The sequence below is a fragment of the Juglans regia genome, chromosome 9 (genome assembly GCF_001411555.2).
Source record: "Juglans regia cultivar Chandler chromosome 9, Walnut 2.0, whole genome shotgun sequence".
NCBI classification, from domain to species: Eukaryota; Viridiplantae; Streptophyta; class Magnoliopsida; order Fagales; family Juglandaceae; genus Juglans; species Juglans regia.
The window spans coordinates 12,453,815-12,597,993 of NC_049909.1; the positions used below are offsets into that span (position 1 = coordinate 12,453,815).

Genomic DNA, 144,179 nt, shown 5'->3' on the forward strand with positions numbered 1-144,179 from the left:
CAAAAGTAGAAAGAAAAATGAAGAAAATGGAATAAATAAAAGGAAAATAAGAGATAAGAGGAAAGACAAAGCCATATATAAAAAGGAAAAGAAAATGACTCGTACAATCATAAAATGTAAAAGTTTCATCCACTCCATTTAAGAAAAGTGAGTAAATTTAAGACTCATATAAAAAATTAATTTTTTAATGGTAGGTCTCATTTTTTTTCAATGAAAATACACGAGACTTATATACTCTAAAATTGTATATAGTATTACTCTTGATTTTTTTAAATAATAAGTTATGATTTAAGGATATTGGAAAATCTCATATTACATAGTTTAGAAAATAAAATAAAATAAAATATAGAAAAGAGAATGGGAAGGGAGAAGGAGAGAGACACTTTTAGGGATACATATTTGTTATATTGAATTGTTTGAATACATAACATATATCTCTATTTATGGGACAATGAGACTAGAGAAATAATGGAAATACAATCAATAAATTATATTAATTGATATTGATTGCTTTACAAAATAAATTGTCCCGTTTGGATTCAAATATGAGTTGAGATGGTTTTAGATGAATTGAATCAAATATTGTTAGAATATTATTTGTAAGATTATTATTATTTTGAGATTTGAAAAAGTTGAATTGTTTATTATATTTTGTGTGGGAATTTGATAAAATTGTAATGATGAAATGAGATGAGTTGATGTGAATTTTGAATATAAATAAGGCCTGAATATGGTAGAGAATAATTCATATTACTATAGTTGCTAGAATATTATGAATATCTTCTATTCTAAGACAGTGTGATAAAAGTGAAATAGAAATTCAGTGTGCATATGATTTTGTTGTAATGATTATGGATAAATAATTGTAGGGTTGTACAAAAACCGGCCAACCGACTGGGACTGAATCAGACTGGCCCCAGAGCTCAGAACCTGCCGAAACCGGCAGGGAACCAGTCGGTCGTTGTTGGTAAATTATCAAAACCGGCGTCGGCCAGTTCGGTTCCAGTTTGAACCATCCAAAAACTGATAAACCGGCCAACGTCATATACATTTATTTTTTTAAAATATATTCATTCATTAAACGACGTCGTTTCACTTAAGTTTAGAAAAAATAAATAAATAAATAAAGGGAGCGACACCGTTTGGCATAAGCCAAACGACGTTGTTCCTACTACTAGGGCATATTATCCCCTGCCCAGATTCCCCATTTTCCCCTCCTTCTCACACTTTTCTCCTTTGATTTCGAGCCCCCTCAGCGCTGCCCACTCCAATGACCAGTCCAGGCTGTCCAGCGACTCCAGCCACTCGCCAACGCCCAGCAGCAGCGTAGCCTCCACCACTCCACCTTGGCACGTTCCTCCAGCAAACGGCGCAACCTCCAGTACATTTTTTAGGTATGATTTTGTGAGATTTATGAGGATGAAAATTTTGAAATATAGTGTTAAATTTAGTGATGACTGTCGATTGATGAGTCTGATTACAGTGATTAGTGATTTTCTTGAAATTTATTTTTTTATTGTGCCTTGTGGTATTTGGGTCTAGGGTTAGGGATTGTGTTTTCTGGTTTGGGATGGTGAAATAGTGAATCGGTGATGAACGAAAAATTATTGAACATCATGTTGATTGAACACCATGTTGTGACTGTGCAGTGTGCATTCACAGATTGAAGATGTTTTCTAGATATTGTACAATGAACAATCGGTGGTTTTTGTCATTTTGAAGATATAATTTGATGAATGTTTATAACTTTATTGACAAATGACAGTTGTGTTATAAATTTATTGACAGTTTTGTTGATTGACAGTTTTGTTAAAAGTAAAATAATTTGTGATGTTTATTGAAAGTAAAATAATTTGTGATGTTTATTGAAAGTAAAATATATGATGTGTTATAAATAATTTATGATATTTATTGATAATAAATGTTCATAATTTATTGAAAGTAAAATAATTTGTGAGATTTATGAGTGATCTAAAATGTAGATTAGAATCTTAAATTTGTGATGTTTGCCACGTTGCAAACTAGCTGCTGTGTAATTGACAATTCAATTGTGTTGACTTTTTTATTCTTTTTTGGTTTTACATGTTAGATGGATTATTCGTCAAGTCCAATTGATCTTGATTCGAACTCCCAAATACCAAAACTCTTGGTTTCAAGTGCCCCTAATAGTAGTAATTGTCCACTTCCTAAGAAATGGAAGGGGAATGATCCGTCAATTGTTTGGGACCATTTTACAAAAGTTGAGGGTTGTTTCGTAAATGATCCTAAGGCCAAATGTAATTATTGTGGCAAGATATACACTTGCCACTCAAAGATGAACGAAACTTCAACCATGCAAAACCATCTACCTTCATGTCCTAAAAATCCTCATAAACGTGGACCTTTAGATAAATATCAATCAACATTGACAGGTGAGGTATCCTCGAAGGGGTTTGGAGAGAGTGATAATTTTTTAAGAAATCTTGTAACCCATAAATATAGTGAGGAAGCTGTCAGGATGACACTTGCGGAGATGGTATCGATGAATTACCATTTAGAATTGTTGAAGGGCAATGATTTAAGAAGATGGTTTGGTTGCTTGAACCTAAATTTAAAGTGTCATGTCGAGTGATGGTTGCAAGAGATTGTATGAAACTATTTGTATATGAAAAAGCCAAACTTAAAAAGTTATTTAAAGATGGGGGAATGAGGATTTCATTAACTACCGATACGTGGACATCGATACAAAATCTTAATTATATGTGTCTAACTGTCCATTTCATTGGTAGTGATTGAAAATTGCAAAAGAAAATCATTAATTTTTGTTTAATCTCTAACCATCGAGGGGATACCATTAGAAAATATGTTGAATCGTACCTCCTTCATTAGGGCATTGATAAGATATTTATTGTTACTATTGATAATGCTAGTTCAAATGATACTGCAATTGTATATTTGAGACATTTTTTTACGGAGAATATATTGGAGGGAAAATATATGCACATGAGATGTTGTGCTCATATTCTAAATCTTGTCGTGAATGAGGGTCTTAAGGAGTGTGATGATGCCATTACAATGGTTAGAAATGCGGTTAGATATGTGCGCTCCTCCCCTGCAAGATTAGACAAGTTTAAGAGATGTGCAGAAAATGAGAAAATTGATTATAAAAAATGTTGTGCCTTGATGTGCAAACCCGATGGAATTCAACTTACATGATGTTGGAAGCTGCTGAGAAATTTGAGAAGGCTTTTAGACGAATGGAGAGTGAGTACTACAATTTTCTTTCTTATTTTAAGGATGGAAATATTGGGTCTCCTAGAGCTGACGAGTGGGAGACAGTGCGGATTTTTGTGAAATTTTTGAAAATATTTTATGATGCCACTTGTCGATTTTCTGGTTCTTTATATGTCACAGCAAACACAAATTTTTTGGAGATTTGTAAGCTCTAAAAAGAGTTGGTTCGACTGTGTGAGAGTGAGAATACTTGTTTGATGAGCATGACCATAAGCATGAGAATGAAATTTGATAAGTATTGGGGTTCATTGGATAAGATGAATTTGTTGTTGTTGATTGTGGCTGTCCTTGATCCACGTAGTAAATTGAGACTTCTTACTTTTCAATTGAAAAAAAGTTATGATCAGAATTGAGCTGAAGATTTGTTGTCGAGGGTGAGACAATTATATTAGACATGCATGCAGAGTATAATGCTACGTTCAGTTCTTCCTCGAGTAGCAGAGAACATGTTTCTCCTCCGGCATCTGAACTTTCAAATGATGCTGAAGACAATCATGAGTCTGCACTTTTTTATGAGTGGTTGTTAGCATCGACTGCCTCTGGATCTACAGCTATCAAAACAGAGATTTATTGGTATTTATGATATGGTTGTGAGGCATTCAACCAATCTTTTGATTTGTTAAATTGATGGAAAGTGAATGAGCCTAACTATCATATACTTGCGAGGATTGCACGAGACGTGTTAGCCATGCCTATTTCCACGGTTGCATCAGAGTCAGCATTTGGTACAGGAGGTCGTGTACTCGATCCTTTTCGGAGTTCTTTGGCTCTGAGAACTGTTGAGATACTTATTTGTACTCAGAATTGGTTGTGACATCCCTTAACGCCAATTGATATTCGAGACTTTATGGATAATGTTGAGAGCTTTGTGGTAGAATCTGGTAATGTGTTTTTCTCATTCAATTTTCATATTCATTTATTTTTGTAATTAAATTTAATTTTTTTTTTCATTATCCTAATTTATTAATATTGATTATTTGGTATTTTTCTTATAGAGTTAGAAGCATCATACATCACAACTTTTGATGATTGCAGAGTAGAAGACTGCAGTTGAAGAATGAAGATTTTCTGGATTTTATTCAAGAACAATTGTTATTTGTTGCTTACTTGTTTAAGACAATTTGGTTTTGTTTGTAATGTGTATTAAACATCTAGTGGAGTTTTTTATTTATTTATCCAGTAATTAGTAATTTAGTATATAAGATAATAAGACTATAAAATATAAGTAGTATATATGTAGTAGTTATTACTTATTAGTTACTAATAATATATACATGACATGATTAAAATTAAAAAGAAATTGAATAAATAAAATTAATTTTAAAAATTCTATAAAAAAAGTTTAAATATAGATGATCTTGAATAACAAATTGAGCCTAAAAAGAAGTTGAATTGGGTTTTAAAATGGCCCAAACAGAGTGGCTCAAACCAGCCTAAACATTGTGGTCCAAATTGATAAATCGATTGTGAACTGGCTGATAACTGAACCGGCCAATTTTCCCCCTCAAGATCGGTCGGTTTGGCATCTCCAAAAAAACCTATTGATCGGTTTCGATTTGAGCCCAAAACTGAATCTCGATTCTTCAGTCCTAAATAATTGTATGATACAATCAAACAATATCTAGCAAAATATAAGCAACATTAATTGAGGTCAAAATATAAACAAAAATCTGCTTCAAATGCGACACGTGTAACCCTCTCTTCCAAGAAAAAATATCTGGTACGGTACCCCCTCAGTGACTGGTGTGGATCAGAAACACCAACCACATGGACAGCTAAAATACCCCAAATTTCATATGGTACCAATCTTTTGAGGTATTATATTAAATTATTAATCCATTTTATGTGAGCACTACTACTTGTGCTTTCAAGCTCATGTACGGAATAATTAATATCTCTTTCGTGCTGTTGTCGTCATAGAACTTAACTTATAAGATATTTGATTTAGTTAATTAAATTTATTATTAAAAAATTAATTTTTTTTATATAAATTTTATATTTTTTTAATTTTTTTAAAGTAATTACGTAAGGTTTATACCTTCATAATTATAACTGTTATTTATTTTTCATAAAATTAGAGTATTCATTATTTAATTTCCACAGCATCAATATTCTCATCTGGGATATTAGAATCTACTTAAACCGTGACTTTCCAGTTCCCACTATAGATTTTGAAGCAGTGACTCCGGTATCTTATATTCATACGAAGGACGTACGTGTACAGAGGCTACAGAGCTGAAGCCAGAACGCGAAGTATTCTCCGGCAGTATCGAAGCTTGAATCCTTGATCGATAGATGGCAAAATTCTCGGGGAGATTTTCATGCGCTGATTAAGGAAAGCGACGAGAGAATTTCATTATTATTATTAGTCGAGGAAAATGCAGTCGTTAAGCATTAAGGTTTCCACGGATTTGAATACGGGGATGAGGAAGGAATGGTTGCGGGGCCGAGGAAGCTCTGGACTAACGGAACTCGAGGCCTCCACAAGGAGGCGATGGTTGAATTGCAGATATTTTGCTCGGAATTGTAGGATTGTAGCGTGTGCTTCTCAGAGGAATAGTGATGGCGGTGGCGGAGCGGGTCAGAGTTCCAGTTCCAGTTCGAGTCCGAGTTCGTTCTTGTCTCAGAGCCAAACGTACGCTCTCTTAAAGCAACAAATGGAGGTTGCCGCCAAATCTGAGGTTACTCTCTACCACATCTCAGAAAATTTGAACAACCAAATCAATCGAATATTGGCATTCTTAGCAAATGATATGGATTTTGTCCGTTGTCTCAGCAACGAGGCACCTATTACCGTTTTAGGCTTTCTAATGTGGTCGTTGCGGTTGAATGTTACTAATAATTCCCCTTTATATGTTTGTTTTGATTTGCAGGATTACAAAGAAGCTGCAAGGATACGTGATTCGTTGAGACTATTCGAGGAAGAAGAGCCGGCTTTGCGTCTGCGTAGATTGATGAAGGAGGCAGTTGCTGATGAGAGGTTTGAGGTATTCAGATTTTTCGTTTCTCTTTCGGATTGATATCTGAACCTTTTAAATTTCTTAGTCTTATTCTGTAATCTGAATGCACTTATAAATCAGAATCTTAGGATTATTGTAGTTAATGTGGGCATTTGGTTTATATTGGCATTTGGCTTAGTTCATTGGGTCAATGTTGAGAGAGAGCCGCCATGGATGTTGGCTGCAGAGTGTTGATGGTATGTCACGATCTAAGTGTCCCACATGGCTTGTGTAAGTTTAACCATGTGTATGTTCTACCCAATTTTGTTTATTTAATGTTATGTGGAGAGTTTACTAAGGGTAGTAGAAAGAATTCAAAATGGGGCATGAGGTGTTGTCAAGATGTAACTGAGACAAGAGAACATGCTCACACGGGATGCACTGCTTTCACTGGCTTCATGCAATAAGAATAAAGTGGCATGGAAATCCAAATTAAAAAATGTAGAAGATTTATCTTTATGTATTTAAATTATTATTGATGGGTTGATTCTTTAAGATAACTATATGAATAACATAGTTATAAGATTATTTTAGTCTTTATTTAAGTGATGAAGATTGATAAGAAAGACCCTGATGCTTGTAACTATTCAATATATGAAAGTTTCTCCTTGTTAATGTTTGATGCGTTAACTACTTCTTAAGTATTATGGTGATCAAGATGGGTTATCCCATAGAGGTGGTGATTGAATCTAAGTGTTTTATTCTGTCAAAAGTGGGTGGTGGATTTTTGCGAGTCACTGAGAGAAGCTGGAAGTTGGAACATGCAGTGTCACTGGGCTCATCTTCAACTCAGTGGCTTGGGAAGGTGTTAGAGGAATGCTTAAGAGGGGGGAACAAGGAGGTGTATTTGGCAACTAGAGAAGGTTACTGTAGTCTTACAGCGCAACGGTGCACAAATCGTAGAGGGAGATACCTTGAAGTCTCTGAGTATAACCAGGGGGGAGGAGGAATGTCCTGTGCATTCTAGAAGGAGAGAAAGGTTGGGGTTGGAGGAAATTGTGGGAGGTACTGTTAGAAAGAGGTAAGGAGTTCACGAACGCGGGGGTTTTGATTAGTGGGGTCAGTCAAGTCACGGGAAGGGGGCGGTGAGACACCAGTCACGGTTGTATAAGGAGGCTCTCTCGTCGTCGTTGCCAAACGCAGTGAGGAAACGGGATGGAGGTGTGACAATTTCTGACAAGGGACAAGGGAGGTGGCGTCGATAGGCAATTTCGAACCTGTATGCTGCGTCGAACCATCCCCATGGCAGGAAATCCGTGGCGTGTCAGGAGGCGTGGGAGGTACAAAGACTACTGATGGAGATGCAAGGCCAGCTGCGGTTTCTGCAGAGAAGTATGGTTGAGATCGTGGAGTTTGTTGGGCTATTTAAGGAAAGTGAAGATATGAGAGTTTTAAAAAGGAAAAAAGGATGGGTTGATGGAGCGGGTGGTTCAAATAAGTATATGGGGGCTGGGCCTAGTAAGAAAGAGGCCCAACAAAATAAAAAGGAAAAGGGACAGGCCGTTTGGCGTAAGTTTAGTGGGCCTGATCGGCCTAAGACTCAGAGGGGCTCATTCTATTCAGAAGGGGCTGGGCCGTCTCAACCCGGGGCCCAATCTCGTGGGCATGGGTCTGTTTCTCAGCCTAGTGGAGATCCAGCCCAGCGGCGTGAACCCTAACCTAGGGTCTATAGACAAGTTGACCAGCCTTGGCTTCGTGCCGGAGAGCCTACCGACAGCGGTGGTAGCACAGACACTGCCGACGGAGGTAGAGGAGGTCGCCGATGAGGCATCACCAGTGTATTGTGCGCAAAAGGCATTGGTGGAGTTCAAATCGCATGATTCTTCGCCGAAGGAGTCCCAGATTTCGCCGACAACTGTGGGTGGCCTGGGCTTGGCTCTGGCGGCACTGTCTGTCAACCCCTTTGAGGGTTTTGAGTTGGAGGAAGGGGATGAGGAGTCCGATGACCTCATGCACTCTGTGGAGGATGAACTATTCCTCCCTGAGGCGTGCGAACAGATGGGTTTGGAGGAGTTCTCTGTGGGGAAAGATTTTTAGAGTAACAACATGGGAAATCCTATCTCATTGAACTACTATTTTCTAGATCAAGCTTCAGATTGGGTAATACATAAGGTGAAAGAGATCCAACATTTTGTGGGGATTAATTGTGAGGGGTATGAAGAGCAGTTCATTGTTTTGTTAACTGCTATGGAAGCTGGGTATCAACAAAAAAGGAAGGGGGACTTGAAAAAGAATCGGGAGCTTAAAAGGTTGATGTGGTCAATGAATTTCCAGTAGGAGTAGGGTAAAAGGGAAGGGGCCTGCTATTCATAAATGAAGCCAAAGATCGTGTCTTGGAATGTCCGTGGTCTTAACGAGGTAGAGTCTTCGGATCCTACACTTGTTTCGTGAGTGGAAAGCGGCCATCGTTTGTTTACAAGAGACGAAGCTAAAGTTAATCAATAGGAAGATTGTGAGGAGTATATGGAGCAGTAATTATGTAGATTGGGTGTACCTGCCTGCCTCAGGGGCATTGGGAGGAGTTGTAGTGATGTGGGATAGGCAGGTGGTGGAGAAACTTGTGGGCATTTGCAGGTATTTATGGGCCCAATTTAGACGTGGATAGAAGATTATTGTGAGATGAGCTAGTAGGAGTTCATTGTTGGTGGGAGCTTCCTTGGTGTATTGGGGGTGACTACAATGTTGCTCGATTCCAAAGTGAAAGTTTTGGAAATAGAAGAGTGAGGCTGGCAAGTTTGGAGTTCTCAAAGTGTATCTTTGACTTGAACTTGATAGATCTACCACTAGCAGGGGGCCCTTCCATGTGGTCTAATAATCATACATGGACTCGTTTAGTTTCGGATAATTGGCCTATCTTACTTGATTGTGGAAGCATTCAGAGTGGTAGACAGTATTTTAAGTTCGAGAATGTGTGATTGAAATCAGAAGGTTTTGTAGAGAGGGTCAAACAATGGTGGATTTCGTATTAGTTCAAGGGTACACCTAACTTTATTTTTGCAAATAAGTTGAAAGCTTTAAAAAGAGACCTAAAAGAATAGAATATACAGTCTTTTGGCAATGTTGAGGAAAACAAAAATACCAAGTGGATGGAAATATAGGTGTTAGAAAGACTACAAGTGGAGAGAACACTTACTGAGGAAGAGCAAGCACAGAAAACTTTGCTTGTTGCAGATCTTGAGAGGATAATCTTGCAAGAGGAAATGTCTTGGCGTCAGAAGTCAAGAGAAGAAGAGGCTATCAAAGATCATGTGGTTGATTTCTTTGAGAAAATCCTTACTAAGCAGGTGGAGTGGAGGCCTACTCTTGATGGGTTGGTGTTTAACATTATCAAACCAGGGGATGTTGCCAGGATGGAGAGGGCTTTCGAGGAGGAAGAGATGTTTGATGTAGTAAGGAAAATGGTAAAAGACAAGGCTCCCAGACCTGATGGTTTCTCTATGAGCATCTTTCAATAATGCTGGGAGGTGATTAGAGAAGATCTTTTGAATGTGTTTCAGGAGTTGTTCTCGTTTGGGAAATTTGAGAAAAGTCTTAACTCTGCTTTTCTTGCCTTAATACCTAAAAAGGCCGGGGCTATTGAGATCACAGATTTTCGACCTATTAGCTTAGTGAATGGAGTATACAAGATTATCTCAAAAGTGCTTGCTAATCGCTTAAGGGAGGTGTTGGGTAAGATTGAAACTAAGCCTCAAAATGCTTTTTTTAAGGGTAGACAGATCCTTGATGCAGTTCTAATTGCCAATGAATGCTTAGATAATAGATTGAAGGCTGACAACTCAGAAATTATGTGTAAGTTGGGTAGGTGTGGTTTTGGTGAAAGGTGGAGGTCTTGGATTAGCTGTTGTATATCTACAGTATGTTTCTCTGTGTTGATCAATGGCAGCCCAGAGGGTTTCTTTCAGAGTTCTCGTGGTTTGAGACAATGAGATCTGTTATCTTCCCTACTTTTTGTTATTGTTATGGAGGCAATAAGTAGGATGATCTCGGTTTTGTTGGATAATGGGTTTATTAATGGTTTCCAAGTTGGTTCTCCGAGCAGGGGTATTACCACTATCTCTCATTTGCTGTTCGCAGATGATACACTTATTATGTGCAAAGCTGATCAAGACCAGGTGCTGGTTGTGAATGCATGTTTGCTTTGTTTTGAAGTAGTGTTTGGTCTAAAAGTGAATTATGATAAATCCGAGTTGGTGCCGATTGGAGAGGTTCAGAATATTAGGGAGTTGACTGACATGTTGGGATGCAAGATAGCGTCTCTTCCTATGACTTACTTGGGACTACCATTGGGTATAGCTTCGAGGGCACGCTCGATCTGGGATATAGTGATTGAAAAAATGGAAAGGAGACTGGTAGGGTGGAAAAGAATGTACTTGTTGAAAGGGGGTCGGATTACTTTGATTAAAAGTACACTTTTTAATCTACCCACGTATTTCTTATCCTTATTCCCTATACTGGCAGATGTGGTGGGTCGTCTCGAGAAGCTACAAAGAGACTTTCTATGGGATGGATTAGGAGAAGAGTTTAAATTTCATCTTGTCAAGTGGGAGAAGGTGTGTCGTCCTATCTCTAATGGCGGTTTGGGCATTAGAAACTTACGGTTGTTTGATCGGGCGTTACTTGGCAAATGGCTATGGCGATATATCAAGGAACCAGAAACCCTTTGGAAAACTGTGATCGAAAATAAATATGGTGGTTTAGGGGAGGGTGTACTAGAGAAGTTAGAGGGACCCATGGAATGGGGCTATGGAAGCATATTAGAAAAGGGTGGGAGGTTTTTCAGCGGCACACTAGGTTTCAATTGGGTATAGGTGCCTGAATCAAATTTTGGAAGGATGTTTTGTGTGGCGACAGTGCCCTCCAAGATTTGTTTCCTATATTTTTCCTTATGGCAAGCGCCAAAGATGCCACAGTGGCGGAGGTTATGGGAATCTCTGAAGGGGGTATTCATTGGAATATTAACTTCAACCAGGCGGCACAGGATTGAGAGATGGAGATTTTTGCAGATTTTTATAGTCTCCTGTATTCTTGTCGTCCAAATATTCAGCATGAAGATGGTTTGTGGTGGATTCCTGCAGGGAGGGGGGTTTTCACTGTCCGCTCCTTTTATGAGGTCCTTACACAAGTGCCGGAGATACAGTTTCCCTGGAAAAGGCTCTGGCGACACAAGGCTCCTCCCAAAGCTTCTTTCTTCGTGTGGACAGCGTCATTAGGCAAGATCCTTACTACAGATAATATGAGAAAGATGAGAATAATCATTGCAGACTGGTATTGTATGTGTAAAGGAGGGGGTGAGTTGGTGAACCATCTACTTTTGCATTGTGAGGTAGCCAGGACTCTCTAGAATGAGGTGTTTAAAATGATGGATTTAGCATGGGTTATGCCGGAATCCGTGGTGGATATATTGGCGTGTTGGACCTTTATCCGAGGTGTGCATCAGATCAAAGTGATTTGGAAGATGATTCCTATTTGTATTATGTGATGCTTGTGGCAGGAGCGAAATGAGAGGACGTTTGAAGACAAGGAGAGATCTATGGTGGAGCTAAAAGTTTTCTTTTTTAGGACTCTATGTACTTGGGCCATTGCTGTGGACTTTAATGGCATGGATCTTCATGATTTCTTAGTTGCTAATGTGCCTTCGTAGATAGGGCATACTACTTTGTAATTGGCAGTTGTTGCCCATTCTTGTTAATAATACTTATTTTACTTATAAAAAAAAAAAAAAAAAAACTATTCTATATATTCATGTTTGAAATTGGGAGCTCTAGAAACCCTTGAAATGTTCCGCCAAATGAGACCCAACGCTTCTTGAATTACCCAACTGCGTTACACGTTTGATTGGTTATTAGTTAGGCATGTAACATAATATGTTCTCATACAATTGTTATGTTCTAACATTCCAATGAACAGTGTTTTAGTCTCAAGCATTGATATGATCTTCGAGACTTGTAAGGAATATGTCCTTATTAGAATATTAATTAAAGATTCAAATTCATCTCTTTCAATCAGCATAGGGTTTTGGAATGAGTGGTGATGTAACATAATATTATTCATCTTTTAAATAATGCTTGCTTATGCTTTATGTTTAGAATGATAAGAACTGCTGCTGTTGATAACTTAATGCCAATCCCATAGTTACTATCCTAACTCAGTTTGGTCCTTCACTGAATATGTCAAAAAGTCTACCATAATGATCTTTGGTTATAAGCTTTCAATTCTTACCATTTCTTTGTAAGTATGATGCACATTCATCTTAAGCAATTCCATGTACTGATATTCCAATGATTTTGTTTTTGGGTAACTTCTTTTTTGTCAGGATGCAGCCAAATATCGTGATGAGTTGAAGGAAATCGCACCACACTCTCTCCTAACATGTTCCAGTGATGCAACAACCTTTGTATGTCAAGAACTTGATCTTTAATTTTTGAGTCGAAGTTTTGTAAGTTAAAATTTTCATATTTGTAGCTCTATTCATGTCAAGTTTTGTTAAATGAACCCCTAGGGGTTGGCTCAAGTGGTAAAGGCTTTGGGTTTGGGGGTATGCTCCCCCAGGTCTAAGGTTCATATCCCCTTGGGTGCAAATAATTTTTAGGGGCCATCGGACTGAAGATATTTTTCTCTTGAATTACCCGAGGTACACTTCCGGAAAACTCTTTGCTGAGGGCCTGTGCACTCCCGGGATTAGTCGGGACGCAGCTTCCGGACACCCGGTGCCAATCAAAAAGTTTTGTTAATTGCATTTGCTTCAATGTAAAATAAGGAAAAGGGAAAAATAGTTTTGGTAAAACCAGGAGTTTAGCATCATTTGTGGAGATCTGAAAAAATATTGAAAATATTATGTGGTGTTTGGCTGGTATCAAAATCATTTGTACTTTATGAACACCCATCAGCCCAAGACCCCTGTTCTATCACCCCTATATCCCAGATTGCTGTTGATGCCTGTTCAAGTCTGAAGAAATACAACATGGAGTTGTTGGGGGTGGTGGTTGTGCAAAGGAGCAGCCACGTGGTAAGGGGATTTCTAAAGCAGTCGCCGGAATAGGGTTACTAGTGTGTCAAGGTGAGGGCGATGGGGAATTCTGGGATGTAGTGGGGGTGAGGCACCCGGGGGATGGTAGGCAATAGGTAGAGAGGGTGGCATCAGGGGTAAGGGGGCATCTGGTTTCCTCCATAGGAGTGGGTGCTGTTGTGGTTCACTGGGGGGTTGAAACAAGCTCTGGAAAATGGCCTACAATGCCAAATTTGCTGTTGACCAGGAAACCATTTCCCTATGAACAATATTGAAACGTTTTCTATATAGAGTTTTAGGACGAAACAAAGATGGTTGTGGTTTTTGTTTGGTATTCTTCGGTCTATTTAGATTGTTTTAACTTTCTTAAAACCATTTAAAAATGTCAAGCCCCTCCATTTTGGTTTTGTAAGGCCAGGTGTGTGCCTCTGAATGTTAGTGGAACAGAAAAGGAATAGGGTATGCCGTTTAAACATTGAAATATTCCTAAATCATTGTTCTGATTGGTTAAGTATGGGCTGTATATAACAAAAGTGAAAAAAAGATTACGATTAGTGGTAAGTTTAAAATAATTTTTTTCCCAGGGAATCAGGGTTGAAGTCCGAAGTGTTTACATAGAGGGCCGCAGTCAACCTTCGAAGGGGCTCTTCTTCTTTGCATATAGAATAAGAATTACTAATAATTCAGATCGCCCGGTTCAACTTCTCCGAAGACATTGGATTATTACTGATGGCAATGGCAAAGTTGAGAATTTCTGGTGGGTAGATTATTCTAATCTTTACTATCTATGATTTCTAAAGTCATCCTAGATATTTTATTTACTTATATAATGTCTGTATTAAACCTTCTTGAGTTGTATGCTTGAAAAAAATAAATACATTATGATCATTATCCCTTCATGCAGGGGAATTGGAGTTATTGGTGAACAGCCTGTTATACTTCCTCAGACAGGTTTTGAATACTCATCCGCATGCCCCTTAAGCACTCCCAATGGCAGAATGGTAAGATGTGATGGTTTTGCTTTATTCCTTTATGTTTTCCATCGAAAGTTATGAAGTTGGATCCATTGATGTGTTCTTAATTTAAAAAATCAGGGGAAGAAATGTTGTCAGTTCCTTGAAAAAATCATAGAGGTTTGCACCATTATGATGTAGTTATTGGTGAATGGATGGTGTAAGAATTCTGTGTATGAATCTGCAATGTAAAGCGTAATTGAACTTCCAGAAATGAACTACTAAAAGCTTCATATTCATTGCTCCCATAATTGGAGTTCTGAAAACTTTCCACCAACTTTAATTTTCTATTATTTAAAGCAGAAGAACCCAAGATTTTTCCTTACGCATCATGGAGTTTGGATTCTATGACTTGCATTCACACTGCATTACTAGAATGCTCGTGGGGGATGTGGTTTGCTCATGGTTTTCCTGTATTTTTCCTCTGATATGAGCATTTCTGCCTTTGTTAAAGAGCTCTGGTGCATAAATGTTGTAAGCAACATCAACAAGAAATGTATTTTAGATTGAAAAAGAAAAGTCCTTTAAACTTATGTAACTAACACATTAACATTCATGCTAAGCTAGTTGTTTTTACTTTTTTGAGAATGCTTGATTATCTTATCTAAATTTCTTTGGCTTTATATAATAAATGCAGGAAGGTGATTTTGAGATGAAACACATCGACAGTGTAGGCTCGGAGCCATTTAATGTGGCTATTGCTCCATTTTCTCTTTCAATATTAGAAGACGAATTGATGCTCTATGAGAAATGAGCTGTGGGCTTGACTTTGGACAATTGGAAGAATTGCATCCGTAAGATGCATCCATATGTCAAGTTGAAGGTTTGAAAAACTGTTTTACTCGTATTTTGCAATGCAAAGTTTAAAAATCTGTGTATTTTTCGTCGAGTGTAAAGAGCATCTCTATTGTTCTTCTACATTCTAATCCTCCCTTGTCTTATGTAGCAAACTTATTATTAAAGAAATGAATTTGAAAGGATGAATGTATAGAATACTATCTGAGGTATTTCCTTTTTATCGAGGTATCGGTACGTTTAAGTTGTAGTTTGTTTAGTTTTTTCAATCGAGTTTGGTTTAGCAGCTATTTTCTTAGGAGTTTTTTGTTTTTAGGAAATGCTGATTTTTTCCGGAGCGATATTCGAGTCGGAAATTTGGCAGATTGATAGGTTGCGTTTGAGTAGTAGGGTATTTTGTAAATAATAATGAAAAAATAATAATAACATATTGAATAGTAGTGAATAATAATGAAAAGTAAGTAAAAAATAATAATAAAATAATAAATAGTAGTGAGATATTATGAGAATACTGAAAAATACTTGAATACCCAAACTAGGTCGGAAGTAAAATTTTGGACTTGTTCGGATCCGGCGAACACTCTTGAGCACAGTGAGCAATGGGGACCACATGAAGGGAAAAATATATATATATATATATATATATATATATATATATATATATACACACACTAGTATGGGCAACGTGCTGCACGTTGCCCAGTTGACCAATTTTGTCATGTTTCAAATTTTTAACTATAAACAGACATAATTTTGTATATATTTTAAGAATTTTTTTTTTTTGTTTAGAACACATTATACATATGATCTGCATAATGTTTATAATTATAATACAACGACTTACAAGAACTAAGTCACAATTATATACATATATTTTTAAAGTATATATTACAAAAGTGACAAGTTTTAAATGAGATATTTAAAACATTCAATTTGCTGTCTCACGAACGGTATTAACAAATAGCACATTCAGTTTGTTTTGGCATAAATTTATAATCATATTAATAAAATTATTAAATTTGTTTAATTATAAGGGATTTTACTAATAAGAACATCAACATTGTTATTACTAATATATTAATTGATATTTATTAATTGACATGAGATGTCTAAAATAATTTCTTTATTATTAAATTATATTAAATAACCTTACATCAAACATATTAAGTGACTTCTTCTGCTAAATGTCTTCTTTTTCTTCCTTCAATTGAACAATATATCAATTTCTCTTTGAGGTTTTTTCATTTAAATTTTTAAAATGTTTTTTATAGGAAAATTTACATAAGAGTTAATAATGATGATATTTGAAAAACTTAATTATAATTTTTTATGTTAACAATATCGTTTCACCAAATCTCCTTTTTTATGGTAAATTATTGATGTTGTACGAATTTAACAATATAATATAAGAATTGCATAACAATGTATCAAACATACAGATATACATGCATGCATACAAGAATATAAACATAGATGATATAGTAAATATTTATATTTAAAGCAAGAAAAGGAAAGATTTATTTAAAAAAAAAAGTCTCTAAACGGGACATTAAATTAACTAATCTAAATGTGCCATATGAATAAACAAAATAAATATTACAAAAACATAAAATAAAAAATATACTTCAAGTAAAAGCGATAAAAAATAACGGAAAGTAGAGGAGAAATAAATGAACAGTAAAAATAGCACAGATGAACAAGTAGTGAAATGTTGTCGACCAAAAAATACTGGCTAGAGAGAAGTCAGAGCTTCTTTATCTAGGAAGTGAAAAAGTTCTTCTGCACTTATTGCTGCTTAGCTTAAACCTTTTCTTTTCCTTCTACTCATCAGTAATCTCTAATCATACACTATATCATCCAAGTTCATCCAGCCTTTCAACCATCTACTTCTTCAACCATCTATACTATCGCCTACTTTTTTTGATGGACATGAAATCACTAATCTCACAAACGGAAGCACTGTCATGGAGTGACCTGAATCTTCAACCTGCTCCAGAAACAGCAAAAGCCAACTCAAACAAAATCCTGATAGGAAGGTTAGTTGCAAGTAGACCTCTAAACAAATATGCAATCTATTCTTGTATCAAGGCCTCATGGAACTTCATCAAAAATTTTATCATTGAGGATATGCATATAAACAAATTTATATTCACCTTTAGATCCATTCAAGATAAGATTAGAGTCCTTAATCAAGCTCCTTGGAATTTTAAAGGGCATTTGCTTATTCTGAAGCCTTGGCCACTAGGTGCAACACTCCATGAAATCAGTTTAAATCATGCTATTTACAATGTGCAAATCTATGGTTTACCTCTAGACCATATTACTCTTGACAATGCTATTGAAATTGGGAAAGCACTTGCAACATTGATCAAAGTGGAAGTGGACCCTTTCTACGGACTTGCTTTCGGAAAATATGTTAGAATTAAAGTGGAACTAGATATTACAAAACCTTTTCTGCAAGGGTTCATGATGCCAAGACTTGGAAACCATGAAGTATGAGTTACTTTCAAGTATGAAAAATTATCTGACATCTGTTATGCATGTGGAAGACTTGGTCATTCCCAAATCTCCTGTGGATTTCTAAGTTTACCACCAACAAGGCTTTCATACTGCCCTTGGATCAGAGCTGAGTTTAGTAATGTTCCAGATAATGTTCAGGCTTTTAACCAAATAGAAAGTGGCCAACATGAAGCAACAGAAAATCTTGACAAGTTTAATCCTACGGAGTCATCCACAGACAGCTATAAAAAAGGAAAGCAAGCAATTTATACGAAAAAACAGTATGAAATCACTCTGGGTGGGCAGAATTCATTTACTAGTGGTTATCTGGAGAAAATCACAACAAAAAAACCAGAGTTGAGGCAATTTCTTCCATCTCCATCAAGCTTCCATAATTCGGATGAACACTCGAAAAGAACGCAGCCAGTAGCCTCTCAAACACTGTTTTGCTATAGTGATCAAAGTCCATTAATTTTCTCACCAACAAAAGTAAATGTTTTCACTGTTGAACCACCTGCAGAATCCTGCAAATTAAATTCGAAACACAACAAAATATCCTTCTTGTCTGCGACTAAAGAGGCGTTGGTAGTTCAAGAAATTAATTCTCAGATGCAAGATCCTCAAAGCATTAACTCACCTGTTGAATTGGCAACACAGAATACACTATGGAAAAGTCAATGAAAACAATTAACTTCAGCATTGCAAAGTTATAATTCCCAATTGAATTTTGAAGGGCCAGCGCACGAAATGGAGTTGGGTCTTCATAAGGCTCCTTTGACCAAGTCAACTCATATGGAAACAAGGCCATTGTTCATGGGCCCACAAGATGTATTATATGCAAAATCGGCAGCTGCTCTATCTTCTTCTAAAAAAACACAAAGGCCATGCCAACCCTTTAAGCCCACTGCCAATTATAGCCCATTAATCTTCAAGCCGTGCATCCCTTCAACAACTCAAGACCAAGGTAATTCTGTTATTGTTTCGAATCCGGTTTCTTCAGAAATTCAAAACCAAGGAAATTCTTCTATGAATTTAGTTTCGAATTCGGCTTTTGATATTATTGAGGAACAACCTCAATCTCAAATGGATTTCCAGTATGTGGAAGAATTAAATGCCCAACATGAAATGAGCTCTTTGCATATGGGAATGGGAATGGGAATGAAAATTTCTAAGACACTCATTGATAATGAACTTAGTCCCAGAGAGATTACTGCTGCAATCATAACAGAAGATCATCCTCCTCCAGTAATTATTCCCTCTAAAAGGCATCAGTGGGCTGAACTTCCTGAAGCTCCCAAAAGGAAATCTCAAAGTCTCTTTAAAGTTGAGAAAAAAGACCCCAGTGAGTGTCAAGCAGATGTTTCTTCAACAGCTCTAGCTTTACTAGAAATGCACTCAGGATCATCTGGCAAAAAGAAAAAATTAAAAGGGAATGCCAAACTCACTCCCTACAGTCGACCTCCATCTCATTCCCAAGGAAAATCCAAATCAGCTAGCGATGCAAGCTTAAAAATGCCTCCACCAGCCAAGTGAAGACAATGGTTTGGAATTGCAGGGGATTAGCCCGCCCCAAAGCAATCAGAAACTTAAGGACTAATATTAGGAAATATAACCCGGATGTTATCTTTTTGTCGGAAACAATGGTGTCAGATGATCGCATCATTTCTATTGTAATAGTTTCAGTTTCCATCTTTTTGTTTACAGTCCTGCTGTATGTAAAAAAGGGGGTCTTCTACTTCTGTGGCGTCCGGGTGTAGAAATAGAACCTGTACATATCAATAGTAATGCAATTTCAGTTTTAGTCTACTCTGATCCTTCACACCAGCCATGGTTACTTACTTATGTTTATGCACCAGCCCAATGGAACAACAAAGCTAATTTCTGGAGCCATTTAGATTCTTTATATCAAGCTTTTCCGGGACCTTGGGTTTGTATGGGGGACTTCAACGATCTTATTAATCAGTCTGAAAAATTTAGTAGGAGGCCTGTTTCCTATAACCCGAACAAGGGTCTCAAAGCTTTTATGGACAGAAATGGACTAATCGACATTGGTTATATGGGCCCAAAGTTCACATGGACTAATAACAGACAGGGTAATGCGCTTATAAGAGAAATATTAGATCGTACCATTGCAAATCAAGAATGGAGACTTCTCTTTTCAGATGCAACACTACAGCATTTAGCATCATCAGCATCGGATCATCATCCTATCTTATTGCATACCACGGCTAATTTTCGCCAGGCCCCCTCTTTCAAGTTTGAAGAATTCTAGACTCGCGAGCCATTGAGTCACCAAATAATAGGTGAAGCATGGAGTAAGCCTCATTTGGGTAATCCGTCTTACATTCTATGTAAGAAAATCAAGTCCACCAAAGAAGCTCTCAAACTTTGGAACAAAAGTCACTTTGGACAGATCAATCACAATATCCATCAGATTGAAAGTGAACTTCTTGAGGTACAAGGCAATCTCATGACCCCTATCAACCAAGAAAAAGAAAGATTTCTGCAAAATAGGCTTCACAAGCAAAGAGAGTATGAAGAAATCTTATGGAGACAAAAATCTAGACTCACTTGGCTAACTTCAACGGATCTCAACACCAAATTTTATCACTTGACAACAACTATCAGAAGAAGAAGGAATGCTATAGAGTCAATCAAACTGGGACCAGGTATTTGGTCTATGGACCCTCTTGAGATAGAATCTGCTTTTATAAATCATTTCAGTTTTATATACTCCTTTTCAAATCCAATCATTTCGGATCTACTGGATAATCTATTTGATAAGCAAATCTCGGACATAGAGAATGATTCTCTAACTGTTATACCAAAAGAAAAGGAAATTTTAGAAGCTCTAAAGCAGATTCCCAGTAACAAAGCTCCAGGGCCCGATGGAATGATGGCCCTCTTTTACAAGCACTACTGGATTATTGTTAAGAAAGAAGTCATACTAGCTATGCATAATTTCTTTACCAGTGGCCACCTTCTAAAGCAGATCAATCATACCAACATTGCTCTTATCCCAAAGATATCTAGTCCAAATACTCCAAGCCAATATAGACTCATTAGTCTCACAAATGTCATCTACAAGATTATAACCAAAATAATAGCCAATCGTCTCAAATGTCTGCTCCCTAAAATTATCTCTCCTCTCCAAACAGCATTTGTCGTGGGTAGAAACATCAAGGAAAATACAATCATAACTCATGAGCTATTTCATCATCTCAAAAGGAAAACTGGGAACAAAGGATTGATGGCAATCAAACTAGACATAGAAAAGGCTTTCGACCAAGTGGAATGGGAATTTCTCTTTGTAGTGATGAAGAATCTGGGTTTCAATACAAAATGGATAAACTTGATAAAGGAGTGCATAACAACAGTGTCATTTTCCATCCTCATTAATGGCTCGCCAAGAGGTTTCTTCAAATCTCAAATATGTATAAGGCAAGGTGATCCAATTTCTCCATTTCTCTTTATATTGGTCACTGAAGCACTATTTAGAATTTTATTAAAGGCAGAAGCTCAACAGAAACTAGAAGGGGTACAAATCAGCAGAAATAGTCCAACAGTGTCACATTTACTATTTGCTGACAATACAATAATCTTTTCAAAAGCAACAGAAAAAAATGCATAAAGCATTTCGGAGTGTCTTGCAAAATATCAAAGTTGGTCTGAACAAAGGATAAATCTGAGCAAATCTTCAATGTTTATCACAAGGAATACAAGCCAAACAGCAAAAGCTTCTATTTCTCATTGGCTACCTTATAAAACTGCATCGGCAAGACTGAAATATCTGGGCTTGCCAACCTCGTTCAACAGAAGAAGAAAAGAAAATTACAGTGACATGTTGACCAATGTGAGGAAAAAATTGGAAGGCTGGAAATCAAAACTACTGGCCCAAGCAGGAAGAACTATGCTAATCAAATCTGTAGTAAGCTCAATTCCATCTTATCATATGAGCTCATTTCAACTGCCAAAATCAGTCTGCAGATCACTTGATACAACTTTCAAAAACTTCTGGTAGGGATTCTCAAAAGACAGAATTCATAATATGACATTAAAATCCTGGAAGTCTATCTGCTTACCGAAAAAAGAAGGTGGTCTAGGTATCAGATTAATGGAGAAGATGAATCAAGCAATGTTAGCAAAAACAGGATGGGAACTAGGTGAGCCAAGAAATGGTTTGTGGCACTCAATTCTAACTGCCAAATACCTAAAGAATACTACTTTCTGGGAGACAGAGCAAAAGTCAACTGATTCATGCATGTGGAAGGGAATACTCAGAACAAAGAATTTGCTAAATAAAGTAGGGGTGTAACCGGTCCGGTCCGGTCCGGTTTTGGATAAAATCTAGGACCGAACCGGTATGTACCGGTTTTGTATTTTTCAAAACCGATTACGCACCGGTTACCCTCCTAAATCGGTACTTCCGGTTTTACCAGTTTTCGGTCTGGTCCGGTCCGGTTTTCCGGTCTTTTTAAAATGTAAATTTTACAATTTGTCATTAAAAATTTGTTTATATAAAAAAAATTGATTTAAAAAAAACTGTTTTATACTTTTATTAATATATTAGACTATATAATAGTATTAATATTAGACTATTGGTATAGTTATAAGTTATATATTAGTATTAGTTATAAACTTTTAGTGATTTAGTATTAACATTTTATGTAATAATTTATAAATTATAATAAGAAATTATTTCATATATGAATATATATGTTATATATAAAATTTCACATAAAAATTTATAATTATACATTATATATAAAACTTATATATATTAATATTTAATATATAAAAAATATTTTGTATAAAACTTATATATAAAAATATTATTTTTTATTTTTTTAATCAACCGGTCCGGTCCAAAAAATACTGGAACCGGAACCGGCCAGTTTTTACGTTTTAAAAACCGGTTCCGGACCGGACCAGTTCAAAATAGGTAAAATCGGTCCGGTCCGGTCCGGTTTTCCGGTTTGAGTTTACACCCCTAAAATAAAGGTCGTTGTTTTCAAATCCAAAGTGGAGAATCAGTAAACAATTGTTTAGATCCATGGGTTCCTTCACTGAATAACTTCAAACCACAACAAATACAAGGTATGACCCTAGATTACCCAATTATTACTGTTTCAGATCTTATGATCAATAATCCTAAGAGTTGGGATGTTCCAAAAATGTAAACTCTCTTTGATCAAGAAAGCATCTCAGAAATACAAAAAATACCCCTCTCAGCTAGATCAATGGAACAAGACAAAATTGTTTGGATACTAAACCACAATGGAAAATACTCTGTTAAGACAGCTTATCAGGCAACATTAAGTAGTCATGTTTCGGATCAACATGACAACTTAATATCACTCTTTAAGCCAATGTGGAGCCTAAAAATTCATGATCGACATAAATTACTGATCTAGAAACTACTTTGGAATATTCTTCCTACTAAATCACGAATAGGTAATTTCCTTCCTCATCAAGAATCAGAAGAATGTCCACTCTGCAATCAAGACAAAGAGACTCTAAAGCATATTTTCATAGATTGTCCCATCATCAGAATTTTGTGGCAACAGAGTAGTTGGCCTCTAAATCTTGCAAGCTTGCCTATTAACTCTATTACAGACTGGATCAGAATGATCATCTATCCAGAAAAAGATTTGGGACTCCTAATAGAAGAAAAGCATCATTTTCAGTTATTTGCGGTTATAATGTTAGATTTTATTTGGAGGAAAAGAAATGACATAGTTCACAATCACACATCTTTGTCACTGGAAGAAGCAAATATCCAGTTGAAACACATCTATGAAGACTATAAAGATGCATGGAAAGAAAAACATAGTCAACAAAGCAAAGAAGAAGAATGGAAACCTCCTCCTCTAAATTATCTAAACTTCTCATTTGATGCAGCAGTATGAGATAAGTACTCAGTTGTCTCAGTAATATAAAGAAATCATAGTGGAGAGATTTTGGGGATAATAATATATAAGGTACAAACAACTATCCCTCTAGTGGCAGAAGCATTGGCAGCACTGCTAACATCCAAAATGGCTTCTACCCAGAATCTAGCAATTATAGAAGGGGATGCTCAATCGGTATTCACATCTATAGAGAATCCAGATTCCACTCCCTTTTGGAACATCTCAACTATCATTGGGGACATACTGCAAAACTCTCGACATCATCAAGACTGGAGATTTACTAAAATTCATCGTCTTAAAATCGATGTGCGCACTCAGTGGCGGAATGGACAGCTACCAATCATGTTTTTGGAAGCCTACCTATAGATAATATTCCTAGTTGCTTTTTGTATATTGATAGTGGAAAGGATCCACCTTGAACTTTTGTATTTCTTTATATATATCTATAAAATGCTTGATTAGAAAAAAAAAAAGAAAAAAAGAAATGTTGTCGACCAAGATAAGAACTGAACCTGCTAATCCATGACAAAGAACATATCAAGAAACAAAATATAATTAAATTACAATTTTATTTATTGAATGACGCTATAATAAAAAATTAAGAATGAAAACAAACATAATGAACATGACAAGCATTTATAAAATTGAAAATTGAACAGAGTATAATATTGTAGCAGAAAGAATTACATGTAAGAAAATAGAGGATAAATAAAAGAACTATCCAAATAGAAGAGACCAACATTAGGTAGAATGAGGAAGAGCGAAATAAAGACAGGCGAGAGATCTGTAAAAAAAAAACATATTAGTTAGAGAAATAAAACACAATAATTATGTAATCGTATTTGTTAAGTAACACTATATTAATATATTAAGAATAATAACAGATATAATAAATAAATTCAATATTTATAAAATTTAAAATTAAACAGAATAAAAGACCGAAGGAAATGAAATTTCTTATTAATAATGTTATTAATAACAATATTAATAGTATTATCAATATCACCATCTCTACCGCTTGCACTGCAGGCGGGACTCTACCACCATTCTTAAAGTTTCTTTTCATTTTTCTTTTTCCTTTCAATCCATTCATTTCAAATATACCCAAAAATCATCTCTCACATGAAAACTCAGTTTTCATTCGCAACACATACGCATGCATGAAATGATGTAATAAATGCCATGATACCAAACACAACATAAATGCACGTAGCCAACCCCCATACTCCTCGGACTCAAAGTACGGCACAACCAACCAGACTGCAGAAAATTTGTTAGTGCAAAAATATATTCAAATCTCACAAAGTTCTTTGAAAAATTACTTACAGTGATGAAATATCATTTTCGAATGAACAAGGAAGTGCAATAGGTGGCGGTAAAACAACGTAACAGTGTATTTTGGACTATGGCCGTGGGTCTCAAAATGTCAAATTTTGAATATGAACAATATAAGACTTGGGATGGCTAGGGAAGCGTTTAGAGGTGTTGGTGAAGCAAATGATGGTGGTGGTTGGCCACAAGTGGCGATGTGGGCGGTGGTTGGGGGCCAAAATACTCAAATAAAAAAATGAGCTAGAGGGGCTTCAACGGTGGCGGATCGGAGCTGAGGTTGGGTGGTTTAGGTGGCTGGAGGGCCGATGGTGGTATGGTGAAGAGATGGTGGCCAACGACGGCGTTGGAATGAAAAAGGGTAGCGGTTTGGATTTCCTCATGGCGGTTAATGACGGCACGAAAGGGGCTGAGATTGGGATGGGAGGGACGCCGACCAGAGGGGAAGAGAATGGGCAGAGTGGTGTTGGCCACGCCGGTGTGTGGCGTCACACTAGAGGGGACGAAGAAACGGACAGGCCGCGGCTTGGATTCCCTCGTGGCGGTTAACGGCGGCACGAGAGGGACTGAGATTAGAAGGGGAGGGACGCCGACTGGAGGGGAAGAGAATGGGCGGGACAGTGTCGGCCACGTCAGCGTGCGGCAGCCCACTGTGGGAGACAAAAGAACGGATGGGGGAGAGGGGAGTTGGGGCTCGCGCACGAGAGAAACTAGGGGCAAAACGGAAATTTGGGAATAGAAGTAGGGGCAAAATGGGAAAACAATTATTAGACGAAAACACTGTTTATCTCTATTCGCACTTATATATATAGTAGATATATATATATATATTATATACTTTACACTCTCAAATTATCCAACCTTTGGCATTTTGTATCTCAAACCATTAAGGCAATATATTTTATTTTCAAACTATTAAAAATTGGCACTTTACATTACACTTTCTATTAAGATTGGAAAATTTATATTGAATAATTCTATTTAAAGGTCTTTATATCATATACTATTCACGTGACATAACTTGATTTTAAAGATAAATTTTAAAATTTAAATCTTACAAATCAAATTATACCATATGGATGGTGTGTGGTGTAAAAGGCATTCAAATACCATTCTCATATAAATCAAATAATTTATATTACATGTGTAACGTCACTTTTTTTTTAATAAATCTAAAACTCATAATAATTTAAGGGTGAAAGTGTACTTCAAAAACATCTAGAAATGCACTACTTATCTTGAGAAGAATTAAATTTAAAAATGATGGCTTGTTTATTTTCTTTTTCGTGGTGAGGCATTTGACTCTTTAGTTTAGATACGTGCAAGGACGAGAATTGTGGGTTCTTTCTTTTGAAAAAAAAACACCATTCAAGGTGTGAAAGTTATGATATATTCCCCTTAACGAAGGCAAGTACCAGGTCTCGTTTGTTTTTATAATTATTCTCATATTATTTCATTTAATTATTATAATTTTTTTAAAATTTTACACAAAATAAAATAAATAATTCAACTTTTTCAAATCTCAAAACAAAAATAAAATTAAAAAAATATATTCTAACAATATTTTATTCAACTTTTAACTCTTATCTTATATTATCTGTAAAAACAAATGAGTCCATTATATATTGATTTACGCCGGGAGTTTGAGAATAAAGTCTCAACTAGGAATTTAAGCAAAAATTCTCCTAGTTCATTAGACCCAAGATTGTATGTATTCCACAATAGTTTCTGAAGAATAATAAGGACACAACTTTTTAAAAATTTCTTACAAGTCACTTAAATTAGGGGTGGGTCCACCCCCGCTACCCCGCCCCGCTTCTGCTCCGCCCCGCATCTAGTGGCCCTAGCAGGGGCGGGTGACGGGAAGGGCCCAACCCTGTCCCGCATTTCCCCCGCCCCGCCCCCGTCCCCATTTTATATATATATATTATATACATATATATAAACATAAATATCTATTTATATTTTACAAATTTTATATATAAAAATATATATTGCAATTTGTTAGACTTGTTCACAAAATATGTATTGACAAATTTAAAAATTATATAGTTTAAAAATTAATACACTACAATTTACACAAAATATGCACTAACAAATTTAAAAATTACATTGTTTTTAAATTATAGTCATATTTACAAAATTTAAATTTATAATTTGGATCTAAAAATGTATTTTTAATTATTTTTACACTTATAAATAAATTTTAAATAAAATAAATATAGAGTTTTTTTTAAAGTGAAAAGAGGCGGGGCGGATTCCCAATCCGCCCCGCACCCCGCCCACTGGGGCGGGGGTGAAAACCCCATCCCCCGCCCCATGCGGGGCGGGGTGCGGGGAAGGGGTGCCCCCGCCCCGTAGGGGGCGGGTAGCACCCCTACGTTAAATGAATAATATTTTTATAAAATAACGATATTAAGATACTTCTGCAACTTTATTTTATAAAACTAGGGATTACAAAATTTTTGTTCCGGTAGGTGACATCAGTAGGTCAATCGTTCACAATAATAATAAAACAGTTGATCGATCGATCCATGACAAATTCAATACTCACAAGGCATGCTTCAGATCTGATACTGATTCTTTAGGTCTGGTTTGAATAGTGAAACCATCTCAATTCATTTTATATAATCATTATAATTTTATTAAATTTTATTAAATAAAATAAAATAAATAATTTAATTTTATCAAATTTTAAAATAAAAATAATATTATAAGATAATATTCTAATAATATTTTATTTAATTTTTATTTCATCACAACTTACTATCCAAACCAAAATTTAGTATTTGCATCTACATTGTGAACTTATTTACCTTCAGCTGGATTGACTGATCTTTACGGCCATTGTGGGTACATTATGTTTGTGGATAAATGAGAAATTCTTATAATTTTTTCTTTCAAGCATCATTAAATTATAAAATACTTTTTAATTTTAAATCTTAAAAAAATAATACAACAACAAATATATTATATTTTGTTTAATATAATATTATATTAAATATAACAATAGCAATATAAAATATAACAATATAATCACCAATGACTCTAATACCAAAGGCGTAAATCCCAGGTAATATTAATAGATACTAATAGTAATAATATTAATAAGAATAATAGGTAGTATAACCAGTCATATGCATGATAGCAGATAGAACATGTAGTATAACCGATCATATGCATGAGGAAGTAAATAATATAGAAAATGTATACATAATAAACTTCTTCATTAAAAACATAATACTTACAAAGAGACTAATTCTCAAAAGAGTTGGAAGCAAAAAGCATGAAGGAATGAAGATTTACAAAGTGAGGAGGACTGGAGTGAAGTAGTTTGGGCGAGAGAGGAAGAGGCTTTAGATGGGAATTCTCAACGTCTTTCTTCCTTCGCAAACTCCTTTATATAGACACTAGAATAGTACAAAACAATGATTCTAATAATACATTAGCAATATCAGCAGACACTAAAAACAAGAACAATATCAGCCGTCACTAAAAACAAACTAGCACAGTACAAAACACGTATACTCGTATGTACAAAGTCATTTGTTTTTTTCTGGACAATAATTTGATATGAATAATAATCTTCTAGGGAGATAATATTCCTGACAATTTCCATCTGTCATACTGACTAATTGAGAAAGTAGTAATCTTCTAGAATCACATAATCTGAGGGTCATAATTTGCTAATTCAAGTTCAAACGAGTCTTGGGAATCCATTAGATGTACTGGATGGTAGGGTGAGTAATCTTGAGAAATAGAGGTAGCTTGGTTACCCTAATAATGAGAAGCCTGTTGAGAAGGAGAGGCCTGATGAGCAGGTGATAAGGTGGGTTGCTGTAATGGAGATAATTTGGTGAGATGTTGTGCTTCTTCTTCATCGTCATTATCTAAAACATGTGACATTGCTTCGGCTAATTTTTTCAAATCCTTCTTGTTAGTAATGAATGCTAATTGCGCTTGAAATATGCTCTGTTCTAGAACTTCTGGAGTTTTGGTAACTTTTGAAAACATTTTTAAGACAAGATCATAATTATATTTTTCCCACCATTTGAAAGAAACTTAGCGAGCTAGAAACATAATGGTTTTGAGATAGGGATGATGTTTGATAACATATGATCCAATTTAATTTTTTTTTTTTTAGGAAGAAAAGAATGAGTGGTGAACAATGGTTTAATGCTGGTGGACTGTCATCTTGTGTAGTCAAAATTCGAAGACTCTCCTAGAGGGGAAGAGGAATGAGAAGAGGTTCGAGTCTATAATATTCCCACTATAGTGAAAACCATTTTGGGAGTGTGTTGATCTCTTATAATTTGTCAAAATGAAGGAACCACGAATGAAACAAATTTTTATTTTGTTTTAGAAATATTTTTGTCCATATTTGCTGCTAATCATAATAATCATAATAAGATGGATTATAAGGATGAGAAAACTTTTTTGTTAAATATGGATTTTTTTCTCCATTGTTCCAAAATGAGAACCTGTATGATAATAACTTTATGAAAATCAATAATTGGAAATGCGGGTGGAGAAAGTTGAGTTTGAAGAGAATAAGTAATTTTAGAGAGAATAATTAAGTCGGTGTCTACTAATATGAATTCATAAAAATGTTGAGTTTTCTTAATATTTTGCGAAACATAATGTCAGTCTAGTAAAAGAAAAGCATCAAATAATTTTTGGGGGTCAGACATGTGTTGAATTTTAGATTCGATAGGGAAGACTGGGTGCCAATGAGATTTGATGATAATAGGGGATGAAGAAGACTGAGATAGTAATTGAGGATTAATAATTTGGAAAGGAGAATGGAAAGAAGGGGAAACAACTATGGAATAGGTTGGTAATTTTGGAGAGGCTAATGGTGAAAATGAATTGTAAGATGGTCTAATGTGAAAGATAGGGTGGAGATGGTGGCTGTGTGTATGAAGATTTGGACTTTACTTTTGACTTTGAAAATGACATGATTTTCCCTATTAGATTCTCAGGATAGAAAATCATGAAGAGAATTAGATTCTCCTTTAATATGTTCAATATCAAAATAAAAAATACTTAATATAGTTTGTCATCTAGCAAATATTTGTTTAGCAGCCAGATTTTTCACATATTTAATCAAAACTTCCTTGACTGATTTACAATCTATTCTAAGTAAAAACTTTTGGTTCAACAAATCATCTTAGAATTTAGAAATACATAATACAATAGCTAAAATTTCTTTTTTAATAATACTATAATTCTTTTGGGCATGATTCTAACATCCTGAATGAAATTTGTTCTGAATCAGTTAATAATTTTTGTTTCATAATTCCTCCATAACAAAGATTAGAGGCATCTGTTTCAACAATTTTTAAAGTATGAGGATATGAGAGTACTAAGCATGGTAATTTCTTAACATGAACCTTAATTTGTTTTATAATATTTGTATATTTTTCTGTCTATGGGGGTGAATTCTTTTTTAATCTTTTATGATGGTCTGAGAGATTGATAAAAATCTGCAACATAATTGAGGCTTCCTAAGAATCTCTATAGTTGTTTCTTATCTTTTATTTCATCTGAAAATTTATCAGCAAATTCTATTGCTCTGCTAATTGGTGTAATAGTTCCTTGATAAATTTCATGACCAATATATCTAATTTTTTCTTGAAATAAATTTATTTTTGGTTATGAAATGACTAATACATTTTGTTTGATAATTTGAACAAAAGTATTTAAATGTTTCTAATGTTGTTCAATAGATGAAGAAAATATTAATACATCATCTATATAAAATATCGAAAAATGAGTGAAATGGGTAAATATCTCATTCATAATATTTTGAAATTTCACTAGGAGCATTTTTTAATCCAAAAGACATAACGTTCCATTCAAAATGTCCTAAGGGAACTGTGAATGTTGTCTTATAACTGTATTTTTCAGCAATTTGGATTTGCCAAAACCCACTTTTCATGTCAAATTTTGAAAATACCGTAGCATTATATAATCGGAATAATAAATCTTTTTTATTAAGAATTGAGTATCTAATCCATTGTAATACCTTATTTAAAGGTTTATAATTCATGACTAGACGAGGAACTCCTCTTTCTAATTCTACTTATTTTTTAACATAAAAGGCAGCATAACTCCATGGTGATTTACTTTTCCTTATTAATCAATTTGTTCTTAAATCATTAATTTTTTTTACAGTATTCTAATAATTCATTATTCATTTGAATAGGTCTAGCCTTAGCTGGAATATTTTTCTTAGAAATTTTTTTTTCATAGGGTAATTCAACTATATGTTGTTTTCTGTTCTAGAATGCATTAGACAGGTTAGAGCATACTTCATTTTCAATTATAGTTTTAAAATTATCAATTTTTGGGGTTAATAATTGGTCTTTTAATTGTTATTGAATTCTTTTATATTTTAATTCTTGTTTTAATAAACTTATATGATTTTTTTTTTCTTCTAATTCTATTTTTTGTTAGAAAATTAATTTCTTTGGTTAATAAGACTTCCTTTAAAGAGTTAATTTCTTTTGATACTGAGGGAAATAAGAATTTAAATTGAATTTGTTGTCTAAGTATTTTAGTAGAGATTCACTCTTCTACTATAGAGAAATGGTAGAGTAAAGTAAGGAAATGATTTCCTAATATTATTTTAGTATTAATGTTTTTGACTAAGATGAATGTTGTTTTAAAACAAATTCCATTATTACAAATATGTGCATTAGATAATTTATAATTTATGTTTAATTTTGTTCCATTAACTTGAGATAATATTTCTTTTATTTTTTCAAAATATTTAGAAGGTATTAAGCCTTCTTGTATATAATTTAAATCTGCTCCTGTGTCTAATAGGGCAATTGTAGTGAAAGAAAATTCTTGATTAATTGAAACTGTTACTTCAACATACCATTTTTGAAAATTTATCTTATCAAGGATATTAATGAAATTATCTGTTTCATCTAATGTTGAGCACTCTCCTTGTTCTTTATTATGTTTTTTATCGTTTTTCTCTATTTTTAATAATATAATTTCTTGTAATAATTGTTCATTTGAAACTTCTAATTTGAGATTGGATGTTTTCAAATCTTTAATCTCTTGTTTTAGCTCATTGATTTTTTGTTGTATATCTTGTATCGTAATTTTTTGTTTGTCTGTTTTAAATCTTCCTATTATTTCTGAAAATTGTAAGGTGTTGATGATGATGTTACCGAAGTGTTTTGATTATTAAAAATATCTTTTAACTTTTCTAAGTAATATTTTCTTTCTTGAAAGTTACTAATTTTGTCTATTAATTCTAATATAATATCTTCTTGTTTTGAAAGTACATTAATGATTTTATTACAAATACAATTATCTTTATTTATACAATTACAAATATGTACTTCATCTTATTCAGATTAACTATCAGAAGATTGCTATGAAAAACTTGATTCTTTTAATTGGTAGATTTCTTATTCTTATGAAGAACTATCTTCATCTCCATTTGAATGTATTATAAAAATGTCTAATAGTTTTTCTTTTAATGCTTCAGATATATCTAGTTCATTAATCTGTTATTTGACTTTACAATTTGATTTATAATGTCCAACTTTTTCGTATTTATAACAAACAATTTATTTATTTTTTTATTAGTCTTTTTAGGACTTTTTAGTATTTTTTTTATATGTTTGTTTATCTTTTATCTTTTTATAGAGTTTTCTGTATTTTCATTTTTTTAGAATAATTCTTATAAATTATTTTTCCTTTTTTGTGTCTCCTTGAGGGGGCTAATAATGAGATATAACCAAATTGTTCACAAAATGTACCTAATTCTTTTCTAGTAAATTTTTTTTTTTATTTCTTCATTTGGTTTTTTAATCTTAAATAGTTGCACATAGTTAAACCAGTTCTATTAATATTACTGATTATATCAACATATGTGAGATTATGAAAATCAATAGCACCATATGATTTTGCTAATGATTCTCGTACCTTTTGGGCGAAATAATATGAAAGTCTGGCTATGAACTTTTCATTCCAGTATGGCTGTTGATAATAATTTCTGATCATAACTTTAGTTAGAAATACATCTTTATACCAACGGAAATCAGATAATTGAGGGCATTTTAAATTAATCAATAAATCACTAGTTCTTTCTTTGAATTGAACATGATTACCAACAAAGTGTTTAGTTAATGCATATATTAATGTATTTACAGCATCTTCTAAAAGTAAATCGTTTTCTGTTTTAATCATTTGCATGTTTTCATCATATTTATGTACAGTTAATATTTGTGACCTTTGTTCATGCGAAAGATAATGATCCCACCAGCATTTTAATTGGCTAGTAAATCCTGTAACAATAATATGTGCTACTTGGTGATTAGTTTTTCTATTACTTTTTATAGACGTTAGCAATCATAATCATTTCTTGGAAATGATTTAATATTTAATATTCAGATAATCTATCTATATTCCATTCATATAATACATTTGATGCGAAAACATATTGTACTATATGTTCTCTCTCTTCAAATTGCATATCCGATGGAGTAGGTATCGGATACCAATTACGAGTAATAGAAACATGATATTTAGAATCTCTAACTGAAAAACTATTAACATGATCTCCTCTAATCTTATTTATTTGTAAATCTAGATTTTTAAATTGATTTTCAATATTATTAATTTCAGAGTTAGATATTAAAGTAAGTATGTCTTGCTTAATACATTAATATGTGATTGTTTTGAGGTAGAAGCAATATTATTAATAGTTAATTTTTCTAATTTACTAAAGATTTGTTTCAATAAGTCAATTTTATTTTTGGAAAAAATAGTTTTTAAATGAGATGAAATTTTATGGGGAACGAATAAAGGGGTTTCTTTTACTTCTTTAATAGTGGGTTTTATAGGAGATATTTGGGCTTCAATTTTTTCTAATTATTTACCCATGATTTTTAGATATAAATTGGTATAATTGTTTTGTTGAATTATATTATCAAGATATTTATTAGTGTTTGTAATATTATGTTTTTTAACTAGTGAAGCCAAAATTTGAGTATTTCTCTGATTGAACTTGATGACTTCAAAATGGGATATTCTTCATAAACAATTTGATTATTCTCTCATTTAATCTATTGGTTAGTAATCCTGTTTATGGTAGACAATTGATTTGATTTATATATCTCAAACCATGTAAAGAAGGATATATTAATATGTATTTTTCTAAATTCTCGTAATATTTTTCTTGAATATAATTTCTTTCTGTTTTTGTAAAAGTTGAGAAAAATACTAATATTTTGTGATTATTTTCTTCTTTCATATAATTTTGTTTGATATATTCTTTGTTAATTTTAAATTCTTATTTATTCAGGATATATATTTGGACATTATCTCTAACTACTTGAGAAAAATATAGGCGGATAACACCCTTAATTGCAATTGTAAGTACTCAAGTACTGCGCAATCATTTTAAAAAAAGTGAATAAATATGAGATCTGCAAAAAAAAAATTAATTTTTTAATAATAAACTTACTCTTTTTTAAAACGATTATACGATACTTACGCACTCAACGACTAGATGTAACATTATTGTTAAACTATTTATCTCTCATTCCTCAAACATAATATTAAACTCCCCTATTTCTCAATTTTTTTTACTTTTCAAAATTTAATAAAACATATTAAATCAAATAATTTTATTTATTATTATTCACAAAATTATAAAATATTCTCAAACTGGTACTAACTCCGTTACTCCAGTGCCACCGGTACCACAGGTGACGGGAACACAGGTTCAAAATAGTTTATTTCTTTCTTTTTTGATAAAACAGACTCAAATAATTGCCCAGTCATTGCGAACACAAAAATTAAACCCTTGCATAGCCGTGCAGTTTCTCTGTCTCTCTCCAACTTGCCGCGCTGCCTTCACTGCCGTGCATCTTTCTGGGAGTCACAGATTCTCAAAATCTTGTCATCTTCTCTCCACATCACTACACAAGTACCCTTCTTTCTCAGTCTCTCTTTCTCGCTCACACTCATTTTCGATTGGCCCTCTATTTCTAGTTCTTCTCTTTAATTTTTTTACGGGCTTAGAAATTGTCAATTGATGAACCTTGTGTTTAAACTGTTCGGCACCGATCGGTCTCCACTGATGTGGGGACCCTAGGCCCGCCGGCGCGTCTAGTTGCAGGTGCTTGTGGCGGTGGGGCTTGAATCTGTTTTTTTTTTCTCTGATTGGCTTTGATAGCAAGGGCCCTGATATTAATTAATCTATGCTAAATGTAGGCTTTTACGTTTCTCTCTGGAAAAACAAGAGGAATTGCAGTTGGACTAGATGAGTGTTCTGTCATCATGTGGACATTTTTTATTGGCATTGATAGTTTTTTTTAATAAGTATTAAGATTTTCCTTAATTTTTTTTGATAGGTTCCTTAAAAAGTATAAAAAACGCAATCCAAGTATACAGATATATACAAAAGACACAATAAAAAAATATTATGGAAGTTGAGCCGTTCAAGTCTATAAAAGCTGTACCTTTTCATTAGGTATTGATGGTCATCATGGTCTTGGGTCCTGTTTTTGAACCCATTGATTCTATATTGTGGTTGTAGTTGGGGATTTGAGGTGAAAATTTACGTTTTTTTTCCTCTGGGTTTTGAGCCGTCACATTCTCTGTTATTGTAGCTTTAAAATTTTCTATAGATAGTATTTCTTGGATTGAAACAATTATAATTTTGCTTTGCTTTTTTTGGAAGTATACATTTTCTTTTGCTATTTTCGGTTCTGTTCTTGGATCCTTCTAGGAGTCAGATTTTGGAACCTGGTCTTAGGACTATTACAATAGTTTTCCCCTATAGTTTTCTAAAATTGACCTATTAAATTGAATATGGATACTATAAACGCTTCATTGAAAAATTTGGAGAATTCTGATCAATTTACTATCCTGAATGGCACCCAGTCAAAATAGGCCCATGGCTCTAAAAAGTTACTCCTACAAAGGTATCTGATAAGCAGAAGTAGAAAAAGGAAGTTGTTCCTTATATTTTTCCAAGAACCAAATAGAACAATATATGAAGCAGATGGTATTATCAGAAATTTGTAACTTGAAGAAGAGATTGCAGTTCCGACTGCATCAGAGATTGTATTTTGCATCAAAAGCAATCCTACATGGCGATGATTCACTGTATGCTGACATACCAAAGCCCCAACGTAAAAAGGCAGAGAGGAAGCCATATCCAACGTCGATGAAGGTTCTGATTGCTAGGGCAAAAAAGGAGAGAGAAGCCCGAAAGGCTCAACCTTGTAGAATGCTCGAAGATCCACCTGACAATGGGTTATTGATTCCTGAGCTCGTAGAGGTGGCGCACCATGTCTACCGTGCCCGACATTCCCTCCTCTTTGGCCTTTCAAAACTTGTCCAACTCATTCCTCTTCAACGCTGCAGGTACTATGGAACAACCACCTTTTGAGTTATTACTCCATATGTTTCCTTCGTATTTATCATTGTTTTTCTTATTTTTTATTTTTTCTAATTCGCTTCATATGGATAAGAGCTGGTTTGCATATGGACCCCAACTGGTTTTTTGGTTGCTCACCCAGATTTACTTGCTATTAATTGAACTCTATGGTGCAGCTCAGTGGCTCTATTCGAAACTAGTGCCAAAAGTAATCACAATTTGGTGGCACTATCTGATACGACTGTGCTTGGGACAAGAGAGTATTTATTTGTTGTTAAGTTAAGCATGGTACTTCCATGTTGTCTTTGCATGGTAAAAAAGATGGTCTAGTTGTTGAAGCTAGCCATACTCTGTGCCTATAGTGCCCTATGAAAATAAGGTTCCTCAAGTGTGATGCTCCATACTAATGACTAGTGTAGATGGTATGTGAGATCCCACATTGTTTAGGAGGCAATTGTCATTCTCTTTATACTGGTTCCAATTGAGTTCCAATTGTACCATTGATTGGTCCTTTTGGAGTATGGCCTAGATGTGGCTAGGGCCTTCCCTTGGGGGTGTTACAAATGGTATTAAAGCCTATCCCAACTAGAAGTGTGGGACTTGAGCCGTGTCACCTATGAATAGATGATCGAATGGCATGATGACAGAATCGGGAATTTATGGGGTGGAGGTTGTGATACCCCATACTAGTGATGAGTGTAGTTGGTGTATGAGATCTAATATTGCTTGGGAGGGAGAATTTTTTTCTCTTAGATTCCAATGGAGCTCCAATTATAACATTGACTAGTCCTTTGGGGGTATGGCCTAGATGTGGCTTAGGCCTTCCATTGGATGTAATGGAGAATGATAGGGTGATAACCTTGAAACTATGTTTTGGAAGACAATTAAACACTAAGCAGATTAAACGAAATACTTTTAACTAATTGAGGGCATGGATAAGAGTTAGAGCTACTTGTACACGGTTGTCCTCTATTGGTGTTACGAACTGAATCTTTGATATTTTTATCATTTGAATATTTCTCTCTGCACTTAATTGAGTTTTTATTTCTTCAGGTACTGCTTTGAAGTACATGTTGGTTGTGTTGGCCATGAAATCCGAACCTGCACTGCTCCCAAGAGTGGTTTTCGAAATGCTACTCATGTTTGGAGAAAGGGTGGAGTCCATGACTTGATTTTTTTCCCCAAAAGCTTTCATCTTTATGACCGTGTTGGGAAACCAAGGGTTGTGCATGATGAGAGGTATAGCGTACCACGAATCCCAGCCATTGTAGAGCTTTGTATACAAGCTGGTCTTGACCTTGAAAAATACCCTACGAGGAGAAGAACGAAACCTGTGTATAGTATCGAAGGAAGAATTGTGGATTTTGAGTCAATGATAGAAAATGATGGGTTGGGAAGAAACGTGTATTCTAAGGAAAATGATGTTGTGGTAGATTCCAATTTGAGGACCAACATAGGGGAAATGACAAAAAACTCAATGTCAGAGAATGCTAGTAATCTTCTGGATCAATTGTACGATGATGGGAAAAATTTAAAGGAGTTGAGCATCAGAACAATGGATTCATGGTTTGAGATGATATCGGGAGTGAAGATGATGATGGAGAGGTACAATGTAATGACTTGTGGATACTGTCCTGAGGTTCAGGTAGGTCCAAAAGGGCACAAAGTGAGGATTTGCAAGGCATCAAAGCACCAATCTCGTAATGGTTTGCATGCGTGGCAAGAGGCAACGATAGATGATCTTGTGGCTCCCAATTATGTTTGGCATGTTAGAGATCCAGATGGGCCTGACTTGGATAACAACTTGAAGAGGTATTATGGTAAAGCTCCAGCTGTGGTGGAGATGTGTGTGCAAGCAGGTGCACCTGTTCCAGATCGGTATAGGAGTATGATGAGATTAGATGTGGTTCTGCCTGGGCGTGATGAGGTTGATCTTGTTGCTTGAGAAAGTGTTTCTTGATTCAGATGGTTTGCAAATGTTAATGGTGCTCGAGAAAGGTGTTTCTTTATACAGATGGTTTACAAATGTTGATGAATTTGCCTGTCTTTATGCATTTCTATATTCCACTTGGTTTACTATGGGTCCCTGTCCTACAGTGATTTTCAATGCCTTCATAACTTTGGGCCCTCGTTGGATGTGATTTGGTCTTTCATTCGGAGCCGCCGATGGGGTCTCCATGCTCAACCCGTGGTCTCTAGCTTGTGAAAGCCACGTAATGTGTTTCTTCGTTTCCCGAATGAGGAAGATTTTTTGAAGGCCTTCTCTCGTGAGACCTGTGAAATGGAGGGTGTTCCTTTCCGTGTTTTTCAGTGGATGACTGAGTTTAATGAGGAGAATGAACCCTCTAGAGTTCCGGTCTGGGTTGTTTTCTCTGGTTTGCCTCCTAACTACTACCATGAATCGTTGCTCTGTAAATCTTTCTCAGCCGCTAGGTCAGTTCATCAGACGGGATAACAGTACATGTTGTGCTACCAGATTTCTGCAGAGGTAAAATCGAGAGACAACAATGTAGTGCTTTCATATCAGTGTCACATGAAGGGATCAAGTGGCTGAGTTGAGCATCTTGTTGGAAGGCATATCTGTTGGTGTACAACCCTTTTCCAACCTGGTGCTTTAGTTCTAGTTACCTCCCCCCTCAGCTCCCTCCCTTCTCAATAAATTGCATTTTTAGTGGCTAAAGTATGAAATCCATATGGTTTAGCACAATGAATTTATGTGGTTTAATTGTTACAAAGAAAGAATAGGATAGCCGAATTTTAGGTGTGGTGAATTTTTTAGTTTTAGTTTTGGTGTTTTTTTTTTTAATGGCAAATAACTTAGATAAAAAAAAAAAAAAACTTGGGGGGTGGGGGTGGATGTTATGTTCTAGTATTCATTTGTGAACTGACCAATTTAACTTGTGCAAAAGATCATGCCAAAGGATGGATACTAGGTTGAAGTTGAATTCAGGATAAAGGAACAAAAAGAAAACTTGGTGAGACTTGCTTGTTGAATAGTCTTGCATTATTAGTTTATCATGTTGTGGTTGTGCATTTCTGGACTTACAAGTTTGCAATTTACTTTTGCATGATATGTTGCTCTACTTTTTAACAGTTCTTTCCTCGTATGTTTGCTTACTAATCATGGAGCCTCCATTTGTTGCAGTCTTTTCTGTATTTGGATTTTGGAATGGGCGGTTTTGGACAGTTATCTTGAACTTGATATTTGGTAAGCACTCTGATCTAGAGCTTCCAAAATGCTCATGTACCACATATAATGCTTAAACGAACGTTCAACTTTTGGTCTTGGTCATTTTTTGAAGTTGTGAAAAACACTAGTGGAACTGGGTAAAATAGTAGCGTATTTGAATTTTTGCTTTGCTCTTCTACTTGGCAAGAAGCTATGAACCTAAACCCGAACTACTTATAAAAAAGAAATAATGACCTAACCTGAACTAAGGTATATAATTTTTTTCTTCTTCCTTGTATGCTCAACATGTCTAGAAAAATTATTTTCAGGTTTATGACAATAGCAAGCAAGCTCTTTTTAAAGCACTCAGTGACCATTGATATATTGGACTGAAAGCTACATTTATGTTCAGAGTGCCGCAAACCTGCAAAGGTGTGCATCCTCTTAGATTTTGGCCATTCATTCAAGCCCGTTGCACATTTTCTCCGGCTGCTACCACTTCTCTGCAATTCATATCGGATGGCTATGAAAACGAGAACAAAGACCTTGATTTCAAACTTTTATTCTCATCCTGCACAAACGTGCACCTTGCCAAGCGCCTTCATGCCCTTCTTGTTCTATCAGGGAATGCTCAAGACATCTTTCTCTCCACCGGACTTGTCAATCTTTATGCCAACCTTGGTGATGTCTCATTTGCTCGGCACACGTTTGATCAGATTCAGAAAAAGAATATTTTTACTTGGAACTCAATGATATCTGCTTATGCTCGTGTTCATCGTTATCATGAAGCTGTAAACTGTTTTTATCAGCTCTTGTTAACCTCTTGCCTTCAACCTGATTCCTACACTTTTCCACCTGTGTTAAAAGCTTGTGGAAATATGGTTGATGGGAAGAAGATGCATTGCTGGGTTCTAAAGTTGGGTTTCGAATGGGATGTCTTTGTGGCTGCTTCTTTGGTCCATATGTATTCCCGCTTTGGTTTCTTAGGTGTTGCGCGTAAATTGTTCAATAACATGCCAGTTCGGGATATGGGTTCTTGGAATGCAATGATTTCTGGGTTTTGTCAGAATGGAAATGCTGCAGAGGCATTGGACCTTTTGGACGAGATGAGATTGGACGGCGTTAAGATGGATCCCGTTACTGTTGCAAGTATACTTCCTGTTTGTGCGCTATCAGATGATATCTTAGTTGGAATTTTAGTTCATTTGTATTCCATAAAGCATGGACTGGAATCAGATGTATTTGTGTCCAACGCCTTGATTAACATGTATGCGAAATTTGGGAACTTAGGGCATGCACAAAGGGTTTTTGATCAGATGGAGGTAAGAGATTTGGTTTCATGGAACTCAATAATTGCTGCATATGAGCAGAATGAAGATCCAATCACTGCGCTTGGACTATTCAAAGAGATGCAACTGGTAAGGATTCAGCCTGATTTGTTGACAGCAGTGAGTTTGGCATCTATTGTTGCTCAATTAAGTGATCATCGAAATAGTCAGTCTGTTCATGGATTTGTTGTAAGGAGAGGTTGGCTTATGAAAGATGTTATCATTGGAAATGCTGTTGCAGATATGTATGCAAAAGCTGGTTCTGTAGATTCTGCTCGCAGAGTCTTTGAAGGACTTCCTGTCAAAGATGTGATTTCATGGAATACCTTAATCACCTGTTATGCTCAAAATGGTCTTGCAAGTGAGGCGATTGAATTTTACCATATGATGGTAGAGCACATAGAGATAATTCCTAACCAAGGTACTTGGGTGAGTATTCTACCAGCATATTCCCATGTAGGGGCCTTGCAACAAGGTATGAAAATTCATGGCCGTGTGATTAAGAACTGTCTCTACTTGGATGTCTTTGTGGGTACCTGCCTGATTGACATGTACGGAAAATGTGGAAAATTAGATGATGCAATGTCCTTATTTTATCAAGTGCCCAGGAAGAGTTCAGTTCCTTGGAACGCCATAATATCCTGTCATGGAATTCATGGGCATGGTGAGAAAGCTCTGAAGCTATTTAACGAAATGATAGACGACGGGGTAAAGCCAGATCATGTAACCTTTGTATCTTTATTAGCGGCTTGTAGCCATTCAGGTTTGGTTGATGAGGGTCAATGGTGCTTCAATGTGATGCAAGAAAAATATGGCATCAAGCCTAGTTTGAAGCACTATGGTAGCATGGTAGATTTGCTCGGGCGAGCTGGACGTTTAGACCTGGCATATAATTTGATACAAAACATGCCTATACAGCCTGATGCTTCTGTCTGGGGTGCTCTTCTTGGTGCTTGTAGAATACATGGAAATTTCGAGTTGGGTTCGATTGCTTCAGATCACTTGTTTGAAGTTGATTCAGAGAATGTTGGCTACTATGTTTTGCTGTCAAATATTTATGCCAATGTTGGGAAATGGGAGGGAGTGAATAGAGTGAGATCATTGGCAAGAGATAGGGGATTAAAGAAGACACCTGGATGGAGCTCAATTGAAGTGAACAACAAAGTTGATGTATTCTACACTGGAAACCAAACTCATCCTAAATCTGAAGAAATATACGAGGAGCTCGAGGTTCTGACTGCGAAAATGAAGAGCCTTGGTTATGTTCCAGACTATAGCTTTGTGCTGCAGGATGTTGAGGATGATGAGAAGGAGCATATCCTCACAAGTCATAGTGAAAGATTGGCAATTGCATTTGGAATTATTACCACTCCTCCTAAAAGTACCATTCGTATTTTCAAGAATCTGCGGGTTTGTGGTGACTGCCATGAGGCGACTAAATTCATTTCTAGGATTACTGAAAGAGAGATCATTGTAAGGGATTCAAATCGTTTCCATCATTTCAAGAATGGAATTTGCTCTTGTGGCGATTATTGGTGACATGGATTAGATAATAATATGTTACTTGCAAACTTTTTCTTCACAATAAGAGTTGGTTTATCTCATTCATTATTGTAGAAAAGATTCATGTCAATGGTATAAGGTGTCGTTTGGCAATACAATTATTCTCAAATATTCTCATATGAGTAATGGTATACCTACAATTATGTTACAACTCATTTTCAAACAACCAATGAAATCATGCCACTCTATTAAAATTAAATTTTAATATTACAAAACTACTTTCCGTTTTACGTAGAGTTGTAAAATAGTTGTAAGGTTATTATTTTCTTTTTCCAAATATCACTCAAATATTAAATACTTTTCAATTTCAAATCTTCAACTTTTTCATCTAAATATAAAAAATAATATAACTTAAAATCTCAAAATAAAAATAATATTAAAAATTATATTCAAACAATTTTTTTTGTTTATAATATTTTTATTCAATTTTTTCTCTCATTTTTTAAAATCTAATAAAAATCTTAATTCAATCATTTCACTACCCAATAAGTATTAGGGGCCTTAGAGTTCAGGAGAATCCTAAGAATTTTTGGAAGTCTCTACGTATAGAATTGCATAGGTTGTTACATCTAACATCACAATTGAGATTTAAGGCCCCGATTGGGTTATATGGCTGTTTTCACCGAATCTTGAAATTTCCAGATTGATTTGGATTTGGGAGAGATTTATTCGATTCGGACAATTCAATTTGCTGAATCGGGTGATTTATAACATGTTTGAATCTGAATCGGATATTTCGGTTTTGATAAAAGAAATATTAAAAATACCTATAATGCAATGCAAACATTTAAATTATGTATAAAAGAATTTAAAATAAAGTAAATAACTACATGTCCTACTATGTATTTTGTTAATGCCTAACAATAGCACATGTCGGAATGAGAGAAAGAGTCATTCTTAATCTTCTGAAACTTTTCGGGTATCAATTGATGTTGTATAGAGCCCCTGATGGTGGTTCGGTACGATTGTGCAGTGTCTATGCTTGTTTCCCTGGTAGTGAACAGTAAATAAATGCAGAGAAAATAAAGAGGATTGCCACCCAAATTTACGTGATTCGGCGTAATGCTTACGTCCACGAGAGTTTTGGAGATGAGAGTCTACTATAATACGATTGTTTTACAATCTCTTCTAGTCTCTCATCCTCGCTGTACAATGGAGATCGGAGCTCTATCTTCTGAGAAGATCTCGTCGCTAGAGTCCCTGATGTAAGGTTGAAGAAGTTGAAGGAGAAGTCGAAAGCTTCCCAAAAAGTTATTTGAAAGCCTCTTTTATCCTCTGCTCCTCTCTTGTTTTATGTCACATCTTCTCTCATTTACGTCACATCTCTACTTTTCCTTTTGACACTATTTTCTTCCTCTCTTTCTATTGTCTTCTAGTGGGGGCTCGTTGATGAGCTGTACTTTTAATCTAAAATTGAGATATTTTATCCTCTCAAATTCTATCATATTTTTATACAAGAAAAAAAAAAAATCATTTCCTAAATACAATAAAAAATATAGTTTGAATAATCTGGAATAAGTTCAAAATTGATCTACAATTAGTTGAATGAATTGGTTTTATGAGCGCCGCAAAATATGCATCGAAATCTATCAAGTTTTCAACCATTTCAAGTTCAATTGGCTGAATTATTTGGAATTGAACCCTTTTTTTAGTCATAATTTTAATTTTTAACCATCATTATTCACTACCATTGCAAAAGAGAATAGAGGCAATTGGACTTTGGATGGCCCGTAGACCTCTACAAGTCTGTGACAACGATCGAGAAAACCATCGTCGGTGGAAGTAAAAACTCGTGCGAAAAGCCCAAGGAGGAATGCCGCCCCCCTCTTGAATTCCATGATTCTGCTTCTTTAATCATCTCTTCCTGAATGGGTTCCAACCCAATGTGCTAAAGGGTGAGATAATATATATATATAGCTTGCGGTTGAGCGTCCTCGCGTTGTTTCATACCTTTAACTACAAACAAAAGTTTTGGTGAAGCGCATGCGATCGGTTTGTCGGATGTGAAGACAAGGAGTTGAAACTTTGCGCTAGATTTTTGCCCCAAAACCCGGCATCTCCATTTCTATGTAAGCGACTCTCTTTTCTTCCAGATAGGATATGCAGTATGCATTCTTCGGTTTCGTTTACAAGCAGAGAAACTCAAAAATGCTGATTCTCCTCCTGCTTTTTTCTCTTTGTTGTTGCTGTTGTTGTTCTTATTGAAATGAAGAAATGAATCGCTGCTCATCGAGAACCTTCTCTCTCTTCTTTTGTTTTATTTATTGAAACAAATTGCACAAGAAGCAAAATGTGTTTTGGCTTCTTTTGAATCATTATAGCAGCTCGTCAACTTATCATTCGGCCGCGTAGCAGGCTAGCAGCCCCTCGATTCTGGGCTTCCCTGTTTTTGTTGTTTGCTCCTTGTTCTTGATTCTTGTTTCCACGTATGTCTCATTCGAACATTTTGATTTTTCCTGTAGGATATAAAGCGATCTTAATTCCCACTTTCACTGTCGCATCGCAATCTCATCGACAGAAGTATGTTTTTATTTTCTTCAAAAGGTTGCATTATTGCTGATAATTCGTTAGATATAGGCAATAAGTGTATTGAAGATACATTATTCCATTGCGTTATTGTTGATAATCTCGTGAGATATGGCCATTTGATTTTCCCGCATTGTTGTTTTCTTGGAAAAGCTGTAGTGTAAAAAAAATCAAATTATTTGTCTTGCATCTTGAGTCAATAGATTAATTTCACTTTGTGTTTGATTTACAGTACATCGTTGTTGGTAATTTCGTGAGATATGGCCATTTGATTTTCCTACATTATTTCTGTTTTATTGGAAAAAAAACTGTTGTGGGAAAAAAAATGTCACTCTAACCTAAACCCCACCTTGAACACCCTCCAGTTGCAAGAATACGACTAAATTGCAGTAGTTGCAACAAATCTCATGTAAATGTCTTTAGGTAAAACTCCATGTACAAGTACTACCATAAATACTTTATCGTGATTGAATTGCCAACCATTATTAGATGTTGGGATTCACTCATATCAAGTAGGAACCTGCACAATAATATATGACACCATATTTTGTCAAAATGTTTTTTTTCCCTTTTTTCAGTGGGGAATTTACAAATAGTGAACAAGCGCAACTTAAGCTACTCTATACAACAATGATTTATGCAATATTATTTAGGTGGCCATGTTATTGTCGAAGGGGCAATCCCTGTTGGCTGGTAAAAACTATAATCTTCATATGTGTGTGTGTGTATATATATATATATATATATATATATATATATATATATATAAGCCAGAGAAAACTTCTGGGGGTTGGGGGTATGGCGGTATGCTCCCCCAGGTCTAAGGTCCAAATCTTTGGGTTCAAAATATTTCTAGGGGGCAATATCTCATTGAAGAGAAGCCGATGTTTTATCAGGTCCATGTTATGTGGCTGTGTTACACTGATCTGGGGTTTAATCGGGTAAAAGACAAATTGCATTTGCTCGGTCTTCTAGATTCATTGTCATATAAAAGTAAGCTAAAGAAGGTCAAGTTAATTAAAAATTACCAAACTGCTTCTGCAAGTTGGCAATCTTTGACTACAAGCTTGGACCCTTGTATTTTACGTTTCTGCAGCATAGTCTGACAGCAATGGATCCAAGTATACACGGTTTTCCAATTCAAATATCTTGTCCTGTACTGTTTTTTTAACGGAAACATCAATTCCCAATAACAAACATAGAATGTAGGTAAGTCTGTCATCATATGAGAAGCTTGTATTGGGAAAAAAATATATGGTGAGGGTGGAGAGAGTTGGAAAGAGTTGAATATGGCAGCAACTCTTGTGGAAGAGTTGAATATAGCAGCAACTCTTGTCAACAAACCTCCAATGTATTCAAAATTGTGCCTGCTGGTCATTTCCATTGAGTGATGGAATGTCATGGGGACCCAATATTCAAAATCTGTAATGCACATGTATTAATTGTTAGATACATTTTTTTTCACCAATTTGATTCATGACTATACTTAGTCACAGGATAGGGCGAATCAAGCACGTGCCTTGCAGGGTCCCTTCACACTAGTGATAATACACTGGAGAACAGGTTCAATTTCATAGGTTCTTTTGGCTTTGTGAACCGTAAAATGGCAGTCACCTCCTACAAATCCCCCATCTCTTTCTCTTCTATAACTTACCATCACAAGCTTGATTCTCGAAATCGCTCTTTCACCCTGCCGATTCTTCACGCAAAACAGCAAAGAAACTTGGCTCCAAGCACTCTAGTCACTGCTTTGCCTGTTACTGTTTCCAAGAGCTCAACCCCACCAACTACATCTTTCAATGAGGTACAGATTTGAGGGTAGTTTTTTTGTTTGTGAATTTTGGTTTTTAAACACATGTTTGTGGTTATGCAGTTGGTTGAATCATTGATAAATCGAGTGGACTTATCAGAGTCTGAGGCTGAAGCTACTCTGGATTTTTTACTGAATGATCCCAGTGAGGCATTGATAAGTGCTTTTCTTGTGCTGCTAAGAGCCAAAGGAGAGACATATGAAGAAGTAAGAGTTCTCTTTCTTGGGGTCCAAATATAATTAATTTTTACTTGTCTTTTAATGGAATTTCTGAAAGTACATATTCTATTGAAATTGAAATTGTCTTTTAATTATAATATTTGAGAAATTTTGAGTCCGCCCCGATTTTCAAATTTTGAATGGCCTAAGTTCTTTGTTAAGAACATATGTCTATGCTGTTTTTCTCTAATAGTTACAAAAGCATACTTAATGTTGAGACAAATGGAGACTTGGCATGAGTGAATAACTATGGGGTTGTACCGATCAAACAGGTTGTGGGATTAGCAAGGGCAATGCTCAAGCATAGTGTGAAGGTAGAAGGGTTGGTTGATGCGGTTGACATTGTTGGAACAGGTGGTGATGGAGCAAATACGGTGAACATATCCACAGGGGCTTCAATACTTGCTGCAGCTTGTGGTGCGAAAGTTGCAAAGGTTGGTATTCTTTATTATTTCAATTTATGCTGTTCTGATGTTTAGTGGAGTGATTCAAGTGAATCTTAAGTTTATATAAAGATCTATGAAACAGTGATTGTTTAAAGTATTTTGCTTTCAGCAAGGAAACAGGTCAAGTTCTTCTGCGTGTGGAAGTGCTGATGTATTAGAGGCGTTGGGAGTAGCTATTGACTTGGAGCCAGAGGTTAGTGCAATTAATTTGGTTTTTCAAAGTTAAATTGAGGGTCCAATGGTACTCAGGTAGTGTGAGCTTCAGAGTAGCTTCTTGTGTGGTGAGAAGTACATGCGTCATTAGAAGCTTATAAATCAGCCGCTTTAGGCTTTATAAACACTTTTGGAATGAACGTAAGTTAACGCTCCAATGGAAGGTCCAAACCACATGGTCTATACTTTTTGATAAGTAAAAAATTCTTTTTTGATAAGTAAAACCACATGGCCTATACTCTAAAATGATTAGTCAATGATACAATTGGAGCCCCATTGGAACATTATAAAGAGCAAGAACTTCTCATTCTCAAACAATGTGGGATCTCATACACCACCTACCTTATTCTCTTATCATATGGGGTATCACAATAAGTCATCAGTATCCATAAAAGTTGCAATAATAGGATATTACCCCTTTCTTATCATAGAATTTTTGAGTTGTTAGTGCAATAATAATTAGTTTCTCTTTCCATGGTATTGATTCCAAATCTAGACCCACTGAAACCGCACTACATATGTAGCAGAGAGCTAGAAAAAGAAATGAGATGCCATTTTGCGTTTGTGCTCAACTTATAGAATATGGAAAGAAAGAATTTAGAACAATTGATTTGTCTATACTAATTTGATTTCTTGTTTTTCTTGACTCAGGGGGTGACGAGGTGCGTGAATGAAAGTGGAATTGGATTTATGATGGCTCCAAAATATCACCCAGCAATGAAGATTGTCAGCCCTGTTAGGAAAACACTAAAAGTGAAAACTGTGTTCAACATATTGGGCCCAATGTTGAATCCAGCAAGAGTGTCTTTTGCTGTTGTAGGTGTTTACAAGGATGACTTGGTAAGTACTTGTACTAAGAAGAGTTGAAATAGTATAATTGTCATCTTTTCCTAGAATAGTATTTCCTGATCATTTCTTTTCATTTATCTCTGCTTTGCTTCTTTGAGTTCTATTAGCAATAAACTCTTGGTGGCAGTATGGGCTTTTGTATTTATGATTAATAATTGAAGCTTCATGGACTTGACCGCATGATTAATATCCCTTAACAACACATTATTGGTATGATCCGACAGATGGTTGTCATTTTTCTTTAACTACTGCCAAAGGCTAATAGATTTGAATTGTTTACATACTAAAACTGGTACCGGAGATAAGATTATCTCCAAGCAGGTACTAATTTGCCAAGATGGGGTCAGTGTATCTAAGCTTTTAAACTACGTAGATTCTTAACCATTAGAGTAATTTCCAGTTAGTTTCCAAAGTTTTTAATTTAATCTGGTCCTGCCTGAATTGTTTTACAGTTGACTGAAAACTGCTGAGCATTTTCTCTTGCTATAGGCTCACCATAGCTCTGGAGTATCTGGTACTATACTCAAATAGAGTGTTTTGCTGCCAGTAGAGCCTAGATGACTTTAAATAGCAAAATAGTAGTGTCGATAAGCGTTACTTGGTAAATGGTTGTGGAGATATAACAAGGAACCAGAGGCCCTATGGAAAATGGTGATTGAGCACAAATATGGTGGTTTATGGGGGGGATGGTGTACTAGAGAAGTTAGAGGGGCTTATGGGCTGTTGGAAACACATAAGAAAAGGGTGGGGGATCTTCAATCGACACTCTAGACTTCAGGTGGGTGTAGGAACCAGGATTAGATTATGGAGAGATGTTTGATGTGGTAATAGTGCCCTACAAGAGCTATTTCCTTCACTTTTCCAGATTGCAAGTGCCAAAGATGTCACAATGGCGGAAGTTATGGGGGTCTCGAGAGGGCGGATTCACTGGAATATTAACTTTAGTAGGGCAGCACATGATTGAGAAATGAGCAGTTTTGTAGATTTTTATAGCCTAATATACTCCATGCAACCAAACATGCAGCATGAAGATGGTATGTGGTGGATACCTACAAGGAAAGGAGTCTTTTATGTTCGCTCCTTTTATAAGGCTCTCACACAAGAGGCTGATACTCAGTTTCCTTGGAGAAGGCTCTAGAGGCACAAGACACCCCCTAAAGCCTCATTTTTTGTGTGGACAGCTTCTCTAGGAAAGATTCTCACCATTGACAATCTGAGGAAAAAGAGGGTAATCATAGCAGATTGGTGTTGCATGTGTAGAAGAGGGGGTGAGTCGGTGGATCATCTTCTTCTACATTGCGAGATAGCAAAGGAACTCTGGAACGAGGTGTTTAGTAGACTAATCTAGCGTGGGTTATGCCGGAGACCGTGGTGGCAGCGATGGCGTGTTGGACAAATATCAGAGGTATGCAGCAGATCAAAGCAGTTTGGAAGATGATCCCTATATGCATCATGTGGTGCTTGTGGTAGGAGCGAAACGAGCGGACGTTCGAGGACAAGGAGGAGCTAAAAGTTTTATTTTTTAGAACTCTTTGTACTTGGGCTATCACTGTGGACTTTAATGGCATGGACCTACATGATTTCCTTGCTTCTAATGCGCCTACTTAGCTAGGGCATACGAGTTTTGTAATTGGCATTTTGCCCATTCTTTTATTAATAAAATCTGTTTATTTATTAAAAAAAAAAAAAGTAGTGTCGATAGTTTTTGTTTGTCAGCATGTAGAATCAAACTAAAACAACTATGTTTTGTATCTCTCATGTATGAGGATGCACAAATATATACTGTGGAGGGCTTGGGGTTTACTTTTCAAATCACTAGTTGATTACATTCCATTTGTCATTTTTTTTCCTCATATATGAATGCCCAAGAAGAGTATGATATTCTCTCTGTTGGATAGGTCCTCAAAATGGCTAAAGCACTCCAGCAATTTGGCATGAAAAGAGCATTAGTTGTTCACTCAGAGGGCTTAGATGAAATGAGCCCCCTTGGTAAGATCCTTCTTTTTTCAAATGCTAAAAAATGCTTATTGCAAAGTTAGAGGTTGATATGCTCAATTCTCTCAGAGAGGTATAATTAAATTTCTTCTTAGTCAAAAATAAAATATTTGAATGCAGGACCAGGGTTAATCCTTGATGTTACTCCAGAGAAGATTGAGAAGTTCTCATTTGATCCCCGTAAGAATCTTGTCCCTAACTTTTAATTTGTTATGATTAGTTGCTATGTGTCAATAGTTTCAAATGGAAAAAATATAATGTTTTTCTGGACAGTGGAGTTTGGCATTGCTCGCTGCACTCTAGAAAGCTTGCGAGGTGGAGGTCCAAAGTACAATGCGGAGGTTCTAAAGCGCGTATTTTCAGGGGAGAAAGGGCCCATTGCTGATGCCCTTGTAAGTACTTTGGCAATTTAGTGCCTGTTTGGTTTTGAGTTTGAGAGCTTGAAAAGTACTTTCAACAGTTTCTCTTATAAAAAAAAGTACTTTCAACAGTTTAAAAGCTCTTTTAAAGAAAAAAAATGATATGTTTGGTAAATTTATAAAAAATGTTTTAAACACCTAGAAAAGCAAAAGCTCCAAATTGAAGTTTTTGTTGAAAAGTACTTCTAGAGAAAATACTGAAAACCAGCATAACAACTTTAAAAGTGCTTTAGGCGTAGGTTTACCAAGCAGTAAACAACTTTTTAATAATAGAACTTTTTAATAAAGCTCTACAATTCAAAGCTCTATTACCTATATCAATCCCAAACAGGCACTTAACTCAGAAGGATGCTAATTTCTTAAGTTATTACTTATGAATGAGAAATCTAATTGTCAACAAAAAAATTAATCAGGTATTAAATGCGGCAGCAGCTTTATTGGTCAGTGGCAATGTTAAAACCTTGGGTGAAGGAGTAGCTTTGGCTCGTGAAACACAAGAATCTGGAAAAGCTCTTGAGAAGCTTGATTTGTGGATAGATATTTCCAATGCAAGTAAAACCTGTTTCTAAAGTTAAAAGCTTCATACTAATCATTTTCCTTGGAAGAGAACTTGGAGATTCAAGGTTTCCTCCCAAGATCGCTTTCTTTGGTTGGATTGTGTCCCTTGGTAAAATTCTCACCATTGACAATCTGACTAAACTTGGTCTTATCATTATGGATTGATGTTATTTATGTAAGAAAAATGGGGAAATGGGGAACATTTATTGTTACATTGCGAGGTGGCCAGTTATTATTATTCTTTTTTTGTGGGATGTTATTCTCAATCGAACTGGTTTGCCATGGGTTATGCTTGGAAGGGTAGTGCATATTTTTTAGTGTTGGAGAGGTCTTCGGGGTAACATTCATATTGCTGCTATATGGAAAATGATTCCTCATTGCATGATGTGGTGCCTCTAGATGGAGAGAAATGGTAGGTGTTCTGAAAACCGGAAGTGTCCCTTGGACGAGTTGAAGAGTTTCTTCTTCAACACTATTTTCTGGGGCTTCTGTCATTGACTGTAATAGGGCTAATTTTCATAATTTGCTTATATCCATTTCTAGTTATTTGCCGGTAGGCGTACTACCTATGTACTTGAGCTATGCCTCTTTTCAATCAATAAAACTTTAGTAGAGCATTATGCATCGAAATAATCTTGGGAGAAGTCACTGTTTGGGAACAGTCACTTTGCACATCCTATGTGGCATCATCCTAACCATCCATATGGAGAGCAGAAATTAGTAAATTGTAGTGTGTGCATTATGTGTACCACTACAGTGAATGTTATATAGCACTGCTCTAATTATCAGCCATCCTGTTAGGCTGTTAATACTGCCAGATAGCTAAGTTTGTGGCAGAGATCATTCATCGTATCAAGGAGTGGATCTATCTGCATGCAGTAAGGCAGTGGTCCTAAGATTTAAAAAAAAAAAAAAAAAAAGGTTCATAGGCCAGACTACATGTGTAATAACAGTAAAATTATACAATAAAACCTTGATGCTTAAATGTTTGAGGTAATGGAATGAAATGCTATCTTAGAGTTTGCACAACTCCGCTGAGGGTTCTTTTCACCTACTAATTTAATAAATTTTTTTTCTCAATCAGTCTCTTTTCACTATCCCACACCCTATAAAAAACATCCCCAAATTCTATGAAAAAAAAAGCTATAGATTTGGATTGTGAAAATGAATAGTGGCTGATGCATAGAATTCCTCCTAAGTTAAATAGCAAATTGAGTTCACGCTCTAGTCCACTCCTCAATATGGTTATTGGGGGAGCCACTGATCTAAGTTGCAAAATGATTTTCTCTAAGGTCAGAAATGCAAATCAAATTGGACCTTAAAACTCTTACATCTGATTAAAGATCACTTCATTTTCATGCAGTTCCTGCAGCCAAAATAGTTGCAGCAGCATTGAAAGCCCGTTACAGAATTTCTTCTAACAATGCTATTTTAAAATGGAAAGAAAAGTTAATCTAACCTTTTGAATAAATTAATATTTGATAATTCTAACATCCCTCCATAAGGAGATCCTTATCTTGCATGGCTGTTCAAAAGGATCACCAAAACTTTTGTTCTTATCAACCCAACCAATGGGTTACAGCTTTTACCTATTAAGAAAATAAATTGGATTACAACCCCATGACTCCAAATCTAAACTATCACCCATTTTCCATCACTCCTAAGTGATCTGGGAATGATTTATTTTCACTTGGATGCAAAAATGGCTTCTAAATCTTTGTCCAGCTCTCTTTGTTTTGACTTGAAATCAGAAGATGAATTTACAGATGAGCTCCCACTACTTTTATTGCCCCAAAACCGATTCCATCTTGTACGACTGGTTGAGGGATCATTTGGAGCCCTACTCTCTTCTTTACTAAAGCTAGCCTTGGCCAGTTCTTTAAGTTGGTTCGACCGTGATTTATCTGTTGTGCTTAAACCCCTACTCCCAGAATTCCAGGAACTTTCAACTGAAGAACCCGTGACCACATTCTGTGGGAGCCTGCTTTCCAGTTTTTTTATCAACTTCTGTGGAATGAACAGCAGGAGAAATCCGATCAAAGCTATTTTCATACCACTTGAGAAAAAGTTGTCAGCATTGTCTAGCCGTTTTGTCTGTCTGTACAAAGCATACCATTCATTCATCATTTGTGGTATATATCCAAGCAGAAAAAGTACAAGCATGAAGACCCCAGCTAAGGTCTCATCCCTGTCTGATAACTTCTTCTCCATGAGAACCAAGAAAGTAGCAAATAAGCAAACTTCACAGGAAACTGAGATGATCTCAATCAACTGAACCTTTTTCTTAATAAATGGCTTCTTAAGAACAAGGAAGAAGAGCTGAAAAGAAGTGATGCACAATAAGGTTATTGTCGGAGTCTTGGAAGACCGGTTACCCTTGTAGGCACCAGCAATAATCCCTAGTGAAACTCGTCTCATGGACTCAAGCAGAGTGTAGTATATTCTCAGTATTCCAAACAGCTTCTGAATCAAAGGCGCTTCTGCATCTTCAGTTTCATCATCAGAGGCAATGATTCGATCGCCATGCATGCTGGGATTGCTCCCTGAAATCTGTGACAGCATGTATTTTGGGGGGCCTCGTAGATCTTCAAATAGAGGGCCTAACTTGATTAGGTAATCAGAGTTGGGTTGGTTTTTCCATGTCCACTGGCCTCTTTTACCAGGACCCAAAGTTACTCTGACTATGTGTTGATACCAATGAAATCTCCGGCCTTCTTGATGTATTTCCTTGTATTGAAGTAGCTTCCCAAAAGTAATGCCTACAGAGAGGAACAAGAACAACGCCAGCAGCAGAAAAAGCATGGCTCCAAGAAGCAGTATGCCAAACATAATGCCCAATGCCGTTCCTCCTTAATCCACAAAAGTGAGACAAGATCAAACACAAAGATTTGTAGTTAAAGTTTCATAAAGCATGAAAACTGATGGTGAAGAGGATGCAAAGAAGCAACAAATCTGGGTTTCACCCCGTTACATTCTATTGTTACCCTGCAATGACATCGTCAGATAATTATGCTATGATGGCTGCATATCATGCACAGGGATGTGATTTAAGTTAGTGTTGAAATTCTTAATATTGGAGGAAATTGGACTGCATAATATGTCTTGTTCTAACCTATATGATACTCCATAAAACTTACGTGCACAACAAAGGAACATAGTTCACAATTCCATCACCTCTTTGGAAAGTAGGGTAGAAAAAAGATGACTTAATTAACAAGAAAAAAAATTTAGCTAATTCTTTTGCATATCATAACAGCATTGGAAATTCTTTGATCAAAGAATTCAAGTATAAGAAAAGAGTTGAAAGATACTAATTTGGGTATTTTCATGCTTTCTTTTGCACTGATGAAACAGTTAAAGCAGCATGCTTATCTTTGGAACCTTAGCCTTTGCTTGATAGATGCATAGGTAAGGATTCATATGTGACAAAGAAGGTAAACATTAAATTTACCTCTGATTAGAGTAACAGAGGCCGCACAAATACTAGGTACTGCAAGAATTATCAGAAATATTTCAAATCTTGCGAGTGCAAGTGCGAGTGCTCCATAACTCTGCTTTCCAGAGTTCTTTTTCCTGAATTTTAGGATGACAAGGAGTAAAGCATGCAGCAGTATCAAACTGCCACCAATTGTGGCTAACCAGAACATGCTTCTACCAAAATCCCTCCACCTACGCAAAAGAGTCAACAACAACAAAAGTAAGTGTCTGTAGCAGTTTAACCTTAAGGATTCCCAACCAATAAAGTTATAAGAAGATAAATAATATGGCATTAAATATTTATCCTTCTGGATTTATCAATAAATTGATAATGAAAAACATCAGTAGCATTAATGTCTCATTGCACCTATAGAAAATGGTACAACTCAATGATTTGAGTTCCAAATTGTACATGCCCAGAAATCTTTTCTTTCTTCTTTTTAATTCAACATGAATAAATAAACAAAAACCAAAACCTTCAGTTGATACATTCCTTTATCACTGCCCTAGTTTTTCTCCTTTATTTACCAACTCAATATTGAATACTTTCAACCACTTGTTTTGTCTCATAAATTCATAAGCAAGCTCATGGACTAGATAGAAAACAAGGGTCCTCATAACCTACCCATTTAAAATATGTGGATCCAAAATATATTCTGCTTTGGGTTCGCTGTTTTGGCTCTGCAGCAATACAATGGATTCTATCATCAAACTTATTCGTCATTCGATCATAGGAATCAAATGGAGTAATGGGGAAAAGTACAGTTTCGGACCTCAAAATATGATCTGTATTCCATGGGAGTTAGTGGCAACCCATATACTGAAGCATCCCTACCCAAAATCTCTTCTTTCCATTTCACATTCTGGAAGGTTCCTGAATCATGAACTTCATACATGGAGGATATTGGGTTGTCAGGGGAACTTGAACCCACTATGACTGGCTGAGTGTGCCCAGTTTGCCATGGAAGACTCAAGTATGGAATGCTCCATTGTAAACCCCTTGCAAATTCATCATACTCAACTGGCAATGTCACTGCCAGCCATCTAGACAAAGCAAAAACCTGAATATGGCAAGCAATTCTCTGAATGAACAAGAAAAGGAGAATGTCAATTAGATTTACAATGATGTTGGCATAATTCACAAATTTAGGTAAATTATTATCAGTTATTCTAAATGATAGTAGGTTAAACCAATCTACCCACCACAACCTTAAGCAGAAGTTCTTTCAGGTCCATTATGTTTTTCCCCTTTCTATGCAAAAAATATAATAACCCCATAGCCCACAAATCCCTACATATGAGAAGTCAAAAAAGATTATAGGTTGGATATCATACAAAAAGATTCCTTGCAGGATCAGAAAAAGATGAATATGGTCTTGAAAGTGCCCCAATGGAGTGAAGGCTTGCAATTGAAACCATGAGCAGCCCGGAAGCAAAAGATGTCACCAAAAAAGAAGCAATTGCAAGCTCAGAAATCACTGAAGATATTACAGGTACAGAATCTGTAATATACATTTCAGTACCTTAAATCAGTAAATAACTAGAAAAATCAAATGTAGGAGTGTCCTCCGGGACTTAGATTTCATAGTAGAATTAAGATGATGCAAGAGAAAAGAGTAAGAATCCTTACAGTGCCTTACTTGTAGAACATTGGAAGCTAGATTTCCGTTTCCAGCAACATCCCTGGTTATGTTTTCAGGAACACTGACAGATACAATATCATGGTCTGCATGTATCTCTATGATATATATGGCTCTACTTATCTCATGAAAGCTGAAAAAGGGTAATAATTATTATTGTAAAGGAGTTAAGATGACAAATATGTACGAGTAAATGCATTGGCCTTACTAATTGAAATACTGATTCCCATCAACAACTCAAAAAAATGGAGAAAGGTAGCTCATTATCATAGAGTTCCTAATTTTGCATGAGTGCATTATAAACGTGCAGATGTGTATGCTTTTGTATAAGTTAACATATATAGACAGAGAAACACAGGTAAAAAGAAATGACTTGCCTCTGCAAATGCCCTCCATTTATTGATATTTCAGAAGTGTTAAAGCCAAATACAGGCTTCATGAACTTTATCAACATTGGTATGCTGGGTTCTTTTGTCCTCATATTGAATGAGGTACTCAATCTCACAGCTGGCCTCAGAGAATCTGGAGGTCACATGTATATCTATGTCAGGAGGTAATAACCCAATCTTAAAAATTGAAATCCACCTGCAAAGCTTTACTGACTGCGTAGAACATAAAAACATTTTAAATTTTGAATTTTTTTATGTTCGAAGAGTTAAGCAAAGAATATAGAAACTTAATTTTTACTTCACAAACAGATGATATCTAATCTTCAAATTGTAAACTAATATAGAACATACCATACAAGAATGTTATTGGTGCAATTGGAGAAACTGGAGTACTTTGTCTGCTTATTATGGAGTTTGAATCAATGCTTAGAGTGACTATAGCTATGCCAGATAGATTTGCGACCTGAAAGGATAGAGTGAAAATGAGGCAAGCACAAAAACGTAGGAGAATAAATAGGCACTTAAAAATACACATGCAATTCAAGAACATTAAGGGCCTGTTTGGTCAGCCCATGGAACTTGATAGCTTCATTGGTATTTCAGATTGTCTCCAACTAACAATTCAATAGTATGAGTGGGGATTTCAAGATATGCCAACCATCAAGATAAGAATTCTGAACACAGCAGTTTTTTGGAATTGATCAACTTTTCCTTATAATTAATTAATGGCTGCAACCTTTGTAAGTGTCAGCATTCAAGATGAAGCAGTAGTGCAGTACATATTTATCGCACAAAATATAAATGAAACACTCTAAATTCATATAACAATCAAACAGGCTTTAAAAGTATGGACCAACATCGGTTATCTGGATGTAAAAAACATAAAAAGAAGAAAGAATATTGAATGAGCCAGCTGACCAGAAAGCCAAATCTGCGATTCCCAAGGTTTTTCCCACTAATGGGAAGAAGTGTGCCCTGACTTGTTTGGAGAGAATTGACAATTTCTGCGGATGAGTTGAGAACAGGCACTGAAAAATACAGATACACTCTCAGTTTATTATATTTGTTAGTTGCCTGTACCAGTCTAGTTTTGCCATTAAGTTGAAGTAGCCTTTCAAGAATGCTAGTCCTCAGGTTGACAAAGACGCTTCTTCTATCTGTAGAATAAAACCATCATGAACAGTGAAAGCAAAGAACAGATTGGCAAGACAAAGAAAATCCTATTAATAGAATGGATGAGAGAAAACCCATACAGACGAAAATCTAAGTTCAGAAAAAGATTTGAGTCTACAATAAACACTTTCAACCCAACACTTGGCAAAAGTTATTTAAAATAGCCGAGATTTTTTGGAAAGCATAAAAATCTGCAGATGATTCTAAATGTAAAATAGAAATATTTTATGCAGATAGGGATTAGCTACTTTGGCAGTCTAGATCATTCATTTCACTATGAGAATAGTTGTCAGGAATTGACGAGCAAGGTATCGATTAGATGGAAATAGGAATGACTATGACTATATGCATAAAAAAAATGAGTTATATTGTGAAAATCGAAACAACAACCCGTGGAATGAACATTAGACTCACCAAAATGCACATAGAAACTTGAATTTGTTGTTCTTGTAAACTTATTCCCAGCACTGTCAGTACAAAAATTCTTATCCATTACCAATATCACTCGCCCATACTGACTGGCAGATGATAAACCGACAAGGACAGAATACTTGAGGTTTGGCTGCAAGATGATGAGCGAGGATGGTATAACTTGGCCAGCACCATAAACCAGAAGCTGTAAGGAGATTTACAAGAAAGAAGAACTTATAAGAATTTGGTTTATTATTCAGTGAACTAGTAATATAACCTAAATTATGGTATTCACTTTACATATGTACTCTGATTGATACAAGAAAAAACACGATATTTGTCAGTGATTCAAAAACTTAAAAGAAATATGACTATATGATATTATATCATACATTGACAGGTGTGTAAAACACATTCCAAGCAATATTATTATAAAAGATTCATTTTAGAAAAAAATCTGAAAATAAATCATTGATGAGGCAGATAACCCAAAATTACTGTTTGTGTCAAATGGAACCAATTACATTAGAGATAACTCAATTTTATCTTCTCAAAATAACAGAGTCATACTTCAATAACAGAAAGGTTTAGAAGTCGTCAACCACAGAACGACCATTCCAAAATATTGTAATAATCCAAAAACCAGAAAGAAAAGTAAGATTTATTTAAATACTTTGTTGGCCACCAACTCACATTGCAGGCTTTCACAGAAGAACATTTGAAACCTCCTCCACCAGTACAGGGTTCACTGAAAGATATATTTACAGAAACATTTAGAGCATTTGTGAAAGGTGTTAAGGCTGTGATATTTGCTGTAGGTGGAACTGTATCTGCAAAATTGAGGTATAGTATAAATCAGCCAAGCGACAGTGAAAATATAAGCTGCATAATTGCTACAAAATCTTAATTTCTTTGTTTGAAACATAAATTCAATTTGGGGCTGAAAATCTCAAACCAAACTTCACTTCAAATAGGGTGTATTTGAACATAAGAATAAAGCCAAGAACTTCAATTTACAATATCTTTGTAAGTTGGGATTTATGATGTGATACAAAATTGAGTCCATAAAACATAATCTAAGTATCAAAAGAAGCCTATTCTATTTATAGTAAAGCTCATGGGAGTTAAATTATCATGCTGAAACACAGGGAGGCAAAGCATTTCATAGCTACACGTTTCCACAAAGGCATTATTGAGTTGATGTTAATTACTTCCAAAGTAAAAGCCGTAACTCAATTTTGAATAAATAATTTGAAGAGAAGTAAAAACAACTAGAAAAGGATAAAAGGAAGGTTCTCAACCAACAGTCCAGCTATAGTTAGCACAGCCAACTCCTCCAGACCGATTGGTGCAAACCTCAAATGTATGATTTCCGTCCTGCAAGCCTGCATAAAAAATCCTCCTAGCTTCACAATCTGAAGCATTGCCATCATCCAGCTGCATCAACAAGTTTATTGACCCATGATTAATAAATAAGACCCTGATTTTGTGTGTGTGTGTGGGGGCGGGGGGTGGAAGAAAACTCACGCAAGCATGCACACACATTTGCAGACACGCACAAAGCAACATCTTATTCTAGCTATGTGCATACGAAAGAATATGACCACATAGCAAGTGTTGTAATTGCAAATAGTTCTCCTTGGTAGTAAGCTCATTACAACCATAGAGCGTGAAAAAGAGGTCCTATTTAGTTGAAGTGAAGGAAGGAATTATAATAGTCTCAGAGCAAGTTCATGCTAACGATCATAACCTCTGTGAAATCCTTCGTGCCTTAAGAACCATGAAACATGTAACTAAAAACAGTGGGAAAGAGAAAGTCACAAATCATAGAACCATAATCACTCGAGAGAGCGCACCCACAAACAAAGCCAAGAAGAAGTAGCTAAAAGCAATAATAGGAGTTTAATATACCTTACAACTGACGATACAATTTGCGCAAGTGCCATCCCCACCCATGAAAACTTCAAAGACAAATGTTGCTGAGTTGAGATGCGAGAATGCATGAGGAGCCTTCAAGAACTTCACAGTGACCCCTGAGTAATCACAGAGTGCTCTGAAACTCAAAAGAGAAAGAACCCAGCACAGTGCCCATGAAAGCTTGAGCAAGCCCATTTGAGAGTAAACCCCAATAGATTTCGGAGACATTCTAGAGGCCAAAATCTATAGGCACAAGAGGCACATTTGTAAGGTTTGTGTAAAGAGTGGAACAGTTGGCCTAGCTGACTGGAAATGGTGGTGAGGCTGTAAAGTAAAGAGTGATTTAAGAGGATGGCCTTTGGGACTGTTCAGTGGCAGATGAAGCTTATGTTAAGGATAGTGTACATGAGATAATGCAAGACATGTCCAGAAAGAGAAAGAGAGAGAGAGAGAGAGAGAGAGGAGATGAACCTCAGAGTCTCTGACATAACATGAATAAGATATGAAACCAATCATAAGTATTAAGTTCTTTGGGAATATAAATTTTGCTAAAGCTTAAATGCATCTCCACGGGGTGTGGGCAAGATTGACCATCACGTTGACATCTAATCATGTGATCGATGCCGGGATGGCATCTGCGGTAATTTCATTAAAATAGTTACATTTTTTTTTTTAACTTACTTGAGGTTTAATTTAATTTAATTTAATTTTTTGACTCATTAAATCATATATTATGTTGAGGAACGGTTGTTTTAAATAATTTTCAAAATAAATAATTTCAAATAGCAAATTATTAACAAATGTGATCTCAAACAACGAACTCAATTGAAGCGTTAAACATACAATTACCCCATCACCAAATTTACCAAATTAAAGATGATAGTTGATAGAAAGAAAACAATTGATATTCTCTTTAATTGCATGTCCGAATTAGATTGTCTAATTATGAAGAGAGACAAACATATCTTGTAAGTCCTACAACATTTAATATTGTTCATATAATATTTTTGAACAACATAAATCCCACGTATCACTTAGGATTGGTTTAGATTTAAAGATGAGATGAGATATTTTTAGATAAAAGTTAAAAAAATATTGTTATAATATTATTTTTTAATATTTTTATTATTTTAAAATTTTAAAAAGTTAAAATGTTTATTATATTTTATATAAAAATTTAAAAAAATTATAATAATAAAATAAAACACTTTCTGAATCCAAACGAGATTTTAATATTGTATCCATTTCTCAATATTAGATCATTCAATTTAGTCAAAGATATTATTAGAGAGGGTTTGAATTAAGAATGGCAAATGTCACATCTTCATTCTCTTTGACACAGCTTATCCATGGGAAAGACATGTTTATGGTACATGTTTGCGTTACTCCTTGTTTTTTCTAGTCCATATGTTTCTTCCCACAAGTTACATGACTTTGGATGACAACACAAGCAGTATATATAGGCAAGAAAAGGACAACAATATATAGAGCAAAACTTTGAATTTTCTTTTCCCTTTTTTTTTCCCATCATAAATAGGAACTCTTTCTGGTCTTGAAAATGAATGATAAATCCCTCAGATTGGGCCCTCGATCGGTATTTAACAATTACCACATCTCCAAGAAACCTTTCCACGTGCATGGTCAACTTCCAATGACAGCAGAACCATGTTGCCCTTTTCATATATGTTTTGTTTAATGTTATTATGGTTTTTTTTTTTTCAATGGTGTAAGAACAGTTCTTTTCATCAGTCACTATTTACCACCTTACACCCCACATCTTATGAAAATATCCTCATACCTTAGAAAAAAGCTATAAATATAGAATATAAGGGTGAATAGTGACTAATGCATAATAAATCCCTTGTGTAGGTCAGTGTCCTCTAATTCGATCCAACGACCTCAGTTGTCCAGCTAATATTCATGTGTTACCCAATTAAGGTATCCTTTCTTGAAAGACATGTCGAGTCCTACATGGGATTGTAACCACAAATAGAGTGATTTTATGGGACAAACACTGAAGGTTTAAGAATTTTATGTTTTCAAGTGTAATCTCAACACGTTATAATAAGATCTTGCCGGTTATTTCAAGAGAGAAATTGGGCTGTTTTCAGTGTTGTAGAATGAAAAGTCTAAAAAAAGAGCAGGGAAAGGCTTATCATAAAAAAGTTGGGCTGTAGGGACGTATTGTACGTAGTTTGAAATACACGAGGCAATGTTTCATTCATGTGAAGACAGTAAACCAATGTCCATTCCAATCTGGACAAAAACAAAGAGAACCCGACAATACGTAAAATCTCATTATTCTGTTGTTTTGGTTCAAAAAGATAAAGAAGCTGTACCTGCAAATTCGTTCCCGTTCTTTACTGCTATGTAATGCCATTGCCACCGCAGAGGAATGGTGTGATGGGTTTAAACTTTAAACAGGGAGGGGACCAGCAAAGTTTCAGCAGTAAATGTAGAGCTTCTATGAACAGAGAAAGTGTTGGTTGTCTCTGATGGTTTTACCCTTTAGGCCCCACCTAAGCATGGAAGAAAGGGAAGAGACAGAGTGATTGAAAATGAAAATCTATTATCTTTTTCATATACTGACAAATGCTGCAAAGATAGATGTTACACAAAAGGGTCTTTGAAGCTCTACCCCATATTCACTATCCTTTCTCTGCTCAGCCTATCTCTATCTCGTGTTTTAAGAAGAGAGGTCTTGTATGTGTTCCCCGATACCTAGTGGGAAATTAAGAATATCCTCTATTATTATAGGTTTTCCTGAATTTGTTTGGTTTGAATTTGTAAAAACATGCTGAATGATCTGTTTAGTTCAGTTTTAGGTAGTTGTTCAAACATGATTTGGATCTTCTAGAATTTATATATATATGAGTAATATACAGTCATAGATTGTGTAAATACTGCACAATTTTTTTTAAAAAAAATTAAATAAATATGAGATCCACGTGAAAAAATTAAGTTTTTAATAGTGAACTACACACTTTCAAAAGGAGTACGTGGTGCTTGCATAATCCATGATTGTATCTAGTATTACTGATGAACTTTTAATTTAAAATGAGAGGAAGATAGATACATAGAGTGAGTTTCACAACACTTATAACTACTCAGAGCAGACAAAATTAAATAATCAATAAATGTTGTGGGATTAATTCGTGTCTTTCTTATACTTTAAACCCACCAAGAAGTGCAGGAAACAATAACACTCTCCAATGCTTCCGTTGTTACTATATTGGTCTGTAGTTTTCTAAGAAAAAAAGCCTCCAGTGTCCGCCAATATTAGTTCATTCCTTGTCATTGAAGTCCTTACGGTGCCTGCACATACTGAAAGGCACAGCGTAATTTTGATAGTCTGAATGCACCGACCATGTTAGTTCACCCACGAAGTATTGATAACTCACCAATTTAGCTAATATATGATGCAAAACAGTACTTAATGTTAGAGATTTTAAGCATTCAATTGCGCAATGGGTAGCCTCAACCAAAATGTATGGCTGCCTCCCTCTCATCTTTATACCGCCAAGTTTGCTGTGATTTCATAGTGGGAAAGATCCTCCAATGGATCCATAGCATGAGCACTAGTTTCAGTTTTGTAATAACTAAAGACAATGCAACTGCATCTATCTATATAATCTTGCCTTTAAAAAAAAAAAAAAACCAATTCATGTTAGAGATTGCATTTAGTTAGCAATCAAAAGCAAACTCCATACTTCCAATCAATTTGCAAACGCTTTGAAAATTCTCATGATGCTTAAAATATCATAATACTTTCTATTACAAATACCAGTCAGCTTTGGTGTCTCAATGTCATTTTCATAGTACTGTTTTACCCTGCATCAATCCTCAATTACCACTTGTATTCGGCGTATTTCACAGGTATAAATTCTCATCAATTACCAAACACTTACAACTTACATCCCCTAAAATAAGAATTCAAAGTTAATAACCCTTTGGTTGGCAGAGTCACCACCTGGTTTCTTATTTGTTTAGAATCAAGATTTTTTCTTTTTTTGATGTGTACAAATTTTATTCATCAAATGCAATAGGTGAAATCCATTTACAGAGGATGTATACAAAAGAAACGCCTAAATACATTCTAATACTAGAAAAACGAGGACAACAACTCATGGACAGCCCCTCCATTAAGTACAATAGTTGAAGACCAACTAAACAAGGAACACAAAAAATTTCCAAAGTTCTTCTACATTGCATTCCCTATTATGAAAACACCTCTCATTCATTTCCAACCAAATGCACCACATAATGCACAAATGAATAATCTTCCATGCAGCTGCCACTTGAGAGCAAGTATGAAGTCTAATCCAACATGCGAGTAAGGTTGCGTCAGGTAGTGAGGTGATATCAGATATTCTATGAATAATAGTGAAAAATTAATGATAAAATATTGAATCGTAGTGAATAGTAGAGAAAAATAGGTGAAAAGTAATGATAAAAAGTGAATAGTAATAAAGTGTTATGACTACCCAAACGGAGCCTAAATCTACCCCTGATTTTGGCATAACCCAAGTCAGTTCGGATCTTCTAAACACACCATCCCATGACACTTTAGCCACATCACAATGTAGAAGTACATGATCCACTGATTCCGCAGCTTTCTTGCACATGAAGCACCACTCCATAACAATTATTCCATGCTTTCTCAAATTTTCAATTGTTCTGAATATTCCCAATTGTTGTTGTCCATACAAAAAAACCAACCTTTGACGAAACTTGAGCCTTCCAAATACTCTTCCAAGGAAAAGAAATGTAATGCTGATAGGACATCTTATAATATGATCTAACAAAAAACTTTTTAGACGCTGTATATCTCCAGTACATTTGATCCCTCATGCTGTCTGATATCCACCGAATACAACAATCTGAAAAAATCAGTAACCTCCTCAATTTTCCAATCCTGGACAGGTATGAAAAATCTAACATCCCAATGCACCTCTCCATTAGAGTAACTCATCAACTCTGAGATTGAGGCCTCCTGATTAATAGCCAACTTGAAGACAACCAGAAAAGCTCTTAACAGTGCATTCCCACTACACCAAACATCAAATCAAAAGCGAACTCTTGAACCATCACCTACCACAAATTTGACTTGCTTCACAAAATTATCCCATCATTTTCTAATAAATTTCCATAAACTCACACCATAAGTCCCCCTACTCTCCTTAGTGCACCATCCCTCCCAATCACTCCCATACTTCTAAACAATCACCCCCTTCCACAACGTTTTCTCTTCACGATGATATCTCCACAACCACTTCCCCAACACCGCCTTATTAAAACTACACAAATTACAAACCCCCAAGCCTCCATTAGCAACTGGACAACAAACTTTTTTCCATGTTACTAAAGGAATCTTATTCTCACCTCCTAAATCACCCCACAAAAATGCTTTATACAAATTTTCAATATGATTAGCCACTTCAACTAGTAAAGGAAATAATGAAAGAAAGTAAGTCGGGATATTAGAAAGAGTACTCTTTATAAGGGTGATTCTACCCCCTTTTGATAAATACAACATTTTTCACACTACTAACATTTTCTCAATCTTCTCAACCACCTCATCCCAAATATACTTTGCCTTGAACAACGCCCCCAGTGGGAGACCCAAATATTTCATGGGCAAATAGGCAACTCTACACCCCAATAATTCTGCCAAATTGTTAATATTTTGTACATCTCCCAATGGGACCATCTATGATTTACCCAAGTTCAACTTTAGCCTGGTATGGCTTGAAAACATAAAAAGACAGCCCTCAAAGCTTGAATTTGTTCCCCAACAACATCACAAAAAATAAGAGTATCATAAGAAAAAAGCAAATGTGATATAGAAATGAAGCCATTATTAGTAGTTCCCACCGAGAAACCAGATGTAAAACCTCCTCCTACCACAGCCTCCACCATATGGCTCAAATCCTCCATAACAAGAAACAAAAAAAAAAAATAAAATTGGAGATAACGGATCCCCTAACTCAATCCTATAGAACTCTAAAAATAACCACAAGGCTGCCCATTAACTAAAACTGAAAACCGAGCAGTCGAAATACAATGTCTAACCCAACCACACCACCTGTCACCAAAACCACATCTTCTAAGCATGTAGAAGAGAAAATCCCAGTTTACGTGATCGTACGCCTTTTCCATGTCTAGCTTACAAAGAACCCCCGAAACACCTTCCCACATTTGACTATCTACAACACTCATTCGCAATCAGCACATAATCAATGATTTATCGGCCTCTAACAAATGCATTTTGGGGTTTAGAAATAATCTTATCCATCATCTTGCTTATTCAATTTGCCAAAACCTTCGAAATTATCTTATAAATTTCATCTACCAAACTAATAGGACGGAAATCCTTCAACTCCGAATCACTCACTCTCTTAGGGATTAGAGCGATAAATGTGGCATTCATCGATTTTTCAAACTTTTGAAAATCATAAAATTCTTGTAAAACCCGCATCACCTTCTCTCGCACAATCTCCCAACAATCTTGAAAAAAAGTCATAGAAAACCCACCTGGGCCAAGAGCTTTGTCTCTTCTCATCCCATATACCCCCCGAAACACCTCAAGCTCATCAAACGACCTCTCTAGCCATCTTGCTGTAAAAGAATCTACAGCCTCAAAACTCCAGCCATCAATTTTAGCTCTCCAATCTGCTATCTCAGTTAGGAGAGTACTATAAAACTGCACAACATGATCTTGAATCTCAACAAGTGTAGAGAGCACATTATTATCAGCTTTAATCATCTCAATAACATTGTTGCGCCTATGAGAGCTAACCATTTTATGAAAGAAACTAGTGCACTTATCCACTCTTTAAGCCATAGAACTCTCAATATTTGCCTCCAAGATATTTCTTCCATCAAAAGTACCCTCTCAAGTTCTAACACCACTTCTTTCCTTCTTAACAAAGACTCCTCACTTTCCCCTTCAACCTCCAAGGCATGTAGCTCCTCCCAAAGAGATTTTTTTGCTGCTCTACATTCCCAAAAACTTCCTTGTTCCACTTCTTCAAATCAGCCTTCAAAGCTCTGACTTTACTTGCCAAAACAAAGCTAGGAGTCCCCACAAATTGATAAGAGTGCCACCAGCTTCTCACCTTGTCTACAAATCCTCAACTTCAAGTCACGTATTCTCAAATTTAAAATAACGTTTACCCTCATGAATACCCCTATAATAAAGTAAAATGGAAAAGTGATCAGAACATACCCTTGACAATCTTTTATGACATAACTTCGGATAATGAGTCCCCCAAGAAGAAGAGGTTAGGTTTGGATAGTGAGTTGAGATGAAAGTTGAAAATTGAATAAAATATTGTTAGAATATCATTTTTTAATAATATTATTATTTTGAGATTTGAAAAAGTTGAATTGTTTATTATATTTTATGTAGGAATTTGTGAAAGTTGTAATGATAAGATGATATGAGATGAGATGAGATGGGTTAAGATTAACTCTCAATCCAAACGGAGCCTAAGAATCTGTCCAACCTTGAACCTCCTCTATAATTAGACCATGTATATTCTCCCCCCGCCAAAGACAGATCCAGCAATTCCAAATCAAATATCAACTGAAAAAAATCCTCCATGACTGAAGACAGAAGAATTACCCATCCTCTCACTTGGATAACGAATTATATTAAAATCTCCACATATGCACAAGGCAAATCCCACAAATAGTACAATCCCGACAATTCATCCCATAACAAATATCTATCATGATCCCTATTTGGCCCATAAACACTTGCCAATGCCCATTTCCATCCATCTTCTATATTTTTTAAAACACAAGCCACTGAGAAAACACCAACACAATCCTCCACCATCTCAACAACTCTCTTATCCCACGTCACCAATACACCACCTGAGGCCCCCGAAGAAGCTAAGTAGGTCCAACCAACATATGAACATCTCCACAAGCTAAGAATGATACCCTTCATGGTCGTGGATCGACCAGCTTCTATGGCTTCTAGGAGAGCCTTAAATTGTTCTTCATACCCTTCACATGATAATCCCATACAAACTTGTATCTCCTCCACTTTTTTTAACACCCAATCTAAGATTTCCTTGGAAGCAATCTGAGGGGGAAGCATCCGTAAAGGCATCGGACTACCCAACTCCTCCTCAACACTAGCTACTTCAACTTCATCCATTTGTATATTAGAATCCAACCTCTTATTCTCAAATAAATTGCCCCACTGTAAAGTCTCATCCATATCATTCAAACCAGTCTCAGTTCTTCCTCAAAATCTGCATCCAACTCCCAATGTCCACTCCCCTCAATAGCCAAGAACTACTTCAACATACTAGTACCAGTGTCTACCAGATTTATCTCGTTACCTATAGAATCCAAAACCTCTGCACAACCTTTAGATTTCTTTACGATTTCCCCCTCCTCATTTTCCAGCGCTTGAGGCACCACCACTACGCCACCAAAAACTTCGAATGTACCCGTCAAACTTTTCTTTGCCAGAACTAGGACCGTCAACTCGAGTATCGACACCGATACAGATAGATGCGATAACCTTATCCGAAATTTCCAAAATATTGAAAATCCTTCATTTTTCCTTCCAAACCATTACTGGGCTTCTACTTGGGCCTGGCCCAATCTCTTTATTCTTTCCCTTCAGCTCTTCACTTCCCAAACCACCCATATGAAGCCCAACTCACTCCCCTTCTCATTAACCACTTTTTTCTCTTTATCAGACCTAAAATAAAATGGGTCTAGCTCTCCCTTACTCAAGCCCAGCTCGACCCACTCAAAAATACTCTCCACCTTGTTTTTTATATCCACCAGATAATCAAGCCCACCAATGATGACTCTTCATCTTCCCTAAGTGACATCGTGCTATGATTGTTCATCTCCTTTGAGGAAATGAACCGTCTCCTTCTCCAAGATAGATAGTGACTGCGATCTTCCAACCCTTCCACTTGCCTCCCGTATCTTCTCCAATCTTTGTTACGGTGGCTTCTTCAAAGCCTTCACATAAGATTCCTTTCGCCCAACAGACACCATGGTAGAGGAACCAGGTTTTTCATGAGCTCTGTTTCTGTCGGCCGAAGCAGAGGAAGACGAAATTACTTCCTTCAATGTTATTCCAAACTTCCTCCAGCCCTCTCCCTTCGAACCTTTTGGCACAACAATCGACCCCCGCCTCTTATCATGACCAAACTCAGACACCGTCAGAAATCGACCAAAATTGTTATGATTCCTTTGCACTACCAAGACTTGATTCCCTTTCCTGCGAGTTCTGAAAAACTCAAAAGAAACCCCTGAAGCTCCACATGCCCCCACCACTGAAGCCAACCAATCCATCATTGCAGCATCAATGGAAATAAATTTGACAACCCAATGACTACTCTCCGTAATTCTCCACCACAGATCATTTTCACGCTTAAATTCAAATAATTTTTCATCAACAAGTAACTTCTGGCATGACCCCATTTGAAAACCACTCTGCAGGACCACTAAACTACTGAACTTTAACCAGATAATCATTAAAAACTCCAGCGAAAGACATCAGGAATAGACGAAGAAACAAAACTCATTGAGAGAGAGATTTAGGAAAATATTTTCAAAGAATACTCACACAGATATGTATATTGCTTGCACACGCAGGGGCAAGGAGAAGGGGAAGGAAGGAGGGGGAGAGGAAGAGACGCATGCTTACTTTTGGACGATAGAATTAGAACACAAAAAAGAATTAATGTTAATTCTTCTTTCATTTCCCACCACTTGCAAATCACAAACACTTGAAAAAGTTTCCATAAATGGAGACGTCCTGCTTTTAACCCCAGAACCAGATTCATATGATCAAGATACCAGACTCAACTAACATAAAAAATAGATTTTGTGTGTGAAAGGTCAAAACAAATAATTATGGTAGTGTGAGAAAGGGATGAAAGAGAGAACATTAATGCTCTTACAAGTTGCCTATGTTCTAACCATTCTGGATGACTTCGGAAATGCATATTTGTAAGGAAAATGACCAATATATATATATATATATATATACAAGGAACATTTGTATTTGATGAACATTGAGAAAAAGTGCACATCAATTTTTGCCTCTCTCCTACACTTGAAATTTTCATACAAAATATTCTGCAACCACCTTTTAATTTCCTTTAGACAAGTAAAATGCTTCGATACCCATAAGAAAAATATCCTTTTGGTTTTGAGCTCCCACCAGATCATAACTTAACCGAAAAGGAGTCATGCTCCACCAGATTTATTAAATTACCTGAAAAAAGAACACCTGCAGCGATTGTTCCCTGTTATGTGAGATGATAATTTTTCCTGAAACACGTGTCTCACTGCACAGTCATGGCAGTAGAAGGGAAGAACCGCATGAGGAAGCTTGAGAGAGACCAAATGCAAATGACCCCAAGAACTTGGAGGACATTGAGAAGAGTACTCAGAGAGCTGTTTATTGCCAAGTTGTGTGAGGTCATCTCAGCTCCTCTAACTGTAAATGACAAAGCTGTCACCAGTTGTGCTGCTCTGTTCAGTTGGTGCAATCTATAAACCTGCCAAGCGTAAAGAACCTCATTACTTTATAGGCTTCCAAATGTTTAATTAAAGATTTCATGAGGTCATTCCCTAAACTCACTATCATAATTTTCATACGATTATATTGAACCACCAAAATAAAAATCAAAGCCTCTTGGTCAATATAAAAAGAGACATAATTACCCTACCTGAAGGAAAGCTGTAATAATACTTATCAGGGGGAAAACGCATAATGCGAAAAAAAAATATTCTCTCAGTAATGAGTCATGATTGCCCCACCTGAAAGATAATTGGAATGACAGCAGATGAAGGTGACTTCTTATATCTCGCATACTGCTCAAATGCAAACTGGACAACAATACCGACGAGGTATGGAGCAAGAGTAGCAGACGCTGCTGGACCAGTCCACGGCCAGACCAAGCCCATTGTCACCATAGGAATGATTAGACTAAGCACTAGGGCAGCTACAGAAGAGATTCGCTGACCTAGATGAGAAGCCAGGGTTCTGTCCATGCCTGTAGCAGAATCTGGCATGATAGGTCTCCTTAAGCGGTCAATTAGTAAAAGAAATACAGCAACTCCACAGTAGAAAAGAGCTTCAGTAAAGAACAGTATGAGGAAATCTGCAGATGGAGAACCAAGAGATTGTTAAGAGAACAAAACAATTTAATCCTGTCTATATGGCTGTGTTTTCAGAAGACAAGTTTTATAATTGTCACCAAAAGCAAATTTTTTTCTTTTTTTACAAGGGAAATTTTATTGATAGGAAAAGGCATAGCCCAAGTACACAGGAAGTATACATCGAATATGCCTAAACCGAGATCAAAAAATTAAATATGATATTTCAATGGTTTTGATTTTCCTAACCGAAAACAAGAATCAGAAAACATCATTTTGAAGTTCTAGGAATTCAAAACACAGGAAACCATTTTTCAAATTAGGAACCAAGCAGCTCCTTAGATTCTTGAGCTAGATCACCACAATAGGATTCAAAGATTAAAGTTAAAAAAGAAAAAGCCACATATCATATGAGCCAAAAAATTCTATCTGGACTCCATAAGGACAAGTCAAGTTTGAATTTCAGAAAATAGTAATTATCCAACCTTTAAACTCATAGGAATTACATAAAATACAGATGCTGTTTTGCCACTCCAGTCCATTTCAAGCACATCCTATATTGCATTTGAAACTTCTATAGCCAGTTTACATTATTTCAATCAGTTCCCATTCATTATCACTCTTTCCTTGTGGAAAGTTCTACTCTAACACCACCCCTCAGTCATACTCCAGATATATTTGAGGTATCCATCTCAGATGAATATCATCTGGATTCAGTTCCTCAGACACCACATAAACTTTTGAAACCCTAGGATCATCATATACACCTAAACCTAAAATAACTTGAAAGATCTTTAGCTATTATAACAGTCTTTCACCAGTAATCGCCTAGTATCATGTGTCCCATCGTTTCTAAGTTTGCAGCATCAACATTCACCTTCTACCGTACGGTGTCATAGAATTGACTGTACAGGTCATCCTAACTCCTAAGGTGTACCTACCAAGATCTATAACCCTGCCCCGGAAGGGGGGGAAAAGGAAACCTCCAGACCAACAAAGAATGTGGGCTTACCTGTCAACAAAGAGTCCTCAAATACAGTGGAGAGCATTCTGCGCATATAAAGTGAGGGGAAAATGAAAGAGGCTACAAGGACAGATGGACCAATAAACCAGAGTAGGTTGTTCTGACTCTTCTGTGGGCTGGAAATAAGGACTTTGTCCTCTCCTTTATATGGACGGTTATAAAATGAGAGTAAACCGGGTTTTCCACCAGTTCCCTTGAAATGGATATATGAGCTGCTTGCAGGAGAAACATCTTCAGCAAGAGGAAGATGATTTCCTACCCTTGATGGATCTGGTTCGATCTCACTATGTTGTGTCTGTTCTTCAGAAATAGCAGTAGCACAGAGAAGATGTTGCCCCTTCGGGAACTTTCCATTTGACTTCAGCTTTCCACCTATGCACTGACATGACTTGCCTACAAAAAACTTTCAGAGCAGTATTACTAATGTGGTACTTTTTACAGAATTAATCCATATAAAACCCTTGAGGCAAGAAGACTTGACCAAGTGACTTGATTTATATTAGACACATGAAAATGGCATTACAGTCAAATGAACCGTGTTACTGTAATTTAACTCAAAAGTTGCTAGGCGTGTAAGGGAAAAATATGGGCTGATCAGTTTGCAGCTTAAAGCAAATTGTAGAACTTCGAGAATTATCAAACAAACATGGAAGTTACCTTTAGCATATTTTAGCTGAAAATCATGTTTCCGAATCTCATAAAATCCTTCTGATAAGCTCAACTGAACATCAAAGTGAATAAGTTATATGGAGATAAATGTGTAAAGAAAGTGCTCTATGATATACACACATTAGATTAGATTGAACTGGAAAGAAAAATAGCAAAGATTCTTCAACAAAGAAGAAACAGATTCTGACTGATAATAATATCCACAAAGCAGGAAGTAACACAATTTTTAATATCGTACGGTCACTAATTACGATATTAGCAAGCGACACACAGAGGAAAAAATAGATGAAACAAATTATCTCGCTCATGTTTCAAGGGATGCAAACAAAGCAATGACTTATAATGAATAAAAGAGAGATGGCACACAATGAATCTTACTCCAATACTAGGTCAGCAACACAATCCTTTAGCTTATCAGAAGCTATGCCTTAAATGTAAGTTTGAATGCTGAAGTCCTCAATATCAAACCTTTCCCCCCAGTAATCAGTATAACTTATAAGGTTTGAATGTAACAGACATCACGAGAAAGCAGATTACACATCACATTAGTCGTATTAACCATGCATTTTCTACGACAGACAACATGTACCATAAAATAGAGTAGAGGCATCTAAGTTAAGCAATGGCTGCCCAGTAGGTCAAATGGCAAATTTTACTTAACCAATACTATCTAACCCTTCACTACTTTCGACCCTAACATTTCTCCAATCGATAGGTAATAAAGTAGCATTGAGAAACGAATTCACCAGCAAAAACAAAACTTTTAGCAATTGAAAACCCTAAAAACAGATAAACATAACAAGGCCCAAAAATTTGCTTAAAAAATAGAAGAAGTAAGAAGTACATGTTCCACAGTAACCAAACATGAATACAATCATACCCAGGAACTTCTCCTCGATTGTAAAGGAGAAGAAACAGAAGCGACCAAACAAGAAAACGAAGAGCCAGTTTTGACAGCCATATCCGAAAGCAATAAAAACCAGCAGAGTCTATCACAGGCTAAGCCACTCCATGCTGGTGAGGCTTTAACGCAGACCCATTTGATTTAAAGGATGTTTATGACTAACCCATTTGGGAATTTTCCGAGAAAGGAAGGAAATGCTGTGAAAGTTAAGGAATTCGGAGATTCTGAGTTGTGGATTTTGGAGTTTCAAGCAAGGAAAAGGGAGAGGGCGAGAGCGGCTTGTTTCTGTCTCTCTTGTTGTAGGTTCAAGCAGGTGAAGGTTTTGGACAAAGGAAATTCTTGGTCCCCATTCAGGATTGCAATTCAAGCCTAAATGAAACGACAGTGTTTCATTTATTACTAAATGAAACACTGCGTTTCAACCATCACCCAATCGCTCTCCCCTCCCCCCATCTCAGAAGTCAGAACCAACCCATCGCATCCCCTCACCCCATCCTTCTCTCAGAAAGCATACCCAGAGGATTACGTCCCCATCGCCCTCCGCTCACCACATCGCATGCTACGCCGTCGTCCCCTTCCTCAGAAAAGAGTAAATCCCTTCCTCCCCCTCGCCCTCGCCCCATCTCCGTTGTCGTCCCCTTCCTCGAGGAACCAATTTGCCCTAGACATTTTTTCGGTTTTATTCGTATAACTGCAAGGTATAGCTGCAAGGTGGGACTGAAAGGTATAGCCTTAAACATTTTTTCATATTTTTCGTGGTTTCCTTCGGGGTTGGTTCCGGAAAATTTGTGTTTGGTAAGTGTCAATATATGGTAATTCATGTTTGGTTCTGGAAAATCGTAAATTATGCAGATGAAATGTACGAATAGTCACTTTGTAAATTTGTGAGGATGTTTTCAATACTTACGGTTTGAGTTATCTGGTTTGAATACATTTGTCTGGTTTGATAAATCTGGGTTCCATATGGTAATTCCAGTGTATGTATTTGAATACATTTGTGAATTGCACCATTTATCAACATCACTAGTTTTGGGTTGCTTGGTACAAATTGCACCAAGATCTGTCCTATCCATATGGAACTCATTTGTGAATTAGTTATAAACATCATGTTATTATTGATGCTTGTGTGCAATCTACTTGTTTGTAAAAACATGTGAATGGGTTCCATATGGTGCACTCTACGAATTGTTCCATATGGTTCCATTTGATTGCAAGGCTCACTCTACGAATTGCAAGTGGTGTCCATAATGTGATTATTGCTTGTATTGCAAGTGGTGTCCATAATCTGAAAAATCCATGAACAAACAAACACTCTGCTTTATATATGGCATTAGAAGCATCCCAACAGTCATAATCTTCAAGAATGGTGAGAAAAAAGATGCAGTTATAGGTGCTGTTCCCAAATCCACATTGACCCTTAGCTTCCAACAGTCATAATCTGCCTTGTAGTATTGGTTTCTTTGCTTCTTAGCTTCTGTTCTCTCAAGATTGGTGCATTCTGTTACCTTAATAGAATGTACTTACAAATATACTTGTTTGAAATGGCTATTTTAGAGTTCTTTATGTACAAGTCACTGCTGACTTATGTTTGCTTGTTGTAATGTCGGAGATCATTGCATGCATTACTTCAATATTATCTGCTGTAGGCATAACACAGTGCTGAAAACTGTTTCTGGTTTTGATATGCTTCATCTTGTTTGGTTGATCGTTCTTCAAATCATGCTCCAAAATGTTTATGCGGAGAGATGGCACGTCTAAAATTCTCGAACACCCCAACAAATCCAAGGCAACCTTTTTATTCCTGTCCAGTTTACAAATTAAAAGATAAAAAATTGTCCCAAGTGCCTTTTTTTCCTTATGACACAGTTATGTTTTCTCACTAACCAAACAGGAGATAATCTCACTAACCAAAATATTTGAGCACAGAGCACAGCATTTGAAAATACTTTTAAGCGGAACACGATTTTACTCCTACCCACTAGTTTTGTCTACTGAAATAAATATTATTTATAGAAAAGACAAACTCTAATATTTAATATACTGAAATTCATGTGTTAATATACTGAAATTCAAGTGTTAATAGACTTTTAAGCAGAACATGATTCTACCAACCACCAACGGAAGAAAAGATTTGATGCAAACAACCACCAAAACAACATGTACTTTTGGGTTCTGCAATAAACGACCAAAAATCGGAAAGAAAACAAACTTTGAGTAGATTGGGTTGTTCCGTCAATGGTGGAGGAGATTGGGTTGTGGTGGTCGATGATGGTGGAGATTTGGTCGAGGGTGCGACAGAGGCGTATTGCAGAACTCCATTCAAATGTTTTCGTTTGTTTTGCGTTAGGTTGAAAAGAAGGGTAATGTAGTCATTTTCTACTATAAAATGGGGACAATATAGTCATTTTACAGCTTGGGACTGCAATACAATCCTCTAACCTCTAACGAGAGGACTGTATATAGCACCGCTCGATTACAAATATGTTTATCAAATTTTGCCTTTCAAAACAGTCATGTTGTATGCATCTTGGAAATGATAAAGCAAGGATGTTCTTTTGAATAAAAAAAATATAATGTTAACTGGCGTGATTTGATGTTGTAGATATTGTAAAGTAAATCTAACGTATTATATGAAATCACGTTAGCTTGTAAATTTACTTTTATAAAATGTTTTTGTGATTGCAACACTTTTCTAAATAAAGTTAGAGATATAAAAGGAAGGGAAGGGAACAAAGTTTTGAAATTTGATTCAATGATTCATAATTTATTGATACAAATGCTATTATGCTAAGAAAATAAAGGCTAATTTGAAGATGATTTCTTAATTTAAACAATACTTATTTTACTTTTTCTAATTCTTCTTTACCATTTTAAAAAAGAGAAATTCTATTTGCAGTCCTGAGTGAGAGATTGCGTGTGCAGTCTCATTGATGAATTGGGGTGAAAAGGAAAAAAACATCATTTTAAGAAGAATGTTATTGTAATTTTAAATTTTTTTAAATATAACTATACGGGCTTGCGTAAGCAGTCCCCAAATGGGGACTGTATGTAGACTAACTCTTCGTAATTTTATTGGACGCTTTCTTGCCGAGATGGAAGAAAACAAACAATTTTTATTTCTAGGAAAATGCTAACTTGCCTTTGGTTTTGTCCTTCCGTTTTGACTGTTCATGTATTTTATTTTACTTTTAATTTATTTAATAATTAAAAAAGTGATTACAAGTGAATTTGTATATATTTTGCCCAGCAGCTGACTAGCACTGTCCAAGTTAGTTTTTGGATGCGGAGTCAATGAGCTTCGAGGAATGCACATGGAGGCTGAAGAAAATGGCATGTTTTCGTGTAATCGATTGAACGTGGACCAGGAATGCAGTACAACTACAGTTTAGGTATAATACTTGCAAATATTATACACACAATGCAGAACTAATCAAAAAGTGCAGCCAGTGGCCAGTGGAGAAGTTCATATTAGAAAAACTGCAAGTTTTCTCTTTTGGGTTATATTACACAACATTAAAAACAATTGAATCACATGTTTTAATGCACCATAAGTGCTCTCATCTAAATATCTTTATACTTTGGCATGATCATCTTTCATCTTGATCATCCGAGATCAATCATGATACATCGAATAATTGAGAATTCAGATAGACATCCTTTAAATAACCAAAAGAATCTTTTACCAAGTAATTATCTATGTGTAGCATATTCTAAAGGAAAACTAATTGTCAGACCATCCCCTTCAAGATAATTATTGAATCTCCATCATTTTGACAAATAATCCATGGAGATATATATATAGACCTATACATCTACCATGTGGGTCATTTAGATATTTTATGGTATTAATAGATACATCAACTAGATGGTCACATGTTTGTCTACTTTCTACCCTAAATGTTACATTTTCTAGACTTCTTGACCAAATTATCATATTACGGGCTCAATTTCTTGATTATCCAATTCAGTCTATTCGATTGGATAATGCAGGAGAATTTATATATAAATTTTTTTTTTTATGATTATTGCATGTCAATTGGGATTAATGTTGAACATCATGTTGCCCATACACATACTCAAAATGGTTTAGCTGAGTCATTTATTAAACATCTGCTATTAATTGCTCAGCTATTACTTCTAAAAACAAAACTACTTTTCTCTATTTGGGGACATACAATTTTATATGCTACATTATTTAATCAAATAAGACTAACTGTCTATAATAAATATTATCTATTGAAATTTGCATTTGGTCAACCACCAAGTATTTTTCATTTTTGTACTTTTGGTTGTGTTGTGTATGTTCCAATTACACATCTCCAACGCATTAAGAAGGGTCAACGTAGACTTGAAATTTATGTTGGTTTTTATTCTCCCTCCATCATTAGATACATTGTGCCTTTAACTGGAGATGTTTTTAAGGTTCGTTTTGAAAATTTTCATTTTGATGCAATAGTCTTTCCACTATTAGGGGAGAAAAGTTGACAGAAGTACAAAAACAAATAACATGGAACGCTTTGACGCTATCTCATCTTGATCCTTGTACAAGTTAATGTGAACTAAAAGTTCAAAAGATCATTCATTTGTAAAATATTTCAAATCAATTACCAGATGCCTTTACTGACAGTAAAAAAAAGTAGTGAAATCTCACATTCCAGTTGTTAATACTCCAGCAAAGATCGATATCCTCATAGGAAAATCAAATAATGTAACAGTTAATGAGTCTAAAACATGCTGAAAGCATGAAATGCCTGGTGCAAATGATAAGACTCCCAGAAGAGAAAATCACAAATAAAATAAATCGGTGCTCCTGAAGAGATCGATACCCATAAAATAGGCAACAAGAGCTATAGGTCCATCTAAACTTTCTGTATAAAATTCTCCTAGAATAGAATCTCCTGAAGAGGAAAATATATTTGAAAATAACGACATCTCGATACATTATGTAAGTTTGGGAGAATTATTTGATAAAATAAAATTGTTGTCGATAATATATTTTCATTTAAAGTTGTTGTTGATATCAGTAGAAATGATGATGAAAATGAACCAAAAATCGTTGAAGAATGTCGACATAGAAATGATTGGCCAAAATGGAAAGAAGCAATTCATGCAGAATTGATGTTGCTTGCAAAACGTGAAGTATTTGGACCAGTAGTCCAAAACACCTAAATTTGTGATGTCTGTTAGATATAAGTGGGTATTTATACATAAACATAATGAGAAAAATGAAATTATGAGATACAAAGCACGGCTTTTTGCACAAGGTTTTTTTATTAGCTTGGCAGTCATATAAAGTTTAGATATGTGTTTAACAGATGTTACAACATATTTATATGGATCACTAGATAATGATATTGTAACACACATCAAGTTGTTTAAAGAGAAATTCATAGAAATTGCTCACTTCGAGGGAAGCACCTCAGTTGAAGAAAGGAAGAAGATAATAAGAGAAAAGAAATAGGAATTTTCATTAACTTTTTGGATAGATTATTTTTGTATTTTCATTAACTTGCCAAACATTTGAAAAAAGGCCTTAGCCTTAATAAAACATGACCCAAGACTAATAACTAACGAACTGAATAAAAAGAAATAACAAGCTAACGGCCCAGCTACTCTATGGCTCACTTCCTTAAATAATATGAAGGAAATAACAAGTAATAGGCTCAAACTGGCCCATGGCCCATGTATTCCATCCATGGACTGTGACAAACCATCCCCCATAGAAGCACCTTGTGCACAAGGTGCGATATCCTTGCCCACAATCGTCCTACCACCAGGATAAAAAATGAAGATTTTCCTTAAAGCAAGCAAGCCAGCTTCAGTGTAAATTGCCTTTATACCAACTCTAGAAAATTCATCCCTATTCATAACAAATTCCTCTAAGTTGACATCATCAGTCGATGTCATTCTTGATGCGTGTATTTGGAAAACGCGCCTCCTTGTCTTGATATCATGAAGAGGAAACTCAATCTTTATATCTATTAGGCCAAGCTGAAGCAAAGCTGGGTCAAGAATTTCAATCATGTTTGTAGCAAGAATCGCTTTGATAGCTCCTCTTAAAGCAAAACCATCCAACCGGTTCAACAATTCCAGCATAGTCCTTCGAATTTCACATTCTCTAGCTGAGTAGGCATCATACCTCTTTGTATTGACAGGTTTTAACACTCTCAAGCATTTCATCGAATACCTTACCAGCAGTAATTACACTGTCGTCTTTGGGATAATAAAATCTCATTGAGTTTACAATCTCAGAAACAGCATTGCAATAGGCAGAAATTATGTTTATATCACATAAATGGTGTGCACCCTAGTGCCCCAGAGGCCCATATATAGTAAGAGTATGATTTAGGAGTTGTAGCAAAGATACAAATATTGGAGAAGCTACAAGAAATCCAACCGTAAGGGTAGAAGATAGGGTACCCTCATGGAAATTTTTTCCGTTAAAACCCCCTTCTCGTTTGAAAAATTCTAGCTCCCTTCGTTCTTCATTGACTCCATTGATGTAAAAGCCAACATAACCACTTTGAGGCCACCCTATTGACCATTTTACATTTTTTTGAAACAATTTGTACTCCTTCTCTATGCCATACCAAGGCTCTTCAATAACAACGTTTTCATATATCAACTTTTGGCTCTTAGACTGTAGTTTGTCACCTGAATTAGAGAGTTTGACAACCACAATGTGTTCACCCTCTACAAGTAAATCTTCAACCCTTGTCCCAAACTTGATAGTGACCCCCAATACTTGTAGATGTTGCCGAAAGTTGCAAAGCAAAAAAATCAATCTATTTGTTCCCAAGTGAGGCCTACCACCCACCAAGACATCCACCCCCATTCCCAAGTCCTTTACCATGTACTCAGTGAATCTAATAGCCACGTTTTTTTTTTAAATTTCCTGGGATTTGGCTGTTACTCAGATCATTTCTACCAATTAACTGAAACACATTCTCAAACCCAAGTAAAATTGAGGATGGGATATTATCATGTTTTAACCCTCTATCAAGCATTTCATCAAACATATTAGCCTCAAAGCAATCTACTACCCCCAGGAAAATACTGTTTAGAAACCTCAACTCCCATCTTATCGATTTCACAATTATCAATATACTCAACTGATGAATGGAGAAAAACTACCCGCAGGACCCCACCATCTCCTCCACCATAGATTGCAATATCCCTCAGGGATAATACATCAAGCTTAAAGGAAGCAAAAAAACTTCTTACCTCTCAAAGTTTCTCTTGGAGGCTTGCTAACTAATTTAGGATCGAGAAGGTGATAAGAGAGTAGAGCATGGAGCAAAGACTGGAGGCGGCGGATGGAGGAGTCGAGGGAAAGTGCTCGGTGATAGAGAGAAAGCTCATCGGAGGAGGCCTTGGAGATGGAAGACGCAACCGAATCCTTGTTAACTAATTTAGGATCGAGAAGGTGATAGGAGATCTGTGCTGCAGAGCAAAGATTGGAGGCGGCGAATGGAGGAGTCGAGGGAAAGTGCGCGGTGACGGAGCTTCTTCCAGTTCTTGGTCTTCTTTATTATAAACATAATAAAAAATTATTTCGAGAACCCAAGACCGAAGTTGTTGCCACAGATTTTTGGGTCTTCTACGCAGCAGATTTTGGGTCTTCTGTTACAGCCGTTGAAGACTTGGGTCTTTTGTACATAAGTCGAAGCCGCTGCTACTACTCCTCTCCCCATAGGCAGGGCTCTGTAACTCCCTGACTAGCCCAACAACACGGTCAACGACGTCGATGAAGGTGATTGAAAGGCCAACATGATGGCCTTGTCCACCATGAATGAATGGGACTGGCATGGATGTGGAAGCATAGTTTGGGTTGAGAGATCTATGGGTTAGAGTATAGTATAGTTGGATCTTCAGGGTGAGGACAGAAAATGGTAAAAAATTTAGCACTCATGGGAAAGAAAAAAAGAGGGTGAGGAATGGAGATACTGAAAATCGATACCACCAGGGTCAAACTCCCGAATCTAAAAATCTGAGCGTGAAACTTGAGATTGGAGCAGTAGTAATGCTCTAATCTAGCTCTGAGAAATTCCCAAAACTGCACCACATCTCATTTTTTTCTCTCGACATTCTCTGGCTCATCCCCGAATTCATAAATGCCAGCTTGGAAATCGTGCTTGGAAATGTCGAGGTCATCTTTCATAGTTTCCCTCTCATGAATCTGGGTTTTCTAGATCTGAGAGAGGCTATTTTGTTCGCAAGGGAGATCTGAGAATGGTGGAAATGATTTTTAGTTTCTAACAGGATTTATGGAAACGTGAGAAAGAACAATCTGATCGAGCTTGATTATTTCTTTTTCTTCTACAGCAACTGCATCTTCCTCTTGTATTTCACAAATTTGATCCTCCAATTGGACGAAATTTTCTTGAAAGCTGCTAGCAATTTCGTTAATAGACTATCGGAATACTTGGTGCATTTTATTGTGGTTGTCCCGAAAATCATTCAAATGTTGTTGGAGAACGTCGTAGCGTTGTAGATTTTGTTCCATTAACTCTTTGATATTGAGTAAGGATGAGATGATTTTTTCCATTTTCACGGATTGATGAAGCCGATGCCAAAGAAAGACTGGCTTTAGATACCACTTGTAACACACCTCAAGTTGTTTAAAGAGAAACACATAGAAACTACTAACTTCAAGGGACCTCCATTGAAGAAATGAAGAAGATGATAAGAGAAAAGAAAGAGAAATTTTTATTAACTTTTTGGATAGATCATTTCGGTAGCTACAGTGAGCATATATGCTAGAGTCTTGCCGAACATCTGAAAAAAGGCTTTAGCCTTGATAAAACATGACCCAAGACTAATAACTAACAGACTGGATAAAAAGCAATAACAAGCTAACGGCCCAGCTACTCTATGGCCCACTTCCTTACATAACATAAAGGAAAACAACAAGCAAAGTAATAGGCCCAAACTGGCCCATGTATTCCGTCCATGGACTGTGACAGATATTTATATGAAAATTCCTGAAAGATATAAAATGCCTGAAGCATGTAATTCAAAATATCGAAATATTTATTCTATCAAGCTATAAAGATTTTTATATGAATTAAAGCAATTCGGACGCATGTGCTATAATCGTCTAAGTGAATGTTTAATAAAAGAAAGATTTGAGAATAATCCAATTTGCCCATGTGTTTTCATAAAAATGTCAAATTTTGGATTTTCTATTATTGTGGTATATGTAGATAATTTAAACCTTGTTGAAACTCCAAAAGAGCTCGTAAAAGCCGCAATTATTTAAAAAATAAGTTTGAAATAAAAGACCTTGAAAAAATAAAATTTGTTCTTGATATGCAAATTGAGCACTTTCTAATTGGAGTTCTTGTCCATCAGTCAACATATATAGAAAAAATCCTAAAGCACTTTTACATGGACAAAAGTCATCCTTTGAGTTTTTCAATGATTGTCTAATCATTTGATGTGAAAAAAGACTCATTTCTCCCTCGAAAAGATGAGAAATAAATTTTTAACCCTGAAATACCATATCTAATTGCAATCGGTGTTTTGATGTATCTTGCAAATTACGCACGTCCATATATTGTATTTTCAGTTAACTTACTAGTAAGATACAGTTCTACACCAACTCGAAAGCATGGAATGGAGTCGAACATATTATACGCTACCTTCGTTGAACAGTTGACATGAGATTGTTTTATCCAAAATGATCAAATCTTCAATTAGCTGATTATGCAGACTCGGGTTACATTTCCAATCTGCATAAAAGAATATCACAAACATAATACTTGTTCACTTGTAAAGGTACAACTATTTCATGGAGATTTATCAAGAAAATATCAATTACTACTTCTTCCAACTATTTAGAGATTATTGCAATTCATGAAACAAACCTAGAGTGTATTTGGTTAAAATTAATAATTCAACACATTTAAAATAAGTATGGATTATCCACAATAAAAAATAGTCCAATAACAATATATGAAGATAAAATTAGGTTATATCAAAGGTGATAGAACCAAGCATATTTCACCAAATTTCTTTTATACACATGAGCTCCAGAAGAGTGTTAATATTGATGTCAAGCAAATAAGATCATGTGATAATTTGGCAGATCTATTCACTAAAGCATTACCAACTGGAACATTTAAAAAGTTGGTACACGACATGGGAATACATCAACTCAAAAATCTTTTATTGTATACTATTGAAGCTCTACATATTTTGGAGGGGGAGAAAATGATCATATAGATTGTACTCTTTTTCCTTTGCTAAGGTTTTTTCCCACTAGTTTTGCCTTTGTAAGGTTTTAACGAAATAATCTTAAAGCATTCAAAGGCACACAAGAATATTGTACTATTTTTCCTTTGCCGTTGGATTTTTTCAATCAGGTTTTTCCTTGGCAAGATTTTAACGAGGTATGTTCTTTGTGTATGGTCATCTAAGGGGAAGTATTGTAAATACATGAATGTAATAAAATACATTCCATGTATTTGATGGATAACCATTAGAATTATTACCCATTCATATATTCCTATTTCTCATATACATGTATCATCTTGATTCATGTGTTGACATTCCCTAAGTTCATGTATCTATTTAATATCATGTATCATCTCATGCCTATAAAAGGGAGTCTTGAAGAGTATTTGTGGTAAACACACAACAAGAAAGTTGAAAGAAATAATATTGAATTCCTGAATAACTAGTTTCATATATTGTAATCCTTCAATTCTCTTATTATTTTTCTTTAGTTTTACAACACCAACCTATATAAATAGAATAGATTTGTGCATAGCCACTCTAGCATGTTGGACACGAGGGGCAGAATCAAAGGTGAAAAGAAAAAGAACTCAGTGTCGCAGTAGGTAGAAGAAAAAAAAAATAAGAAAAATTCTACACATTATCCTCACACCACACACCATACATAATTTTTTTTTTCTTACAAAATGTGTAGTGTATGGATGGTGAGTGGAAGAATTCAATTAGTTTAGAAAGAATCAAACTAAAAAAAATTAAAAAATAAATATAGGTGTGGTGTGTGGGGACGATCAATAGCAAATCTCAAAAAATAAACCAGAATTCTACCTCCAGTTTTACAACTCTATTTATATTTTGAAATCACTGTAATTTTATTTTTCTTTAGTTTTTTTTAAATGTTGTTTTGATGTTTATTTACGTTCAAATTTTGAAGTGTATTTTTATGAATATGTCTAGCTAAATTTTCAACTAAGGTTGAGGATGAAATCTCATTGAAAATTAGTAATATTGTTTATGAAATTGATTTTCTCCAATTAATTATGTGTCCGACGATTTATATTGTTCTTGCTTCATACCAATTGAGATAGATAGAATTCTTGATATGATTTCAATAATATTTTTCTCATGATCTAAAATACTTTTAATTAATTGAGAGCCCGATTCATAAAATAAAATCTAATATTTTTTATGATTTGTTTTAACAAATACAAGTGATTATTTGATTCTATATCTTTGAGAGAAGAAGAACATCCTTTACATATTTTCTTAAAAAAAAAATGTTTTCAACAATAATATTCTTAATGCAAACAAGATTGATTTCTAGATTATGATGTAGATATTCGGAAAGAATCAATTATCATAAATATTTTACTATAAATTAATGAGATGGATTTCAAAACCATAGTTCATTCTCCATTAGTAGTTATTCATTGTTTAGATTAATTTTAATATTTAGAATTTATTTTAGTTATTTTTATTGTGATTATTACATTAAATTAATTATTTTTTATTTTGATTAATTGATGCTTTAGTTCTCAATTTTTTATTTTATTTTAGAACTCATCTTTCTTAACTAGATTAGAATTTATTTGGAACCAAAAATCATCTCAACTCATCTCAACTCATAATTACAACTTTTTCAAATTCCAATACAAAATATAATAAACAATTCAATTTTTTCAAATCCCAAAATAATAATAATAATAATAAATAATATTCTAACAATATTTTATTATCTCAACTCAACTCAACTCAACTCACTTCAACATCCAAACGCAACCTAGTTTTATATTTTGATGCTTTTGGTACTTCGTACGTGCATCCAACACTAATGAATTTAGTACTCTAAATTCATTACTATTTACAGCTCATCTCAGCTCATCTCAACTCATCTCACTACTATTCATTACTATTCAACAACTTTAACTCACAAATCTCATTACTATTCACAATCCATCTCAACTCATCTCGAGTCATCTTCGAATCCAAACGTCTCTTTAAGGAACTTTCATCCATTAGGTATTTTAACGATAATATTAAAATTATTTTAACGATAATATTTATTTAGTACTCGAGGCCTAAACAGAAGTTTGATATCCAAGACCCAAGCTTCAACATTAGTGTTGGCTTTTAAAGGACAGCGCCAAAAACCATACCAAAACAAAAAGAAAATGGCTGGCACTTCAAAACAGTCCACGCACAAACCAGAAATAGAGATACAACGAGGAAGCAGAAAACTTCACTTCATTTTCTCTCTGCTGTTCTGTTCCATTAAAAATAAAGGGATAATACAAGGCTTAAAAGAAACATATCAAAGGGTTCCACAGCAAACCAGCTGTGACCAGGTTACAATGGGTAGATCAGATACATTTTTTTAAAAAAAATAAAAGAAATTAACCACATAGAAGTTCTCCCCCATCAAACTAAAGAATATTTTGGCTTAGCATCACCCATAGTTGCTCAATCAACGTCTCTGAAGAATTTCTAATCCAACTACTGATATTCCGCATCTACTCCTCGATCGTTGCCACCTTGCCGTCCATAAGAGTTTCCCCCACCACCACGCCTCGAGTGATTCTGACTCCTTTCCTTAAACCTTGGACCTATATTATGTGCTACATCTTTAGGTCCCTCAGCACTGTTTGATTTGTTATTGTCGTAGGGGGCGACTGGCTGGTACTCGTAATGTGAAGTCTGCCTCTGCCTCTGCCTCTCCCAGTTTACTGGTGGGTTATGATGTCTGCTATCTTGCCCGGATGAGTTCCAATCTCCACGAGTTTCATGCCCCCTGCCAAGATGGTTATTATTATGGTGTCCACTCTTGCGGTACCCCAATGATGACCGTTGCTCGTGTCTACTAACATCCAGAGTTTCAGGGGCTTGTTCGGCTGGGCTAACAAGAATTTCATTCGGGGAGTGGGGTCGTCCCCTCAAGGAATCTACCCTTCTCCCTCTTTTAGCCTCTTGATGCCCTACATCCAATGGTTCTTCCACATCGACTTTTTCAGAGGGAGATTGATCATGATCACGGTGAGGCTGTGACAAACCACCGGTTCTGTTGTCATGAAGGTGTGTTTGTGGTACTGCACCCTGACGAGTAGACTCCTTTTTGTTCGTCCAGACAACTCCAGCACCTACGCTTCGGCCGCTACTGGTTCTGCTTCCCTGTTGATAATTAGCAGCAAATGCCTGAGATTTGAGTTGCCAATGAGCTGTTGTACGTTCCCCAATACCTCGATTTTCTGTTGTAGTAGGCAAGTGTGTTTGACTCATTTCTATGGAGGAAGATTGGGTATCAATTTTGCTGGTTTCTCCACTGCTAATTTTCTTCTGATCGAGATCATTATTATTCCCCATGCCTTTCTGTCCCTTGAATGGATGTCGTTTTCCTCTGCCTCCCACTCTCTGATCTTTTATGACAGTAACTGCAACTGGTGCAACTGACTCAGAATTGTCAGGAATGTTCCATCCATCAGGAGCACTCTTTTCATCGGAATACTTTTGTTGTTCTTCCACTGAATCTACATCCGGCAGCTGACTTTGGTAATGTTCAACAGATTTTTGAACATTCCGACTAGGGTATGAAGAAGGCCCATCTTGTGTACTCTGCACACTGAACTCTGCTGAACCACGTTGCCTCCACGACCCATGAGATTTTCCCTGCTGCTTGTTCTGCCTACCATCCCCATTTCGGGAGTCCAAGCCAAGCCCCACTTTTACACTAGCTGAGCCAGCGGGTTGACTACTTTCAGTGCCTGGAGAGCTATAATCTGCTCTCCCAACTCTCTCATCTGATGTAGTCTGATTTATTGAGGATGCCACCAGTTGTTGAATGCTTCCTTGCTGAGCCATTTCTTTTGCTGCAGGCTTTGGTACATATCGCTCAATTTCAGCCCTCTTATATTTGGGGTTACTCTGTACTTGATGATCACGCTTCATGGATGGAGAAATCACTTCAACTACATTTTTCTGACTGGCTTCATCAGCATCAGCTTTATTATGTGACGCCACTGGTGCCCAAATAACATCACCATGAAATTTCTCTGCTGATCTATTAACTTGTGGGTTTCTTGACGTCCACCGAGAATGCTGAGATTTCAACTGGCTATTATTCACTCTACCATGAGAATCGTCCGTTGGTAAAGATGAACATTGCTCCAATAATAGATTTTCATCTTTGGACATGGTTACTGACTGAACCAAGTTAGGATCCAATTTAGTATCAGAAGCATTTGGCTTACCACATTCAGGAGAAGCATTCACAAGATTTGTTTCTTTTGATTCTGATGATGGTAAAGTAGGCATAGATGATGCTGCCTTGACTTTGTGTTTGTTCTTGCCACTCCTGTTATTCTTTTTTATGTGAGGTAAGGAGGACTCAACCACTGCAGTTGCATTCAAAGTCAAGCTCGAGGACTCAGCCACTGAATTTGAGTTCACAGGCAAGCTTGATTTGCAGGTCAAGGTGGTTTCATTGGCAACCCTACCAACTGAGACTGTGACCTTACCCACTGCATCAGTATGGTGTTTCAATGCCTCATTAGTGCCAGGGGAAATTAACTTCACATTAGAGTTCTTTTCAAGATTCTGCTTTTGTTTGTAGCCCATACGCTTCTGCTTTGAGGCATTACCATCGTGAACATGGGAATCATTATTACCGTAAGCAACATCAGCACTATCAGCATTCGGATGCAATGACACAGATTGATTGTGTACTATGGATCCCTTGTTGACACTCTTAGGTTTCTCTTGAGGTAGCTCACAGGACAAAACAGGGAATTGTTCAACTCTACTGGCACTGCCCTCACCAGTTGGAGGAACGGCATTCAATTCTTGCTTGTTATCAATGGCATCACTTGAAGCATTTTCTGCATTCTGAGTTGGACCTTCCATTGAATGTTTACGCCTATCCAACTCTTCCAGTTTTGCATGAGCCTTGGCCATTTGCTTTCTTGTCCGTTCTTCCTCCTCCTCCCTTAGTTGTTTGGCCCGTTGCTCAAGCTCTCTCAACTTAGGACGCTGACAAAATACACCAAAAACATAAATCTCATATGCATAAAAACTAGCAAGAAAATAAAACAAAATATATTACCTGTGACTGGTAATCACTCGGATCAGACACAGGAGTGGATTCTCTATCGTCTTTTGCTCGAGGATGTGATGCAGACTTTTCAGAAGCCTCAACAGATGTATGGTGTTCATGAACATGGACGACATTAGAATTAGTCTCGAACCGTGAAGCTGATACAAGACTTGGAGAGTCTATTACTCGAGATTTTTTCTGCCAACCATCAACCTCTTGGCTATTGTGCCCTCTCTGACCACGATTACCACCTCTGCCTTGCATGTCATGTATAGATTTCCTGCAAATCTGAAGATCAGTATTTTACCAGCATTGGAAACAACTAATACATTGTTGGTGGAAGGCTGCAAGGTACAGGAAAAAATATTAAAAAAACAAAAGAAACCTGGAGATTGTTGTTCGACTGGCAGCAGTAGATTCAAGGCTCTTATCTCCAACAGAAACACCCATTTCACGGGAAGCAGGATTTGTAATTTCAGAGGCATGGATTATTTCAGTATACACAAAACCCCTACCACCTTCATCTGCAGAATGGTTAGCCTTGGCATTATGAACCTGCGATATATTATTTTGCTCCTCCCAACTGGGAACGGATGTAATATTATGTTGTTTATCAGAAGCCCGGGCTTTTGCATTTAATCCCTCAATTTTCTTAATAAGAGTGGATTCATTTGGAACAGATGAAACAGAACCTGTAACTTCTGGTAAAACAGTGGAGGCAGATTCCAAATTCCTTGCTGAAATATCATCAATTGCTTTTGTATTTCCCACACTTTCAGGAGACTTAGCTTTAACAGGTACAGAAGAAGACCGTTGGTTGTCATAAGTCTGACTAGAGATTTCTTGACTTGGCGCTGTCCCCCTTAAACCCATTCCCTCATCATTTCCGTAATCTGACCTCCAGTCATTCTCCCATGAAGACATTCCTGGTTGGTTCCCCTTCTCAACATATGCAGCATTGGTCGCTATTGTTCCCTCCCACTTTTTCTCTTCAATCTTTCCATCCCAATCATTCTGCTGCTTCAGAAGAACTTTGTATGGTCCTCGAGTATTATGAGGATGACCAGACTCCACGTGTTCCGGAACCATCGTTTTGCCAGTAGAACCATATCCACCAGATCTTCCAAGTGAATTGTTAGGCTCAGGGGAATTTTGGGTCGAGAACCTGTTATATAGAGAGGGGCCAGCAACCATTCCCATAAACGGAACATCCCGTTCATTTGAATTGCAGTATCCCATTGGACCACCATAATAGCCCTCGTATGCCACAGGACCAGGGTAAAATCCAGGCCTAATTGGCATACCTGGCCGAATGTAGGAATCCGGTATATGTGGTCTGTACAAATCTCCATTTTTTGGATGGTGTCCCCTTGGTCCGCCTCCTGTTGGGGGACCTGGCTGTGGACTGGCAAGAGCAGTAGGCGGCATTTGAGGATGATAATAAGGAAATGGTTCGATGGGAAAACCACCAGGACCAACAGGAGGTCCATATGGAGGACCGCCCGGAGGTCCTCTGAACCAAACACCACTGGGAGGGTTAGTTACTGGAGGACCGTGCCAAGCTTCAAAATGATGAGGAATATTATTAGCATTGGGGTATGGTTGTGGATCAGCCTGCCACTTCTCCACACTAGACGTGCCTACATCTTTACTGTATGGAGGGTTATCTTGTCTCCAAGAATTCACAATACCACTTTTCGCATCTGCATTCATAGAAACATCACCTGATATAAAGACAGAAATTGGCATAAGGAGCAGGGTCTCAACATATTCACTAAAAGCATGGGAGTTAAATGCATGTACACAAACCAGCTATAGAAGTCCCACTCCTCTCTTTCAGCGGTGCAACTCCACCAGAAGATGAGCTAGGTCGACTATGAGAACCGCGGTCTGCACTCAGTAATTGATCAAGAAATCAAATTTTACATTGAATATTCTACTCAAGCACCTAAAACAGATAATTGTGATAATTAATGGCTTTCATGCATCTCATTAACAATTCAACATTGAAGCAAACCTCAAATATATAATGACTAAAACGCTCTGTGAAATTTAGTTTGATAAAATACCATGCAATTATCTTCTTAAAGCTTTAAAACATAAGATATAGGCATGATATCACTTCAGTCTTTCGGGCAAGGAACTATTTTTGAAGTTAACATATCACACTCGAGAAGAAAAGTACATAACTACCAGCCAGCCCTGACCAACTAAAAATCAAAAATATGAAATTAAATAAAAATTAGAAATCCAATCGAAGTTAAATATAACCTTGTGACTCAGTACTCTTGCCAGAATTATCTTTCTCCGAACCCAGTGTTGGAAAATCTCCAGAAGTTAGAGAAAAACCATCATTCTTGGGTGCCGATACCCCCTGCATGTATTACAGTGGATAAATACTATCATCAGGCTCTCTAAGAGAGATAAAGAGAGTATACAGAGAAAAAAATAAACTAGAATAGTTGCAGGCTGGGAATTGATAGAGCCTATGGTATCAAAAACTTGACTCAATACCCAATCCCCAGACTATCTCACTATTGTGTACTCTCAAACTAGTGAGACTACAAGTATCATCAACCATAGACACTAAAGTAACAATTTTCTTATATATTGCAAAAAATGCAAAAAGATTAATCCTGGTACACAGGATGTAAACAAGAGAGACACCTATCTAAAAAGAGAAAAAGATACAAGAAAATCGTGAAAGCTAAGCCCAGAGAGAGGAAAACACATAACCAATGAATAATCAAGATCACTATATAAATTGTAGTTGACTTGAGATATCATCATCATGGTCTTCCAATAAACCAAGACCAACAAAGGAAAAATACATAACCAACGAAAGCTTAAGATCACCATATAAATTGTAGTTATCTCAAGTGAACCTCAATGCTCTTCAGATAAGCCGATGTCTAACAATGATATGGTTATTGTCTTCTCGATATAACTAAAAAATAAAGGAATAAAAAAAGAATACATTTATACTGACAACTTTGGCACTATCAAATGGGGAATGAAAATTCTTAGAATAATATTCCTCATATTATTATTATTATTAGGGCAACACAAAATTCTTAGAATAATATTCCTCATATTATTATTATTATTAGGGCAACACAAAATAGTCACCACCCAAATAACATTCTAGATATCTTTTTTTTTTCCTTGGAAAATACAACTCTTGCACCTATGAAAGTAAAACCATGACTTTATGCAACTTTCCCAAAAGACCATTCACTATTTGATCCTATTTCCTCCATCTTTTGACGCCTTCATTATTTCTCCAATTTTGGAATGTACTACCCAATGCCTCAAATTATGATGAGTTGACTACATACTGTGTTTTTCCTTCTCTTCACATATCTTTTTTTTATAAGTGCTTCTCTTCACATATCTTTTTGAGGTAAGCCTAGGGATTAAAGCAAAAAATTGGGAAAAAAAGAGAGAAGTTGAGAGAAATGCACTAGCCCCCTATCACATAATTCTCAGCAATATCCTGTTTCACAAACCTACCCAACACGATAACAAGTTGTCACATTGCGTTCCTGAATATCGGTGGGTTTGGAAACTATTTTGTTGATCTACAATATCAGTGATGGGTGTTGACAAGGATATATATACATCCTGCTAACAAAACATGTTAATCAATTACCACAACACCCACAACTATTTGTAGCACAAATTTTGACAAACCAAGAGATTGTTACTTCAGCATATGCTACGGTAAGACTTCTTTACTTGTAATTATTGGTAATACCCAAAGATTCAAATAAAGAGTTTGTGATACGAGATATACCAGTCTCTCTGAAGTCCCAACAGCACCCCATGCACCTGGATTTTCAGGCAATGGTTCAGCAAACCGGGATAACTGTGAGCTACCTGGTCTATTGTCTGCACTGCGAGGACGCAACGATGTCAGTGATGTCTGATTAGATGTCAATGTGCCAGAAGCTGATGATGGTCTAGAGTTTTGTCCCCATGCGTTGTTAACACTAGGTTCATGAGCTCTATCACTACTGGCAGTTGATGGCCTTGTGCCACTACCACCAGATGAAGGACGGCCACTGAGAAGACTTGGTGAACCACTACCACCATCAGTTCGCGGAGATAGTGTTGAAGAACCCCATGCATTTGATGTGGAAGAAGATGATCTACTGCCCCAGCTATGGGTACCCCTGTCAAGTGTAAAATGTTGTGAAGCACCACATAGGCATTTACAATCTAGACTTAGAAATAACAGCATCATTATATTGTGTGGATACACATAAAAATCATAAAACACAGCCAGGTAGTCAGAAGGACAGACAGACGCACACAGGAGAGACAGACAGACATAAAAACAGAGACACAGACAGAGAGATGAAGGGAGGATAACCAAGACTGATGGATGTATAACTTACTTGGGAACAATTTCCACACTTGGGTCCAGGCCATGATTTTCTAACCTTAAAACAACAAAGAGAAAACAATCAATTTTAGGGGGAAAGCCATGCACCTCTGTAAAGATAATCATAAAGAATTCAGCAGGAACCAAATACCTTTGACTTGGTAAGTTTATGGGTTTTGGAACAGCAACTTTCCCTAAAACTGTCATGCCACCTCTTCTGGTAGAAGAAGAAGCCCACCTGCAAGAGCATTGGGATTATTACATAACAACCAGAGGATGTATGTCCATTACAGCGTCAAAGAATTTGAGGACAATTTCTCAAAAGTATTCTCCAGCACATACAATGTAATTGATAGTTCAACTAATCAATTATATTGAAGGAGAAAATAAGACCATGTAAGAATACAGGCAGCAAGAATACAAAAAATAAGGTGTGGGCACACATTGCATTGTCGTCAAAATCAAGGTATTGTGGTGGAATGGTCAATCAATTCATAGCCTTTCAAAGAACATATGTATCTATTCAAAACCATCATGGTCCAATAATTTAATTTAAGTATTCAATTCTTTGTTTCTAACTAGATGTTATACATGCTTCGTATCACCAATTAAGAAAAAAAATAATGAGATGAACAAAAATGATCACCAATAAACATTCTAAAGTAATGAATAAATGAATATAAACTAAAACTGGTGATATAAAAAGGTTATAGTTATAACTGTTTTTTCTTAACATTCTGCATGTGATGGTAAAGGTGCTTTCAAAGATGTTCTGAACAAAAAACTATCCAATCACATTTTTATTGTATGATGTGCTACTTACCAAATATTGGATTCACTTTTGCTTTTATGTTTACAAAGTTCCAAGTAATGATAAGGAAGATACTGCTAGCCAGGGTAAGTAGAGGAGACATTGACTAGTGAAGGATTGAACAAGTGCTTACCACCAGGGCATTTAGGTTTTGTAACTTTACGAAAAGTAACCAAGTGATAAGCCTAACCTTATCAGGAATGGGGTGTAATAAGGATGCAAAGACATATATATTATACCTTCTCTCTCCGCTCAACATACTCGATGTCATAGTCCACCTGCCGTCGCAAAATCATTCAAGCAATTTGATTCAGCCTGGGAAAGGAGAAAAACAGATTGATCATTATAGGATGGTGCAGTAATGAATATGACTTTTGGATAAGACAAAGCAATTACTAGGATATGTATAAACCTCAAAATCCACATTAAGAGGTGAAGTTTTTAAACACAAAGAGCAATTACAGGAATGTACATTATCCATACACCCAGCCTGTTTATATCATACGAGTAGATTTCAAACTACAGTGGAAACTTTTTTTTTTAACAAGTAAGAAAGAAACTACATTGAAAACTATTGTATCAAGAACCGTTTCAATCCATGTTCTTACCAACATGTTAAAGTTGACAACCTCCAAATAAGCCAACATGTAAAAATTCATTAAATTCTTCTGTCATTCAGCTTGTCCAGAAGCTGACCGACTTTCTTTAAGATTTTCATGCCATTCAGATACTTTGGCATGCTATAGTACATACATGGTTCTAAACAGCATATTGAATTCTAATATTTAAAAGTAATTATCAAAAATAAAAAATCTAATGTTTAAAAGTGCCAGCTGTAATAGGATTTTGTTATGGTCGATACCATATGCTCAACTCAACCAAACTCAATCCTGATCGATTAGAATTGACTTTCAAAACAATCAAGTTGTAACAAACCATGACCAACTAACATTGCGTAGATGTTTGCTCACTGCCCCCAACAAAGGTTTCTTCTGGTCGTCATCCACATCTTCAGAACAATTGAACCTATATAATAACAGTTCTTCTAGCTATCATACTGTAAATTTTCAATCTTCTTATGGCCAAGTGATACTATTTAGTAGTGTGATTACCAGTCTGTGTTGCATATTGCCTAAAAATCTCCTCCAATTGGGAACAGATCTCTCCCTCTCCAAACGCGCACACACACAAGCGAGCGCGTATTTTAGTACAAACTCTCGCCACCCTATTTCGCAATTACTAGTTTGAAAGTCACGTTCCATACTGCCTAAAACTTGAAAGCATCAATAAACCAGGGAGAAAAAGGCAAATGCTCCCGAGCTCAATAAGATATTCAAAAGACATTTACTCGAACGCATTTACAGCATTGATCACCATTTCCATCCTTCCAATTACTAAAGAACTGTGACAATATGTGAGAAACTGACTCATACACCGCCACTCACATAACAAAACACCTTTAAAACCATGATTCATATCCAGCTGAAAAAATCAATCCTTCCAAAGAAAAACCTAACAACCATACATACAAAACCTTCAATTCCCACACAGACATAAATCATGTTAAACACAATAAACGACGTTAAACTACAAAATAAAATAAAAAATCCTGAATTCAGCATGCAAAAAAATCCCAGTCGCATATAGCGAAACCCGAAATGCTCTGTTCAGTTTCCGAGAAAGCAGAGGGAAAGGCAGAGACCCCAAAAAAAAAAAAAAAGGGCAAAGACCATTAGAGTATCTCATAAAAAATTTGGCACAAAGTAAGAATTAGTAAGCCATCGAGTTCTCAATTCCAGTCCTTTGCTTTTGGCTCTCGTTTTGTACTTTTCCACTCCTTAGATTTCCCGGGAGTCAGAACAAAAGGGAGGCCATAAAAAGAGCATCAAGAATGAGAAACTAGAACAAAATACTCGGCGGTAATTCGACTTGCCTGAGACGAAGAAGGCTCCTGGGGATTCGAAGAAACCCTAGAGAGAGAGAGGAAATCCGAGAAATTATTTAAAGTTCTTTGAGGAGAACGGAATGCATACGCGATCGAACCTCTCTAGTTTGTGAAGATCGCGACGAAGGCTCAGAGAGAGATCTGAGAGAGTTGAAAGCGACGGGAGTTTCAGATCGAAGAAGCAGAACAAAGAAAAGAAGGGGGGGAGGAGAGAGAGAGAGAGAGAGAGAGAGAGCGAGCTAAAATGAAGAGTTCGAGGATTTGTTACGGTTTGTAACTTTGTACCTTTGGAGTGTTATAAATAGAGGATTAAAGTTCAGTTTTTTATTTTTATTTTGATTAAAAACAGTTTTTTTATTTTTATTTTGATTAAAAACAGTTTTTTTATTTTTATTTTGATTAAAAACAGTTTTTTTATTTTTATTTAATTTATGAATTAAATAAATAAAAGGAATATGATGGTGTTTAAAGTTTAAACAGACTACTCCAAAATTCAGACTATGCAGATAACATTAATTTATCTGAACCTCTCTTTGATAGTTTTAATCTATTTTATTCCAACATTATTCACAATTTTATATTATTAATAAAAGAATTTGTTACTTACAATTTAGTGTTTAAACACATTTGTCTTATGATATTTACCTTGACATTAATTTCTTACTTGGACAACTTTACAACTTACATTTTTTATTTCTTTGTTGTTTTTACTTAATAGATAATAATATAAAATAATACGTTACTTACAAATTAGTGTATATACATGTCAGTCTTATGATATTAATTCTTCGTTGTTTTTACTTAATAGATAATAATATAAAATAATACCCTACTTACAACTTAGTGTATATACACGTCAGTCTTATGATATTAATTCTTCGTTATTTTTACTTAATAGATAATAATATAAGATAATACGCTACTTACGAATTAGTGTATATACACGTCAGTCTTTTGATATTTCATTGGACAATAATTTCTTATTTAGACAACTTTACAGCTTGCATTTTTTAGGTCTTCGTTGTTTTTGTTTAATAGATTTTATGAGACTTTGATTTCGAGATTTTGTAACTGATATTTATTCGTCATAAATGAGAGTGTATCAATGAAATTTAGAATAGAAGCTCCTTTGCAAAAAATAGTAGGTTTATTATGATATTGCGAAAGTTAAAAAATTAAAAATACTAACTTTTTTATACTAACATATACGAAAGATTTTATAATTAATAATGCGTTTGACATGTCATAATTGTGTTTGTAAATAGTAATTATAAAATTGCACCTCAAGCTTATTGGGCGAGCCCCTGCATCCAGCCCATTCAACCGACCTCAATTGGGGATGGCGGATGTATGCCCGCCTTAAAGAGTGCTAGGCTGGGCCTTAGCCCACCATGCTATATATATAGAAAAATTCTAGGCATAAGCCTCACACCCTGCACACCCACTTAAAAACATATTATTTTACTCTTTTACCCACGTAATGAAAATGATTCCTGACATATTTGTAAGTAAAATAGGATACAAAGATAAAATGACATGTTTTTAAGTGGGTGTACAGGGTGTGAGGCTTATGGGTAGCATGGCTCATATATATATTAAAAAAAAATAAGATTTGTAATGGAATGACATTATTTTGGAGATATCCAAAAAGGCATCGTTTCATTACAAGGTTTTCGGCACTCTCTCTCAGACCCTCAGCTTCTATCTCAACTCTCTCACTCATCGACGTCAAAATCATTTGTCATTCCATCTCACCTTGTAGTTATAAGTATCTCGAGCTCGAAACCCTAATTTTTTGTATTTAGGGTTTGATTTGTGGATGCTCTAGTGTTTGTTATTTAGGGGTTTGATTTTTTGATGTTGTGGTATTTGAGGCCCATATATGGTGGATAGCCATGGGAGCCAATCTATCCCCTAGCATCCGGGCAGAGGCACCGATCCTAACAAGACAAGGCTGGGGCCCAACTTGCCCCTACCCATGCAAGGGTTGTCCGCCTACTAGGGGCGGGAGCACCCCTATAATGCACCTAAGATCTCATTTTTGTCATCCATTCTTACATCTTTTCGTTTGTAAATTTACATATAAATAAAGAACTATAATTTTTTATTTTGAGGATGTACCTTAAGTTTATCAGATCAAGATTCCATAAAAGTCATATCTGAATTATATGAAATAAATGACAAAGGAATAAACTTATAAAATAGATTTTACAACAATTATTAAAATTTAATATTATCCCAAAGATTCATACACAACAATATAAATCATGGAATGGTCAATCTAATCTATATATCAATTCCCCTCGAACTCTAGACCCAAAAATTGAGACAAGTCTAAGAAATTATACACCTGATTTTCACAATGGAGCAACTTGGGAATTTTTTTTTATGAAAGTATAAGTAATATGACAAAAATTGTAGAGAGAGAGAAGAAAATAAGAAGAAAAAAGATTGGAAGGTCCTAATATCAGTTACTTGGAAGGTCCTAATTAAGGTATATGGAAGGTCGTAGTATCAGTTATTTGCTCTATAAGTTGGCACGTGCAAAGCAGCACAATTAGGCACGCGTTGTCTACGATTTCTCGGCAATCGGCTCAAGAGATTGGCAGCAGCAGCCGCGCCAATTTCTATGGCTTCAGAGATGAACAAAGGGACTGTCTTCTTCTATTCCGATTCCAGATCAATGCAAATTAACATATTGGGTATGGACCCACTTGGAGTGAATTCAGATTTCCAATGGAATCCAAGTGCTCAGGTACTCTAAATTCGTCAGATTTTGCCAACTTGATCACAGCCTTGTTTATTTGTACAAGTTGCTAGATCGTTGATTCTACAGCAGTTTACTGTCAATGATGCAATTTGATTAATTTCGCATTTGTGTGTGTGTGCGCTTCCTGGTTCAAATGAGTGATATCTGAATTCACCGGATCTGGTTTGTGTTTTGGTTGAGTTCTTTGCAAATTAATGTACTAATTGAGTTAATCTCACTATCAGATAATTCTTTAAGTAAGCTTTGAAGGTAATTTTAAGGCAAAGAGTTATTAGGACTCGGCACGCATTCATGTTGATTGTAGAGTTATGGAACCCAAATCGCCGTCGAAAACTTAGGACGTTAGCTGCAGGATTTACACGGTACAAATGGGTGGTAAAAACTGCTGTCACTGCCATGTTTATGGCGTTACTTTTGGTCGGTATTTATTTTGCATTTAACCTAACAGAAGGTGGTAGTGTAATGAAAGGGTCGTACTTTACTGTGGTTGTTGACTGTGGAAGCACGGGTACACGAGTGAATGTGTATGAGTGGATGCTAGGAGGTGCAATTGACATGAACTTTCCTACTTTGTTGCATTCTTATCCTGACAATACAACCAAGAGTTCACTTTGGAAGAGTTCTTGTCAATATCACTGTATGCAAACCGAGCCTGGATTAGATAAATTTGTCGCTAACTCCACGGGAGTGAGAGCAGCTTTGGAACCATTGATTAAATGGGCAGAACAGGTGGTACCTCATTCAAGACACAGGGACACTCCTATTTTTGTTTTAGGTACTGCTGGGTTAAGGAGGTTGGCAATTGGGAATGTTCTGCAGGTTCTGGAAGATGTAGAGGTGGTGGTAAAAGAGCACACATTTCTGTGTAAGAAGAGTTGGATAAGGGTATTGAGTGGGAAAGAAGAAGCCTACTACGGATGGGTTGCCCTGAACTTCAAATTGGGAAGCTTAGGAAATTATTCAAGGTCACCGACTTTGGGACTCATAGATCTGGGAGGTTCCTCATTGCAGGTTGTGGTGGAAATTGGTGATGCAGGAGAAGATACACACTTGGTGACATCAAAGATTGGTTCAATGGAACATCAGATTTTATCATACTCTTTGCCAGCATTTGGCTTGAATGAGGCATTTGATAGGAGTATTGTCATGCTCAGTCAAGCACAATGGTTTGGTGACAATACTGGCAATACATTTGAAGTGAGACATCCTTGTCTTGGTTCTGATTTTGTACAAAACTATTCCTGCTCTGGTTGCCTAGGGCTTATTACCACTAATTTTTAGTCAAAGAGGAAAAGCTGAATTTCCTTCTTTATACCTGGTTGGTGACCCCAACTGGGAGCGATGCAAAGAACTTGCAAGGGCTGCTGCCATCAACTCAAGCAGTTTAGATTGGTCACGACCTGCAGTTGGTACAAACTGTAAAGCAAGCTCATCTTCTTTTGGTGGTGAGTACTACATGTTCCTAACTCGGTGGCTCAAATTGTATAGATTCTTGGCATAGCCTAATACGTATGTGTTTACTATTTTGTTCTTGTTATGTTGCTCACATTTTTTTTATTAGCCTCAGGAATTTAGTAGCCTTTCATACTGACTTCAAATTACATGGCTTGACATCATACTACTTGAGGTGTTGCAAGTCTTTGTAAATATTAGATTTAGGTTGTTTACCAAATCAAGGATTATGCACTTTGGTTTATAATAATTAAGCATCTCAGGAAAGGATGGTAAAAGCCATGTGCTCTCAATGATTGCCATATTCATGGTCATGGAAACTTAATTGTTACTCACGCTATGAAAACTGCCAAAGCACCACATGTTTGGTGAACTTGAAACATAAAGCTACCATTCTTTAAGTATTACTATATGCAACACTGAGGCGGCGTTGTCCACTTCTTTTTTTTTTTCTCGCGATAGTAGATAGCAGTTAGTTGGGTTTCTAATATCAATGACTAGAAAGCAGTGTCCATTTCCCATTTTTATTGTCATAACTTTGTATGCATTATGTGTTGTCATTGATAAAATGTGCTTATTTCTTTTAATTGAAGGGACTTGTAAGATTTATGTGCAGGACCTCACATTTTAATCTCCACTTGTAATATGCAGGCAGTGATATCATTAATTTGACAGCTGTCACTCACCCCTCACAGTTTCATGCTTTATCTGGATTTTTTGCTGTTCACAACATATTAAATTTGAGCCCAAGATCTAGCTTGAAAAATATTTGGGAGGAAGGACAGGAGTTATGCTCCAAATCATGGGCAAACTTGAGCAGTATTTCCGAAACGCAAAATTATTCTGAACAATTTTGTTTCCGAGTGCCTTATATGGCATCACTCATAGAGGATGCTCTGTGTCTTGGTGATAAAGAGATAATATTTGGTCCAGGGGATATTTCTTGGACATTAGGGGCTGCCTTGGTTGAAAGCGAATGGTTATTGTTAAGAAGTACCGAAGCTCATACTAGCATTTCTGCCTTAAAAAATATGGGGATCATCTCCTCTCCTGTTGTTCTTTTTGCCTTGCTTCTATGCTTTCTGTTTATCATTTATTGGAGCCAAATCAAGTTGCCAATGCCAATCAGGAAGGGTGCTGCAGCGGGGGTATCTTTGCCATCGCATGTTCATCCAAAACCGTAACTGATTCTTGCCGCAAATGGTCGAAAGTATAACTGGATCTATTTGTTGTGTTCATTTTTGTATTGTCTGCATACAATCACAGCTCATTTATTCTTTTAGGCTTAATACATCATGCATGTTAGAAAAGGTTTTGATTATAAAAAACCAATGTTATTGTGTGGGTCTGGTAGACTAGTTGGCACGTCCAGCATTTGAAACTGTCTACAGAAATTATATCCTGGCACTCGAGTTCATGTGGGTGGTAACTTTACTTTTAGCTCAAATTCTTCAAGCTGCTCTCTGGTCCCAAGTTTGATAAAAAAAAAAAAAAAAAATTCATATGTTAATCTGGCAGTTGCTAGAACAATCTTGTGCAGACTATATCAGATTTTGACTAAAAACTCCAAGCTATCTCACTTCCTTTTGTAATGTACAAATGCTCAATGGCAAAAAATAAAAAGAAAAAATGTTGTTCTGTTGCAGTGCATACTGCAAGTTCTGCAAAATATGGACGCTGAAACTTGCAGATCAGTGTTCTGTTGTACCTAAAGCATTATAATGACTTGGCTTGGAAGCAAGAACAAGGTAAGAGGGAAAGCATGAAGGGACCACTCCCGAGTCCTATTGATTTTGTACGGCAAAGGAAACATGAGGGAAATCAAAGGCCCAAAATTAAAAAAAAAAAAATGGGCAGAATAATTTTAACAACCGGTCTATTAGGCTAAATAGAGTAGGAACTTTTGAGCCTCTTGGACTGTAAAAGTTCAGAAACCCATAGCTATTCATTGAAAAACCCTTTGACGTTTCTATACTTGCTTTGTTGGAACATTACATTTATCCATCCAACTACCATCTCTCTTGTAATGTAGCATTCAAATTATAAATTCTAACGGTTGAGATCCCCAATTAAAATTTTAATTATAAACAAAAATGAGTTGCATTACATAATTTTAACAATTGAATCTAAATTATCGATAGACATTGCAAGTGAATATTTCAATTAGGGTGTCAATTGCCGAATTTCATAGTCTGTGGGTTGCTTTGCAAAAAAGTGTTATAGTTAAGCTTCTATAAGTTGTTCCCTTATCTTTCCAAGTCACATATTACACAAAACCATTATACACAGCAGGGGTGGGAAGGCAAGTCACTTGCACCTACCCCACCAGGGGCACGAGTGCAGTCGAGTTCTAGGTAAGGTATCCACCCGCCCACTTGTATGCCTAGTATTTAAGCAACAAAAACCCGTTGAGTTTGGATGTTGAATTGAGTTGAGTTAAGATGATAAAATATTGTTAGAATATTATTTTTTAATATTATTATTATTTTGAGATTTGAAAAAGTTGAATTGTTTATTATATTTTATGTTGAAATTTAAAAAAGTTGTAATGATGAGTTGAAATGAGTTGAGATAAGTTAATCATCCAAACAAAGCCTAAGTCTACAACTTTCTCCCTCTCTTCTCTTCTCCCAACGCCTCCAGCTCCTAGTCCCTCACTTTCTCTTCTCTCAGTCATCTTCTTACCATGTTCCTCTTCTTCTTCTTCTTCTTCTCCTCCTCCTCCTTTATCTTTTTTTCCTTGTCTGGGCAAAACCTGTGGTCATGGCTGCAGGTCACTCGAGCTAGAGACCGACAACCATGGTCGCCAGTCTCTCGAGCTAGATCTATATTTTCTTTGGTTTTTTGTGTTCTTGACCTAGATCTACATTTTTAAGCTAGATATATGTTTCGTGGTTAATGTTTCTTTTTTTAATGTAGATTTTGGTTAGATCTTTGTTTTTGTATTGATCTTCACTGAATTCAACGACAAAGGAGATTTTAAGATCCATCCACCTGGTTAACAAGGATAAACAAACCGATGCTCGCCCCTGTAGGGCGCGTAGCAAGCCTAGTACATAGTGGCAAATCCAGAAATTTACTTTGAGCAAATTAGTAGTGAAATAAATAAATTTCTCTATATATTTTTCATAATGTATTTGGACTCAGACTATATAATATATATATTATAAAAATGATTCAAGATACAATCAAATTATTAATATATTTATCCATATATATGATACACATTTATAATAACCAAAGATAACATTTTTTCTTCTTTAGCAAAAAAAATTACATGGTCAATGTTAATTGCAAAGACATATATTAGAAAATTTAAGAAAAAAAGGAAAAAAATCATTTGTAGAAAATATAAAAAATAATAACAAAAAGAATAGTCTCCAAGACTCCAAGAAGTATACGATTAAATACAATACATTTTTTTTTCCCTTCTCTTTCTGACTCTTGCCCAATCCACGGTCTGCCTTCTCTTTAGAAAGAGAAGCTCTTCCTTCTCACTAGAAAACCCAAATCTCTAAAAAGAGTGTCTCCGCTGGAGAGGAGGGTGAGATTTGTGATATGTTTTCCACCCTCATCTTCATCTTCATTTTCTTTTCACTGTGTGAATATGCTTCCATAGTAGTGTTTTTTTTCTCTCATCCCCTCCACTGGTTCGGTTTTCTTTAGATCTACTGCACTCTGGCCACCATCAACCGACACACGCCCCACCAAGCCATCCTATTGCAGCTGATCTACTGAGACGACACGGAGCCGCCCCAAAAATCTCGACGCATGACCCTCAAGTGCTACTTGTTTTTGTGTGTGGACTCCAAGCGCTGTCGCTCCCTGACGACTCCGCCAGCTACATGCGCCGTACAAGCAGATTCTCCAACTCACGATCTTTTAGATCTGCCCCACCTCACCTCCCAATCATTGGCGTGTGGCCACCACGCACCACCACAAAGGAGTGGGAAGACAAATGATATGTCACAGATCTGTCCATCTGATGCCGGTCTTTCTACTATGTTAATGCTTTCCCTAATCGATGATTTTGAAAAAGGACCATGGATCTCTCCAAAAAACATCTCAAGACAAAAAACTGCAGTGTACCCACAACTTACACTGCCTCCAGAGGTGGCTTACTTAAAAACCATATTTTAAGTTGGCACCTTCTTTGTAGGGCATGGGTGGAGACCAAGAAATTAGTCCCAAAACTAGTTTTATTTTCCTTCTTTCCACCACTTTTACACTGTGGTTATTGTATTTGGGTGTTTGTTGGAGAACTCCAGCCTCTGCTCATGTATCATCTTTTCTGATTACAATGAAATTCTCTTAGAAAAAAAAATACAATACATTTTTCAACATTTACTTTTTTACTTTTAAAAATTTTATGGAGCCAAATTTTGAGTTTTCAAGAAAAATTCAATATTATTTTCAATGGAATCAGATTGTAACAAAAACTATAAATTTTTAATATTTTTCTAAAAATTTTATTTTAAATGGGTAATAAGGGATTTCTTTTAACTCTTTGGAGAAAAAAAAAAATCATTTTTTGTATATTTTTTAAAATACACCTAAAGACTTTTTTTCCAAATAAATTTTGGATAATGATTCACTTACTCCTACTCTACATCTAGTCTACAACTTGCTGATGCGACTCTTATTTCTTAATAGATATATATATATATATATCAATTATGAGCTCAACAATGCTCATGTTTGTCAAGATAATGTCTGTTTTAAAATCCCTTGTGTTTTAGTCAAAAACATGCCTGACAAAACGATTTTAGTGATTCCTTTTATCTCATCTTTATATCTTTTTTTGACTGAAAAAGATGGTATCACTACCAATCCTTTTGGTCAAAAAGTTAAATTCAAATTTGCTTCTCGCCTTGAAATTGATATGAATAGAGGTATGAAATCTTTGCTTTTTGCAAAGACAAAACATTTGAATTTCTTTCAACAGGAAATCAGATACAAAAAGATTTCTGAACAATTATCCGATGCTTTGCTTCAATAAAAAATTGAAGATTTTAACAAACGTTTAATCTCTAATATTTGTTCTGATTTACTCAATGCTTTTTTGTATTGGAAAAAACACGTTGTTTCTCTTCCTTATATCAAAGATTTTGATGAGAAAAATATTCTCACTAAAGCCCGACCTATTCAAATGAATAGTCAGACTTTAGAATTTTGCCAACTTGAAATTGCTGATCTTCTTAAAAAATGGATAATTAGACAAAGCAAGTCTCATTGATCTTGTGCTGCCTTCTATGTCTTTTCCTTTATTTTTCTTTGGGTGGATTAGGTATCCTACTCCCAATAAGAATGATTTAATTCATCGGTTGAGTGATGTTGTAGTCTTCTCCAAATTTGACCTAAAGTCAGGATTTTGGCAAATCCATATAGCTGAGTCAGATAGGTATAAGACTGCTTTTACTACCCCTTTTGGTCACTACAAGTGGAATGTGATGCCCTTTGGTCTTAAAAATGCCCCTAGTGAATTCCAAAATATCATGAACGACATTTTCAATTCGTTCTCCCCTTTCACCATTGTCTACATCGATGATGTTCTCATTTTTTCCAAATCTATTGATGAACACTGGAAACACTTGAATTTGTTTCTTGACATCATTAGATTAAATGGTTTTGTTGTTTCATAAAAAAAAAGTTAAATTGTTTCAAACCAAGATTAGATTCCTTGGTTATGATATTTCTGAAGGCAAAATCAGACCCATTCAACGGACTATTACATTTGCTGACAAATTTCCTGATGTCATCACTGACAAAAACAATTGCAGAGATTCTTAGGATCTCTCAATTATGTTCCTGATTTCTACCAAAATATGAGGAAACAGTGTCAACCTTTATTCAAAAGGCTTCTACAAAACCCTCCACCATGGTCAGAAATCCATACTGCTCTAGTAAAGAAAATCAAAGCACATGTTAAGACTCGTCCGTGCCTTGGTATCCCTACTTCTGATTCCTTTAAAATTGTTGAAACAGATGCATCTGACATTGGTTATGGCGGCATTCTGAAACAAATTGTTTCGCCAGGTTCATCTGAACGAATTGTTCGTTTCCATTCCGGAGCTTGGGATACTGTACAAGAAAATTATAATACTATTAAAAAAGAAATTTTATCTATAGTATTATGTATTTCTAAATTTCAAAGTGATTTACTCAATAAGAAATTCCTATTAAGGATTGATTGCATGAGTGCTAAATATGTATTAGAAAAAGATGTTGAAAACATTGCATCAAAACATATTTTTGCACGCTGACAAACTATTTTAAGTGTTTTTTATTTCAATATTGAATTTATCAAAGGCACTAATAACTTTATTCCTGATTTTCTTACCTGTGAATTCTTGCAGACACCCAAAGAAAAACAAAGGAAAAGAAAAACAGACAAATGTTCCTCCCCTAATTCCTAATCAGAAACTGATTAAAAATGAGCCGACACAAATCCTTGTTCAAATACTTTGGAAATTGCCAATAGATTTACTCATCTTGGCAAGGTTATCCAACCAGCTACTTTTGTTTCAACTCTTTCTATGCCCTTTGACCCCTATGCCAAGACAATTGCGTCAAAGACTACTTCCTCCCAAAAGGAAAATCCATTTATTTGAAGAAACCTTTTGTTACTAATATGTTTATAGAACCTAACTGGTCTGTGTATACAGATAATTTCAAAATTGTTTCTCCTATTTTCCTCCTAATTTTCACTGGGTTCCAGAAGATTCTTCCAAGAATCTCCAATTTTATTCCAGTATTCTGATTCACACTAATTCTCTTGCCATGAAACTCATTTATGACAAGACTAATCCCAAAAAATTAATCTACCATAGTACCTACATCCTTAGAGTCATCACAAAAGAAGAGTAGGGAACCAACCCCTACACTCCCAAACGACTCTCTGATACAGACACTACTTTTAATTATTATGACTATATCACCACTTGGAACCGATTCATGTTTTTCCAAGTACCTGATCTAAGTCATTCCTGGTTCATTAATTTTGATGCAAAATTCAAAAAAAGTTTCCCTTTTTGGTTCCTCCAATGGTGGAACTAATTTGGACCCGTTCCAGAGAATTTCCCTAATAAGCTCTTCTGAGCTTTTAAATGTTACTCCATTGTGGTCAGTCCCAAACTTGACCGACATTTAGCCAAGTTTCCCTATGCTTTCCATTTTTTCAAATCCTACAAACTACCCTGGATTTTCAAATGGAGCTATGAAAGAAATGCTGATATTCTGACCCGAACCTACTTCACAAAATGGTGGAATATGTTCTCATATACTCAAAAAACTATTGACCGCATGATCAAGAATTTTCCTCAAACTACACCCAACTTGTAGAACAAAGAAGAATTTCCAGCAATCTCCTCTGGTTCAACTACTCCTGGATATCCCCTGATCCAGGCCTCTACTTCATCTGATACTTCTCAAAGAGGAAAAGCTACAAGCACATCCTCTAAGAAATCCTCAAAATCCAAAAAGAAGACTGTTAATATTCTTGATGGATTAAATAAAAAGGATTTAATCAATTTGTTAGTCAAGACTCTGACTAATAATTCTGAAGATGACAAAGATTCAAAAGCATCATCAGAGGCTTCGTATAGCAATACATTTGGACATGATTCTCCAGATACCCCTAGATTATCTGAAGAAGACTGATCCATTCCTTATTACATATTGAAGATTGACCGTCCCGAAGACTGATCGAGCTCTTTTATGATGACCCTACTATTGAAGACTGACCGTCCTAGAGACTGATCGAGCTCTTCCCTGCTAATTGTCATCTTGTGCCAAAAGTAGATGCCTCAAGAATCCGCTAAAGACACAATGATGATCCTTATCTTGTCACCTTATGCCGAAAGCAGATCTTGCGGAAGACAAAATGATGACTCTGCTCCGCGTGACTAAACAGTAGCCAAACTGTTCACTCACGGGTTTACTTTTACTGTTTACTTTAATAATTGTACACAGGAACTCCTTGTGCTATAAAAAGAGAACCTTATTTCGGAATTAGGCAGAACTCATTCCTCTTCTCTTCTCTTGAGTATCTCTTGCCTTTTATCCTTAATTGTAAGTGCAAATCAGCACTACATGCTCCTACTTGTTGAACTAAGTTTATATTTAATGCAAACTGATATTTTGCATTTATCTATTTTGCTTATGCATACATGCATATAGTCGGTTTAACCGCCTGCATATAATTGTGCATACTCTATAATTGTGCATACTCTGATTTGCTTCTTCTATTGTTCTTCTATCTTCCATTTCCATTGTTTTGGTATCAGAGCCAATCTGGTATCTAATCGTTACTTTTATTTCTAGCATTTCATTTTTTTTGTTAGTTCACAACCCCCACCCTAAGTTCTTACTCTGTCTGGTCTATCTCCTTATTGTCTGTCTAGTACCTTGGCAAGACCCGTTTTGCCAGTGAGCGTGTAGGGCAGTATATGTTGTCGGGTCGGGATAATGATGGTATTCGCAGGACCCTGAAGTGCGAAGGTCGGTGTTGTTTAACAACAAAATAGATAGAATGTATAGATCTAATTCAACCATTAGTTCCAGGTCGGCTATGCCACCTGACATAGTTAATGAAGAAGACTGCTCTTTCGAAGAGGCAATCCCAACTATGTTGGAATCATGGAAGATTCCAAAACTTGATATCAATTCTATTTATTGAACCTCTTGGGTTCAAAATACTTTCAAAACTGTTTTTAATGTTTGAAAAATCGAACAAACTTATGCTCTTTCAAAATCACAAGAAAAATGTTATCTTTTTAAAAAAGGAAACATTGATATTTTTTGAAAGAAGGTTACAAGTATTTACATATTTGATCTGTTCAGATTGCTGCCAAACCATTAACCAGGAAAGACATTAATGCATCTGTACTGTTTTGCTTACGAGATGCTAGATTCAATCATTTTGAAACTAGTATCCTTGGTATGATCCAGTCCTCTCTTTCAAAAGGACCGGTTCATTTTAATTGTTTTCCTGATTTAACTCTTTCATTAGATGATAAACATATTCTCAAAGCCTTAGCTTTGAACATTTTAACTTCTGGCTATGATATGATTGAGGGAAGCAAACCCCTTACCTTGATTTTTTGAATTTATTATCGTCTTTTAAAAACGAATTTAAATCCAAAAGCTATTACAAAACCAACTATGAGAAGCACTCTTTTGATCCAAAGTTCAACCCCAGATGCGACTATTCAAGTTCCAAAAATGGTTTACTGGAAAGACATAACTCTTCCCAGTGAATGGACTTTGGAAAATGAAGCACCTCCTGTCAGAAATATTCCTACTAATTGTAATCTTGATTACATCAGACAATACATGGACGAGACGATCAAAATTAGTTTTGATCAGACTAGTACTCCTAGCTTAAGAAGAGATTCTTTTGCTGGATCTAGATCTTCTTTTGTTGGCTCTCTTTCTGAAAATCCAGTAAGACGAGACCAACATCTCAAACAATTTCTGGAAGATTCAGTCCAAACAGCCCAGTCTGTTAATCTTGTTTTAAAACTGAAAGGACTATCTACATCCTTTTAGGTTACTTCTGCTTATTATTCTACCAAAGAGGGTGAATCCTCTAGTGGTAAATCCATACAAGAAGAAGCATATAAAGAAAAAAAAAATTCATCTTTATCACCTACAACTTCAGATATAGTTGTTCATGTTGCTCCTATTCATCATAGTTTGACTGTTTTAAACAAATATTTTAAGTTTGATTTAGTCGCTCTTGTGAATGAATATGGTTGAAAAGAAAACCGTGATAAGCGTAAGGCCTATCATGCAAAATTTTCTAATACTGAAAAATTACGTGTTAAAAGAAAATGGAAAGAAAAGATGAATGCCCTACAAAGGCATATATTTTTCTTTGACTTCATTGAAAATTATTATGTTTCTAAAAATACTTTAAATGTTGTTAAAACTGATTTTGTCAAGGAAGAAGGCAAAATGGTAGTCCAAGCTAGCCATCCGCCTTTGGAGACTATTAATTCCTTTCAAATGATCTGAAGTAGCTGATTCTCCCTTTAAAATCTCTAAGACTATTTCTAGAGATCTTGAGAAGGACAAGGTTATAAAAGAAACAAAAAAGATTATTCATCAGGATAATTTTGTAAACCTTGATCTTCATACGATTGGACAACAATTAAATAGGATTGAAGAAAAGGTTGTAAAGCCTATTTTCACTTCAAATCATGTTTTCAGAATTGAAAATCATTTGGTTCCTCCAAAAGATCAGCCAAAGAAAAATTTAAAAATTATTGAAAAACTTTTGATTATTTTACCTGACAGTCGGCCTAAAATTGATTTTAAAGACTCATAAGCCAAGACATTGGATAAAATAGATCAAATGCTTTGTAATCTAAAAAAAGAACAACCTTCTACTAGTGCTTTAACTAACAATGAAAAGGAGATTGTTCTTGTAGAAACTATAGAAGAATCATCTGACGATGATTCATCTGTTGCAAAGGATATTGATTTGCTTAAAAAGAATTTTCAAGATTTTGATTTAAAACTTGAAATTGCCAAATTTTCTTCAAAAGGACCCAAACCAATGAGTCTGACGAAGAACTGGTATTCAATGCCTACTCCTCCTGATTTACAGTTTGAAGAAAATTTTTTACAAAATCAATATTCTTACTCTGCTGACAAAGTTTACGAATGGAATATTGATGGATTATCTGAACAAGAAATCCTCAATACCATGAGTAAAATGTCTTTAGTTACAAATGCTTATACTAACAACAATATTAGGCAACCTGATATTGTTATGATTTTACCCCAAGGTTTTTCTGGTGTACTTTATCATTGGTGGGACAAACATCTCACAAGAGAAGCTAAAGAAACCATTGAGAATGCGGTAAAACGCAATGATGAAGGGTTACCTATTTTTTATGACACGATTGGGATGGCTCATCCTGATGGTGTTAACACCTTGATTTACACTATTTTAAAACATTTTATTGGCACACCATCTAATATCATTAATCGCATTAGCGATCAACTGAATAATCTACGATGTCATTAGATGTCAGATTATAGATGGTATTAAGATGTTTTCATTTCCAGAGTAATGCTTCGGGATGACAGCCAGAAGCCTTACTGGAAAGAAAAATTTATTGATGATTTACCTCGTTTGTTTGCTTACAAAGTGAAGGAAGAACTTACTGATATCTTGAGATTTCTTAATTACGAAAATTACACCTACGGTGATATTTTCAGTGTAATAAAGAAACTTGGTATTAGTATGTGCAATGATCAAAGAATGATTCGAGAGCAGATGAGAAATAGTAATAAAGCCAAATATAAAATGAGAACTTTTTGTGAACAATTTGGCCTTCCATCTATTGCTCCATCTAAAAGAAATCATAAACCTTTTACTAAGTTTTCTAAACCTCATAGTGGTATAAGGAGAAAACCTCATGAAGATTTTTATAAGAAAACTTTTAAAAAAATATTTTCCTAAGAAAAAGAATTCCCAAAAATCTTTTAAAGGAAAATGCTTCAAGTGCGGCAAGACTAGACATTTTGCTGATAAATGTTCCAAGAAGTCTAATAAATTGAAAAATAAGCTTAATCAGTTGAAAATAGATATCAATGATCAAGAAGAATTCTTTACTCCTAGAGACAGGATCGTCTTCATCATCTGATATCCAAAAATTTAGTTCTAGTGATTCTGAATATCACTCAGAAATTGAGTATCTTGATTCACCAAAGATAAAGCTTGGTTGCAACTGCAATGATTCTTGTTGTAAAACTTTGAGTAAAACAGTCAACGTTTTAACCAAAACTGAAGAACAAGAAAATCTTTTATTAACTTTAATTTCTCAAATTAAAAATCTTGAGCTTAAAGAATAATATCTTCTTAAACTAAAGAAAATAATGGTTCGTCAAGAACCAGAAACTTCTAAGCAAAGGATAAGTTTTCAAGATACTTTGGAAAGATTTCAAAAGAAAAAATCCAAGGATGTTTCTACTTCTGATTTACAACATGAAATTAATTCTGTTAAAAAAGAAATCATTGAACTCAGATTCGAGATTAATAATCTTAAATCTGAAAATGAGATTTTGAAACAAGAATTTTTGTGTTTAAAAATTGATAAACAACTTGATCAGGATATTCCTTCTGACAATGAGCAAACGAATGAATATGATTCTAGCCAAAATGAGAAGGCTGGTGACAATCAAATATGTTTGATTCGCCATATTATTCCTCCCAAATGGTTTTCACGAGTGACGATTGTTGTTTCTCGAGATTTTCAATTTTCTATTGTTTCTATGATTGATTCTGGATCAGACTTGAATTGTATTGAAGAATGATTAATCCCTAGTAAATATTTTGAAAAATATACTAAAAGATTATTTTCGTCAAATGGATCTCAAATGAAGATATATATATATATATATATATATAAAAGGTTGTTCTATTTATATGTAATATTTCATAAAAATCTCAGTCCTTGAGACAGTCAAGGTCAACCAAAGCCCATTTGACTCTCTTTCTTTCAACTTCTTCTCGTGGATCTGGAAAGCATCCTCAGGGCATCCCATCAACGCCACAGTGGGCCGTTGTTAATGGTGTTGGTATCAAATTAAGTATGTGTGATGATGAAGTTGCTTGCTATGAAGCTGCTACTTTAACAGTAGTGGTTGTCCTTGCACTTCTGCTTCCTCCTCCAACATTTTTGTATGAGCATTTGCTAGGTGTCAGCTGGGCTGCCAACTCTTGAGCCATATGGATGCCTATTTCATAAGTTAGCCTTGTTTGGTTATAAATATGAGATGAAATGAAATGAGATGAAAATTAAAAATTGAATAAAATATTGTTAAAATATAATTTTTTAATATAATTTTTTTTTTTTGTATTTGAAAGTTTTGAATTATTTATTATATTTTATGTGGTAGTTTGAAAAAGTTGTAATGATTAGATAAGATGAAATGAAATGATTTGTATAATCAAACGATGCTAAGGCGGTTGTTTGTGGCCGTGTTGAAAACTGTGGTGTAAACATTGGATTTCACCCAAATCTGTGTGAGAGTGGGAGAGAGTTAGTGGGGGAAAGATGTGGAGAAGAGAGGATAGAAGTTTGGGCGGATGCAGGAGTGTTTTTAAGGAGCTGACATTTTGTTTAAGAGTAATTATACCCTTACGCCTCTTGTACTGTTGTTTTACTATTTAGTTATTTTTTTTCTTTTTGTTATTTGAATATGGATTAAAAATCTTAGAACATGATCTTCTTTCATAATTTAGAAGAAAATAAATTCAATCAACCAACGTAATTTTGTAATTTAATTAAAAATAAATTTAATTTTATAAAAACTCACTCAAAGAGCAAAAGAATGTCAATTTTTATAAAAATTAATTTATTTTTAATTAAATTTCATGATTACTATTAACGCCTAAAATAGGTACAACAGGCCGGAATGAGAGAAATAGTCATTTATTGCCCGCTATGACAATCTGGGCCTCGATCGGTGTCCTGTGGAGCCCCCAGCTGTGGTCCGGTAGGGTTGTATGGTGTCCGTTACATCCATGGCGGTGAGCAATAAATAAATGTAGGGAAGATAAAGAGACAATGACATCCAAATTTACGTAGTTCGGCATAAAATCTACGTTCACAGGAGTTTTGGGGAGGAGAGAGTGCAGTACAATATACTTATTTACAGTCTCTCGGGATCTCTCTTCCTCACTGTACAATTGAGATCTCCTCATTCGTCTTCTTGCTAAAAGGTTGAAGAACCTGAAGCCAAAAAAATCGAAGTCGAAGTCGAAGAAGCCCCCTTGAAGTCATCCGTCCCCTTTCTTTTATCTTATGTCCCACCTTGCTTTAGGTCACCTCACCCCTTCTTTATGTTACATTACCTCTCATTTATGTCTCATCTCATCTTTTCCTCTTGACACCTTTATCAGACTTTTGTCTCTTCTTCTTTCCTTTCTCAGTTCCTTCCTGATAAGACCTCCCTTGAGCTGGGCCTTGAGAACCACTTTGGGCCTGATATATTTTACCCATTCTAGTTGCCCGCGATTCTTAATGAAAATTTGTTCCAAAAAAGACCTTGAGAATCTTTAAGATAAAATATGTAACCAAAATGCATAAATCCGTAACAAAATAAATTTCGGGAGTGTATCCCTTGCTTTCCGCTTACTTTAGGCAATAAAGATTTTCAAGCGCATGATTAGGCAGGAGATAGGCTCGAAAGCGTAAGGTGCGAGCGCGAAGCTCGACTTTGACAGGAGATGGGCTTGACCGTGCGAGGTGTGAGCGCAGAGCTCAACCTTGGCGGGAGATGTGTTCAACCACATCAGGTGCGAGGGTGGAGCTCGACTTCTGTGGGAGATGCGCTCGATCGTGTAAGGCACAAGCGCAGAGCTCAACTTCAGTGGGATATATGCTCTACCGCCTAAGGTGCAAGCGTGGAGCTTGGCTTCGGCAGGAGATTCTACTGCGTAAGGTGCACGAGGGTCGTCGAGTAGTTAAGTGATTTGCCCACCTATTCGGGCACCTAAGAGGTTGGCTATGGCGGGAGGTGTGCCTGACCGCGTTAGGTACGAGCATGAAGCTTGGCCTTTGTGGGAGATGTGCTCGACCGCGTAAGGTGCGAGTGTGAAACTCGGCTTCAGCTGGAGATGTACTCTACCGCGTAAGGTGCGTGAGGGTGGCCGGGCAGTTAGGTGACTTGCTCACCTATTCAGGCACTTGGGAGGTCGGCTATGGCGGGAGATGTGCTCGACCGCATAAGGTGCTAGCGTGAAGCTTGGCCTTGGCAGGAGATGTACTCTACTGGATAATGTGCGCAAGTGTGGTCGGGCAGTCGAGTGACTTGCCCACCTATTCGGACACCTGGGAGGTCGACTATGGTAATAGATGTGCTCAACCGCATAAGGTGCGAGCACGAAACTCGGCCTTCTCAGGAGATGTAATCTACCGCGTAAGGTGCGCGAGGGTGGTCAGGCAGCCAAGTGACTTGCCCGCCTATTCAAGCATCTGGGAGGTCGGCTATGGCAAGAGATGTGCTCAATCACATAAGGTGCAAGCTCGAAGCTCAATTTCGGCGGGAAATGTACTCTACCATGTAAGGTGTGCGAGGGTGGTCTGGTAGTCAAGTGACTTGCCTGCCTATTCGGGCACCTAGGAGGTCGATTATGGTGAAGATGTGCTCAACTGGATAAGTTCTAAGTGCAAAGCTCGGCCTTGGCAGGAGATGTACTACACCGCGTAAGTTGTGTGAGGGTGGTCGGACAGTCAAGTGACTTACTTGCTTATTTGGGCACCTAGGAGGTTTGCTATGGCAGGAGATGTGCTCGATTGTGTAAGGTGTGAGCGCGAAGCTTGGCTTCGGTGGGAGATGTTCTCTATCGGGTATGGTGCGCGAGGGTGGTCGGGCAGTCAAGTGACTTATCCGCCTATTCAGGCACTTGGGAGGTCGGCTATGGCAGGAGATGTAGTATATTGCATAAGGTTCACAAGGGTATTCAGGCACTCAAATGACTTGCCCACCTATTCGGGCACCTGGGAGGTCGGCCTTTGCCGAAGATGTGCTCAAAGCTCGGCTTTGGCGGGAGATGTACTCTATTGCATAAGGTGCGTGAGGGTGGTCAGACAGTCAAGTGACTTGCTCACCTATTTGGGCACCTGGAAGGCTGAGCGGTCCCTGACCTTTCTTGCCTGTTGAGTCGTTATGGCAATGGTGATAATCCAAGTAGCCGAAAGATTGGACCATTTCTTTAGCGTGATGGAGGTCGAGTAATACATCAGATTGGACTTGCCTCTTTAACTCCGAGGGAGGGCGAGCAGTACGTCAGGCTAGACTCGCCTTGTTGGCCTTCTCTGTCTCGAGGGGAGCAGTACGTTTAGACTAGACTCGCCCTAAGCCTTGTAATCTTTAAAGGAGGTCAAGCAACACATTCAAACTGGACTCTCGTCGTTGGCCCTTACTGTCGTGAGGGGGGTCGACCAGCACATTCAGGCTGGACTAGCCCTAAGTCTTTGGAGGAGGTCGAGTAGCGCATTCAGGCTGGACTCGCATCTTTTTCAAAAAGCGTATATTCATCCGGCATTTTTGTTTTCGATGGTGTTGGTGAATTTTTCTTTTCCGATGTGAATTGTTGTTAACTTTAGAATCTGTTTATTGTAATCCACATAAATAGGTCAGGGAGCCCATTGATCCCCTGGGTCCACCTTAGGCGATTGCCGAGCCTGTCAACTCATTCCTGAAGGTAGCCCGCGCGAGTCGATTGTGGAGCTCGGAGGCACGTTAGCTCCGAAGGTAACCCACTGGCAATGGTTATGGCATGAGTGTGAACACCCAGTGTTTACTGGTGGAGATGCTACCTTGCTGACTGGATGGAGGTTGAGCAGCACATTCAAGCTGGACTTGCCTCATTGGCCCTCGCTGTCACTAGGGGGACCGAGTAGCACATTTAGGCTGGACTTACCCTAAGTCTTTGGAGGAGGTCGAGCAACGCATTTAGGCTGGACTCGTCTCGTTGGTGCCTGCTGTCGCGAGGGTGGCTGAGCAGCACAATCAGGCTAGACTTGCCCAAATAATTTGGAGGAGGTCAAGCAACGCATTCAGGCTGGACTCGCCTCATTGGCCCTCGCTATCTTGAGGGGGTCGAGCAGCATATTCAAGCTGGACTCACCTCGTTGGCCCTTGTTGTGGCGAGGGGGGCTGAGCAACACATTCAGGTTGAACTTCCCCTAAGTTTTTAGAGGAGGTCGAGCAGCACATTCAGGCTAGACTTGCCTCATTGTCCTCGCAACAGAAGCCAAGCTGGTTAGCGTGGATAATTTCCAATCACAAATATGAGATTTGTGAACCTGATTCGTCTCGTAGGAGTGCGACCAAGGTTTAAGGAGCCTCAGCAGGAGTTTATGGGCAGCTGTGTTTCGGCGACGACGGAGGCCCAGGATGTCTACATGCATGTTAATGCCTAGAAGACCATCCCGATGAAGACATGTTAAGTCATTTGGGTGGTGCCAGTGCGGGGTTGTATATCTGGTGTCTCATGCTGCAGGAATAAATTTTGTTAGTGGAAATAGAATTCACATAAACTTCGAGAGAGACAAATCGAAGCGTTTTAGTCATTGTAGGCAATCTCTATTTGACCGAAATTGACGGCAACTACTGGTTGTTGTTTTCTTCCCTTCCTTATTCTTCTTTTCTTTTTTTGTGGCTAAGTTGTATGCCTTTCCATTGCTTTTAACCGTGTGACTTCATAGGCAGGTAGCGTTGATAGCAACGCCAAGGGTCTTCATGGGCTCCATGATGTTGGTTGCCCGCTTGCACATGATCAAGATGCGTCGCCTGTTGCTTGCATGCGATTGTGATGGTTGCTGCCTGTTGGGTGCCTTTGGTCCAACGCTGGGACGTGTGGCTATCCGAGGTGTGCATGGTTGGGACGGGACGTCCATTGGTTGTGCATGGTTGGGATAGGACGTTTGTTGCCTGTGCATGGCCTGGACTAGACGTCGTTGGCTATGCATGGCCGGGCGACTCCATGACTGGTTGGGCGAGTCTGTGGCCTATTAGGCGACTCTGTAACTTTTTATGGGCGAGTTGGGATGGTGCAGGGGTGAGTTGAGACTCCTCTAGCCGTGCACTGGGCAAGACGGGATGGTGGTAAAGTCGAGTCAAATCCCAGGTTACGTGGGAGTACTTCTGCAGTGTGTCATGCTTGGCCGAGGAGAACACTGCAGGACTAGTGGAAAAGGTCTCGTCAGTGTTATTTAATGCTGACGGTTAGCATGTCGGCAGCAGCAAGCGCCAGTGAGACCAACCATTGCTTCACTAGCAAGTGCCCACGACAACAAGTGCCAACCGTGGTGTCGGGATGGTGTTGCAGCGGTGGCCGAAGACCACCTTTTAGCCAGCGGTCCAACTGGTGACCTCTAGTGTGAACAAAGGGCTCATGGCAGTTTGCCATGAGCTTTCCACGAGTCTACGTGAGCTGGGTGTGAGGCTGTGGGCCACCGCTGGTCCACCATAATAGTTGGGGACCACCCCTGATCAAAGTGGTGACTACCAACGGGATCAAAGGGTTCACGACAGTTTACCATGAGCTTTCTGTGAGCTCGCTACATGCTCCTGTCGTGCAAAAACTGCAGGTTGTCGTTTATACGTCTCGGTGGTCAGGGACCATACTGAAGGGGACAAAGGATGCCGGCGGGCCACAAGGTGACCGCCAGCACCTTCCCTAGTCACGTCGTTGATTGGCAGAGCTGTTGTCTCGGGTGCAAGGCGAGGTGCACATGGGGGTGCACTATTCACAGCCCCCGTGGACAGGGCCCGAATTGGCTGCCGTCAGAAACCACTAGCGGTCCACGTTGTGATCACTGGCAGGTCAACTGGGCTCGCGACAGGACACCATGAATCTTCAAGTGCATGGTAACATGCACCTGTGTTGCCATGCACAGTAGGACGTGTATGGAACTGTTCATGCCATGCACATCCAACATATTCCCCCAAGTGCACAGTGAACGCTTTGTCTGCACTCACTCGAGCATTGAGAATGTATCCCGCCCTTGGTTGAGTGCACAGTGTCCATCCATTTACTGCCCTCTCTCTTCGCACAATGCAACTAGAATGCATTGAGCATTTTGCAACTCAAGTGGCCGAGTTACTTGCTTTTCTCCCGAGCAAGAAAAAGTCTGCTCGATATTTTTTGAAAATTGCTCATAAAAATAAAAGTTGGAGGGCTGAGAATACTTATCTGGGAGAATTTCATATGCTCCTTCTAAGATTATTCAGCATGCTGGAAAATCATCATTCTCCCACTTCCAGTGTAAAAAGTAACTTGATCCTACAGACAACGCCACTGTTAACATCTAAAATCGGCACAACAAGCCGGAAGGGGAGAAAGAGTCATTCCTGGGCTGCTATGGCGATCTGGGCCTCGATCGTTATCGTGTGGAGCCCTTAGCGATGGCCCAGTGGGGTTATATAGTGTCCATGCGTACATCCATGACAATAAGTAGCAAATAAATATAGGAAAAATAAAGAGACAATGACACTCAAATTTGCGTGGTTTGGCGTAAAGCCTACGTCCACGGGGGTTTTGGGGTGGGGAGAGTGAACTATAATATGCTTATTTACAATCGCTCATGGTCGCTCTTCCTCACTGTACAATCGAGATCTCCTCAGTCGTCTCCTTGCCAAGAGGTTGAAGAAGTTGAAGCCGAAGAAGTCGAAGAAGCCCCCTTGAAGTAGTCTAGAACCTTTTTTTTTTATCCTCTGTCCCTCCTTGGTTTAGGTCACCTCACCCCTTCTTTATGTCACATTACCTCTCATTTATGTCTCCTTCTCTCTTTTCCTCCTGACACCCTTCTCAGTCTTTTGTCTCTTCGTTTTTTTTTTCTCACTTCCTTCCTGATGAGATCCCTCATTGGGCTAGGGTTTGAGAACCACTTTGGACCTGCATATTTTATCCATTCCAATTACGTTAGTTGATTGAATTTATTTTCTTTTAAATTATGCAAGAAAGTCATATTCTAAATTTTTTAATTTAGATTCAAAGAGTAAAAGGTAAAAAAAATAACTAGGTAGTAAAATAGTAGTAAATGAAGTTGAAGGATATTATTACCCTTATTATTATTGTCCTCCATTTTAAGCTCAAGTAAATTTAGCTGAATGATTGCTATTACTACCCTTCAAATCTAAGCTCGTACTTCACTTTTGGGACATTTTCGTTTCTGGCAACTAAAAAAAATGGGTTCATAATTCAGGATTTAGAACTCGAACATTATTTTTATTCCTACGTCTTTCTCTAGCAGCAAATGGGTCAATTGGGAACATTATATAAAGAGATATGCAGCAAAATGGAAATCCTTGGCTAAATGTATTCATAAATAAAATAATTGAACACGCACTGCATAATAGATAATATGCCATAGAAAGCATTCAAAAAGAGGATTCAGAAGCAGAAACCTTGCATGACTCTTTCGGGTCCAGCATACAATTCTGAACAAACAGCTTGCTAGTTCGAGTGGCTTTCATGGAAAATTTAAGCAGAGGGACAAGCACGTGATGAAGATTTTGACAAAGAGCTTGCTAGTTCCAATGGATTTTGGGGAAAACTTAAAGGTCGGAACAATAGGCTACTTTTTCTGGCTGGGCCTCGAAAACCTTAAAAATAAAACTTATTAATTTACTACATATCATGTCAATTTAAACCAATAAACTTGAAATTCCACAAAAGAGAAAAAAAATTAGATCATTATTTGAAATGATTAATAGAACCAACAAACAATAATAAATTAATAATAGATGATAATTATTAGAACCAACCAACAAACAAACAAACAAGGAAACATAACACCTAGGCCCATAATGTAAATTAAAAAACAGCATCATCAATAAAATTATAAGTTATATTAACATGTTTCCATCTATAATAAAAAGCAAATAATCAAATATGGATAATAGAATCATAAACAAAACAAAGACAATCTTGCAGCACAAGATCTTAATACACCCCTGCAAACTGCAAACATCACACGAACACATTGTCACTCACTAATGACTATTCATAGTTGCAGATGGATATGACAAAATTAGAAGTTACAACTCCATCCAGGACTTCCCCTAATCCCATCAAATTAACAACCAAAATGTTAAGTTACAAACCAATGATACCACAACCATTCAAATGTTACAAAATTTCATAGTTAAATTAATCAATCAACGAACTCCAACTCCAAAAGCTTCCAAAAGCGTAGTTCCCACCAGACACCAAACTCTAAAACAATTATCCTGCATTGTTTTGAAAATTAAACAAAATTAGACATTACATTACTTAACTAAAAGGATAACACTAATAGAAAGTTAATGATACGATATAAGGCTTCATCTACCAGACTCCCTCCCATAATGTCACTTTTTCAATCCTTCACAAGTATGTCGGGTTCATAGATAGGTTTACAAAACAATAAAAATTATAAGTCAAAAAATTAAAGCAATAAAAATATCTAACTAGTCATTTAAGAATTTTGCTAAAAGCTTAAAGTTACCTGACTCAAGCTTATATCTCTCGGCATCATCAACACTATGTAGTCCAATAGGCTTTGACCTTAGCCAATTCTGTGTGCAGATAAGGGCCTCTAGAGTTCTCGGATCCAATGAACTCCAATAAGCATCCAACACACGACCTCCGATGTTAAACGCTGACTCAGAAGCAACCGTAGTGATAGGAATGGCTAACACATCCCGGGCTACTCTGGAAAGGACTGGAAACTTAGTAGAATTCACCTTCCACCAAGTTAAAATATGAAATGCATTACTAGGTACCTCGACATCCTCCATAAAATATCGTTCAAACTCAGATTTACACTGCATAATATTCCATAAACTTGGAGCATGTGCATCATCTAAAGAAAAAGTCGAGTCTGTTGGTCTTGAGGAGCTTCCACCTACGCTTGAAGATTGACCATTGTTGTTGTAATGGTGATATAAGGCTTCAATATCATTCTTCAATATTCTAATCAACTTATTAGCCTTATCACTGTGTATGATGTCTCTAAACCAAAACTCTAAAACAACCAACTTATATCGAGGATCAAGAATCGCAGCCACAAATAATAATCTATTTATTTTCTCAACATCCCCCCAATATTTATCAAATTTCGATTTCATCCTCATAGCAATACTATTCAACAACCCAACACTACTTTCACACTTTTTTTGCAAGTGGTAACAAAGCTCCGAAAGCTCCTGAAAGTACATGTTCGCAGTACAATATAAACTACCAGATATGCGAACAGTGGTATCATAACAAAATTTCAAGAATCGAACAAAATACCTCACATTATCCCAATCATGAGTGTCTGGTGGTCTGAGCCCCTTCCTCCCCGTTGCGTCCTCGGACAAAGTATGATACAGACCTCCATCTTCGACCTCCATCCTCTCGAAGGCTTTCTGATACTTCGACGCTACATCCAACATCTTGTAGGTCGTGTTCCATTTAGTGGGAACGTCCAAGGTTAACATACTACCACATGAGAGTTTTAGTTGCTTGACACACGACTTGAACTTGTCAAGCCTTTGGGAGGAAGACATCATGTACTTGACAATATTGCGTACCCTGATAATTGAATCATCAACTTCCTTCAGACCCTCATTGACTATGAGATTGATAACGTGAGCACAACATCTAACATGTATAAACTCATGGTCACGAATTGTATCTTCTAAGGCTATACAATTTCGCTTCAAGCACTCAATGGCACTGGCAATGTCAACTGAGATGGTAAGGAATTTTTTAATTCCCCAATCGGTCATACAATCATCCAATTCCTTACCAATAGATGAACCTCTGTTATCTTGAATCCGCTTGAACCCCAATATTCGCTTATGCAATGTCCACTCACTATCAATGAAATGGGCTGTGATACACACATAACTCATGTTCTGAATTGACGTCCACGTATCAGTCGTAAAATAAACTCTTTGCCTAGTGCTAATAAACATATCTTTCATGCGGGCCTTCTCAGTTGCATGCATTTTCAAACAATCTTTCATCATCGTATACCTTGAGGGAAAAGGAAATTGAGGCTCAAGATTAGCTACAAAATTGCGAAACGCTTTTCTTTCAACGGTGAGAAAATGCATCTCATCTGTTATAATCATGGTTGCTAACAACTCCCTGCATCTCTCCTCCCTCCCCTGTCAAGTGTAAAATGTTGTGAAGCACGACACATGCATTTACAATCTAGACATAGAAATAACAACATCGTAATATTGTGTGGATACACATAAAAATCATAAAACAAACAACCAGGTAGTCAGACGGACACTTCCATAGAGAGAGAGAGAGAGAGAGAGAGAGAGGATAACCTAAATTGATGGATATATAACTTACTTGAGAATCATTTCCACACTTGGGTCCAAACTGTGATTTTCTAACCTTAAAACAACAAAGAGAAAACAATCAATTTCATGGGGAAAGCCATGCACCTTTACAAAAATAATCATAAAGAATTCAGCAGGAACCAAATACCTTTGACTTGGTAAGTTTACGGGTTTTGGAACAGCAACTTTCCCTAAAACTGTCATGGCACCTCTTCTGGTAGAATTGCAAGAGTGATGGAATTATTACATAACAACTTGAGGATGTATGTCCATTACACCATCAAAGAATTTAAGGAAAATTTCTCAAAAGTATTCTCCGACACATACAATTTGCATAGTTCGTTGTTAAATATGTAAATCAGACCAAACTGATAGTTCAGCTAATCAATTATATTGAAGGAGAAAATAAGACCATGTAAGAATACGGACATCAAGAATACAAAAAATAGGATAATGTAAACACCAGGTAAAAATAAAAGAACCATAACAAAGACATGATGCTAGAGAATTTTCATGAAAACATTAATTGGTTACATATGAGCATAGATATATAGACTTACATTGCATTGTCATCAAAATCAAGGTCTTGTGGTGGAATAGTCAATCAATTCATAGCCTTTCAAAGAACAAATATATCTTCTTTTTTTTTTCTAAGCAAGCATATTATATATATATATATATATATATGTATTTAACGGTTACATGATACAATAGTGAACAGGGTGGGAGGCCCCAACATTCATCCCAAATTAGCAAATACAACACAAGAAAAAAAGAAAAAAATTTGGGATCTGGGGTCAATAACTTAACCTCTACCCATTTCCCACAAGGGGAAGCCGCTTGAAACGATTTTGATACAGACCGAAAATGGACTGTAAGACTGCGACTAGAAGTTGCAGTGAAGTGATGTGTGCTGCATTGTGCTGGTCTGTATTGGTTGTCAGAGACTTCCACTACCTCTTTCCCACGATCCTTGTTAGGGGAAGCAAAAACATAGAAAGATAACAAACTGGAGATGAATTGCTGGCGGATGATCGCTTGGGACAGTGGTGGTGCATGGGAACCACGCACCACGCTAGGAGAGTGGAGGATGGTCGAGTCCAAAGATCCAAGGTCGCTGGCCTTGGAAATGCCGTGCGTGGTAGCAGCAGGCACCCTTTGGTGTGGAGGAGAGTGAATCTCACACGCGGTTTAAGCCACGCATGTGGCTCACGCGCCGCTTCGTTTGGCATTCTTCTTCTGCCATATGAAAGATCGGTGACTAGGGAGACCTGTGGTGGGGCACGTGGTAGCCGTTGAGTCCTGGAAGGCAGTAGATCGGCACTTCTTCTTGTTATGGATGGAAAACTAGAAAAATACCATTAGAAAATAAACTGAAGAGATTCTGGGCAAGCCAGGAGGGTGGAAGGAGGGAGGAGCAGAAGCTCCACCCCCCTCTGGGTTCAGACGAAAAGATGCTCGAGTCTTTTGGTAGAGAGGAAAAAGGTCTCTAGGGAGGAAAAGGCTTTCGGGGGCTCTAAGAAATGAAAAGGTTTCTATTTACTTATGCTTTGTATAAGAACAAATGTATCTATTTCGAAACCATCATGGCCCAAAAAGTCAATTAAATTATTCAATGCTTTGTTTCTAACTAGACATTATACATGCTTAGTATCACCAATTAAGATTATATAGTGTGCTCTGGATTAAAGTTATTCTTCCCCTTTAGAATTGTCAAGAGTGCAGATAGATTTGGCAACAGCTCCTACATGGGTTCCTTCAAGAAAATCCAAACCTTACAAACTCTATGCAAGAGCTGCCTTTCCTAAAGCAACCTATTTTCTCTAAGCTTTCACCCAAATATGAACCAAAGACTTACTTAAGGTGCTGCCAAGGCTGCCATCTAGCACCCACCAAGCCAAGACGAGCAAGATTTTTTGATCGGTAAAATGAGGAAAACTGACTGGAAATCACTTCCAGATTTGCCACACCTCCAAGGAATGAGATTTCATGGTCTTTCCATCCTATTTTCTCTTCAAATCTCTTGAAAACATATATGCAAGCCCTCACTTATATCCTGTTCAGATTTCCTTGAAATGCTAACTCTAAGAAGAGGACGGCCTCGTTTGGATTGAGAAGTGATCTCAACTTATCTCAATTCATCTCATCTTTACAATTTTTTCAAATTTTCATATAAAATATAATAAACAATTCAACTTTTTGCAATCCCAAAACAATAATAATATTAAAAAATAATATTCTAACAATATTTTATTCAACTCATATAAAACCATCTCATCTCATCTCTCAATCCAAACGGAGCCTCGTCTTGTCCTCGCTCCCACCACTTGAAAGGCAAGGTGGTTTCCAGATCTATATCAAGAAGTTATTCAAAAATCGAAATCCTAAGTGTTAATTTGACTTGAACCATGTTTTCTATTCTCTGACCATACCAACTACCAAGCAGCTGACATCAAGCCCCGGAAGAGATCCCTAAAGGCAACCTCTAAAGCAAGCAAAGCTGAGTTTTCCATCAAGACTCGAAATTTCTTCTTTTTGTAATAATTCTTTTTTCAAATTAAAATAAAAAGAGGGCATCAGTGCTCTTCTTTTGTAAAATTTTTGGTTCTTCCTTAATGTTTCAACGACTCAGGGAAACATTTTTTATATGAACTCAGGGAAACATAAAATAACCCCAAGAAGGTGAAAGAACTTGATCCATATGGCTTCCACTTAGCTCTTCCCTTAGTCCACGGCTCTAAACCCTAGGTTGCCGAGGAAGTGTTGAAGGTTTACAATGCAAAGAGGCGAGGTAAGCAGTATGATAATACCCTTGATGTTTAAGTTAAATGTTATGTTTCTTTAAATAAATTTCCAAGTTATATGCTATATCGTTAGCCTTTTCTTATATGCCCCATTTTTATTTACCCATTATATGATAGGTTAAGAAAGTTACAGGTAGCAAATGCTTTTATTATGACGCAAAATGCATGTGCTATATATCCATATATATTATGTGAAAGCTTATGATTTGAAAAGCTAGGAAAAGACTCATGTTATGGAAGTTATGTGAAATGAAAGAAGGTATGATGAATGAATGTATGAAATTTTTTAATGTTTGGCCATTGAGGATCCTTTTTTTATTGGCACTGGGTCCAAGCACAACGTCCCGACTAATCTTGGAGGCGCACAGGCCCTCAACGATGATCTTTTTGCAATTGCACCTCAGATAATTTAAGGAAAAAATCCCTTAATCCGATGGTGTTTAGAGATTGTTTGCACCCAATGAGATTTAAACCTTAGACTTGGGAGGAGCATATACCTCAAGTCCAAGGCCTTTACCACTTGAGTCAAGGCCATTGAGGATCTTATGGTACCAAAGCTACTAGGTGGATGTACAAGCCACTGAGAAGCTGTAATCCACCAACATGTTTTACTCATCTAAATGAGAGGGGGCTCTCATTTTCATTAGTAAAGGAATTTTATTGATAAGAATGATACGCTTAGCCCATGTACACAAGACATATACAAGAGCAACTAGGGGTGTAAATTTTAACCGAAAAATCGAACCGGACTAGCCCGAATCGGAACCGGTTTCTTTAATTTCAAAACTGGCCAGTACCGGTCCAGTTCCGGTTTTATACTTTTTAGGACCGGACTAGACCGGTTCACTATTTTATATATTTTAAATTAATTTTTTTAATATTATATAAAATTTATATATATAATATATAATAATATAGATTATAATTATATATAAGATAATGTTATTATAATTTAATAAATTTATAACATAAAATTTTAATCTTAAACATGAAAATTTATTTGATCATATGCTTTAAACATAAAATATATATTAATAACATTTTATAACAGTTTTTTGTAGCAGATCTTTTTTACATAATAATTTTTTTTTATAAAGCAGGTTTTTGTAAATAATAACAAATTTTTAATAAAACATATTTTTTTATAGCAGTTTTCTATTTTTATAAATAGATTTTTTTATGAAAAATTTACATTTTATTAAAACCGAAAAACTGGACTGAACCGGATCGGAACGGGTAAAAGTGGAGGTACCAGTTTATGAGGGTAAGTGGGTAACCGATGTGTAATCGATTTTCAAAAATACAAAATCAATATATACCAGTTCGGTCCTAAATTTTATTTAAAACCGGACCGATTACACCCCTAAGAGCAACACTTAGGCATGTTAATAGCTGATACAAGAAAGTCATGGATATTCAAACCATTTAACATCTATAGCAATCAATCGATGGGTTGAAAATAAAAATTCTAAGTTCATCCATTGACCATTCGCGATCTTCAAACTTCTTTAATTCGCCCGAGTGGCAAGAAGACAGAGAACCGACGCATGATATAGCCACACACGGGTTAATGTGTGTAATAAGGAAGCAAAGACATATATTATACCTTCTCTCTCCGCTCAACATTCTCTTCGTCAATTGTCATAGTCCACCTGCCGTCGCAAAATCATTCAAGCAATTTGATTCAGCCTGGGAAAGGAGAAAAACAGATTGATCATCATAAGATGGTGCAGTAATGAATATGACTTTTGGAAAAGACGAAGCAATTACTAGGATATTGACTCTATATTGAGGACTGTATCCCTTCTTAGGGTGTGCAAGTTTAACGCATTCTCTTTAAAAAAAATTAAAATTCATCAATAAAAAAAAAATTATATAAATCTTAGATTTATCTTTTTCTTAAAAAAAGAAATGTACGAGACTTGCACACCCTAAAATTACAAATATCATTTCTTTTTCTTCACTATATAATTCTTTATTGGAAACCATGTCATCCCTCTTTCTCTCTATCCCTCCCCACACGTGCACACATGTGCGTGAGTATTTTATTACAAACTCTCGCCACCTTTTTTCGCAATTGAGAAATTCTATTTATTATTCTCTACATCACACATTAATATGTACTTTATTATTTTTTATATTCTATTTAAACAGACATATTTATATATCAATATATATGTTTAATTAGAAGGGCAATGATTTATTAGATATTGGTGTGTAGTATGGAAACGATAAGTAACATTTCTCCATCACAATTACTAGTTCGAAAGTCACATTCCATAGTATGCATAAAACTTGAAAGCATCAAAATAAAGCAGGGAGAAAAGGCAATGCTCCCGAGCTCAATAAGATATTCAAAAGACATTTACTCGAAAGCATTTACAGCATTGATCACCATTTCCATCCTTCCAATTACAAAAGAATTGTGACAATGTGAGAGAAATTGACTCATACACTGCCACTCACATAACAAAACATCTTTAAAACAATGATTCATATCCAGCTCAGAAAATCAATCCTTCCAAAGAAACAAACCTACCAACCATACATACAAAACCTTCAATTCCCATGCAGACATAAATCATGTCAAACATAACAAACGACAATAAAGATTAAGAGAAAATATATTTACAATCGATAGTTATGTGACCATTGCCTAATCGTTTAAAAAATAAATAAATAAAATATGGAGATTTAGTTGAAAAAAAATAAGAATAATTTTTTAATAATAAATCTCATTTTTTTAAAAATTGATTATGCAATATTTAATACGTAAAAGTATTCAAAAATTAAACGACAAAATTTAAAAAAAAAAAAAAAATCCTGAATACGGCATGAAAAAAAAATCCCACGTTGCATATAACAAAACCCGAAAGGACGTTGCTACATCCACAGAGAATTTCTACAGAAATTCTTTACCGAACACACAAAATCTTTTTTATCTTTTCTTTCACTATTTTTTTAAACCATTTAAATATTTTTTAAAAATAAAAAAAAAATCATATATTCATTTAAAAACACTTACTTAATGATTAAGTAAAAAAAATACAATAAAAAAAATAATAAAAAGTTTCGGTAAAAAATTTCGGTAAGTTTTTTCTGTGGAAATAGTGTTTTCCAAACCCGAAATGCTCTGTTCAGTTTCAGAGAAAGCAAAGGGGAAGACAGACCCCAAAAAAAAAACTCGCAAAGACCATCGTGTTCAGTCCTTAGCTTTTTGCTCACGTTTTATACTTTTCCACTCCTTAGATTTCCCAGGAGTCAGAACAACAGGCGGGCCATAAAAAGAGCATCAAGAATGAGAAACTAGAACAAAACACTGGGCGGTAATTCGACTTGCCTGAGACGAAGAAGGCTCCAGGGGATTCGAAGAAACCCTAGAGAGAGAGGAAATCCGAGAAATTATTACAGTCCTTTGAGGAGAGCGGAATGCATACGCGATCGGAACCTCGCTAGTTTGTGAAGATCGCCACGATGGCTCAGAAAGAGATCTGAGAGAGTTGAAAGCGACTGGAGTTTCAGTTCGAAGAAGCAGAACAACGAAAGGGGGGGGGAGAGAGAGAGAGAGAACTGAAATGAAGAGTTCGATGTAAAGTAGGGTGGGCACCGACTCCGGAGTCGGAGAGCACACCGCCGACCTCCGGAGGTCCGACTCTATTGGATTTGGGAGCTGGCGATCGCAGCTCATAACTCCGTACGGATTCGGGCCGAAAAATACAGCCCAGTCGCTTCCCAAAAATACAGCCCAGTGGCCCAAAATTTCACAACAGCCCGGTGGATTTTCCATTTTTAAAAATACTGTAAAAGTAATTAAAAAAATGGCGGTGCTATTCCAACCGCTGGACTCCCGCCAGTAGTTTTGAATTTTTTTTTATATATTTTTTTATATGTATTTGTTTAACACATTTAAATATTTTTAAAAAAATAAAAAAATTTACAATATTATTTAAAAATACTTACTTAATCATTAAGTAAAAAATAATAATAAAAAATAAAATAAAAAACTCAGTGGTAAAACTAGCGGTAAAAATAAATGATAAGAATAATATTTTTCTTAAAAAAATATAGATACAATGAATAAATTACATATATTACAAAAGAAAAAGAAAAAAAATGCACAATCACGAACAAAATACAAATTAAAATTGCAAGGAACCACCAAACCACCACCACAATCACAACCAAACAATCTCCACAATCACAAATTCACAACTTGTCACGCTTCAACCACCACCAAACAACCACTAGTCCACCACAATCACAGACAACCTTAACCAACTTCACAAAGTCCTCAACTAATTTACATTGTAATAATATATCAAAATAAAACAAAAAGCTACAATTTACATTAAATAATTATTAGCATCATTTGTCTCCAATTCCAATTGTCCTGCATTGTTTTAGAAATTAAAAAAAAGTTGGACATTACACTACTTAACCAAATTAAATATACTACGAGTAAAGTACCTCACATGAAAGTTAATGATATATCGGACAGTCCAGACTCCATCAAATGGGGCATCTATCTCAATCATCTGTAATTATTTTGGAGTTCACAGATAAGTCTATAAAAATTATAGACTTTGGAAACACATCATTTTACAAAATCTAGACATTGGAAACACATTAAGATCATTTTATAGAATCCAACCAAATCACTTTTTTCAAAACAATCTATTGGGATTCTTCTTTTATTAACAAAAAAATTGTTTTGAAAAGAAAAAAAAAAAAATGTCTTAAACCATATGTGTGTGGTTTTAAAAAGAAAAAAAAAATACTAGAACTCTCATAGATTTAAAAAAAAATATTAATCATGCATATTCATTGTGGAAAGACAAAACTTGTTTCTCTCTATTTTCTTCTTTAGAAAATCATCTCCCGTGTCTCTCTCAAAGTCCGGCTGCAACCTTCACAAATACAACATTTTGTTTATATAGTGAGGCATCAGAAAACCTAATCTGCATAAATTCAGTGTCAAACGCACATTGAGTAAACAATACGTTTGAAGTTCGCTCTAGCCAAGGTCGAACAATAGTCAAGTCAAGTCTCTGAAATGGCGTTTTCAACAGGAAATCAAAATACCATTTCAAAAAATCTCCACCTAGGCTGAAAACCGAAATCCCTTAATTCAAAGGCTGAAAATCAAAATCCCTCAATTCAAAGGCTAAAAATCGAAATTTCAAAATACTAATACAAAATCAGGCAGCTCTCAAACAACAAAATGAACTCAATAGTAATGAAATCCCCCAATTCATAACCCCCAATTCAGAGAAAAATTCTAAAAATTGAAATTTCATAATAGAGCAACAAAATTAGATAGCCCTCAAACAATAAAATAATTGGATAATTAAATTAAATTAAATTTATAGTGAAGTCACGGCAACAATAATAAAAAAAGTCTCCAAAATTTTGGAACTGTAAATCGAAAAATCCACACATTAAACAACAAAACAAATGAAATTAGGAGGCCAAAATATACTTATGTTGTCGCGACGACTGACGGGAAGTAGCCTATAGTGGGAGTAGGCTCACAACGGCGTCACTTCAACAGCAAGAAGGTGCGTTACGACTGACAGGCAAAGAGAAACAGAGAGGAGAGAAAAGCATCGTAAAAGAGTGAGGGGAAAAACAAGAGTCCTGCATTTTGGACCCCCGATATGCACAATACAACGTCGTTCCACTTGAAATGGAACGACGTCGTTTAATTAACTTAGTTTCATTTTACATCTAATTTAATACATATATATATATATATATATATATATATTGGTCAGAGTGGCCGACATTAAATTTCGGAGTCACTTCAACTCTAACTCTAAATTTTTACTACTCCGACTCCATCGAAGTCCGAGGCAGAGCAGACATCAGACACAGTTGAAGCCACCTGAGGTTTTGCATAACCCTACTTTGGAGTGATATTCATGCATAGCCCTAATTTGGAGTGATATTCATACACGACCTACTCCTTGGATTAAAGTTCAGTTTTTTATTTTATTTACTTTTCCCCTAATTTTTCTTATTTAATTTATGAATTAAAGAAATAGGATGGTGCAGTAAAATATTACTGCATACTAATCCAAAATTCAGACTATGCAGATAGCATGAATTTATCCGAACCTCTTTCAGAGTTTTAAACTATTTCATTCCAACATTATTCACAATTTTTTATTATTAATAAAGAATCCGAACCTTACAAATTAATGTGTAAACACGCCTGTATTATAATATTTTTCTCCGACATTAATTTCTTACTTGGACAAGTTTTTAGCTTACATTTTCTAGTTCTTGACTGTTTTTACTTAATAGATAATAATATAAAAAAAATCCGCTATTTACAAATTAGTGTGTAAATATGCCAGTCTTATGATATTTCCTCTAACATTAATTTCGGTGATATATTATGATTTGGATTTCGATCTTTAAATTTAAATTCCTTATTTAGATCATAAATCAGAATTTGAGTTTGCAGCAAAATCAAAAAAGTTTTTAAATTTTTTCAAAATCTTGGAACGAAACAAGAAAATGGGTATTTGCAGTTATTAAAATGGTGTCCGGAAAGAGCAGATTTTATTTCTACTGGCCAATTAATTTGTCGTTGAGTCGAACTCTTTGATAAATGGCACAATGTTCGAAAAATAATGGATTGAGAAATTTAACTTCACTCATAATATTCTATATTGGATATTAATGATTAGTTTGTTTTTATAATTTATTTCAACTCATTACATCTCATATCTTTTAATTATTATAATTTTTTTAAATTTTCACACAAAATAAAATAAACAATTTAATTTTTTTAAATCTCAAAATAAAAATAATATTAAAAAATATATATTCTAACAATATTTTATTCAACTTTTAACTTTCATCTCAACTCATCTGCGAAAACAAATGAGGATTTACTCAATTTAATAGTTAAATACACAGTTGTTTTATCAAGAACCTCCCTCCAAGCCATTGTGTCACAATACGCATTCTGCAGCCATGCTCGACGAAGATGAGATCAATGGCCTTAGATCTATAAGATCCAACACACATTATCTCACCAACAGTGGTGTGTGATCTCCACGAGCTTTCAAAGCCACTGACAGCTCTCCACCGGGGTATCAGACCATCTACCGGATACTATTTTCTTATGTTACTGCTTATCCTAACCAAAGATCATGAAAAAAAAAAGTGGGTGTTTCTTTTAACAAAACTGGACCATCAAAGTCCAGCACAACAACTACTGCGTCTTTTAGTCGCAGTCTATTTTTCAAATTGCAAAAAAGCCGCTTCAAGTAGGGGTGTAACCGGTCCGGTCCGGTCCGGTTTTGGACAAAATCTAGGACCGAACCGGTATATACCGGTTTTGTATTTTTCAAAACCGATTACGCCCCGATTACCCTCCTAAACCGGTACTTCCGGTTTTACCGGTTTCCGGTCCGGTCCGGTCCGGTTTTCCGGTTTTTTTTAAATGTAAAAAACATATAATAAAGTGTTAATTCTTATTATAAAATATTATTAAAAATTTAATATATATATTATGCTTAAAGCATATGATCAATTAAATTTTTATCTTTAAGATTAAACTTTTATTTTATAAATTATAACAACATTATCTTATATATAATTATATTAATAACATATGATCAAATAAATTACAAATGTTCATATTTAAGATTAACATTTTATGTTATTATTTATAAATTATAATATAAAATTTTTTCATATATGATATATAATTATATATATTATATATAAATATTTAACATATAATTATATATTATATATATAAATATTTTGTATAATATATAAATTAATTTTTATATATTTTTTTTCCAACCGGTCCGGTTCGGTCCCAAAAACTACGGAACCGGAACCGGACCGGAACCGGCCGGTTTTCATAAAATAGGAACCGGTTCCGAACCGGACCGGTTCAAAACCGGACCAACCGGTCCGGTTCGGACCGGTTTTCCGGTTTCCCGGTTTAAATTTACACCCCTAGCTTCAAGTAACTTACCCTAATGGAAAATGGGTAGGATTCCCCCCCCCCTCTTTTTTCTTTTTCTTTTTCGTGTTGTATTAGCTAGTTTGAGATGATTGTTGGAGCCTTCTACCCTTTAGACTCTTGTATCTTGTACATGATTAACGTGTGTGTGTGAAGCTTGATTAAAAAAAAAGGGTTCTAACTAGCTACCCCAATTGAGAAATTGCAATAACTTTATGCATCGACTGAATATGATAGAAGTGAGGCCATTCTTTGCTACCAAGTGGAAAGTATGCAGGTTTGGAAAATAAGAATCACCACATGAAAAAAATTTTGGACCCTTTTTCAAATAAAAAATTCTGTGATCCTTTTCAAATTCACCCCCTGCAGAACTTGCTGGACTTTTCTTTCCTGCCAATGCTGACACAAAAATCGCTCGATCTTAATCGAATCGCCCTCTGCTAACTGCTTTGGCAAGATCAATGCTGGTTAAAAGGATTTTTATTAATTCAATGCTGTTAGGCCTTCTTACATGTCATCTTCCACTTCATCCATGGAGAAATATTGCACAGCAAATGCTACAAAGAAAAGAACGAATTGTGTAATTGAATGCAGATTCTTATACCCAACAAGCCACGAGAGGTGCATGTAAACATTTCTATTTTGATAAGCGATTTCAGCCTCTAAAGCTAGACGGCACTGTCCTTTCTGTAAAATATTCCTTCCTGACAGTCTCCACAGAGCAAAACCTCACCTTCAAAAAGAAAATTGAAATATCATCACAATACATAAACAGGCATAAGTACCGAGGCGGAAAAAAATTGACGAGGTTCTAAACCCACAGCCAAAATGGCAATCTGATGGTAGTCTTTCAAGAATTAAATCAAAGTTGGTGAAGGTAGTATCCGACTGTATAATGAAGCATAAGAGTTCCCTTTCGGTATTAACTTAGATGAAGAAAATATGCCTAACTGCCCTTGGAAAAAACAAATGCACTAGTAGCATGATTATTCCATACCAGAGAAGCATATGATTTCATCAATGGCCTGGCAAGCTGCCAAATTGGCTTAAACACAAATGGTGCTTCCACAAAGAGGACTTGTCCCAATCGCTTTGGATAATAATAGTAACATACATCAAACTGTCAACAAAAGAAGAGGATTAAATCAACCGAGAATGTTCATAATACTACTTTCAAGTAATTATGCCACTACAGAAACACATATTTCAGATATATAAATATTCTATTTCTGTAGTGTATTGACAAAATTTAATAGAGGGTGAGGGGATTTCAGGTTTGAAAGCAATACAAAAAATGGATGTAATGGTTTCCTTTTGATTTGGACATTGAAACTGATCAAACATCTATTTGCCACCAACAGTAACAGCATCGAGCAGTGCTGGTGGGCATGAGTACTACGACTATTACAGAACATGAGAGAAACCACCAAACTAAGAACTTTGGAAGAACTAAATAGAGACACCATCTCTGCTCTTCTTCATAAATGGCATTTAGAATCAATATAAAATAACTCATCGGCTGAAATTGATACTTTTCTATTTTCATATGTTTGACCCTGGAGTTTAGTTCATTTGACGACATAATGCCAGCTACAGAGGCAAGAGAAACAACTCATGTATTTAAGCTCAAATCAACCCTCTAGAACATAATCAGCAGCTGGTGTGTAAAAGTTACCATAAACGTTAAAAACTTAAGATCTGCATTATCTGTACCAAAGCCCCGTAGATCAAATATTCCAAGTATGTCTTCTTTTCCAGTCGGCAGCTTATGCAATGCCTTCTCAATCATAAACACACACAGTTTCTCATCCTCTGCAGGATCCTGCATCTATAAGCAAATTGTTTTATGCTTTCGGTTAGAAACTCAAATTTATGCCTTAAAACCAAATGCATGGTCGAAAACATTTTATTATAGGAGTTTATAATTCAAGCAATATTTCTTTAGACTTCAGAATACCATATATGAAGAGAAAACTAGCGAATTATTCATCACACAGTCACATTTATGGTCATCCTAAGTTTTAGTCACCATAATTTGCAATAAATTGAAGATAATTTACGGGAAAGAGGTTTAAGTGGCATTATCTAAATTATGAACGGGGGAGACACCTCTATGGAAGATACATATTATTAAAGTATCCATCCCAGAGGTCAATTGTATTGTTAATGACTTCTGTTCTTGTAGCAAATCAAATATAGAATGCTTATGGAATCATATATACAGACACTCCAATAGAATTGCAAAATATTGGGCCTCTTTTTGAGTTCATAGAAAGTCTACCTCATTAGACCTCAATAAAATTCACAAGAACTTGGATTGTGGCAAATGACTGAATTCAATTTCTTAATATAAAAGCAAATTCAGCAGTTTTTCTTGTAAAACCCAATATTTGCAATAAAGGAGTGATACTTAAGTTTTAAACTTACTGCGGGAAAATGCTTGGAAGCCTCCACTATGAGCACAGGTCTGTCATTGACATCGAGAAAATCATGCACATAGGCCTTTCCAGTTTGAGCCACATTTTTCACCGACTCTTCAGACAATTCCGACACCTTGAATTCTTGACGCCATTTCTTAAACGGGTAGAAAGGAAAGGTGAAAAGGGCATAACTTTAATATGGTTTTTCATTCTTTGAATCAAACAAATCCTCCAATGAAAAATTCACATCTTTATAAGGAACCATTCATTTTTCCTTAAGCAACAACTGAGGATGTTTTTCAATGGCTTTTAAGAGGTGAAAAAATCATAGACAGAGCTTGAAAAACCAAAGAAATTAAAACCCATTTTTTGTTTTTAAAGAAACTGTCTCCTTGAATGCCTATGCAATTATTTCAGTCTCCATTTGCAAATGTCTATGCCCACAAACATATATTTATACATTTTAAAATTAATAATTTGGCAAGAATGTTAAGGATACAATGGCTTTAGTCAATTTTGCAACAGCATCTTCAACAGAAAACTTCCGGTCCTTCAGAAACCATAGGATCATATCTTCATCATCTCTTCCATTGTTGCCGACGGGAAGACTGTGGTATTCTTTTTGAAGCTTCTCTTTAACCTCCAAAACTAGCTGCATATTTAGATGCCATAGCCTATGATAAAAATTCAACTTCATTTACAAAGTGCAGAAACAGTCGAACACAATGCAATATCAGCAAAAAGCCATAACAATAATCCCAGTTAACCAGTTTTGGGCTCCATTTGGTCCTACCCTTCAGTTGTTGTCTCAGTCAGCATGAACGCCCACTAAAAAATCTATGCTTTTGGTATTGCTTACATATTATATATGCGTGTGTATATTTCTGAGCTACGGCTGATATTTTGAACCTCATATGAACCAAGCCAAATGGTTGTGTTCTTATTATTACTATCCTCAATTTTAAGTTCTTATTATTACTATCCTCAATTTTAAGTTCAAATAAGTTTAGTTGAAAGCCTGAATGATTGTTATTACTACCCTTCAGATTTAAGCTCGTACTTCACTTTTGGGACATTTTTTCAGCAACTAAAACCCTTTTATCCATTTTGTTGCTGCAAAAGCTTTAAAACAAAACAAAACAAAACAAAACCGAAAGAGAGAAAAAAAGTTTAATCTTTGTAAGTTTATTACATTTTGGTTTCTGGAAACTAAAAAAAAATTCATAATTCAGGATTTAGAATTCGAACATAATTTTTATTCCTACGTCTTTCTCTGCCAGCAAATGAGTCAATTGGGAACGTTATATAAAGAGATATACAGCAAAATGGTAATCCTTGGCTAAATGCATTCATAATTAAAATAACTGAACAAGCATTGCATAGATAATATGCCCAGTAAAAGATGGCCATAGAAAGCATTCAAAAAGAGGATTCAGGAGCAGAAACCTTGCGTGACTCTTTCGGGTCCAGCATACAGTTCTGAACACACAGCTTGCTAGTTCGAGTGGCTTTCATGGAAAATTTAAGCGGAGGGACAAGCGGGTGACGAAGGTTTTGACACAGACGAAACGCCATTGATTTTTCTTTGCCCTTTTTGATTGCTCTTCTTGATAACTGGAAATTTACTGCTTTTCGTGTCACAGAGTTCGGTTGGTGATAACTGATGACGATGTGTGATGCCCCACGGTGCTTATCCTAACTCCGAAGCCCCTAAAGCGACGCCGTTTTTATTTTTTTTTTCCCTTGTTTGTTTTTTCCTCTCTTTTTTTATTTTTTATTTTTTTAGTAAGGGGAGAAGAAATTGTCTCGTACCAAAATTGGTGAGTGAGATTTATTTCTCGGTCGGTTTGGATATCTAAGTGAGAAATCTATTAATAATAATGAGATGGTTTGTGGATAAAAGAGTAGTCAAATAATTTGAGTTAAAATTTTTATCGAATTTTAAAAAATGAGAGATAAAAAATTGAATAAAAATATTATAAAGTTAAAATATTATTAGTAAATAATTTTTTAATATTATTTTAATTTTAAGATTTAAAAAAATCAAATTATTTTTATATTTGAAAAATACTGCATCCATTGAGGATGCATCCCAAGCTACCGATTCCCATTTTATTTTTATTTTTTATTTAATTGTTAAGGAAGTATGTTTAAATGAGTTTGTATTTTTTTATGTTTAAATAGATTTAAAAATGCTTAAAAAACAAAACAAAATAAAAAAGTACATTTTGCACTTATGGTAAGAATCCTCGAGAGCCACTTTTGATAGCCTTAGTAGGTCCCTTTATGTTTTATATGAAACTTTAAAAAAATTATAATGATTAAGGGTAGGTTTAGAGAGTGAGATGAGAATTTTATGTTTTATTTTAAAGTTTAAAATATTATGTTTTAATATTATTATTGTTTTAGGATTTGAAAAAGGTGTATTGGGATTTGAAAAAATTGAATTGTTTATTATATTTTGTATGTAGATTTGAAAAAATGTGTAATGATAAGATAAGATGAGATGAGATGAAAATTTTATATTTTGTTTTGATTACCAAACCTGCCCAAAATGAAAAAATATGAAAGATAAACTGAAAAATGTTTGTGTTTTAGTAGTGTTTAAATGTTGAAATGAGATGATATAAGATAAAATGAAACCAATTGCGTATCCAAATGGGGCCTTAGAATATCTCAATATATATGTGAATAGGAGTGAAATGATTTGAGTTAAAAATATTTTATTTGGTTTTGGAAAATGAGAGATGAACTTTTTAATAAAATTTTATAAATTTATAATTTTTTAATATTATTTTTGTTTTGAAATTTGAAAAAGTAGTTTTATTTTTTACGTTTTGTTTGAAAGTTTAAAAAAGTTATAATAATTAGATTGTTGAAGACGTGTTTCAAGCCTTTTTACACGTGATCACCTACAACCAAAGAGTAAAGAGGCCTGAGGGTTCGACGGGACACCTCCGATGCCTAAGTCAGCCAATAATAATATGATTTCTCCGGTCAAAAATTTAGATCATATCATAATCATGTACCCGAATGCTATAAATACAGCTTTGTGACTTTTTCGGATAATATTCAATAACCGCCCTGCCTGTTATTTGAAATTCAAATCTTATAGATATTGAGGCTTATCTTATCTCCAAACGAATCGATCACTCTTTCATCTCAAAATCTCGGCAGTTAGTGATCTAGCTCTATTTAGATGAGACTTATATAGAGTTAGGCCTTATATTCACTAGCTTACTAGACCATGTCATGGCCCAAGCCCACGATAATATCCAATTGGCCCTTGGGAGAGGGTTAAGCTCATTCCATAAATAATGATTAGATGAAAAAATTAAAAATTTGAAATTAAAAAATATTTTATATTTGAGTGATGTTTGAAAATAAAATATTTTATAACACTTGAGAAGAGCCAAGCAAGCCCTTAGACAGCTTGGGAAAATGGCAAAAAATAATAGGATACATTTGGATTCTTATCTCAAGTTGGATTCCATCTTGCTGATTCTATTCTCGTAAAGACCAAAATTGGCAATTGGAGACTTTATATTTTGTTGGAATAAAATGATTGGGTAGAAGGGAATTTATCCCAAGTCCTATTAAGTAAAACTCCATGTATAGCACTCGCATAACACAATCAACGTAACATCATCGATATGATTGTCTTGTCAACAATAAATAAATAAATAAAAATTGGCTTAACTATCTCCAACGTCAATATTACACATATTTTCTTTGTTAATCAATTAACCATAAAAACTCATAAAAAATGCTTATGTCATTTACATTCTAGAAAAATTTTGAGTAGTTTACCGTTCGTTTGGAAGCTAAACTCATTTCAATTTATTAATATAAATTTTTTAAATTTTAATATAAAATATAATAAATAATTTAACTTTTTTAAATCTCAAAATAATAATAAAAATAAATAATAATATTCTAACAATATTTTATCATCTTAACTCAATTCAACTCAACTCAGTTCAATATCCAAACGTAAAATTTTTCTTGAAACAAAGAATATACATATATATATATATATAAAGTTATTTTATTCTCAATTCAATATGTAGAGCATACATTTATATCATTAAAAATAATGAAATTTGATTTGTAAAATTTAAAATTTTTCTTTCAAATCAAATTATATCATATAAATAATTTATTAATTATATTATCTACAGTGGTTTGAGAATATAATATTTTAAAAAAAATTGGAATCATAAAGTCATTCACCTACTAAAGAAATCTTCAAATTTAATGTTTATTTGAAGAAAGATGCAAAATGCAACTGTTTCACCCAGATAGCACTTATTTTTATAAGAATTTTCAAATCTATGAAATTTTATTTTAAGAAAAATTCTATTTATCATATTTACACACCATATTTTTTCTCTCACTTATTAAATATGTAGTAGAATAAAATTAAAAAATAAATCAAATATAGTTTGTAATATATAAAGATGATCAGTAATAAAACTCTTATTTTAAAGAGCTTGATACCCAGTAAATTTATTAGAAATTCTTCATTTACAGTGGAAGAAGGAAAATGCTTTGGGGGACCGATAAATTGGCCTCCCAAATGGATCGATTCATGTTTTTTTATTTTGTTTTATTTTATTTAAAGTTAAGAAAATAATTATTAATAAAATTGTGTATTTAAAAAAAATATATGTAAAAAAAAAAGAAATCAATTTGCAGTAATCGGTCCAAACTATCGGTACCGATAGAAGGACCGGCGGAAGATACCGTTCAAGACTACCAGACTAGTTTTAGCAGCTATAATTTTCGAGTATCTGCTTGTAAAATCAGCCAACCAAATTCAGAGTTCTATTTTCTTGCACATTGTTTGTTTTTTGTTCATTTTAAAGAAAACAACTCTCTTGGGGTTAAAGTATCACGCTAGTGGGGATAAAATTGTTGACTCGATGGTATTCAGGCAGATGACATGACACCATTTTTTTTCCTGATGGCAATATATAATACGACATGTGAATTCAATATGAATCTGATACGAAATTAGCGAATTTTGATTTTATATAAATGAGTTTAGATCGAAATAGATTAATCCGTTAAAACATGATTAATAAACAAATTAATAACGAGTCAACTCACAATCACATGATTAACACAAAATCATCCCACAATAACTCGTTTAAATTTTATTTCAAAATTATAATTTTATTATTGTTAAGTTGTAATATTGATATTTCTCTATATGCTTATATTTTTATTGTTGAGATTATAATTCTGAACATATCCTCATATTTGTTATTGTTGAGTTTGTAATTTATTATAGGTTTAAATCTGAAAAATATTGATATTTTTTATTAGTAGATAATTTTATTGTCTTTTTATATATTGAGGCTAGTTAACATGAAATGAATTGAAATGAGTAATGTTGTGTTGATCAATTTCAAATTAATTATTAAACGAGTCAAAATGAGTGACACTACCCGTTATTTAAATGAGTCATGTTAGGATTTCAATGCCTAATTCATTTAACTTAATGAGTCATGTTTAGATTGACTCATATAATCAAATATTCATGACTTGACAAGACACAAACATGATTTGTTATATAATGAGTTGTGTTAGATTTTGAAGGTCTGACATATTTAACTTAACAGGTCGTATTTAGATTGACCATATAATCGAACAGTTCCTCTTCGAAACAACCAGCTGTTCTTATGGGTTTAACAACCCTCAATTAGAATGAGACATGTATCGGATTTCATAAAATACAAAGTAGATTATTTTTCATCTGATTACACCTATCTGAGAATAGGAGCCCTTCACTCGTGCCTCACTGCCTCCAGCGAAAGTGTATTGCCGCCACCAGCAACCACTAACAGTTCGACCATTCGTTGCCGCCACCATCAAACGACCACTACCAGTTCCATTTCTTGTTGCCACCACCAGTCCAATGTCTAGCCACCAGTTCGTCGCTGACCCAACCAGTCCAATGTTCAGCCACCCAGTTCGTCGTCTAGGCACCCAGTCCAACGCAACCACCACTCCTCTTTGTAAAAATGTTTTGTTTCTTAGTGTAAAAGATTCAAATGGCATGGATAAAAGATTCAAATGCTTTTTTCTCCCCCTCGTACTGATGCCCCCGTCTGCATGTTAAATTCATTAGAAATGTTTCAGTTGTGGTCCATATGAAGTATTCTCATATGGATTGTGGTAGGTTTGTTATATTCTTTTGTGATAAAAGATAGACATGTGAAACCAGGCCAATTTTTCTAGTTTTCAGCCATGACGGAGGTGGGGGGACCAGAAACGTGTTAAGGCTATCTACAAGAAAATAAAGCTGAATGATTGATTGTTGTTTTCTGTTAGTTACTTGCTAATGCTCTGCTGTTTCTGTTGACTTGGAGATGCATGTGTTCCCTTTTCTACTAAAGGATACTACTACAAGCAGCCGTCAGTTATTGGGAATTTGCACAGAGGAGAGGGGTGAGGGATCTGGGTTGGGGGGGTTGTTCGGGGTGGGGGGTGGGCTACATGGCAGCAGAGGCTGGAGGTTGGAGGATTGGGTTTTGTTAGAGATGGATGTGGTGAGATGAGCCTCGTCGAGCGTAGGCTGGAGGCATAGTGTTGGATGTGTGAGGCTTCGGATAGGAGGAGGTTTCGGTAGACTATAGAGGGAGGAAGGGATTTCACGTGTTGTTCATTTTCATATTATCAGGTATGTACAGGTATATGGTATATGAAATGAAGGAGCTAAGTGTAGGTCTTTAATTGCTGTTATTTTGGAAGGAACAAACGGACCGCTATAAGATATAGCTCATAATCGAATATACATGACTTGACACGACACTCTTTCCTACTTAAACAACAGTTAGTCATCACAAATGAGTTACCGTTTTGGAAAATAAAAGGGGAGCTGCTACTCATCCCACACTCACGTCTCGTTCGTCCATCCCGCTCGACGTGGCAATTAAAATGTAAAAAGCAAATGAATAAAATAAGGGGCAGAGAACGCACGGGCAGAGAACGCACCCCCCGCACCCGAAACGAACGTCCCGCTTCCTTCGCGAATACCCTTCGCGAGCAGAGAACCCGTTCGGACCAAGACCCCACGAGCAGAGAACCCGTTCCGACCCAGACCCCGCGAGCAGAGAACCCGTTCCGACCTCATCTCCCTTTCCTCCATCTCCGACCTATCATCACTGACCTCCATTTCATTTTTTTCCTCACCCAGACCCCGCAGCGCTCTCTGCGTCGTCTCCCACCAGTCTATCCCGTTCGGCGCAGCCATCTCCCCCAGCCCCACGAGTTCGAGCACCACCACTCTCGGCCATCTCTCCGTCGTCATCTGTTGTATTTGTTTCCCAG

The 144,179-nt window shown here is 36.0% G+C and overlaps 9 protein-coding genes and 1 pseudogene across 20 annotated transcripts; 5 read left to right on the forward strand and 5 right to left on the reverse strand.

Moving 5' to 3' along the window:
* The first annotated feature begins 5,394 nt into the window (after nucleotides 1–5,394).
* LOC109021151 lies at nucleotides 5,395–15,339 on the forward strand. Its single transcript, XM_019003714.2, has 6 exons — nucleotides 5,395–5,954; nucleotides 6,147–6,260; nucleotides 12,586–12,666; nucleotides 13,863–14,035; nucleotides 14,183–14,279; nucleotides 14,929–15,339. The coding sequence occupies exons 1-6, from the start codon at nucleotides 5,652–5,654 to the stop codon at nucleotides 15,043–15,045; spliced, it is 885 nt and encodes a 294-aa protein (XP_018859259.2). The 5' UTR covers nucleotides 5,395–5,651; the 3' UTR covers nucleotides 15,046–15,339.
* Nucleotides 15,340–34,707: 19,368 nt separating this feature from the next.
* Nucleotides 34,708–38,201, forward strand: LOC109003880 (APO protein 3, mitochondrial). 3 transcript variants are annotated; one of them, XM_035694202.1, is made up of 3 exons: nucleotides 34,708–34,784; nucleotides 35,744–36,229; nucleotides 37,296–38,201. In XM_035694202.1, the coding sequence occupies exons 2-3, from the start codon at nucleotides 35,856–35,858 to the stop codon at nucleotides 38,185–38,187; spliced, it is 1,266 nt and encodes a 421-aa protein (XP_035550095.1). In that variant the 5' UTR covers nucleotides 34,708–34,784; nucleotides 35,744–35,855; the 3' UTR covers nucleotides 38,188–38,201. The 3 variants fall into 3 exon arrangements, with proteins under 3 accessions (XP_035550095.1, XP_035550094.1, XP_035550093.1); XM_035694201.1 differs by having other exon boundaries at nucleotides 34,724–34,784; nucleotides 35,072–36,229; XM_035694200.1 differs by having other exon boundaries at nucleotides 34,778–34,976; nucleotides 35,072–36,229.
* A 1,569-nt stretch (nucleotides 38,202–39,770) lies between these two features.
* Nucleotides 39,771–42,391, forward strand: LOC109003879 (pentatricopeptide repeat-containing protein At4g33990). Its single transcript, XM_018982214.2, has one exon. It carries the CDS (start codon nucleotides 39,816–39,818, stop codon nucleotides 42,276–42,278), a length of 2,463 nt encoding a protein of 820 aa, XP_018837759.2. The 5' UTR covers nucleotides 39,771–39,815; the 3' UTR covers nucleotides 42,279–42,391.
* A 1,503-nt stretch (nucleotides 42,392–43,894) lies between these two features.
* LOC109021987 (anthranilate phosphoribosyltransferase, chloroplastic-like) lies at nucleotides 43,895–51,551 on the forward strand. Of its 2 annotated transcripts, none has more exons than XM_035694203.1 (11): nucleotides 43,895–44,371; nucleotides 44,765–44,822; nucleotides 46,319–46,632; nucleotides 46,702–46,845; nucleotides 47,130–47,291; nucleotides 47,413–47,496; nucleotides 48,168–48,356; nucleotides 50,264–50,354; nucleotides 50,481–50,540; nucleotides 50,634–50,752; nucleotides 51,193–51,551. In XM_035694203.1, exons 3-11 carry the CDS (start codon nucleotides 46,432–46,434, stop codon nucleotides 51,346–51,348), a joined length of 1,206 nt encoding a protein of 401 aa, XP_035550096.1. In that variant the 5' UTR covers nucleotides 43,895–44,371; nucleotides 44,765–44,822; nucleotides 46,319–46,431; the 3' UTR covers nucleotides 51,349–51,551. The 2 variants fall into 2 exon arrangements, with proteins under 2 accessions (XP_035550096.1, XP_035550097.1); XM_035694204.1 differs by having other exon boundaries at nucleotides 44,017–44,371; nucleotides 46,325–46,632.
* Nucleotides 51,552–52,786: 1,235 nt separating this feature from the next.
* LOC109003877 lies at nucleotides 52,787–62,875 on the reverse strand. The gene is made up of 14 exons (XM_035694205.1): nucleotides 62,864–62,875; nucleotides 60,339–60,650; nucleotides 59,729–59,864; nucleotides 59,121–59,257; nucleotides 58,431–58,632; nucleotides 57,762–58,000; nucleotides 57,195–57,306; nucleotides 56,832–56,976; nucleotides 56,445–56,587; nucleotides 56,150–56,316; nucleotides 55,588–55,896; nucleotides 55,440–55,495; nucleotides 54,789–55,006; nucleotides 52,787–54,186 (listed from the first exon to the last, which is right to left on the reverse strand). The coding sequence occupies exons 2-14, from the start codon at nucleotides 60,570–60,572 to the stop codon at nucleotides 53,024–53,026; spliced, it is 3,261 nt and encodes a 1,086-aa protein (XP_035550098.1). The 5' UTR covers nucleotides 60,573–60,650; nucleotides 62,864–62,875; the 3' UTR covers nucleotides 52,787–53,023.
* Nucleotides 62,876–63,395: 520 nt separating this feature from the next.
* Nucleotides 63,396–74,412, reverse strand: LOC109021991. Of its 5 annotated transcripts, none has more exons than XR_002001162.2 (6): nucleotides 74,066–74,388; nucleotides 73,174–73,237; nucleotides 72,505–72,909; nucleotides 71,154–71,497; nucleotides 70,606–70,891; nucleotides 63,396–63,659 (listed from the first exon to the last, which is right to left on the reverse strand). XR_002001162.2 is itself a non-coding variant. In XM_019004756.2 (5 exons), the coding sequence occupies exons 1-5, from the start codon at nucleotides 74,144–74,146 to the stop codon at nucleotides 70,676–70,678; spliced, it is 1,110 nt and encodes a 369-aa protein (XP_018860301.2). In that variant the 5' UTR covers nucleotides 74,147–74,412; the 3' UTR covers nucleotides 70,375–70,675. The 5 variants fall into 5 exon arrangements, 1 of the variants encoding a protein (XP_018860301.2); XR_002001159.2 differs by having other exon boundaries at nucleotides 63,397–63,668; XR_002001160.2 differs by lacking the exon at nucleotides 63,396–63,659 and adding an exon at nucleotides 64,350–64,661.
* Nucleotides 74,413–79,703: 5,291 nt separating this feature from the next.
* LOC109021988 (26S proteasome regulatory subunit 4 homolog) lies at nucleotides 79,704–80,269 on the reverse strand. The gene is made up of 2 exons (XM_019004747.2): nucleotides 79,801–80,269; nucleotides 79,704–79,717 (listed from the first exon to the last, which is right to left on the reverse strand). The coding sequence occupies exons 1-2, from the start codon at nucleotides 80,267–80,269 to the stop codon at nucleotides 79,704–79,706; spliced, it is 483 nt and encodes a 160-aa protein (XP_018860292.2).
* Nucleotides 80,270–86,527: 6,258 nt separating this feature from the next.
* On the reverse strand, nucleotides 86,528–96,804 carry LOC109021989 (protein MODIFIER OF SNC1 1-like). 4 transcript variants are annotated; one of them, XM_019004755.2, is made up of 11 exons: nucleotides 96,540–96,804; nucleotides 94,846–94,921; nucleotides 93,947–94,033; nucleotides 93,809–93,853; nucleotides 93,205–93,583; nucleotides 91,680–91,782; nucleotides 91,218–91,298; nucleotides 90,101–91,132; nucleotides 89,794–89,932; nucleotides 89,418–89,688; nucleotides 86,528–89,344 (listed from the first exon to the last, which is right to left on the reverse strand). In XM_019004755.2, the coding sequence occupies exons 2-11, from the start codon at nucleotides 94,875–94,877 to the stop codon at nucleotides 86,819–86,821; spliced, it is 4,695 nt and encodes a 1,564-aa protein (XP_018860300.2). In that variant the 5' UTR covers nucleotides 94,878–94,921; nucleotides 96,540–96,804; the 3' UTR covers nucleotides 86,528–86,818. The 4 variants fall into 4 exon arrangements, with proteins under 4 accessions (XP_018860300.2, XP_018860297.2, XP_018860293.2 ...); XM_019004752.2 differs by having other exon boundaries at nucleotides 89,794–91,111; XM_019004748.2 differs by having other exon boundaries at nucleotides 89,794–91,132.
* A 2,290-nt stretch (nucleotides 96,805–99,094) lies between these two features.
* On the forward strand, nucleotides 99,095–102,190 carry LOC109021993 (annotated as a pseudogene).
* Nucleotides 102,191–134,886: 32,696 nt separating this feature from the next.
* LOC108982338 (CRAL-TRIO domain-containing protein C3H8.02-like) lies at nucleotides 134,887–138,518 on the reverse strand. 2 transcript variants are annotated; one of them, XM_018953678.2, is made up of 6 exons: nucleotides 138,288–138,518; nucleotides 137,341–137,493; nucleotides 136,849–136,995; nucleotides 136,097–136,249; nucleotides 135,419–135,541; nucleotides 134,887–135,154 (listed from the first exon to the last, which is right to left on the reverse strand). In XM_018953678.2, exons 1-6 carry the CDS (start codon nucleotides 138,414–138,416, stop codon nucleotides 135,077–135,079), a joined length of 783 nt encoding a protein of 260 aa, XP_018809223.2. In that variant the 5' UTR covers nucleotides 138,417–138,518; the 3' UTR covers nucleotides 134,887–135,076. The 2 variants fall into 2 exon arrangements, with proteins under 2 accessions (XP_018809223.2, XP_018809225.2); XM_018953680.2 differs by having other exon boundaries at nucleotides 137,341–137,515.
* Nucleotides 138,519–144,179: the final 5,661 nt, after the last annotated feature.

What these genes read in the sequence shown, in the direction of transcription:
- LOC109021151 (XM_019003714.2), top strand. Translation starts at nt 5,652, where the DNA reads ATGCAGTCGTTAAGCATTAAGGTTTCCACGGATTTGAATACGGGGATG. An exon ending in CCAGTGATGCAACAACCTTT is followed by an intron (nt 12,667 to 13,862) that starts GTATGTCAAGAA and finishes TTTTTTTCCCAG; the next exon opens with GGAATCAGGGTTGAAGTCCG. An exon ending in GGCAAAGTTGAGAATTTCTG is followed by an intron (nt 14,036 to 14,182) that starts GTGGGTAGATTA and finishes CCCTTCATGCAG; the next exon opens with GGGAATTGGAGTTATTGGTG.
- LOC109003880 (XM_035694202.1), top strand. Translation starts at nt 35,856, where the DNA reads ATGAAGCAGATGGTATTATCAGAAATTTGTAACTTGAAGAAGAGATTG. An exon ending in ATTCCTCTTCAACGCTGCAG is followed by an intron (nt 36,230 to 37,295) that starts GTACTATGGAAC and finishes TTATTTCTTCAG; the next exon opens with GTACTGCTTTGAAGTACATG.
- LOC109003879 (XM_018982214.2), top strand. Translation starts at nt 39,816, where the DNA reads ATGTTCAGAGTGCCGCAAACCTGCAAAGGTGTGCATCCTCTTAGATTT.
- LOC109021987 (XM_035694203.1), top strand. Translation starts at nt 46,432, where the DNA reads ATGGCAGTCACCTCCTACAAATCCCCCATCTCTTTCTCTTCTATAACT. An exon ending in GAAGTTCTCATTTGATCCCC is followed by an intron (nt 50,541 to 50,633) that starts GTAAGAATCTTG and finishes TTTTCTGGACAG; the next exon opens with TGGAGTTTGGCATTGCTCGC. An exon ending in GGCCCATTGCTGATGCCCTT is followed by an intron (nt 50,753 to 51,192) that starts GTAAGTACTTTG and finishes AAAATTAATCAG; the next exon opens with GTATTAAATGCGGCAGCAGC.
- LOC109003877 (XM_035694205.1), bottom strand. Translation starts at nt 60,572, where the DNA reads ATGTCTCCGAAATCTATTGGGGTTTACTCTCAAATGGGCTTGCTCAAG. An exon ending in CTTCTGTGAAAGCCTGCAAT is followed by an intron (nt 58,633 to 59,120) that starts GTGAGTTGGTGG and finishes ATCTCCTTACAG; the next exon opens with CTTCTGGTTTATGGTGCTGG. An exon ending in AATACAGATCATATTTTGAG is followed by an intron (nt 55,496 to 55,587) that starts GTCCGAAACTGT and finishes GTATTGCTGCAG; the next exon opens with AGCCAAAACAGCGAACCCAA.
- LOC109021991 (XM_019004756.2), bottom strand. Translation starts at nt 74,146, where the DNA reads ATGGCTGTCAAAACTGGCTCTTCGTTTTCTTGTTTGGTCGCTTCTGTT. An exon ending in AATCGAGGAGAAGTTCCTGG is followed by an intron (nt 73,238 to 74,065) that starts GTATGATTGTAT and finishes TTTGATGTTCAG; the next exon opens with TTGAGCTTATCAGAAGGATT. An exon ending in TCATTCCAATTATCTTTCAG is followed by an intron (nt 70,892 to 71,153) that starts GTGGGGCAATCA and finishes TACGCTTGGCAG; the next exon opens with GTTTATAGATTGCACCAACT.
- LOC109021988 (XM_019004747.2), bottom strand. Translation starts at nt 80,269, where the DNA reads ATGAAATGCTTGAGAGTGTTAAAACCTGTCAATACAAAGAGGTATGAT.
- LOC109021989 (XM_019004748.2), bottom strand. Translation starts at nt 94,877, where the DNA reads ATGACATCGAGTATGTTGAGCGGAGAGAGAAG. An exon ending in ATAAACTTACCAAGTCAAAG is followed by an intron (nt 93,854 to 93,946) that starts GTATTTGGTTCC and finishes TGTTGTTTTAAG; the next exon opens with GTTAGAAAATCATGGCCTGG. An exon ending in GAGTGGGACTTCTATAGCTG is followed by an intron (nt 91,133 to 91,217) that starts GTTTGTGTACAT and finishes TCTTTATATCAG; the next exon opens with GTGATGTTTCTATGAATGCA.
- LOC108982338 (XM_018953678.2), bottom strand. Translation starts at nt 138,416, where the DNA reads ATGGCGTTTCGTCTGTGTCAAAACCTTCGTCACCCGCTTGTCCCTCCG. An exon ending in ACCCGAAAGAGTCACGCAAG is followed by an intron (nt 137,494 to 138,287) that starts GTTTCTGCTCCT and finishes CTAAATATGCAG; the next exon opens with CTAGTTTTGGAGGTTAAAGA. An exon ending in TTAAGTTTTTAACGTTTATG is followed by an intron (nt 135,542 to 136,096) that starts GTAACTTTTACA and finishes TTTTGTTGACAG; the next exon opens with TTTGATGTATGTTACTATTA.